The 144,179-nt window shown below is 40.9% G+C and overlaps 1 protein-coding gene and 1 long non-coding RNA gene across 4 annotated transcripts; both read right to left on the bottom strand.

The window, feature by feature from the left end:
- Positions 1–6,419: 6,419 nt before the first annotated feature.
- Positions 6,420–68,373, bottom strand: SLC6A1 (solute carrier family 6 member 1). Of its 3 annotated transcripts, none has more exons than XM_065845476.2 (15): positions 68,214–68,373; positions 25,290–25,724; positions 24,415–24,546; positions 23,200–23,300; positions 21,726–21,835; positions 21,474–21,606; positions 19,960–20,094; positions 19,739–19,842; positions 19,299–19,423; positions 16,962–17,074; positions 14,796–14,927; positions 14,133–14,235; positions 12,831–12,931; positions 10,580–10,747; positions 6,420–8,863 (listed from the first exon to the last, which is right to left on the bottom strand). In XM_065845476.2, exons 2-15 carry the CDS (start codon positions 25,522–25,524, stop codon positions 8,759–8,761), a joined length of 1,797 nt encoding a protein of 598 aa, XP_065701548.1. In that variant the 5' UTR covers positions 25,525–25,724; positions 68,214–68,373; the 3' UTR covers positions 6,420–8,758. The 3 variants fall into 3 exon arrangements, with proteins under 3 accessions (XP_065701548.1, XP_071669123.1, XP_065701549.1); XM_071813022.1 differs by lacking the exon at positions 68,214–68,373 and adding an exon at positions 67,956–67,975; XM_065845477.2 differs by lacking the exon at positions 68,214–68,373 and adding an exon at positions 43,559–43,636.
- A 20,376-nt stretch (positions 68,374–88,749) lies between these two features.
- Positions 88,750–106,218, bottom strand: LOC139828694 (uncharacterized). Its single transcript, XR_011740608.1, has 3 exons — positions 106,098–106,218; positions 104,311–104,441; positions 88,750–88,885 (listed from the first exon to the last, which is right to left on the bottom strand). It is a non-coding gene; the product is annotated as an uncharacterized lncRNA (long non-coding RNA).
- Positions 106,219–144,179: the final 37,961 nt, after the last annotated feature.

Raw genomic sequence — 144,179 nt, forward strand, 5'->3', positions numbered from 1 at the left:
GTTTAATCACTGGCCTACACTGACTGTTTTGAGTGAGGCTTTCATTTTTAAGATGAGTTTTCTTGGGCAAGACGTTGTGAAATTAAATGTCACCTTAACCTTTCCTCCCATGGCCTGGGATGTGCGGGGCCATGAGAATCCGCTGGGCACTGCTGCACCCTGGGCTTGCATTTGTTATTCATAGCAACAACAAATAGATAACTAGAGATTGGTGAATTAACCTTTTGCCCCGTCTTGAAAGGGAAGGTAATGCAAAAGGTATTCCGCTTGGCTTTGTGTTCCTGCAGTGTTCAAAATAATGAGATTTTGGCTGAACCGAGGCCCTTGGGGCTGCTCCAGTAATAATATTGAGCAGATAGAGACAGCTGCCTTAGTAACGAGAAACGATTGCAAAGTTAAAATATGTATGACTAATTGAGCTCTAATCCAACCGCACAAGTTGAAATTCGTGAGAATGTTGCCCGGGCCCGTGAGGGCAGCGTCTGCCACAAACACCAAACGAGGCTGGTGAACATTGTCCCATGGATCTGAGACGGTGAATCTCACCTCACAGGAGGGACAAGCCAGCCCTTAGATACAAGCTACAGGCTGTGGGTCAGAGAGCTTCCCAGCATATGTATTTATTAGTGATTTTAAGGAAAATGAGTTTTCCTCCTCTTTTGTCTCCCTTTACTTACATCAGTCCCTAAAAAAATGCACGTGGCTTGTTTGAAGACTTAGCCCGTTTTGGCATTTGTACTTACACTGACAAAATGCTGGTCCATGCAGAGCACTGGAGGAACATTTTTCTGACAGCCCAATGAGTTTTACATTTCCAAACTTTCCTGGTTAATGTACCGTGGGCTGCGGTTGCGCCCTCCTCCTCCTCCTCCTTCTCTTCCTTCTCCTCTCGCCTCCCTGTGCTGACCCCGGCAGACGAGCAGCGCGGGGAGCTCGGGTCAGTTCGCCAAGGGCATCTGCAGCTGGCAGCACACGGGCTTAGAAGAGAAAAGGTGGATTTTGCAGAAATGATGCTACTAAGCATGCTAAGAAAGAGGGAGGAAGAGGCTGGACAGGGCAGGCCACGTGCATGTGCGCTCTTGGGGCCAAAGGGGTCTTTGCAAAGAAATCGCATTTTGACACAGCGGGATGATAGTGCAATAGCGTTCTGTTGATTTATGTTAATGTACGCTGCCAATGAGGCTGTTCCTATAGCAATAATTTACCTCTAAGTTGAATGTTTCCTGAAAAGCCAGCAGTAAATGAAAATAACCCCCATCCACTAGCCCTGGTTTCATAATCTTGGAGGATTTAGTTTCATAATATAAAGCACAATGTCAAAATACAAAATAAGACAACAGAAACTCCTGGAGAAACCTGTGACTTAGGAAAAGGATGAACCAAAAGCATAGCATATAATAAAATATTGAATATTAAGTAATACATTGTATGTAGGACTAGGAAGAAAACCTTTTTGTGTATATTTGAAGAAGCTTTTTGTGAAAGTGAGAAACTCAAAAGCAACACACACTGTTTCATGCTGACAGTTGAATAACATTGAATGACAGAACTGAATACAGTTACAGGTCTCCAACAGCAAAACCCAGTAGAGTGGCACCTTAATGTTCTCTAGACTTGGGTTCTTTTACCGTCTGCTTATAAGCTTGCATTTTATCATTTAATTGCAGACATTCCCATCTATGCTTTTTGTTTTGTGGCCTTGGCTGATGGAGACACTGGAAGAAATAAAACCCGGTGCATGTTGTTGGCACGGCTTAAGTACTGGCAATCTAACTGTAGTGTGCCCACAGTGTAATGTAATATTTAATGTTAAAGCCACATTTGGATGGTTATTCTATAAATTAAAAATGGAAGTGAAACAATTCAACTTAGGCAATGGAGTAATTCCCTGATGGGTACCAATTCACCCATCTGTGTGTGGATGGATCTCAGTGACCTCCCTGCAGACCTTGCCCACAAATGCACTGTAACCGTGAGGAGTCACCTGTGCAAGAACAAATCTTTCCTCTCTGACTGGTTCCCAAGTTGGTCTTTCTTATTTCAGGTGGGACATTGGACCTGATCAGTCCTTGGGGTCAGTTGTTGGAAGGTCAGAGTCCTCAGTGGCAAGTGCCGTAGAAGGAGGGGTTCCCTTACCCTGAGTAGAATCATAGAATCATTTCAACTGGAAAAGACCCTTGGGATCATCAGGTCCAACCATAACAACAGTAGTGCGGGACGATTGAGGTAGAGTGTTTTTTAACCAAAATCCGAGTCTAACTTTGCAATTTTGAAGCAGATCCTGACAGGCAAGTTCTGTCACGATGCAGCTTGCCAACAGCCAGAGCAAGCAGGCTGGGAAAGGTCAGCCTTATCCCCCCTAGACCAAGACTAACTCTAGGCAAGGATCAACAGGAAAGGTCGTGTGTTGCTGCTGTGCGACAGCGGGTAAAGAGCAGGTTAAAAACCGCTGAGCTCTGGCACTTTTAGGGCAAAGTTAGTTGCCTACAGTGCAAGTTGGTGTTTTGATTAATTATTTTGGTCATTCATTCGGTGAAACATTTGCAGTGCAGAGCAGTGAACTGAAATGACCTAGAAATAATTCCCTAACACAACCTGACACTCTGGCTTATATTCAGAGAGAGATTTATTGTTTTACTCATAGGAGATCTTCATCAAAACGCTCCTCAATCATTCCAGGGTAGCTGCTTCCATTCCTGCAATACCAAGTGGCTTTATGTATACCAGCAAATATTTAGTGGCTTCGTGCTTCAGGAACTGTGCTGGGACAGAAGTTTCGCCTGTGAAGCTCCAGGGCAGCCCCGTGGGACACTGTTGGAGCCGCAGCAGCAGGAATTGCAGCTGGTTCCCAGGAATCCGCCCTGGCGTCAGCAGAACCTGCGGCACAACCTGGCTCTGCCGCGGTGCCGGGCAGGGGTCACCATCCCGCCTGGGTCGGCCGCGGTTAATGTCGATTGATGGCGTGTGGGGACAGCTACTCACGGACAGGCAGGGCTGGGCTGTGACAGCAGCTGTGGGTTTGCATCAGGTGGTGGCAGGGATGTGCCAAACCTTTTTGCAGGCTAAAAGTAGCCGCTTGGGCGTTTCTATGTTGAACTTGTTTAGACGTTCCCAGGTTGCTTTAGAATAATGATAATGAACAGAAATTGCATTGATGTAATGTAATAAGGCAGTGATTTGTTCTATTCATGTTTATTCCTTTCCAGTGCTAAGTGGGTGTCCATTTTAATAATGTGTAGAGGAGACTCCAAACACAAATTTAATGTGTGCAATTTGGCTATTTTGTTCTCACTGTTACTTTAAAATGTTTATAAACACCTCTCAGCTACTTATCTCAAGTGACATGTAAGGCAGCTATTCCAATAGGACTGAAGCACCATTGCTGGCAAAACACATTAACTTTTGTCCGTGTGACAATGGTTGATCCATCCCATCCTTCTCTGAGGCACTGTTGGACACATTTAGCGCCATCATGTACTTATGACTCACAGCTCACCAGATTACTTCAGCCTGTTTGACATTCAAAAATAATAACTGAATATTTGCTGCTAATTTTAATGTGAGACCATTTGCAAACCCGGGGTAAAAATAATGTTAGGGTGCAAAATAGTGTGAGGACATTCTCCCCCACCAACTTGTAAATTTTAAAATAGAGGACAAGTCTTGAGTGAATGCACTTGTAAAGTGTGTGTGTGACCGTATCTATCCATGGGCATGGGGGTCAGCACCTAGGGGTTTCTGGTTCCCTCTGCTGTAACCTCCCGTTGTACAGCGAGCTCTGGAGCCGCGGGGCTCCTTCAGTTAGTGATTTACCTGTTCGGGCGGAAGAATAGAATGAGATGCAACAGTCCAGCTCTGTAGCCCTAAAAATCAACTGGATTGCTGTGAAAATAGAGGAAAATTGCTCTTTGTCCAGAAATTGTCGGCAGGAAAGAGTGGAAAAATAACTGACTGGCCTCAACGTGTAGAGGCAGGAATGAGAGGCAGCAATACTTACTTACATCAGCTGCATAAGAAGACCGAGCTTTGTGGAGGGACTGATACTATCTTTCAGTTTACCTTGTTTAATTCCCCTTAGTGCTCTAATATATATATGGGTTTTTTTAATGTCAGTAGGGCATAATTAGACTGGAAAAAAAACAAGCAAAGTAGCATGTGGGTAAACCCCTCCCTCCCACCTCATTCTTATCATCTGTTCTATTCTAAACATTTTTCTGTTCCGTCAGCGCCACTTGTCATGAAGAGCTTCACCGCTGTTCATCTTCCTCATCATCACTGTCTCTCTGTGCGGGTGCTGAGTGGCTGCCTTGCCTGGAGAAGATGCGAGTGACCCCTGCCACTGTCACAGCCGCTGCACAGACACCGTGGGGCCCGGAGAGGGGAGGAAGAAACGATGAGGACAAGGCTGATGATCGGAAGGTACAGCAGAAGTTGCCACTGTTCCTTCAGGGCCCTCTCTGGCCATGAGGAACAACTGGCCATATATATCTATCTGTAGCATGTAAGAGGTTTTTTTTTGGGGGGGGTTGGTGTCTTCAGTTTGTGGGGTGGTTTTTTTTTTTGGGGGGGGGGGGGTTGTGTTTGGTTTCGGTGGTGGTGTTTGGTGGTTTGGTTTGGTTTGGTTTTTAACCAGATGATGATTCTGAGCAGTGTGAGAAGCTGGGAAAGAAGTGGAAAGAAAAAAATAACCCACTACAAAACACACCAACCAACCAAACAACAACCCAAAAACCAAACTGTAAAATCCACCTTTAGAATAGAAATCCTTTCTTCTTGCAGTGAAACTGGTGAATTTGTGGTGGTTTGGTAGGCTCACAAACGCTGAGCTGAGAGTAGCAGCTACGGCTGTTTGGCAGCTGCTGCAGCTCCATCTCAGCTCCATCAGTTCAGTTCGTGGGACATGAGGCTCTGGTGGTGCTGCTCCCCTCACTCTGTCTGTCTGTCTGTCCGTGTCTGTAGGTGGTTGTACAATGGTCTTTAGTTTCCTCTTCCGTGGGAATCTTTCCTGAAGCGAAAGGGACCAAGACGTGAATGTCCGAGTGTTTCAGTGCCACCCACTTCTGCTGCTCCCAGGTGGGTCCGGTGGCAGCTGCCAGATGTGATGGTGAGTACGGAGGTGTTGGCAGCAGGAGCTGCTGCCTCTGCCTGTGTCCAGGCCAAGGTGGTTGCACTTGAGTGCACAGAACCCACCAACAGTGCGAGCTGGGTGATTTCGGTGGTTAATTGTAATGCTATTGTGGCCTGAGCATAACAAAACAGAAATAATCAGGCTTAAAACAACAATCAAAAAGAAAAAACAAAACAAAACCCCAAAGCAACATAGTGTTATTTTAGAATAAAAGCACATGTAGCTGAACTAATACTCCTGACGAACAAGGACATGGATTTCTCTCCAGGCATCCTGCAGTCCTGGAGGGAAGAAGTGACCTTATTTGCATTTTTCTTGTTGAATTGCTGTCGGGATTTCTGCAGCACAGCAAGAGAAAATTCCTCCAGGAGAACATGGAAATATCACAGCGCTAACGCAATATCCTTCAACTAGCTTCCTTTTCTTCTGCTATCCTTTGCCCCTCGCGCTGCCGCTCAGCACTCACCAGCACAGCCGCCCCCCTCCAGTGCAACACTCGCCCTTTCTCTTCCGATACATAGTGAAAGCAGCAGGCCATGGACACAGTCCGTAACACCCACCAACTAGCCAGTAAAAATGGTTTCATTTTTCCTCTGTATTTGAGAAGCATCAAAGTTTCTCCTGCACCCATTTCCAGAACAATCTGTGATCTTCCCTCCCTCCCCAGCCTGTTCAGAGCTGCAGTGGCAGCTCAGCTCTGCCCTCACCAGCTGCAGGTAGGTCTGAGTGCTCCTTTCTGAGGTCGGCATGAGGAATTTGAAGTCTATGATTTTAGATGCTTCTATCAGGAGTGTTTTCAATTCCAATCATGTTCTCTGACTTGCTTAGACTCTTTACCAGCATGATGTCCTGCTCCAGTTTTGTAGTTAGATAATTGAATTCAGAGCACAGGCAGCTCCTCAGCAGCGCAGACGCAGCTGTAACGCAGGTGGCGGCGCAACTTGCTCGACATCTCGCGTTTTAATGGCAGCTGATACAGAGAACCATGATTTTGTTTCGTAAAACGTATCATGTTTGTTCAGTACAGGCCCCTGTTTCAGCAGCCCATGGGCTTCAGCCTGGGGCCATCAGCTGTCACCTCTTCAGCTTCCTGAATAGCAGCTGCACATCACAACCGAACTATAGAAATAGTGGTATGGATTAATTCCAAAGTGTGATACAGCATTTAAATATTTAAAGGACATTTTACATATATACAGACATATACACATATATATGTAACATTTAGAACTTGTTTCACAAAGAACACCACACGTTGGTTTTGTCCAATAAAAGACTGCATAATTCTGAATTTAATGTATAATATAACCTTTATTCTTTTTCCTCTAAACTCTTGGAAACTTACATAACAATCGTGCTTTAATTATGACACCATTTATAGACATTTAAAATGCATCTTAATTTATAAATATTTTACATTTGGTCCATAGAACAGGTTGCAATTTACTAAATAATACTGTACTCTTTTAAACAGGCTCTGTATATATTTTTGAATATGTATATATTACATATATATTTTTTATATAGAGATAGATTTGCTTGGTGTTCAGATATTTCCTTATTGCAAAAAGCATATATGATCATACAATAATCTTTCTTTTCAGGGCAAGTACTACAAAAAAGATACAGCTATTCACAGTTTACACACAGTAATTCTACAACACTAGTTTGTGCTATGTGATACGTTTGTACAGCTTTTTGCTAAAGAGCAGGTCTGTCAAACATCTGTCATAAATTGTTTACAATCAAACATTAAATACTGCATTTTTCTTAGAACAACATGGGACTTGATTACATTAAACAATAAAGAGAAAGTTGGAATTGTTATTCTTAGTCTAATGAAATTCACAATTATAATGTGTATGTATCATGTATAATGTCTGCGTAGGATGTATGGTTCTCCTCTAAATCCCGAAGACTTACAGGACTTTTGCATTTCAGCTATAGCCGTGTAGGATGTAGCTTAGATCTCATAATATTTTACAATTGATCCATGTATGAAACAGTTTAGAATCTACCAAACATACTCTGAGATTTTTATGACGTAGTTTGAAATACATGTGTATTGTATATATATTATTTCTACAATAATGTGCTTGACATTCTGAGAATAATACCTTATTGCAAGAACATGTTTGTCACCTTCAGACGAAAACAACAAAAAACCCAACATTCACAGTTAACATGTTTTTCACGTAGTAGTTCTACATAAATTGTGCTATCTAACATTGTACGTTGCACAAAAAGTTGCTGAAAAGCATGTTTCATTGCACAGTTCTGTCACAGTCATTTACAATCAGACATCAACTAACTGCATTTTCCATCATCCTTTGTGTCTGTCAAATAGCTGCCAAACGAGAAATCCCATCCGGGGCCAACCGCTGCATTTTCCACACAGGAAGAACCTCCGTGAGCCGAAGGGGCTCTCGAGCTGGGTGGCAAATGCAGCCTCGGCCCAGGGCGGAGATTTGGATAGATTATGGAAATAGCTTTTCCTCATGCCTTCGTCACCACAAATAATACGTAAATAAGAATAAAACGGTTTCCAAAGTGCTAACGATCCGTATTTTTTACTTTGCTTATTAAAAATGGTTAAAGGTCCTTGAACAAATTAAAAAGAACAGTTGTGAATTAAACCCTAAATTAGAATTACAAGGAGAAGCGTCAATCTTTAAGCTATTGTTTTGGTTTCTATTTTGGTGGCAATGCAATAATAGTAGAATAGTAACAGCATAATAAAAGCTCAAGTATTCTGAGCTTGAATTGCAAATGCTTTGTATTTCTTTTACTCCTGGGAATCTTTAAGAGCTCTTGGATATTACCTCTCATTTTGCTAAAAACATTAGAAGTCATATTTTTGCCTCTAACATGTGTGAATCATGTAGTACTGACTCACAAAGATATGTTCTTTTGATAAGAAACAGTATATCTATTTTTTTAAAAGAAATTTACGGTCTTATTTGAAAATGATCCTGAAAGGCCAAGTCCAGATGGCGTTTACAGCCACAAGGAGCCATAAAACTGAATTTACACCAGGAATGTTTGTAAAGGCTGCTGTGACTGCTGGGAATTGCAGGAAGCCGCTTCCCCCTCACTGGCCTCGGCTGAAGCAAATTCTAAGGGCAGACTTTTTCACTGGAAATCACCTGTTTACAAAATGCTCCATTCTCTTGTACAAAACAATTCCTAACTTAATTTTACTCCTGCAAAGTCAGAAATAACAGTCTTGGGATTCAGCCGTAAGAAATATTGATAATCTACTAAAAATCAGCAGCACAAAACTTCAAATAGTCGTGCTAAAAGGTAGATTAAAAAGGTCTTGGCACATCAATTTACAAATTCAGAGATATGCGACTATTATTGTGAAAGGATAAAAACATTAACAGTCTGTGGATTGCCAGAGAACACAAAACACTGTCACCATCTGAGCTCGCGCAGTGGTTGGATCATACCCATGGCGATTCCATTAGAGTGGAGATGACCTCTTTTCTTTTTTTTTTCTTTTTTTTTTTTTCTTTTTTTTTGCCACTAGAGGTAGGTAATTATATTCTCAGACATAAATTTGTGGTCATATTCAACCATATTTTTTGTATTTCTGGAGTAGTATTGGTACTTTTACAATACAGACGTTTAGATGTAGGCTTCCTTGTTAGCAGAGTTGCTCTGTTGGGCCTGGTCCGGCCCGTTTTCGGGATGAGTGATGTCTTCGCTTGGCTGAATCATGACTTGGATGCGCTGTTTAAAGAACAACAGTTAACGTGAGGCAGTAAATCACATATACTACAACCAGTCTTAGCTGGGTTCTGCCCATGACATGGAGCTCAAAGACCACAAGCAAATGGTAGAAGCTGAGCATGGCTAGGGAATGGAGAGGAGAGGGGGGGGAGGGGGAGACAGAGGAGAGGGAGAGAAGGGAGGGGAGGGGAGAGGAGGGAAGAAAGAAGGGAAGGAAAGAGAGAGGAGGGAGGAGAGGAGAGTAGGAGGAAGAGGGAAGAGAAGAGGAAGAGGGAGGAGGGAGAGGAGCCCAGTTTTGATCACCCAAGCCTGTGAGCAGTGTGGGCTCCTCCTATTATGTAATGATCATGTGTCAATTCTTTCAAAAATTAGACCTTACTCATCTCAGCCTTGCTGTGGATTAACTTTTACTGTGGTCTTACACAACACTGCTCAAGCAGCAGCTACATTTTAGAGCAACAGTTCTGCATTTGCACACAAACATTTCCATAAGAAAGACCAAGCGAAATGTATTAAAAACGTAGGCGCTAAGAACAGAGGGGAAAAAATTTCTTTTGGTAGACTGCTCTGAAGCATCACTGAGTCTTTTGAAATCTGCTGAAGACAAATATTTGGATCAAAATCTGAACAATTCATGAGGCGTTGCTCGTCAATTCTGCTCAAGATCATCTGTCTCTTTGCAAAGATTGCTCTGTCAGCTGATTTGAGAACATTCCAGAAATTCTGACAAATTCATTTTGACACTCTTTCGCTCCCCCAGTCACAGAGGACAGAGACGCGTGTTTCTGTACTTGTGCTGAAGAAGTATCTGTTATGCACAGAATGAGATCATTGGCTGAAGAGGGAAAACTGAGGATGCACCCAGATTAAAAAAAAATTAAGTATGGCAATAATTAATAAACAGCGCGCTGGTCAATAACCTCATTAAACATTTCACACTCCTTTAGCAGCATTTCTCTTCGGACCTTAAAATGGATTTATTTAAGCCACAGAACGCCTCTCTCACGTGGGAAGCACCGTCTCCTTTGAACAGCTGGAATAAGGAATCGGGGAGAGGCTAAGAGCACAATGCTGTGAGAAAAAGGCCTCTCGTGTCCTTCACGACATAACTGAAATGCCTTAAATAAAGATTAAGGGAAGTGCAGCATAAGCATTACAAACACTCCCAAGATTTTACAAGAACTTTCTCCCAGTTGCAGCCGCTGGCACTTGGAACAGGTGTAACGCAGCAAATAAAATCTCAGACAGTATCGCAGGATGATGCTAAATAGGGTCACTGTGAGCAGACACGTGGAAACCAAGAGTGATGTGGGCTTAGTCCTAAGAGCTTGATTGCCATTCCTTAGAGCAGTACCTCACTTGATCCATGACAGTACATCTTGCATTAATAAGGAGAAATGTACATATTTTGTAAACCGCTACTTTGTTTTCTAGGTGTAAGGAGCTGGGATGCAAGCCTCTGGCACTGTCAAAGCCCAAAAGAAAGGACCACATTCAATGCAGTGAATTATGTTTAACAACAGATGGTACAGACGCTGTCTTGTCTTTTCTCTGGTACTTGTTTTTGTGGTTTTGAGCTCAATGAAAAATAACTGTTCTATGCAAGTAAGGCCACAGGAAAGATATAGTAGAAAATAACTGCCCGGTAATCTTTTATCAGTGTGCACAGGTCTCACAAGATGAAATCATGCACTCGGGGAAAAAAGGGACACTTACCTGTTTTAAGGAGCCTTTCAGGGTTAGAAACATGTAAGCCATATAGCCTGGTATCAGCACCATAGAAGACAAAGCCATGAACCAGCCAACTCCTTGGCCCCATTTTGGGAAAACATAAGTTCCCATCGTGAGGGGAGTCATTTGGACAGCACTGAAGATAAATACTCCCTGCAAAATACAGTGGAAAAGAAGATTTGAATGAGATTTCCCAAATCTTCCACGTTCTAGAGTTTTTCTGGACTGACTTGGAGCTCAAGCCGCCTTTACACCTAGGCAAGGAGAAAATGGTCCTTTGGTCCCTGGTGATGGCCACCGGGCACTGGCTTCTGGATGGAGCCGGCCGGTCTTCCAGGTGGAGGTGGCAGCGAACAGGCACATGTCAGCGCCTGTGCTGCCCGCAACCCCGCTGGCTTCACCTCCAGCCTGGGAATCTGCAAATCACTGTCATTCTGAAATTGGGAAGTTTGTTTGTTTCCACTAACTTTCCTATTGGAATAATAGTATTGGTCCAGCTCTACTGTACCAGTCAGCAAGAGGCTGCTGGAGGCTCACAGTAAGAAATGTTCTTTAGAGCCTGGCTCTGCACTGACCTCTCTATCGCCACCTAAGAGTGCTTGGCCCAGAGGCTTTGACGTTGTTCAGATCCTCTGACGAAATGTGTGATGGAAAACGAGGGCAGTCAGAATATAACCTGCAGTTCAGGAAGTGGCTACAGATTTCTCTGTATAACAGAACTTAGGAAACTCAAAAAACACTTTGAATTTTTCAATAACAAGAGATGAGGAGATAGATAGCTTCCCAAAGAAGCTTCTCAGCAAAATTAATGTTTCCAGTTAACACTGTATTTTCCCATACATAACCTGCATCTCAGATTATCCAGTGTGCTGGTACAGGGAATGCCCTGGTACTAGTAGAGTCCTCAGAGAACCTGCACAAAACCAGAGGGAAGGGGCTATTGGGGAAGCTGGGGGTCCTGGGGAATAATACCTGCGTACACGTGTACTGTACCACTGAGCAGCAGCACTTGTGGCCTGCTTTTTGGGTTGTTTTCAAACAGAGGACCTGCAAACACAGTATTTTTTCCTTTAAGTTCCCAAGCAAGACCTCCATCCCAGCCTGCTTCAAATGTCTAAACCAGGGAAAGCTGCTCAACTGAACCAGCAAAGGCAGCAGCTCGTTCTGATCCCAGGTTCAGGCCTCGCACAGAACATGTTCCCAGAGAGGAGAATGTGGTGCGGTGGATTTTACTGGCACATCATTGCCGCCTGTGAACTTGCACTGGACAACTAATTCTGTTGAAAACTTCTTTACAAGACAGGAGAAATCTGATAAGTTGTACAAACAACACTGGCCATCCTCTTACTGTACCACTGAAACAAACAAAATGCATTTTTATGCCTTCCTGAACATTCTTTTTCAAAAATGGAAGCCACTTTCCTCTGGGTAAAGAAGAATTAAGGAAACCTCAGTATAAACACATTTTTGTGCCTCTCTTTAGTACTTTTTGTTTGCTTTTCTATGGCCTTGGGCTGCCTATGTGAGAATATCAGAGACCTATCAGTGAGTGAGAAGTATTGTGTCATGTGTAGTAGTAGTGGAGTTTTTTATATTGCATCTGGGTTTTACTACACTATGTGTAGTAAATCTGCATTTCTTTGCATATTATTTCAAAAGGTACTCTATGGGCTTAACTGGATCAAAAGTTTAAAATCGGGAAAAGACTGCACTGTGTTTCCAGTGCACAAAATCCTTGCAAGGTTTGCCAGAAAAAAACAGTAGCAACACAGTACAAACTGGGTAATCTATTCCACAGAATCCCATGAGAGAAGAACATCAGTTCACAGTCAGTTGTTAATCCTAGTCTGTTACCAGAGTAGTGCCTGTGAAGGAATTCAGGTTACAAAGTGTGGCCATTTTTGTGTATATAGAAAATACGGACTTTAGAGATTGCTACATTTTATCTGAGAATACAACAGATGGTCAAAATTAGTTTCTTACAGTTTTCTATCTCTGCCTATCAAACTCTTGACACGTTACCATTTCCAGAGGACCAACACAAATCACAAAATTGCACAGGGCTTCTTTTCTTAGGGCACAGGCTCCCTCCAATGACACTGGGTTGTGCCTACTGCCTTCAGTGGCATTGCTCAAATCCTTAACTCTGACCTCATTCCTTTTTTAAGGTGAACCTGCAGGGGTGGAAATGACAATTTACATCCTTTGAATCATATAAGGAAAGTTTGTTCCTTACCGCCACAATGATAGGAGTGAAAAATGACCAGCAGAGTTTCCACCAGATGCAGGGTCTGTATCCCACCATCTCTTGGATGTTGTCATAAAATCTATTAACACCTAAATATAGAAATAAGAAACAATACAGAAACATATCAGATAATTGATTCAAGTGAAAGTCTCAGTTTGAGAGACCCCGTTATAAATGATGAGATGTATCTGGAAGTTCTGTACAGACACCGGGATAACTTTTCATCTCTTTGAATAGGAAAGAAATGTGCAAACTTAGAAACACCAAGATTTTCCACATTATAATTAATTAGCGACCAGCAAACTGATTCCCATGCAAAGGCTGAGGAAGTCTGTACATCTGAAGGTCAGATGCAATAAATTGCCCTTGTTTAATTTCAGTTCTGTTATTAGAATGAGAGATTTAGAATAATATTTCACAAATTAAATTAAATTAATAAATTCCTCCTAGCATTAACCAGCTTCACTCTGTGTGGATATATGCACACCACCATAGACATGCAGCACTGCATATGAAATCAAAGAGTAGCCCTTCTGCTGCTGCTGCTACCTACCAGTGCTCTATCAGCTAAAAGGTATGTCTATCATATTATTTATAAGCTTGTATTTTTCTTCATTTTTTAGCTGGTGTATTTTTCCATTTGCTGGATTCATGTGCAGCATCTGTCCCCTACAAAATGCTGTTCCATCTCTTAAGCCCGTCAAAAGACAGTAGAAAGACTTCTGTTATCTAGTGCTGAATCAGTTTTGTAATCATGGGAGTAGGTCCTTGGTCTTGCTAACACAGAACTAAGGTCAAATTCACACATATTCTGGGGCAAGCATACGATACATCTTCATTAATCTTTATATCCAGAGCTTGTCAGGCCAGACTTCTGGATATTTTAGGGAAGTTATGCAAGATACCACTGACCAAGGAGCCTGTAAGATCCTAGTGTGACAGAGTCATTTCTGGAAACATAACAAAGTCCAAAGACCCAAGTCATTGTGTTGGGAACAGCTGCATCTAACACCTCTGAAGATCTAGGCTTTCCAAGGAAGGGGGGAGGAACAGAAAGAGGGAGACGTCACCTATTTAGTGTTCCTGAAACGCGCTTACATCAGGTGTTTTAAAGAGGCAGAAATACCTTCCACAAGCCAAATCCGAGTATTCAGTGGAATTATGTGCACATAAAACAAGGCCAGTTTCAGTTCCACCCTCAGCATGGGCACAGACAAAAGAACAGATCAGTAGATTATGTATCCTTATGATGTGTAAAACTTATGGAAAAAATAAAAACATCTTGTTTACCGTAGCACCAGGATATCGAGATGCACTCAAAGAATACGAGGAACAAGAGACTCATTCCACTGGCAGAGTAGTAGTCAAAAAGCTTGAACACATAGATTCCACCCTAAAACATACAAGAAGGAAGTGTTAAAATAAATCGTAAGGACTCCCATTTCAAGACAGATTAAAATGCAAGCTACAAACTAACAGTGGCAAACAAGTTAGGGACACATTAATGTAAATTAATTAAAGTTAACAAGTTAAACTCTTATAACACTTGAGGTCAATACTGACAAAGATTAGATCACTGCTGGAGTTCAATTAATTGGTTTGACTTCACTCCTTTTTGTTCAAGAATTCAATCTTTTCCCTCAAACAATCAGCAACATAGTAGATCATGGGAAGCAATGGAGAACATCCCCAGCTACCGCTTCTGGGACTGTGAGACAGGCTGTAGAGATGTGTATTTTCTTGTCACCTGAACCATGAAGAAGGACAAACTGCATCTGTGGACTACAGGCATTTTATACTTAATGTCTGCTGCCTGAAGGCTTTAAATGGTGCTGATGATAGATCCCAGCCACTTGAGTGGTTTGCAATGGCTCCTGGTTGGATCGGGGACAGGGAGAAAGAAAACAGACATTGTATGCCAGACACAAGACCACGTTCTTCTGCAGCACATACCTGAGTAATATTGGACAGCCCTATCAGATAGGAGACGATGCACACAACAGCAATGAAGATTTCTCTGCGATTGCGCAGCAACTTCGGAAACTCGTCCACCAAAGCTGTTATGAATCCTTCCACAGTGCAGAACTGCAAGTAAGGTCAGAAGTAAACCATGATGCAATGCACTCCAACAGCACGGTTACGTTTAGGAGAGGACTTTTCAATAGTACTCATCACTGGCCTAAGGTTGCATGCATGAAACGATAAATGAAAATTCACTTGACTTGAGTGGAAGTAGTGCTGCTGAAGGTCCTTGTTTCTGTGCAAAGAGGTTTCCAGCTAGAAGAACACTCAACATCCCAAATTATGAACTACAGCAAGTGCTTTATGAACGTAAAGTGCTCGTTCTTGTGATAGAAGATGATCAACCTACAGTTGAAGGCTTTGACCCCCAGATCCTTCAAAAACTTACACTTCTTTCTGTGATTTACTCACATACAGGAAAGCCAATAGACACAAAAAGTCTAATTAGCTTAGTGCTTCAAGGTGAAGGTTAAAGACATGAGACTGAGTCTCATACATAATGTTAATAAATAAAATACTTTTTGTATCCCCAGAAAAGGCTTTAGCTGGGGATGTGGTCCTCCAAATGGAAAGCAAGGCCATACTTCAGAATTTTTCTGTATGAATATATTAAAACTACATGTTATCATTTTGATGGCTGAAATAGTGAAAACCAGAGTATATGTAAAATTTTATTAAATTCCAGCAGTGCAATCAGAATTTAACCAATAGTTACAGTTTCTATAAATTCTAGCATATGAAATGTTTCACTGATGGACAGAAAATGAAGCAAGCATGACAGCCTGTAGATATATATTCTTTTTAATAATATTAGACTACTTTCCTCAGCTATTAGTTGCCTAGAGACAAGTTCTTTCAAGAATATTTTTGACCCAATTAATTTCACAGTAGTCTCCCCCTAGACTAAGCAATAGGTTTTAATGTCAAGCCTGAAGCTTATTGAAAACAAAGATGCAGAAAATACAAATTTTCACCTTCCTTTCATGTTCCGGGATAAAATGCCCTCTTGGTCTCTTTGTATTTTGGTTCACAGGCTGAAGTCAGCTTGGATTTATAGAAAAAGATGGATTTAATCTACTGAAAGACTAGCACAGCACTAAGCGAGCAGTTCTGCTGTTCCTTGATGTGGTGAAGACTGTGCCAGTACCTGTCAGGTGTTGGTTTGACACATCTGCTGCTAATCGGCCTCTTGCAAATGAGCAAACATTTCAGCGGGGACATCCTGACAAAGGCCTCAGAGGATGCTTTGCAAAACAAGGCAGGCTGCTTTCCTTAGTGCTTACCACATATTTGCTACCTGCTGAAAAATTACTACCGATGAATGGACATAGCATGTGAAGTGCTTTTCTTGTTTTGTGAGCTTTTTTGTTCATTTTGCAATAAACTTTTTTTAAAGATTGCATGACTTAATTATTTAATCTAGGCAGTAACTCTGAAGAATATATGTTTTGGATTTGCAAAACCTCTAGGTTGCACCCTTCCATTAATTTCCACTTGTCAGATCCCATCTACAATGCTTAGCCAAGGCCTGAACCAAGCAAGTCTTGATCTTTAGCACTGGAAAGTGATTTCAGAACATGCTAAGATGCAGAACGTCATCAGTAACGAGCCTGTTCCCTCCTGAATTTGCTCCTGATATTCATATGCTTAAAATTAAATGTGTGCTGCATGTTTTTTGCTATATGGGGTAAATTCTGAAGTCACCTTTCAGGAATATTTGTGGCATCTACATCTTGTAAAGCATATCCCAGTGTCTTCCACATTGACAACCATTGCAAAGGTATTTTTAATATTGCGATTGAATGGTTAAGATTTCAAAGAAAGTTCCTTTTGCCTGCAGAATAAATTCTCTGCACATTTTGTATATGCTTCCAACAGTTCGTTAAAAAGACAAAGCATCTTAGTATCAGTTTTTTACTGTCCCAGGCTCCTTGAACCTCTTAGTCTTCCCTCTCCTCTTATTATATATCTGATTATTCCTGAAACCATTCTGCACCACTGCTTGCTGGCAGTGCAGAAGGCACAGAGAGGGGCCAACCTTGTACTGTACAGTTGCAGAAAATTAGTCTTCATTATGAATTTTTACAGCAGTTTTACCTGACTGTCGATTCCAAGCATAAGCAGCATGGAGAAGAACAGTATTGCCCACAAAGGAGAAATTGGTAACTGTGTCACTGCTTCTGGATACGCTAGAAATGCCAGTCCAGGGCCTGGGGGCAGAAACGGGAGAGAAAATGTCAGTGTGACTGATAGGGTGTTGTGATTATTTGCTCCTGTTGATGCACAGGGTTTAGGTTTATTTCAATGACTCGGCCAAGGATGCAGCATCTGAGCAGAGATCTCAGCTTCATCAGTGTTCACTGCCCAAGTCAGTGCATGGATCTTGCTTTAAAAATGAACCAAACCAAATAGTAGAAAAAAACGCCCCAAAACCAAAGAACCAAGCAAAATACTGGATGCAGTTCAGAAACTGCTCCTTAGAGATCCCTTCGTGTAGCAACAACAGGGACTGTTCTCCTGGGCTAAGGTTGCATTTCCAGGTCCCGACCAGCATCCTCTCCCTCTCCAGCCATTACCGATAGCTGTCATTGCTTTGCGCCAAGTCGAGAAACAAAGCTCAGAAACAGAACTTTTCCAGCATTAACAGTATTCCCATTTGTTATTCCATTCCATGACTTATCTCGTAATACACATTTTAATAAGCTACATAGCTGTAAACAGGCAAACCTTTTCATTTGTGCTCTTGCTAACTGCATAGTGTTGGAAGGAGGATATAAATTCCTATTAAAAAAGGAGTTCTTTTCATTGTCATGGCGTAGCTGGAAACCAGCTGATGTCAGGTTAAGAGTGAAACTTGTAGCAAACTAAATAATCAGAGAAATAAAATTAGTGTGCCTCACCTAAGGGGGTATCCGATTTTCCAGAGTTCATTAAAAGTAAGTCTGTCTGTGCTAACTGGCTGGACACATACCGCTTTCACACCACTGGAGCAAGGATTGGCATTAGACACCTGAATTGTCCAAGTAAATAAAATGCAGATCTTGAAACAATTATTTGCTGGCAATAGCAGATACGATTGGAATGCTTTCTAAATTGCAGTAGTAAAAGCAAAATAAAAAATATAACTGCATTCTTAATTTTACTCTGTTACCCGTTCCACCAAAATGCAGACAGCTTTTAATGACATTATTTGTTTTACAAAGCTGTATAAAAGGTCGCAAAACAACATGCCTCAGGGTGCTAAAAACAGCATCAGCTTCTGAGTTTGCTCAGAGAAATAGAAGCCTTAATTAAAAGGTTCAATTTCTTTTGCAATTAGTGGCCATAGGAGGTCATATGCATCTTTCAAAAGCCTATTATCCTAGGTATCTTAAAATGTATTTAGGAGTTTAATATGATATAAAAATATGAGTTTGTTTGCAGGTGTAGTCTTTATATAGTTACATCTGTATCAAATACATAAATCCAAGAAGCTTATTTCACACATCACTGACTTTCCAGAGCATTTTTTGAGAACAGTGTATGCCATTTAAATTTTTTTCCTAATTTATTTGTACGTGTAGTTTCTTGAAGATTACTTTTAGGGCTTAAATTATCTGCTTTTCTAACCAGGGGAATATTTCATCAATGGGATACGTTTGCTAGTACAGTAAGACATATTTTGTCCACCAGCGACTTCCAACCAAGCTTTCAGTTATCAGTTCCCTCCCTGTGGCCAGAACTGCTAAATGAGGATCTGGTGCACCAGCTGGGTCAGGGCAGCCATCTGCTCTGCTGTGGGAAGCGTTTTCAGCTGGAAGACAGACAAGGAACTGCACAGAACAGCAGAATCCTGCCATGGATGCCTCACTGCCCTGCCTAAAATGACTGTCATCACAGGTGTAGGTCTGAACAGGTGAGAAATGGATCTGCCTCGAAGGGCTTAACCTCAAGAAACAGTAAAAGGAATTTCAAACTCTCACTGAATTGGAGAATATGGGCTCCTAAAACGTAACGACCATCATTCCTCCTTTCGGTTTGCTTTTAAGAATTTCTGTAGCAAGGGACTCGTAATCTGATGTCCCAGCTAAGCACTGAAGCAGCTAACTGCGCTGCCACCTCTTGTAAACGCTGTCCCTGTAAGTGGCAGTGATTAGTACTAATTGCCTCAGCCCAAGATGAGTCTCTGCCTGTCCGCTCTCCACACCAAGGGCTTGCGAGCGCTGGGCAGGCAGACGGTCTGCTCCACATTACACGATTTTTGCTGGTGCTGCTTTGAGAGGTTTGAACCAACGCTCTCCTTTTTGCAATCAGTAAGGGCGACTAAAATGACAGGGAGCTGAGGAATGTTTGGAGGGAGGGATTCTGAACAATTACATGGAGCAGTTGGATACAAGGTACAAACAAAAAATAACTGATGCCACTGAACAACTTAGAGAAGAATAGACTGGATACCTGATGCTGCAACATCTGCAATAGGCCTCTTTGTGACATTAGCCATGAATCCAACAATGGAGAAGATGACAAAGCCAGCAAACATGCTTGTGCATGAGTTTATGCAGCACACTATGATGGAGTCCCTGAAATAAAGGTAAAATGCTTTAAGCAGTCCGTAAAGCAAGGTTACTGTTCATCAGTATATTACTCTTCTTTCCTGTGAAAAGCTTTCATGATTCAGGACTTCATAGTTCACGTTTCATTTCATGCCAGACAAGTCATAGTGTTTCTCCATTGGTGTAAATGCAGTTTTACAAGTCATTGCTAGTCAGACATAACATCTAATATTCAGATCCAAGATTACACTTTATTTCAAAGATTTATTACACAGAAAGACAGAATCCAGCTCCAGCTGAGACAGGGAAGTGCCACTGTAATCTGTGTGGTCATCTGCTTACCTGTAAACATTGTTGTGGAAAGGGTTGTAACTTCCAAGGGCAATCAGTGAACCAAGACCCAAACCATAGGAGAAGAAAATCTGTGTGGCAGCATCCAGCCAAACCTGATTGCAGGAAATAATTTTTTTAAAAATCTGTTTCTGCACTTGAGGAGCAGGTCATATGTCTGAAAGGTGAACAGTTAGTAGTGAAACTTTTGTTTACAAGGACTGAATATTTACCTCAGAGTCTGAAAGCTTACTGAAGTTGGGAGTTATATAGAACAAAATCCCTTCCTTTGCTCCAGGCAGTGTTACACCACGGAAGAACAAGATAAGCAGCATAACATAGGGATAAGTAGCAGAGAAATATACCACCTGATGTGAAGAAACAAGACATCGTAAGTGCCGAAGGAAGAATTATTTGTGCTTGTTAACACTTCAGAAAATATTTGCTCCCTAAAAGGACTGTGGCAGGCAACCGAGGCTGACTTTTAAAATTGACGCATTTATTGATGGACAAGCTCAGTGTGGAAAGGAATTCTGCCTGCTGCAGAATTCCCTCAAGGCCAGGGCTCCAAGGCAGGCGGCTGCTGCTGACTGTCCTGGAGATGGAATATAGTGGACTGGGATATTTTCACATGATGAGATCATACTTTTCTTTTTTGTATTTAAAAAGGGGAGCTCCCAAAAGCACAAGGTTCAAGTACTTCTACCCTGCTTGTAAAACAACATCTGTCAGGTTATTTCTCCTGCTCTCAGACAGCTGCTCTTGTGTTTTTAAAACACTCTCTCCTCATCTTATCTCATGACATAATTGCCCTGCAGGATCCTACTCTCTTGCTTTTTCAAAAGCCTTATAAAAAAAGATGCTATGAAGTCAGGTTCAAACCATCAGCCCCTTTTTTGCCACCTTTGCAGACAGGAGAAACGAAGTTGGGTCTGAGCTCAGCTAGGCCATGTTCAACGTGCACCTTGAGGTGGGTCACAGCTACAACTATCTTGTCAAAGGCTAACAAGTAATTCTTATAGTGCGAAAAAATCCTAGTCCTCTACCCGAGGCTGGAGGCCTTACAGCCCAAGCCTTCAGTTACCTCCAGGCCTCGTGGCTGTGGCTTTTCATTTCCCTCAGATTTCTTCCTGTCATTTTGGGGCAAGGGAGAGATATATAGCAATATCAGATGTTGTTTCTTCATCCTGAAGAAACATCTGTCAATAATACAATTTCCTTTATTTCATGGTAAATTCCATTTTGCACTCAAGCTAGGCGTAGCCCAAGGAGCAGAGCGTGGAAATGTGCCTGTGCACCAGGACAGGAGGAGCAGCTCTTATGTCGATGCAGCTTCTGCACTTACGTATCTGAGCGTGGCAAGAGCCGTGCAAATAAATGCACCCTTCTCACCGAAGCCCAAACACTGCATCCTCACTCTGCTGCTATCCAAACTAGCTAAGGATGTTCATCCCAGGAACAAGCAGACATATTTTTAGGCAATTTTATACCTGGCAAAGCCATGAAGTCTGTAAGTGAACATACCATCCCAGACTGTGGTCAGAGCCAGCTACAGAGGAGATACAGAGGAGCCAGCGCTTTCAAAAACATGGTGCTGGATCAATTGAAAACAGTTAGAAATGAAATACTTCACAGAGCTATGCCAGCAAAACTATCCCCAGTGCCTCTTACCTCACGGATTTTCAGAATATATGGGTAAAATGGGCATTTTTAATTGAAATTTATTTAGAGCACTTTTTAATCTTACCTTTCCGGTCCAGCCTACCCCCTTCCAGATACAAAAATACACGAGGATCCAGGCAATTGCAAGAGTAATTGCTAGCGGCCATCGGATTTGCCCTGGTTTTTCCAATCCATCAGTCATTTGGTGCATGTTACGTCTAGAATAAGCCAACAGAACGGTGTATTTAACAACTAATTCAGAAGATGGTATTTGAATTATAACAAGCAGACCCTTGCATATGCGCAGGAATGATACAGAGAAAAATTATCAGCTTACTCCCAGAATTCAACCACGGCACTTGTCATGTTGGTGGTGTTTGCTAAGGTGTAATTGGAGAAGCAGTGGTCAGTGTTCCATGGGTTCTCACAGTGTTTCCAAGGAAGAGTCTATTTAAGAAAGAAATAGAAAAAAACCCTAAACAGTCAAATGTTTTTTAAGCAAGCAACACTCTCTTTACTAGAAATGACAACTGAGTGGAGAACTAATAGATTTGGAGTTGTGCAGTGCACTGTGCTCCCTGGGGTGCATATCTGCCACTCAACTTATTTCACTTCTTATCAATTGTGTGCATCAGGTGCGAAAATATTTCCTCCTTTCTTTAATATATCAACCCAAATGCTTTGGAGTCTGATGCACATCTCAACATGTGAGAGTGTATTGGGGGCTACAAGAAACAAGGGCAGCAGGAAGGACCTCCTGGAGGTCCTGTTAGCTCATGTTGCACTAGAGGTAATAAAGCTGTGGTGGTTTTTGATCAGAGATTTCCATTTTCCCCTTGAGTCAGGTGGCAATTATAAAAACGAAAACTTTCTATTTTCTACATGTGCCGATGACATTCAGTTATCTTTCAGAACTTCTGAGAGGCAGAACCTGTTTCCACGTTATCCATTAGAATAAATCTCATTTAGATACAATTTAGATATTCTTCTGATGACCAGTCTTGGAAAAATCTTCTCACAGAAACTGTTGTATCAGGGTACTGCATGTGTCAAGTACAAGGACAAGATGCTTCAAGGGAATTAGAAGCCAACATTAATCTAATGTGGGCTAGTGCACCACTTCCCGCCTATGACTGACCTTTCACATCAATAACAAATCAGAGGGTAACAAAACAAGAAACAATCATGTCACCCCCAGACAGTAACTAATGCAAACTTGGTCAAGGGACAATTCTTTAAGGCTGAGAACAAGCAAGCATGAATAAAATTTGTAGAAGAGGCAACAGTTGAACAATGATGCATTAATTATTGAGACTTATGTCAGATGCTTCCTCAGATGGCCAAATCCCACAGATCAGACAAGACCTACTCAGCTGATGAATCGTTCTCAAGGGGAGAAAAGAAGACAGCTAAAGATAAATTTAAGAAGAAAGAAAACAAAAAGAAAATAACAACAATGAACGGAAGCTCAGAGCTAATCAAATCGCAGACCTTCCAGTCCATGAGGATTTTTTAATAAACCCCTCCACTATGAAAACACATACTGTTTCCCAAAGAACCAACATTTGTGTGGCTGCTATTCAAGAGGAAAAAAACAGTTATACACCAGAATTTTTCTCAGAGGAAGGACTGGCCTGTGGGCTCCAAGGCAGAGGATAGTTTTTCTTTAGTAAGAAATGGCTTATCCTACTGATTTCTATGCATTTTGTGTTAAACTCACACCTTTATAGTGCGGCAGATTAACCAGCTATTTATATATCAGTTTACATTCAACAAACAATTCCAACCCCCCGTCCCACACACGCACTTACAGTGGTAAAGGAATTATACAGGTAGTATAAGGCCCACGAAATAATCACAATGTAGTAAATATTTAGCCAAAAGGAAAGGACTGCAGCAGCTAGTCCCACACCTGTAAAGAAAACAAAAAGAAACAAAGGAAGGTCACTTTTAGTAATGTCTGTGCAAGTGCCACTTGAAGAGGTGCAGTTCAGAAGGACAAATACAACATATGGGGCTGATACCATCAGCCAAATTTTGTGGAAGCCAAGTTAATTTTTTTTTTTTTTAGAAGTACCATTATAAAAAGGTGCCTGATTTCAGTTGATAGTTCAGTCAGCCACAAGTTTAATCATAGTGTCCCATTCTCTCCATGTTGCAGTAAGCAGTCACTGCTGCTGCTGCTGAAATTTTACAGGCAATTTTTACTCCTAGGGAAAAGAGCAAAATCAGCTCATTCTCTGAAGCTGCAGTCCCACAGAAACCTCTGGATGCCTGCAAATTGGCAATGAGTTACCAGCCCAGGTAGCCACTTAATACTGATCAAAGTGCTTGACACTGAGTGTAACGCTATTATGTCATCTCAGACTAAAGAAATGTTGGGGTTCCACGATGAGGATGTCTTGTCCTCTACTCCACACATGGGCTTCAGGGGTATTTTAAATATCCAAGGCTGGTGACAGTTCTCACATGACACTAAACACGAGGAAAAGCTCAAAATCAGTATAATGCAAAGCAGGGCTCTGTGCTTTGCAGCATGCTCCCTTCCAACATGAGTAACTCCAGCAAAGTTAAACTAATTCGCTGTAAGAAACACTTTCATCTCTCTGGTTTTCCCATACAAGTTTTCCTAAAACAAAATCCACTCTAAATAAACTTTTATGTCACCATACCCTTCACTGTGTGAAGTAATTTATAACTCAGTGTAACTTGCTCCTCTGCTGGTCCAGAAGTCAGCTCAGGAGTTCTTGCGTGTCCAAGAATTTGGGATTAGAAGGCAAAAAGCACAGTTTGTGAGGTTTGTAGGTCTATGCAGAATCTAGATTAAAACCTTGAGGTTCTAGCAATGAGAAATCTCAAACTAACTAAAAATCTAAGTATGCAGTGAGTTTGTCTTCAGCAATTCAGCATGAAATTGCTACCTTTGAAGTGTCTGGCTTTTGAATTTCAATAAAGAACAACATCCTTGCCCTGTCACTTTGTGCAACTTGGAAACAAATGGAAAGTACTCCAAACGCACGCTGTACCTTTGAACATCGGAGCAAGCTTCCACACCCCTAGGCCTCCTATAGATGTATACTGCCCGAGGGAACACTCCAGAAGAAACAGTGGCACTCCAGCAAAAATTAGGGTAAGGAAATAGGGAATCAGGAATGCACCTAAAAAGAAACAAGGAAAAAGTCTCTTACAGTGGGGAAAACCACTACTGAGTTTACACTGTTTCCATCCCTGCTGTATATGAAAAGAAACCCTATTTTTTCCCTCTTAGGTGTAATTTTTAAAAAAATCTTGTGAAAAGCAGCTCTCAACCAGTATCTCAAGAGGTGAAAATGAGGGGGGAAAAATAAATAAATAAATAAATAAATGTATATATATCTCCTCATCATTCAAATATTTTCCATTTAAGTAAAAAGCTAAAATCCAGAAGACTCTGTATTTAGTTGCCTTCATCTATCACAGGAGCATGCAGATAGCATTAAGGCTTTAACCAGAACTGGCTGCTTTTCAGCTAAATTTGTCTTCTATGGCAAGCTGAGAGTCAGTATTACAAGTTGCAATCCTCTCTAAAACTCCGTCCAAAAGAGAGGCTTCTGAAGGATTGGAGGACAATGTGGTTTAGTTCTGCTCCAATGTCTTATGGTCTTTTAAGAGCACCTGCCAAGTAGAAGGCAGAATAAACTCCACAGCAGACTTCAAAGCAGAGCACCACACTCTAAAATGGTTCCAGCCCTCCTGGAAAAGTATAAGAAGAAAAAAAAGCACAAAACAAAACAAACCAGAAAGCACACCTAATACAAGTAAAAAAGCTGCTAAAATCAAGTTCTGTTTCACTGATAATTTTTGTGGTGAATTCTAATACAGAAATATATCCTGGGTTGTAAGAATGAAACGGCAAACATACCTCCACCATTCTTGCCACAAAGGTATGGAAATCGCCACACATTCCCTAAGCCAATAGCATAACCTACACAGGACATAAGAAAGTCAAATTTTCCCTTCCAAGTATCTCGGTCTGGAAGATCCGTCTTCTTCTTCTGCACTTTTACTACCAAGGTTTTCGGCTTGTCATTGGTAATTGAAGCATCAACCTCCGTGGAGATCTGTCCGTCTGCCACTTTTGTCCCGTTTGTTGCCATGTCTCTGGGTTTGGCTGGAGAGGCTCTGGCAGCAGCCGGACGAGAGATTTCCGCCCCGGTCCACGTGGACAGCAGCTTTGCGGCTGGCGGAACCCCCCCGGGCAGGCACGGCTTCAGTGGGACAGACACCTCCCCGGGCTCCCAGCTGCCGGGATGGGTTGTGAACTAATCCCCAGTCCTGTACCAGTGTCTGGATCGATCTGTAAAACACAAGGTCACACAAATCAGATTTGCTTCAACAGTACTTTAGGCAACTTAAAAACGTACTGCGACCAGAGAGCTCGCTGCCGAAAGTGCTTTGCAATGCAGGTGGCTCATGGAAGGGCTGGCTCTGCCCTTTTGGATTTCCCTTCGTGACTCGATAGGAAGCTGGGCAGAACTACTATGGTCCATCAAAACCATCTCCAAGCCATCAGTTGCTATTTTTTTCTGTATAGATCTCTTACAAATCTACAGAAACAAAATAATTCTAAAATGCAGCACTGGATTGCGCACAGTGTTCAGCCCAGATTTTATATATCTCTATTCAGAAGATGAATCAGTAATGAGATTTCTGTTTAACAGCCTAGTAAATAATATTTATAACAACGCAGAACTTGTACAATGATCAATTTCATTGTTATGCATTTAAAAAACTCATGGGGAATTTCCATGATTGTAAAGTTCCTTTATTTACAAGAATCACAGAATGGTTTGGGTTGGAAGGGACCTTCCCAGCTCCCCCAGTGCCACCCCTGCCATGAGCAGGGACATCTGCACCAGCTCAGGTTGCTCAGAGCCCCGTCCAGCCTGGCCTGGGATGTCTCCAGGGATGGTTCATCCACCACCTCTCTGGCCAACCTGGGCCAGGCTCTCACCACCCTCAGGGGCAACAATTCCTTCCTCACGTCCAGCCTGAATCTCTTCTCTTTTAGTTCAAAACCATCACCCCTTGTCCTATCACAACAGGCCCTGCTAAAAAGTCTGTGGCTATCAAGGAACAGCACTTGCCACCTTTAATAGGGAATTTAAAGTGTTATGAAGAATGTGCACTCATCTAAAGCACCTTTCTCTAAAACACTCCCAAAGGAATTAAACAACAAATGAGATCAAGCAACAGGACTTAACCCCGGGTAATGATGTTCAGTTTTACATGTGGTTATAATTAGTTGCTAATACAAGACAAATGTTTCACTAAACTTAAATTATAAGCACTGTGTGTAACAGTCTTTCAGTTTCTATTTCCTAACATGGGTTGCATTCTTGCCGCTTTTCAAAAACCATTACTGGTTCTACATATATTTCCAAAATCTAAAGAAAGAAAAAATCAAGCAATCAAATACACATTATGAAAGTGACCTGGGCTATTTCAGTCAACTCCAAAGCACATGTAACTCCTGCAAACTTCCCCAGCTCCACTTCAACTGGAAAAAACACAGTGAGCTAGTGCCTGTTGTATCTGTATGCCCATTTGTGATAGATTTATTGTCTAGTTCCTCTTATTAACTTATTTTACCATATGCCAGTTACTAGTCCTCAGAGACCACAGCAAATGAAACACTTGCCAGTGTGAAGATAGACCTCACGGCAACATTGACAACATTGGCCACGAGGTCATGCAAAGATCAACAATAATTTTCTTTACAGATTGTGTAAAGGAAGGTTGAAATTATTAGCCATTCACTCCTATTTGTAAATGATATTAAAAGAAAAAAAAAATAAGTCCATGTAAAGACTCCACTATAAACACTGCTCTTTAACTTCTCATTTATGCTCACTGCATGATTATAATGCTTATTATAAGGTCACATCCAATAATTAAAAAAAATATTTCAGTAGGAAGCTGAAGGAGAATCAGCTGTAGGTATGCTGGCATGAGGAGAAACAAGGATCACGCTTGTAACTGTCCTCTGTGTTCCACTTCAAGATGGGACTCAAAGAGGGAAGATCCATCTATGAACTTTCACGTCCTCACAAGTCCCTCTGCGTACGCATCTCCCCTTCATAAAACTGGACTTGTTTTTCCATATTTCAAAGCAAGTCTGTCCAACTTCGTGTTCCAATAAATATCATTTCTGGCTGTAGTCAGAAGTTCGAGCAGTTCCTTATGCTCAAGGACATACAGCAAAATGGGCAAAATGGGGCTCCTGTTCCGAGGCTGGACTGAGCTCACCTTGGGATCTGACCTCCCCAGGGACACATCCAAGAGCTGCTGGTGCAGAGCTCTAGGAGAGCACGAACCATGTACAGTTGGCCAGCACCACCTGCTGATGAGCACACAGAACTGACAGGGCTTCTGTGTCACCAACACAGGCTCCGCTAAGCAAAGGATCATCAGGGTCTTTTAGTACTTTTACAAATGGGTCCTGTACTAGATTAGATTTTGTTGTTGGGATTTACATTTGGCCTGTGCTTTATCATCAGTACGAGTTTCCAAGTACTCAAAGAGGCTGAGTGTTGACGATGAGTGAAAAAAGAAACCCAAAACAACATTATAAAAACCCCCAATCAACCAACACTACATACATATACATACATATATGTATATCTCTCGTTTGCCTCATGATGAGGAAGAAACTCATCCTCCCAGCTGGCACTCCAGCAAAGGATTTGTGCTGCATCTCCAAAGTGACCAAGCCCAGAGGAAGGTGGATTTGCCCCCTGACACCTCCAAACAGGTGAGTGCTGGGGCAGAGCCATCCCCAGCGCTTCCAGGCCCATCACACCCTGCAGACTTCTGGGTATGCATTAAAGCCTCTGCTGAATAATCTGAGTAATTTAGTCCAGTATAAGGGTCCATGAGAAAGATAAACCAGAGGGTTAGTTCAAAAATCTTCATGAATAAAGCAAAGAACCTGGGATTTTGCAAGTCCTCGTGGAGGAAGGTGCCCAGACCTGCTTGCTGAATGTCAGGCTGAAACTTCACAAGACAGCCCGGCAAGTGTGCACACACCTGTGTCGAGGGTGAGAGGGGCTGGCAGGCAGCCTGGGGCTTTTAATGTGAAAAGAGATTGAAAGCAGTAGTTCAGACAACCACACAGGGAGATGTGTTCCCCAGGGATCAGCCTTGGGGCCAGTTGTGTTTAATATCTTTATCAATGACCTGGATGAGGGCTGGAGGGTAGGAAGGCTCTACAGCCATATGTCCTGTCCTACCACTGCTGAAGCCATTATTCTGTTTGCAAATCCTGCTGGAGAAGTTACTGTCAGTGGTGCCAGTGCATGGACATTTGTGCATATATGGTGATAGAGCAAATCAGCATCACACAATGAAAAAATGCTTTCACTCCATAGGCTTGAAACTAAGGTTTTTTCCATGCTATGAAAAATTATTTTCTCCAAGTCTGAGAAATGATAATAAATTACAAGAATAGAGGTAACCCCTAACCTCCAACCCACATTCTTCATATACAGTAGGACTTCAAAATCCACAACTTACATACAACAATCTAGAAGAACTAATGATACAGCTGTAAAGATACTTGGTACGTGCCCTCTAATCTGATTAGGCAATATCCCACAGCACTGGGATTTAAATTTTAAATTGGTCTGACGTGGAATGGGACAAAAAGACACTTATGTAAGCTCTGGGGGTTGGCTTGGGCAAAACGAAATACAAACTGTAGTTGTCATCCAGCAGAGCAGGTACGACACTTGCTATGCACGTTATGCTTTGTGGGAAGAAGATGGAGAGATCTTTTAAATAAGTTGGTCTTTGCTTCTCCAGTTCCTTCATGCCAACATTGAGCGTGCTAGGAAGGGCACAGCAGCTTCTCACCACATTCCTCAGTGCACAATAGAGCTTCCTTGACTTCAGTTACTAGGGTTGCTGAGCCAAGAGGAGAAAGCCCTCTAAAACAGGGGGCTGGATACCATCTGGTTGTCCCACATCACCACCACACAAGAGAAGGATGCCTCGAGAGAGCCAAGCACACATAGCAGCCAAGGTAATAAGCACAACCAGGGTAACTGGAACAAAGAGAGTGCCACTTAATTAATAAAAGCATTTTTCTCTCCTGGTCTGCATAAAAGTGGATTTGAAGAGTTTAGAACTGGCTGCATAAAATGAAAGTGAACAGCAATATTACTATTATCTTTCACAAGTGATAGCAAAAGGAATATAGGACAGTTCAGAAGTACACATAGTCAGCAGGAAACCCCAACTCCTTCAAATGATGAACCTTGTTACATTCAAAGTTCATTACTCCCTCCCCTGCAATCCATTGTGTTCCTCCCTCTCTGGAGGGAGGCAGCTCTAAGGGCTCCACACAAGGCAATATTACAGCAGCTTCGTTCAAGAGATGCTGAAGAAATGCTGTTATAGATAATGCCACATTGGCTTCATAAAAATTTGAAGGTATGACTCCTCTGCCCCACTGCGGCCACAAGCTGTTTGTACTTTTGTTCTGTTTGTATTGGGCAATCAAGTCAGGAGACCGTGCATATGTAAATTTAATAGCAAAACATATATCCCATGTCAGCAGCATGCTGGAGTGTATTAAATGGGACTGAAATATAGAAAGTGTAAAAAGAGGACTTGAGTGCATTGGACTTCCATTCTGAGATGTCCACAAGGAGAGCTTTGTTTTATTATTCTTTTATAGGAGAGAGATATTGTTGGAAAGAAGGAAGGAAGCAAGCAAAGAAGGAAGGAAGCCCACAAAGAGAGAAGAGACAAAACAGATTATTTCCTTTTCTTCTTTTGGTTCACCTCTTCTGAACTTTCCTGTAGTCTCTGCTGTTCACAAAAAGCCATCACCATTTTCAGAAGTGTTTCAGGGTGCTTGTCCCCGTTTCATTTCTTAAGACGGATATGTGGAATCCAGCATCACTGTGACAAAATCTGTCCTTTGTTGCATCTGCACTGGCATCCAATTCCCCAGCTGAGCGTTCCACAGAGCTCTGGCAAACCACGCTGAGCAAATGGAGACTGAAGATGACTTGATCTTTTGCAAAATAACAAAATAATAGCAGTAGCAAGAATGATCAGAGGTAAGACAAATTTGGGCAGGAAAATCATTACTATTCCAGAAGACTAACTACAGGCAATTTTATTTTCACCACAAAAAGGCACAAAATCTAAATACCACTGTCCATATTTCCACTTTGATTTTACCTAAAGGAATTACAGAGGGTTTAGGTTTTGTGCAAATATCTACTTGTGGAAAAGCTTGCTAGCAACAGGGCCTTATCTGAAAAATACTGTTAGATTTTAGGTGAATGTAATGGCCTGAGTCTTTCTGTAATGGTTTTCTTGTGTTTAGCTTGCATAAACTAAATAGTAGCTCTTAATACTTTTACTGCCTAATAAAATGTCACATGATTTCACCCAATTCCCATGTATAGTTAGTGAAGTACATTAGGGTTCCAAAGATAATGGAGCAACAGATGAAGGACCTTAGCTGGCTGTTAGTACTTCTGAAGTAGGCCCAAAATAGAGTTGTATGTAGTATCGAAATTAGATTGGATACTTGTCCATAGCAGCTTGTTATTTTCAAGTTAAAAGCTATAAAAGTCTATACTTTGACTTTAGCATGATCTTCCCTCTGGTTAAAGAAAAAAAATAAATTAGACCTACAGGATTAATAGTGTCACAGATCAAGCATTTGTCTGATTAAATTTGTCCAGCCAGCTATATTTCTTTCACTATTAACAGCCACACTTGCAGAAAGAAATCTAAGTTACACATTCTCTGAACATCTGGTTTTATAAGCTGTATGTAGACATTCTGTGCATCTCTCTACTCCTCCTTCTCAACTATTTATACACCACATATGTACTTTGCTGAGATACTTTGGAAAGCTATGCATGCTTAAATATGAAATGGTAATCCACAAAAGCTGCCACGTCTGCAGGGGATGTAAACTGATGTATTGTTATCAGCTGGAAGAAGGTGAGCCGTGTGCTGGAAAATCTTCAGAAGGTATAGAAAAGCAAAAAACATTCATAAAAAACCTGCATGCTGCACCTCCAAGATATTTTTTTTTATGAACAGTACTCTGATTTGGGTGTGAAAAAAACATATGAACACTTGGTTGAATACAGAATTATGAAACAAGCTTCAGTAAGATGTACTTAGGGTGTATTTTAGAGGCATACAAACATGCCCTGTACACCCACACTCCTCTTCCATCCCCCGTCACCCCTGCTTCAAAAAAGTTGCCCAAAAGTGCTGCTTGAACTGGAGGTTTTTTAAATACAGTAACAAAACTAAAAATAAATATTGTAACATCTTATTTGATGCAACAAGTATAGTAACTCCAGTAAAAAGAGGCAGGGCTGGCCAAAAAATGTAGCTTCGACCAAATCGCTAAGAAGTTATCTACAATAATATATTTAAAGAGAGGAGTTTGAAATGCTTTTAAGCAGGTGGAGATTGATCAAGCCTGCATCTTGCAGCGGGATCCAACATGACCGATATATGCTGAATTTTTTCTCAGTGCCGGGAGATGCATGACATGCTCTTCTGTGACTTCTCTAATGTCTAATACAGGTTTGGAAGCTGCAACTTCTCAGGAAATGGATTAACTTTTGTCTCTTGCCTCTGATTTTCTGAAGCTTATCAAGCATTGAAGATTTTGGGTTCTTCTCTGTCAAATATGGCTGACCCCGATCACCAGGTTGAGAAGTTACAGGGAGCAACGCAGTGGGCAGCAGGCTGGCAAACGACTGCATGTGCCATGTCTCCTCCAAGAGGCCTGGTGACACAACAGATGCAAACTGCAGGTTGACAATATATTAAGTACCACTAAAATATCAACTTCTCACACCTCAGACTAGAACACCTACCTGAAAGGGGAAATGGGATGGAAGTGGTGGGAGTTTCATTCCCTTGCCTATTTGTAAACATTTGCAGAGAGATTTCACCCACACTGATCAAACACAGACACCTACTCCTGCAGGCTTCATGCCATCAACACTCATCTGCTTGCTACCAGTTCTAGCCACCCTTCATGGAACAAATTTCTAGCTACCCAGAAAAGCCTGCATGGGAGGGAAAGAAATAAAGTAGTTTCCTAAAAATATTCTGGTTTTCCTCTCCTTAAGGTGTGCCAGCATTTCTATAGCACTTATCTGTCTCCCAGGGGATGCACAAGTTGTCACCAGAATCTAAAGCAGTGGTAAGGATAGCATCTACAACCATGGCTGGAAGACAGTCACACCACCACCGAGAGGGAAAAAACAAGTTTTTAATTTTCTAGTCTTCACATGCAGCAATAATTCAGTACTTCAGAAACAAAGATGAAAAACAGAAGCCAAACAACACCACCAAATAGCTCACATTTCTGTGGCACACAGGTCCCTTTGGAGACACTTGCATAATTTTGAGCTCAAACCACAAGCATTTACTCCCTAATTCCATCTTCAGCTCAGTAATGAGACTTACATTCATCTTCTGTAGTGCACAGAGCCCTCCTGGTGTGAAATTCAGTCTTAGTGTAAAAGATATGAAGGTCTAACGTGCAGAAAGAGCTTATATCTTATAAAGTACTGTTGTCAGGGCATATTATGGTCAGATGCTTAAATAAATGTTTATTACTTTCCACAAAAATGTCTCATAGTTATTTTTTAAAGAACATACTAGCAAAGGTATGCCTTTGCAACTACAAAAAAAGAAACAAACAAGAAATGTGAGATCCAAAATAATGAAAAGTGCTGACCATATAGCTCGTGCTAAGGTTATTTTAAAAAGACAACAAATTTTGTTGTTCTTGTTGACATAAGACTAAATATAAAGCAAAAGACACTTGCACAAGTGCAAAATTATCCTGACAATCTTGGGAGTCTGCTTGAACCCTGTTTCAAAAATGGCAATATTTTCTTGTAAGCCTGTAATGATTTTCCTATCTGGGCCATGTATAACTTTTGTTTAAAATAGAAAATGGATCACAGTGGGAGATGTCAAGAGAGAGGAACTTTTTCCAGTCATTGTGGAATTATATGAAAACTGAGTAACTGATAATCAGCCTCTTACAAGGCTCTATACTAACATTACTTCCCAATCAATCCCAGTGATTTTACCAAGGCTGTGTGTAGTCATACATTATTTGAGTATATTATTGCTCAGCTCACGTTAGCACAATCTGCCCCTACTACTCTCTATTTACACATCAAAAAATTTTCTGGGCCAAACTTCAAATAGATTTCTAGCATTTTACAACAGAACCAAATTGCCCTTAAAATGTGATGTTTTTACTTGTTCAGACACTTTGGTGATTCTTGCCTTACTGAATATGGTATTTGTTGTTTCCATTGTTGTATTTGTTTGCAATAAAGTATTTGTGACAGTTTCTATTATTAGCTTCTAGGCTGACTACAGCAACAAAATATAATAATTACCACACACCCATTTCTGGCTTCACCACCATTTGACATTCAATAAAACTTACTCTAGAAAACCCATCTAGCCAAGGTCAATGTTCCTGATTTGGACTCTTGTCTACTGTTGAAGTTTTATAGACCAGGGTTACTGCTGTATAAAAATGGGTTTGCTCATTGTTCCTCACATTAGTTGGGTATCATTCTTTAGACCTAATTGGTATTAATAAGAACCTGTGTTGTGCAAACCCAAAGGCCTTCCCCAAGAGCCCACAGCTGGTTTTCAGTGTAGAAAATGCAACTGGTAGGGAGCACAAAGAGGTTCAAAAAAAGGTCACGACTGGCAAGAGTCAGCATCCTCTTGCTAACCCCCAGGAAATAACCCAACATAGCAGGTCCCTCTTGGCCACAGAAGCAGGGTCAGGAGAGCAGGAGATGAAACACCCTGCTCCAAGCTGCAGAAATCATAGTCCTGACTTAGAAGTACTACCGATAGCCTGATTTTGCTCCCATTACAGACACCCTCCTTCCATCCACTCCTCTCCCTGTCACCACCCTTAGCTCCCTCCAGCAAACAGCTTGCCCCTGTTTTGTATCTTCTTTGGTATTGGTGACACAGTTGCCCCAATTGTTTCTGCCTCAGCAGAGCGGTTCCCTGGGCAGTTCTGGCTTCCTGCGTCAGGGCAATGAACTTGTGCTGGCTCCGAGCTGCACAGAGACGAGACCTTGGAGACACACCAACGCAGGAAGCCAGGGCAGAAAAAGGGAGCAGCAAGTACAACAAAGGCAAAGTAATTCACCCAAGCAGTAGGCTTGGGCAGAATTTAGAGCAGAGTTTCTTTGAGTCCCGGTGTAATCCCCAAGCCTTCAATAATAATATTGCTGCACTTTTCTAATAGACTCTTTTTACAAATGTACAAATGATTAGGTATGAAAGACTGCTTGCCTCGTGAAAGCAAATAAAGGCACATAAAGGTTCCAAAAAAGATCACAGCCTCCCTCTACGCAAGAAAAAAATAAAAACAATTTCAGTGTAAGTAACAGGAGTTAGTGTTTGTTATTTAATTTTTATTAGTCTGGCAAGTCACATATTGTTTCTCTTCCAAAACCAGAATGCCCTGATATGATACAGCCACATTTACTGGTAGGTAACCATCTCTGGGTAGCCTAGAAATATAGGAGAGGGTCCTGCAGTGTTGCAGGAAGGGGGTCACTGTGTGAGCTGGGCTGCAGCATCCCTCTGAGACCAGAGCTGCTCCAACTGCTCTGTTACAGACAGCTGCAGGTCTGAGGTCTGCACAGGCTGGGGGACATAGGGGTGAAGAACTAAATATATGAAACTGGCCCACCAGCCCAGTGCCTCAGCTCAGCCAAATCTGCCACAGCCAGCCCCAGGGCAGCATCATGCTGGGGTCACTAGTGCTACTGGAAGCCTAGGAAATGCACTGCCTTATTCTTTGGGAGCTGCCATGTCCCTGAAGAACTACAGAGTTATTTTGTGAAAACATGACATAAAACATGACATAAAACACTCTGCCTTCCTTCCCTGTGCGCTGATTGAGTCTCCTGGGATTTTGGTCTGTTTGAGGTCTGTAAGAATCTCCCATCTATCAGTGTGCAGATTTTTTCCCTTTTTTTTTTTCCCCCAAGCATTATTGTTTTGGGCAAGAGTAGTTAGAAGCATGTTGCTCCACATGTCAGAACACATCAGAAAAAGCATCATTCCAGCCTAAAGTTTCCCATATTTAATACAGGCAGTGACTACTGATCAGCACCCTGTGAACACTCACAGCATTGCTACAAGAAGCCCAGAGGAAGGGGGAGCTGCAAAGGCAACACTCCCTATTGCAAGCTGTCTGCCCTGACCAAGCTTTCAAAGCCAAAATTCACAAAATCTGATCCAAACACCCAGAATTTCACTAAATGCATAGTGCTCCTCAACCTGTAATTTCTCATGTAATTCCCAGCACCCAAATCACGCCAAATTTAGACCAGATGCTGTCTTAAAATGGGTGTTGTTAACTGTTAACAGTTGAAAAGGCATATCCACACCAGTGGGGGGAGAGGAGAGAGAAATAAAACTTAAGTTTTTGCAATTATTTTTATTAGCCTTTAAAAAAATGAAGTTTCCATTTTGTGATTCACTATGAAGCCAAAGAGCTAGAAAAACAATTTCTGTAAAATGATGATGATGAAGAAAACTTTAAGTAAAAAGTTTTCAAAAGCTGTGGTTTAATAAAAATAGAGTTTGGGCAGCAAAAATACTGTATTTTTGTGCTGGATGTTTCCCTTGGTTTAATGTACTCCTTCCGCAACCTCCAGCTCCTAAAGCGGGGGATATTTAGTTTTGTCTGGAAACTGAAAACACTGCCTAGAAGTGTCACGGCCAACTTACTCTTCACAGGATGACATCTCAGCACACCCGAGATGAGATTTTTCTCTGTGTGACTGGGCAAGTCACTTTGGGTGACATCCAGAGGGGGACATTGTGTAAAGCTCAGAGACTCACCCCACAGACGGGATCCACAAAGCTCCACACATCAGACTCAGGGCTGGAGATCCATTTTGACAAACAGAGAGGTGATGGTCCATGTTTTTAGGGGCTGGGTATGCTCTCCTAATGCAAGTTAAGCTTCTTCCAATTCGTATCACTTCGCTGCAATTCATCCCCGTCCCCCTCCCCCGCCCCCCCCCCCCGCCCCAACTCCCACAAAAACCCTTACTCAATTTTAGCAGCCATACAAAACAAATTTCTGAATAAGAAAATACTTTACATTTGTGATTCTTGCATGCAGTTATCATATACTGCAAACCAAACAAAAAAAGACTGCAGGCACACATTATGCAGTTAAGGCTCTTTCAGCAGAAACTAGAAGAAACATCCCCTTTTGGAGGGGGGTGCAGAAGAGAAAGCAAGAAAAGCCCTGAATCTGGGGTTACTCTTTTCAGATACAGCTCCAAGCTAAAGCCACATTTTCTTTCTGTTCTGTTCTCTTTGATCCTCGAACTTCAATCCAAACATTTAAGTTTAAATGGGATTTCACTCTGAACTAAAAAGCAGTTTAAATGGGAGCAAGAAATTCTCCCCTCTCCCCTCCTGCCAAATGATGAATTTGAAGCTGCAATGTCGAGGTGCTTAGCAAATCTCTAAAACTTTCTGGCTTGAAGTGATAAGGACAAACAATCAGGAAGCTCACTCTGAAGGTGGGAGATAAATGGAACAATCTGCTTTCATTTCACTTAAAAAAAAGCTCAAGACAAACTTGGGAATTTTCCAAGTGGTTAATATTATACTTGAAAACCAGTCCTTGCTGGTTTTAACTGATGGGTCAATTGCCTTACAATACAACGGGGCAAGGTTTCACACCTGTCCCAAGAGATTTTAAGGCTACATTGAAAGTCTGTTTCAAGACAACCAGTGGGTCAGAGTCTGCTCTGAAAAGTTGGCAGCACTCTGAACAAAACACAAATGCACCCTGTGTATTTTGCAGCCCTAGTTCCCTTAACAACAATTCAGCAACATCTCAGACTCAACTTTCTGTAACTAAATATCCTTTAAGGGATGTGAATCTTCTTTTATATTCTCCATACGCTCATGGTAGCAAGTCTTCTACACGTGACAATGGGCCTCATATTTGGACTCCGCAAGGTACTAACCTTGAGGCTCTGTGTGCAGCCCCTACTCATACACGGCTCTCATGCATCTTGCTGGCACTTCAGCTGCAGGTTCTGGGCCGAGATAACTCAGGATCCCTTGGTCTAGGCCAGTCATACCTATGTGGGATGGCGTTTTGTTTATATGGCTAACAGTGCTCATTTTTACCTTCTTACTTCAGTGATGATTCTAAACAGCTTTTTGCATAGGATTATTTAGAACACATTAAAATGTAGTGCAAAGGTTTGCAGTATGGAGGGAACATGCATTGTAAACCCATCACTGTAATTTTGGTTTTACCTGTCTCTAGCATTCTAGCCACTAAATAGCTTCAAAGCTTTGCTCGAAGGAAACAGATTGAACAATCTCCTGTATACCCAATAATATTTGTTCTTGTTTGGAACCATTAAGAACGGCTAGCTCCAGCACAAAATAATTAATTTTAAATATAAGATAAACCATCCACTTTATTTACTATAAACACAGACTTTCTGCCTTATGAAGGCATTAATTTGCTAGTTGGGGTTTTTTTGCCTTTTCCTCCCCTCCCCTCCACATCTACTGACAGCAAACTTACCAGGAGACATCCATGTACCAACATTGACATTACTCATAACTGAAAGCCAACTGATAGGGTCACAAAGCCAGATAACAACAAATGTTGGTTTCTGTCATGAATCAAAGCCTGCTACTTTTATTAAAGAAAAGACACCATCTGGTAAACATCAACATATCAAGGAAAACACAAGACAGTTTGGAACCAAAGGCTAATGCTGCAATCTGAAAACCAAAGTTAATATTTGGGCAACTTTATTCTCAAAATCTATCCCTCAGAACTAGAGCTTGTCAGTTCTGGAAGATTTGTGTCAGTGATGCTGATGCCACACTAGTCTTGTAATTAATTGGGATAATTAAGCTTGTCAGGAACCCAGACCAACAAGCAGGAGAAGTAGAAAACCTGCAAGTCCCAGCTAAGCCATCTGGGTAAGTTAAGTCAGTTTTCTTGTTCACAAGGACCAGTCAGTTTTGAGACACAACAGAAGTGCTTGAGAAACCTTGTTAGTAACATCAAAAAGAAAATGTTAAATCTTCTGTTTGAACCCACTGACCATTTATGTTCTGAGAGGAGAGCTGTTCATTCAAAGGCAGAAGCTTCATTAGTTGGTATCATTTGCTGCAAGACACAATTCTCATTGATCTCAGAGGGCATTTTTTTTTCTGTATAAAGTCCAAGCCAGAGTCTTAGAAGGCAAACACCCTTCTTGAGGAGTTTGAATAGTAAGCTACCTGAGCAAAAATATTATACATGGGAGATATGATTTTGCTGATTTTTGCTTGCCTTTTTCTGAAGGTACACAGTTAAACAGCAAGAAGTTTAAAAAGGAAAAATGCGTTTTCAAACCAAGCAAGAGCGCATACGTGGCTTACCTTTTTCTCAAAATGGATGGACCTGTACCAATCTGCAAGATTGCCAGCTTGATTTCCATCTGCCTGACCTGAACAACAGCACATCAGAAAACATATTGGACAAAACCTTATTTGCTGCAGCAAATAATTTGGTACAGGGTGGGTTTTTTTCCCTGTTTTTGGAAACTGCTTTCTCTCGCCCTCAGGCTTTTACAGCCTTGCAATTGCAAAGTTTGTGGCACTTGCCAAGGGTGAAGGAATCTAATTTGCTAATTCAATCATCGTTTGCAAACTAATGACTGTAAGTATGTATAAAAATGACATTAAAATGTCTGGAACACAAGCCATGTTGATGAATACATTCTCAGAGTAAATAAAAGCACCTTTCAACTGAAGCACTTCAAGTCCGTTCATATTTCTGGTTGAAGAATTTAGTCTGTCCCTGGACAGCAGCTCTATTATTAATGAAATTAACAGCACTAAAAACACAGCTTACACCTCCTTCCCTAGCTGGACTGCTTCAAGAACTCCAGCTGGAGCCCAACTTTTGATTCAAGGCAGCAATCACTCAAGCTCCCCCTTGAAATAGGAGTAATAAGCCATCTACTTCTCAATTAGTGGAGTCTGCTTCAAATTTGCCCAAGAAACCATATTTTTTAGTGTCTCTCTTTAAAATTACTCAACCTCTTTGAATTCCACTACAGATAACAGCATTTATGTGGATGAAACCTGTTTGTAAGGTAAAAAAAAAAAAATAGAAAAAAACTCCATGTGACCCAACAGCAGCAGTTATATAGTATTCAATGCTCTGTTTTAACATTGCTTTCGGTGAGATCCATAATTGATATTTAAGTCCATAATCTTCAAAAATCTGCAAGAATTGCATTTCAGGTGTGATTCTTCAGCACATCTGGAAATACCACTCTTGGTCACCTGTAAAATACGCCTGTCACCAAGCCGTACTCTGAGCTGGTCAAGAGATCTCCACCAGAAACAGCCATGCACGCATATGCTACAGAGCACATTTCTGGCATTCAAATATTAACAAATGACCCCTATTTTCAGGGTGTCCAAATTGGATTATTGTGCCAGAACTTCTCAATTGGAGATCTGAGAAAAGTGTCCTCAGGCAGTCACAGATGCAATATTACTCTCTCTTAATTTGAGAAAAACAGCCTGAAAATTGGGACAGTCATATTTTCTCGCCAATCAAGAAAATCTGTATTCTCAGCTGCTTATGGATAATAGATGAGCAATGTTATTCATCAGCAGGCTTCAAGTCTCCCAGTGTTATTTAGGCTGGATTAATGCCTATTGCTCTGCTGCCATACCATAGTACATGTGCTACTCCACACTTTTCCTTTCGAAGATTTCACTTAATCCTCCCGCAGGGACTCCTTAGGATCGATGCATTCTACTTCAATTAGTATCTTAGCACTGCCCAGACAACCACTGAAAGCAGGAGAAGATTTCTAGGTAAACACATGGAATGGATCTTAGGAAAATACGTGTTTTCACACCTGAATGAGTTAGAGAAATATTGATCTTGCATGATGCTTATGAGTTCTCTCACCAATGGTAATTCCTTGCTGTTAGAACGTTAGACGTAACAGTTTTAAAACATTAAAAAAAATAAACAAATCAATACAGGATCATCTGTCTACTTTACAGCAATTATAAACTAAGACTCTGAAAGGTGGAATGGCCACAGCCATCTAACAGGAACTGATGGACCTGGAATTGGAACCTAGTGCTCTTCACAAAGACCTATTTTGCTCTATACCGTAAAGACTTCCACATCAGTCAAAACACATGTTCTCTGGAACTAGAGGATTGGATGGCTGAGTGGCTGCAAACATTTCAAAGTTCAACCTCTTCCCATACAGATATCAGTATGGCAGTCTATGATGGATAACACTGAAGTTTTCAAAGGTCACTGACTATGAAATTAAAAAGAACAGCTTAGATCACACCTGTCCTTTTCTTCTCTCCACAGAGTATAATTCACAGTATCCTAAAGATTTGTCTCACCAGTTTCCATGTATCTGAATGAGCACTTTAGCAGTAATTGGGTATGCAGATTCTTGGGTAGCTTTTAGTATCTGAAGTCTGACTGCCTCAGCCATGAACAACTCCCCTCTTACCTTGTGGAGTCTGATCACCAGAGGGGTAGGATTGCAGTACACCTAAACTCAAATCAGCAAGCAGTAAAAGCTTTGCATAGAATAAACCTGGAAGAATCCTGAAGGACAAGAGTCAGCTCATCTCAGCTCCAGAACGGGTTTCAAATACAAAGTAGAAAGAGACTCCATTTGTTAGTAAATGTTACAACCATCACTTCTGCTTTTCTAACACTTATTTAGTGCAGTTAATTGAAAGTAGTTCAGAGTAGACTGAAGTCAGGATAGTACCACTTCAGACTGCTCTGCTGGGGTTAAGCACAGACAAGGAAGATACTGAGCCAAAGGAAAAGTAACCTTCCCAACCTGTGTTCATGGAGTAGGTAAAAGACCAACTATCTGACCTTTGCTCAGTGTGATCTGGCATTGTTCCTTATGACATTATTGAGCCCATTCACAGATTTCCTGACTGTTTATTTTATCACTTTTGCATTTCCATTCCCACCAGCTCCTGCCCTGCTGAGAAGCAACTGCCACTTTAGTGAGGGGGAGCGGGGGAAGGAAAGAGTTGACTCTGCTGAAAACAAATTAAAAAACTCCTCTAGTCTTGCAGGTTATGATTTATACCATGTTTTTTACCTAAAAGCTCCTAAGTCCATCTGGTGCTCTCTTTCTCCTGCCTCAAATATCTGAAATTTCTCCGAATTACCTTTTTCTTAAGAGAAGTCTGCCCTTCCAAGCAGTATTCAGATAAAGAAATATGAAGAATATTTTTCTTCTCCCTTCTGTCCCTCATGCCTAGAAACAGCATATTATTTGATGCAAGGCTACGACATGATTCCTGAATCAAGTCCTAGAGGACCAAATATTACAGTGACCACCACAAAGTGTCACTGATGCCAACTACCAAGATATGTTTGGGGGACTAAAAAAAAAAAAAACCAACCCAAAACCTAAAAATCCCAGTCCATTTGTAATCACTAAGCAGACCTCATGCTGTTTGTTGCAGTATTTAGCTTCTGGTTTGGTTTTGTCTGTATTACATATGCCTGATAAGTATTCCACGCATTTTCTCCCCCTTCAGCTCATACATCTTACAGTTCTTTAGGCTGGTCATTGCAAAAATTCTCATTTAAGACCCTCCACTGTATTAAGTTTGATCCACTTGATTGAGAACTGTTGCCAAGACCTATAAGTAGGAACCCTTTGTTAGCATCTGAGTAAAATAGCAGACAGTCATGGCTAAGAACCTGTGTTTCTCAGTTGCATTATAAAACTAAACAAGCAATGCTGAAGAGCTGAGTAAGAATGGGTTTTATATTTAACCAACAATTAACTGTGTCATAAAAGTAGATGTACTACTGTAATTATACAGACAAAAAAGGCTACTTAAAATCTGAAATGAACGTATTTCTTCACTGACTCACTGCTTTAGATTATTTCCTTTCAAAAACAACAAATATTGTCAGACCAAGGAAAACGTTGAAGGTGGCAGGATCTCTTCAAGACCCAAATATCCCTCATAAAACTGCACTTTTGGGTCCTGCTGAGCCAAGAACAGCTTAATTGCCTGCAACTGCAATTCCAGCCACTGCAAATCATATACAACTCTCCCATGAAAGCATTAAAGAGCTAAGACTTAATTAGCATCCCTGATTAAATAGCAATTCATATAGCCATTATATCTTCCAGCTAGGGAACACAGTTCTCTGAAAAAGCATTGAAGGGAAAAAAAACCAAACACATACATACCTCCTCCCCCCAATCCAAAAACTCACCACCACCCATTTTCTTCAAACTTTATCATAGTAAATGCTCGTTATTTATGACTGAAAGGCTACTGCCAGACACACTTTGAACACTCTCGGGCAAAGTCTGCATTTCCAAGCTTGATCTGAGAGATTACAGACCCCAGAAGAAATCATGGTAATTATAACAAAATAAAGTAGTTCAGAGAGAGCAGCACCAATACTAAGCATGAAAAGACTCCTGCAGGCAGCCATGTTTGCAAAAAAAAAAAAAAAAAACAAACCAAACCAAACAAACCACCACAAGAGAAAAACCCTACATCACAGACAAAGGTCTAAAGAAGAAGCACTTCTGAAACTCAGCTCAGCTTCTATTCTTCCCTTCTTCCGCTTCATACTTCCGAAACACATCACAGCCGGAGAAGATTAACTCCTTGGGATTGCAATTCTTCACACCCCTTGCTCCTCAGGAATCCTGAACTGATGGAAGAAGGTGAACGAGAGCAATACCAAGAGGCAGAGTACATATCCATGTGGAATCCTCTCCATGTTTGCATAGGATAGCCATGGCAGCAGCCAGAGATGACCACACGCTGCAGTAAGTAAGAGCTGGTGGTTTGTGCTATAGGAAATCCCATAGTTCCCAAATTCCCAGCACCTGCATATACTTACCCACCTACTGGTTCTGTTCAAAAGGTGCCGGCTTGTCACAGTATCACAGTATGTGTGTGCACAAGCACAGGCACGTCGCGAGAAGAGCCAGAGGCCACCAATGTAATTGCAAAGAGCAAGTTTATTTTGGTTACCTCTCTACTGGGGGATCTCCGTAGCTACACCTGAGCTCCCAGGCAGAGGCGGCGTAAGCGGGGACGCAGGCGCTGGTAAGTTTAGCCCTGCTGGAAGATCGCTGGGCCTGCTGAGCTCACCTGTATTTCACGGCTTCAGGCAGGCGCAGCCTCCCGCTCTTTCTCACAACAAAGCAGGAATCTCAGACACAGTGATAAGGTGTCCAGAGTTTCTCCCAGGCCTGTGTTATCTAACACAGGGGTTCTACTTGTCAAGCACACAAGGTCAGTAAAACAATTAGTGTGATGTATGTGTTTTCTTTATACCCCAGCTACGGGTCACTTGAGCGTGTTTAGCTTTCTCCTCCTCGCCAATCTTCCGCAATTCCCATACAGTATGTTTGGGACTGGAAGGGACCTCGAAAGATCATCTAGTCCAATCCCCCTGCTGGAGCAGGAATGCCTAGGTGAGGTTGCACAAGAATGTGTCCAGGTGGGCTTTGAATGTCTCCAGGGAAGGAGACTCCACAACCTTCCTGGGCAGCCTGTTCCAGTGCTCTGTCACCCTCACCGAGAAGAAGTTTTTCCTCAAATTTAAGTGGAACCTCTTGTGTTCCAGCTTGATCCCATTACTCCTTGTCCTATCATTGTTTGCCACTGAGAACAGCCTGGATCCATTCTCATGGCACTCACCCTTTGTATATTTATAAACATTAATAAGGTCACCCCTCAGTCTCCTCTTCTCCAAACTAAAGAGCCCCAGCTCCCTCAGCCTTTCTTCATAAAGGAGGTGCTCCAATTCCTTAACCATCTTTGTTGCCCTACGCTGGACCCTCTCCAGCAGTTCCCTGTCCTTCTTGAACGGAGGGGCCCAGAACTGGACACAATATTCCTGATGGGGTCTCACCAGGGCGGAGTAGAGGGGAAGGAGGACCTCTCTCGATCTACTGACCACCCCCCTTGTAATACACCCCAGGATGCCATTGGCCTTCCTGGCCACAAGGGCCCAGTGCTGGCTCATGGTCATCCTGTTGTCCACCAGGACCCCCAGGTCCCTTTCCCCTACACTGCTCTCTAATAAGTAATTTCCCAACCTGTACTGGAACCTGGGGTTGTTCCTGCCCAGATGCAGGACTCTACACTTTCCCTTGTTAAATTTTGTCAGGTTATTCCCGGCCCAACTCTCCAGCCTGTCCAGGTCCCGCTGGATGGCAGCACAGCTTTCTGGCGTGTCAGCCACTCCTCCCAGCTTGGTGTCATCAGCAAACTTGCTGATAGTACACTCAATTCCCTCGTCCAAATTGTTAATGAATATATTGAATAATATTGGCCCCAGTACTGACCCCTGAGGCACTCCACTAGATACTGGTCTCCAACTGGACTCCGCACCATTGACCACCACTCTCTGGCTTCTCTCCTTAAGCCAGTTTGCAACCCACCTCACTACTCTATTGTCTAGATCACACCTCCTCAACTTAGCTGTGAGGATGCTGTGAGAGACTGTGTCAAAGGCTTTACTGAAGTCAAGGTAGACCACATCCACTGCTCCGCCATCATTCATTCACCTTGTTACATTCTCATAAAAGGCTATGAGGTTGGTCAAGCATGACTTACCCTTGGTAAAGCCATGCTGACTGCCCCTAAAGACCCTCTTATCTCTGATATGCCTTGAGATGACACCAAGGATAAGCTGTTCCATTACTTTCCCAGGGACAGAGGTGAGGCTGACCAGTCTATAATTACCCGGGTCCTCCTTCTTTCCCTTTTTGAAGACTGGAGTGACATTTGCTTTCCTCCAATCCTCGGGCACCTCTCCTGTTTCCCAAGACTTGGCAAAAATGATGGAGAGCGGTCCAGCAATGACTTCAGCCAGCTCCCTCAGCACCCGCAGATGCATCCCATCTGGACCCATGGATTTATGGATGTCCAGACTATTTAATTGCTCCCTAACCCAGTCCTCATCGACTAAAGCAAACTCCTCCATTGTCCTCATTTTCTTGGTGGATTTGGGAAGATCTCCAGACAAAAAGGTGCAGCATCTTAGTGTGTGTAGTAGATAATACAACAGGAACAACTACACACACTTATCTCCAGACAGCTCAAACACTGGCCATGGTCTCCCCAGGCTGGAAGGATCATGTCAGCCCCTTGTGAAGCCTGAGAACACACTCATTTTATGATGCCATGCCAAGTGGAAAAACTTACCAGCAGCAGTAATGAGACAACAACAACAAAAGAAATAGGCAAAGGAAACAAAAGTAATTTAGGAGTCCATGTGCAACGACCATCAAAGAAGGAGACTTTAACAGGATCAGAGGTGTACAGGTACTAGAATTAGTAAGATGGATCCTCTGCCATAGCACATACTATCGGTTTTCAAATTCTGAAGACAAATGATTTTTGGCTTTCGATGATAAGGCACAGGGTCAAGAACTGACTTATAGATGAAGTCCTGGGTCCTACCCTAACTGCTCTAGTGGGGCACACTGAGATTCTGAAAGCTTAGCTCAGGCAGCAGAGAATTCCACTGCGGTTATATTCCTTCACTCATCCAAACTGGAAATCTTGGATAAGTCAGTCTGTGATGAGGATAAACACACTGCCATATGACAAGACTCCAGGAAATCAGCTAGACAGACAGAAGAACGACAGATGGGATATAAGAGAAGAGGTATTGTACTTAGTGTTTGAAATGTCATTTGGATAGTGTTCACTGCTAATGTGCCTTCTGGGGTTTGCCAAGTCCTGCTCTGTTGGCCTTCAGAAAGCCAGAGGTCAAATTTACATATAAAATTCTGAATATTTGAGTGTTCCCTACCTACTGGTAAAAAGCACTTTATTCTTGATGAGACTTTTTGGAAAAGATCTGTTCTTTGCTGTATAGCTTCAAAATCCACCCCTTACACACTACACACACCCCTGGTTCTTCTAGCTTTCCCCATCTCTGCATCTTACCCAATTTCACCCTCTTTTCTTTACAGAGATCTTGGAGTAGCATACATTCCTGTAGAACCAAAGGAAACCTCTCTTCCCATCACAATTATATCTCACAGATAACACCTACTAAATATTAGATAGGCATCCGATATCAACATTCAGAATATTGCTTGTTTCATGGTACAGAACAGCCTCAGAAGTGGGGTTTATTTTGTCTGTCATCTTGCTAGTTTAGGTATATACCACCAGTTTTATCTGAGAAAGTAAATAACCAAGAGCTTTGGAGAAAGACCTTCACAGTCCCAAAGAACTTAAGGCTATCATTTGGCATGCAAAATAACTTCCAGTTATTTGCACTGTAATACATGACTGCTCGGTTGAAGAAAGAAGCTCGCAACAACATATGGTACTAATTACCTATATCCTTCTGTAACCAATAGTTTTTTTTCTTTTCAGATACAATTTATCTGTACTGCTTGGCAGCTCAACTGCTTCTCTCTCTTCTCTTGAGGAATACTACCACATGCAGACACTATTTATATGCTAGGCAAATTATTTCTGCAACCATATTCTTCACAACAAGCCTATCCTTGTGTACCATCCAAAAGGTAAGTGTCACATTTTGTGACCGTGAAAGATGCCTTGGCACTTTTCAACAAGTAAATCCGGAGTCTTGGCAAAATTTCAGCTTTGGTAATTGCATTCTATCTGTAGTTCTCCTTTTCTAACAAATAGCTGATGAATTCTACCCCAGATGTGACCGGTAGCGTATCCCAGGTTCCAGGAAGCTGTTAAATCAAAGAACAAACTTAATAATGAGCAACGTAATGATAAGCCTTATTTCTCACATATCTGCTCTGCAGGTATTTTTCTGCTCTTTTTCAGCTCCCAGAATCCCACCACAACAACAGCAGGACTCAATAGCAATCACAGGAGTAAATCCTTGAGGACACTTCCTCTGGGTCAGAAACTGAGAGAGAACAGCAAGGGCACAACAAAGTTCATTCCCCTCCGCCCACAGCAGCAACTTGGTAGAGTTTAGCTACCTCCCATCTAAAAGTTTCCAACCCTTAGCTGAACAGAAAATGCCACAGCCACACAGGTAACAGTGCCAAATACTAGTTTCTGGAAAAAAAAAAAAAAAAAAAAAAGAAATCAAAGGGAAGCAGAAGTTCTATGTGTTTTGGAATAATGAATTTGGCATAATTGACGCACATCAAAACTGCTACAAAAAGCCCCCTAAATGACATAAACATCCTTCTACCCTTGGGTTATGTCTCAGGGTCCATTAACTTCAAACAATTTGGAAATGTGTACAACATGCTACAAAAAGCACCTCTTTAAAAACAGAAAAACAAACCCATCAGTATTATGAGGTACCATGTGTATTGCATGCCAGCCGTACATCCTTGATCAGTTTATCTATTTCTAAAAAGCCCCAAACATGAATTTTGTAGTGGCAGCTCTGCAAGCTCCCCTGTGATCTGCAAGGGAAGGTGTTTGGAACAGCTCATCACTTGTCAGCACCCCCAGGCTGAACACTCCTTGCAGTGTCATGTCCTGCCAGGTATTTGGCAATTTGTTGCGAAGGAGGGTGCTGGGTGCTCAATAGCCTTCCTGAACTAATTTTTCTTTTTAAAAACCATTTTCTAGGCCATCTAGCTGGGAATGTCACCTTCCAAATGTGAAGCAGACAACTGTTGCCTTCTCAAGCTCTAAGAGAACACAGCTTTCTGTAGCAGAGCATTATTTTTTATTAAATATATACAGCAGTGATGGCACAGGCAATATACGGTAGATTTCATAACTTAAATCTATATTTGACCAGAATTACATATTTTCCCCTCTTTAAATCTAGTTGCGCACTTTTTTTTTTTTCTAAAATAGGTAAGGTTTGCTTTAAACTAGTGAGATTTAAGCACATGCTTGAAAACAAGGTAACACCTAAGCAGTTTAACACAGCTGAATCAGGGTCTGGCCAGTAAAACTGAGTGTCAGGAGCTGTGGGCTGGCTGATCACCTCTGCTGTGTGTCTCCTAAGACAGGTCAGACATATCATGATGTCCCTCAATCTTATTTCCTTTTTGTTAGCTGTCTGACCACAGCAATAAAAAAGTTGCATACTTCAGCAAGACTGCATTGAAAAAAGGCAAGTACGGTCCTTCACCGTCCCCCCCACCCCAGTTTTTCTCTTCACAGCTATATTAGTTATGTGGTATGGCTGAAAATAATACCAGCTAGGGGCTGTTCTGCATTGCTTGTTTTACTTGGGTCTGCATGCAAATTGCTTAACCATTCTGTTGTTCATGAGCAAGTCAAAAATAGCTCCGCTTCTTCTCCAATTTCTATCTATGCTGTGGCGACACCAGAAAGAAAGCGCTCGTGAAAGCAAAAGGTTCCAAAAGAGACCTGCAAGGGAGGTCTACTCTGCCCCAGTGAGGCCACATCTGCAGTACTGGGTCCAGTTATGAGCTCCTCAGTTTAAGAAGGACAAGGAATTACTGCAGAGAGCCCAGCAGAGGCCTACAAAGCTAGTGAGAGGTCTTGAGCATCTTATGAGGAGAGACTGTTCAGCATGGAGAAGCTGAGAGGGGATCTTATCAATGCTGATAAATACCTCCAGGGTGGGTGTCAAGAGGATGGACCAGACTCTGTTCAGTGGTGTCCAACAGCAGGATGAGGGGCAACAGGCACAGAATGAAGCACAGGAGGTTCCATCTAAACATGAGGAGAAACTTCTTTCTTTGTGGGTGCCAGAGCCTGGACCAGGCTGCCCAGAGAGGTTGTGGAGTCTCCTTCTCTGGAGACATTCAAACCCGCCTGGACACAACTCTGTGATCTGCTCTGGTGACCCTGCTTTAGCAGGTGGGTTGGACTGGATGATCTCAACCCCAGCCACTCTGGGATTCTGTGAAATCATTCTAATTACTGAGGACAGCTAAATATCCCCTTATTTTGCCTCACTACAAATGCTTCAATTTAAAAAGAAAAAAAAAAAAAAGGTGATTTTAACAACTAGTTCATGGCATCATGGCAATTAAGTGACAGAACCCTAGAATGCAATTAACTTTTCCATTTTTTTCAACATTTCTGAAAAAAGTGCTGAGCCTCATGCAAGACTACTGGCCAGCAGCATACCCCTCATTGCAGAGATCCTAGATCATGGCTGCAGTCATAGGGAAATACAGCAGAAAAATCCCCTCCACTCCCTCTCCTGTCCCTGGATGGCAAGAGAAGAGCAGAACAGGACAGCAGGTAGAGTATGTTCTTACCTGCCACCAAGAATCTCAAGGCAGCTCTTCATTCACAAGAGGCTGTTAGAACTTTGTGACCAACCCACTGCACTACCCCATGAACAGTGAGTTTTGAAAACTCTGTATTGTAAATTTTTAAAAAAATTATTTTTCTATTTACCAACTAAATGAGACTATGTGGACAATTCTCTGGTGACTCTCATTCACCTACTGAAAGAGAAGCAAAGCTGTCTGCATTTCACCATAGTAGCATTTGGCTTTAGGAATGCTCCCTAAACAACTTTGTTTCCAGGTTTCAAGCTGGGAACACTGTGTTCCTACAGAGTCACAGTATCTCTAGATGAAGTAAAAACTCCCTCAGACTTCACTCCTGCATCCATCCATACATCTTGTGAGCTCTTCCCTTCATACCAAGAGCTTGACTGAAACTCTGAAATTTTGGAACTAAAATGCTTTTGCCATTATACAGGCCTTAAAAGTCTCAAATGAAGTAAGACAATGTTGGTCCCACAATTCTTCCAGCCTCAGAAACAGGAGGATAAAGAAATACAAGCTCTCTTTGGGAATACAGCGTTAGCCTTGGAAGGGAAAGCATTCAAAAGACTGAGAACTGTCCCAAAACAAATACTGACCTATATAATATAATAGGTTTTGTTTACTGAGGCATGAGCAGATACTACTTCACTGATTTAAGTGAATAGGCTCAGCGCCAAAGCTATCAACGGAATTATATCTGCTTATGCTGCTGGGAAGTTCTGCTCTTTGCACAGCATTCAGTGAGGTGTAAAATAAGGACTTGATGTTACTTGCTTGGACTCATTTCAAATGCAATTGCTGCACCTGTTTGTACCAACACACACACACCATAAGTTCTCTCATTTTTCCCCAGAATCCAACACCATAAAACCTGGATTGAAATATTAAAGCAATTATTTCTATTCCTACACAGTTATTCTTTACTAACCACTTCTTTTCTAAAAGGCATGCATTTTCCTAATTAAAAAAAAAAAAAATCTGTTTCTGCCTATTAGACAATAACCGATTCCTCACATCTCCTCTCCACAAGAAAAGAAATCTTTCTGTATTGCACCATACTGAATACAAGCAACACATCCTGGCTCCTCTAAAGCCATATCTTCCAGTTAGCAACGAAGAAATGGGGACTCCTAAAGAATAATGCACACAAGTTAATTGTATACCCCTTTGAGTATCATAAACTGGCAAAGCAAGTCAGATTTCCTCACAGACAAATATTAGTTCTCATCTGCATAGCACAGATAGAGTGAAGCATTCTCTGCTTTAGCTCTAAGCCAACCTAAAGGAGTCAGGCTGGACTTACTCCAAACACACTGCCAGGCTGCAGGGATCGTGCAAACAGAGGCCTTGGTTCTGCCGAGCCACGAATGTCCTCGGTTTCCACTGGGAGCTCATCCTACTTTGAAGGAAAAGGACATTGGGCTAAAAGGAGCAAATTTTAACAAGCCTAAACAAACAAACAGGACACCATGCTATCAATTATTATTGCAGTAAGTAGAGAAATGTTCATTGCCCTATAGCTATAAAAATATGTGGGCAACTTGAGCGACATGAATATAGTTTCTTGATTTGTTAAAATTTTTCTATAAGCCATTCAAATGTAGACAAAATCAGCTGACACAGTGCACATGCATGGATGTGATGACCTCCATAGGTTCTTCCCAGCCTAAATTTTCTCTGATTGTGCACCATGAGATTTCATGATGCTCACCACAGGTCTAAAGGAGGCCCACTGCTTGGAGATCCCAGGCAAAGAAGGAAGAAGTGTCAGGCCCATGGAATGCAGCTTCTCTTGCTTAATTGTTTATACTAAGAAGCTGCTGTGGATAAAGGTTCCATCAAGGAAGGCAGAACAAATCCTCCTGCCTTTTTCTTTGGTAAATGTTCACTGAAGTGCCTCCAACCAATAGAGGAAAGGCTACACTAAGACATCACCAGTTTCAGGCTTCCATCATTCCTGTCTTCAAACCATCTGACCTTTTCCATGGCCACCTGTTCAAAGGGATGCACCAGCATGGGCATCAGATAACCTTATGGGATAACTATGTTCAGGACAAGGCTAGTACATTGTTTATTAGAAGGCCAAATTTTTACTTGCTTGCCACGCTTCAGAAGGTCCAACACTACTTTGTACATTTTTATAGTCTGGTCTGTACTTTTAGGTTTGTTCAGAAAAAAGAAGCTTGTGCAACGCCTGTTAGGAAGTCATCACTCAGCTCAATGAAAGATAAGGGGAAACTGAGGAAAGCTGTTTTGTCTTATGCTACAAAAGCATTTGTGGGTATCAAGTGGTACAATTAAAAAAAAAAGAGTAAAACATCTATTTCTTACAACTTATACATGAAAAAAAACCAACTATGGTAGCATTTTTTTAAAACAATGTATGATGTTTCCAGTTCATTCACAATATTTGCAAAGGGAAGGTCAAAGATTTACATATCATTAAGAGTGTTGACAAAAGATCACCACTGGATTATATTAAATAATGTGTTCAAATTTTTCAAAGGAGCCAAAAATACATATATGTGCATTTCAGTGGGATTAAGGTGTCTATCTTTCTTAGACTTGTAAGAAAAAGAAAAAAGTACTCCGAATGATTAATGTCTCCTTTGGTTCTGAAAGACTAGATGTAATTATGTTTTGGTCTAATGGTTGGCACAGACTAGGAAAGGAAAGATGTAGATGAGCACAGGAAAGGGATTACATCTGCCAATCATATCCACAAATAGCACTACCATTTTTAAGATCCATTGGACCAAATCTTGAAGCCTTTTATTAGCAAAGAAATTCCCATTAACTGAGAATGTTCCACACAAGACAGCACTCCATACCTTGCATAATTCAGCTACTGAATACAAACTACCGTTTCTATCTCTTCCAGTATTCAATTTTTATTATGCATAACATACTCCAATGCATACAACAGCTCTTTTTAGGGCTTATCACTGCAAGATGACAAAGTGTCAGCTTCAAGCTACCCTTGAAGATTTCCCCTCCCTGTAAAGATGCCAATCTGAGATTCCACAAGCAAAGGCATGTTGTGTTCTATCACATGTCAGCAGCTATAAACAACAGCCTGAAGGGTGCTCCCCCCTCTCCTGTAAACAAAGGAAATCTTTATTCCTGTAGTAGTAGATCTTTCATGAAAACTGTGAATCTTGACTGCTCCATGGCAGAAACAACTCACACTCCTGCTAAATAAAGTTCCCTAGAAATAAACCATGATGTTGGAGACATTTATAGTTTAGACATACTCAAACACAACTCATTCAATGGTATATTATGCATTTCAGGTTCCCCTGTGCATCCAATCAGTGACAGAATTTCACCTCTGATTTTAAGGAAGCTGTCATAATTATTCAAACAAAACACAGAGCCTTGTTCTAAATTGAATACAGATTATTTTAGTTGGCTGTTCTAGAAGTAGAAATATTTTGTGGCAGCAACAGTGACATCAGGTAGCTGAGACTCAATTGATCCTATAATAAAATAAGTGGAAGCAGCATTGTTTTGTGATGCCTATCCTCCACAGGGAACAATCACCAAGTAAGTTTTCCTGTTGAGAATAAGGACCCTTCCCCAGAAAATGTCATGGTGGCCCAGCTGCCATCCAGTCAACATTTTACACTTCTCATAACAGTGTCTAAATGTACAGCACTGCATCATCTACTCCTGTAAATGAACAACGGTGCAGCCATTAATTTTTGCAAAGATGCCCTGGTTTTCTCATTGACACCTCCAGCCTCCCCTCCAGCTCCCCGATTCCCACAAGAGCTTCCTGCTGGAAAAGCCACACTCAACTCCTGGCAGCTGTGTGTAAATCCTCCATCTCGAAGGCAGGAATATCACAGAGAAAAACTGCTGTACCACTGACATTTATAGCTAGGACTACAGAATAAATCTCGATACAAACATTTACAGAAGATAACTACACAATTACTTCACATAAACATAGCAAATGCCCTTAAAAAAACCACAAATAAGTAAACAAAGCAGTGTGATCTTGACTAGCCCAGCCCATAAGTAAAGACAACTGGATGTAGTGAATCTGCAGATAGACTCACAATGTGTTTCTCATGGAAACCCACTCAACATAATAATCGATAATATATCAGAATGTATGGCACCCATGTAAGTCTTCCTACACAAGCCATTTTCTCTTGAAGTGCATGAATACAGCGTTGATTAATAAAACTCTCTGGAGACAGCCATACATTTTGCTTTCAGACAGGAGACAGGCTGACACACATGTCAGATGCCAAGTGTAATAATCACCTGTGTTCCTCATTCTGACCCAACGTTAGTTCTTAAGCAACAATTCTTTAAGGGTTTGTTGTTCGCTTTTGTTTGGTTTTAAATGGCTACAGCATTGCTCAACTCCCAATCTTTTGCTTGCTTACACTCCTAATCCAGAAGGAAGCAGGAAATGGTGGCAAGTCTGAGGTACTGCAATTTGAGGTTGTCACCTGCTGCTATTCCACGCTCTTCCCTCAGATCCAGCTTCTTCAACGGGCCCTGGGCCAAATCCCATACCTTCTGGGTAAAGCCAGATTACTTAGAGCAGACCCGCTTGTTGCCATCCAGCCAAAAAGCAGCAGACCAAGTGGAATAAAATGGTGCATGAAGGACAAAAAATGCCCATGGTCATGTTCCTTGGCCATTCTTTAATTCCAAAGGGTCCAAGCAGGAGCAATGACTCTTGCAGCACCAAGCAGCAATCATTTCAGCACATTTCTTCCACTGATGCCAAAAGTCTCCTACGTGCAGCCAGCCAGGAACTTGGGCCTTGAGAGTTTGCATCTGCTTTCCAACGAGGACACCAGAGGATAATGCCAGATTTTTTCATTGTGGCCATTCCTTTGCAGTGTTCATTATTTACACACCTTTCTGTCCACAAGGGTACAAATGATATATCTTTGCACAAGTACAGCTATTTTTCACCATTCTGCGCTTCAACAATAGGAGTGCATTTGCAAACATCTTAGCTGGCCTCAATCTGTGCACCTTTGTCACCCCCAAGGAAGAAAACTGCCCATAAATCTGCGCACTTTTTCTGTTTTACTATAAGTTTATCAGTGTTACCCATCAATGTGATTTTTTTTACTGTCTTCATGGAGCAAGGAAGTAGCTAATCTTGATGGTAAATATATGAATCTGATTAATCCCCACAAGCTGCAATAGCTTTTGAGGGTGTCTGAATACAATGCTTTTCAAGACAACATCTATGTAACCTCTATAGAAGAAAGTTTATTTCCCTGTCCCTCCATCTCACCTGTAACATCAGCACATCTACGAAGGAAAAGAATTCATTTATAGCCACAGAACACATGGTTTTTAACTACCATGTACATGGACATTCACATATGTAGCTGTCATATTTAAGCACCTCTCAGCAATTCTTTAACCACTTGAAGCAAATCACCAAGTTCACAGTTCTGCCCTTCAATGCAATTCTGTTGTGATTTTGTACAACTTCAAAAATAGTGGCAAAAGGAAAATATAGTAGTCTCATGAAAGAAAACCAGTATCTCACAGGATTCACTTAGAAAGCGTTTGTTCCTCAGAAATAAAATAGCTTTTGTGTTACTCAGAAGAAAAGGCAGCAAGTTCTTATATAAAGAACAAAAGAACAAACTAAATAGGGTTGCCTGTCTAATACTGTCAGTGCTGGCACAGATGTGATCTGCAAATAATAGTGTGGGGTTTTTAAATAGACTTCAAAAAATTATCTAGGAAATTTGTGGAGTTTTTCAAGGGTTTTCAAGTTTTTCATCTGAGCATCCCTCAAGCCCATATTTGTCCATTACTAAATTGCTTTGGCCAAGATATACATATTCTTTTCAAATAAAAAATTCTTTGATAATTCTCATTTAAACCTTCCCCACCTCCAAGAGTTTGCCTTCTTAATTAATCATTTACTTTTATGTAATCTGCATAAAGACGGACAGAAGTGGAATATAATGCTGAAGCTCAATTTTCAATATTAAAAAATATAAATCTATAATAAATACATTCTACCTGGCACAGTTCAGTTCCCTTTTATGGGAGGAATTACACTGAGACAAATCAAAGTGTTCCATGGCATCTCTAAATTGCTTTTGAACATTGTCCTTGGGCACCTCCAATTCTTTGTTATTTATATCAAATGCAACTTCCATTGAGACTACACTAGTGGTATGTCATCAGTCTGTAAATCCATCAAGTCCCTTGGAGAGCCCTGGCAACAGCTTTTGTAAATCTAGTGCTTCCTTGGAAACTCTCGTTGTGTAAAATCAAAATCATTTTTATGCTCAGTGGAAATTGATATACTCAGAGTAGCTGAATGCAAATGTGAGAAAACAATCTTCCTCACAGTCCTCCGAGTGTCGCTATGAAGTAGAACCATCAATCTCTTTTTTCAGCCAGCCATGAAGATGAAATTCTATCACATGCATCTATGTATTGTCAAGTATTACTGCTTCTTATTGAAGGCTTAAAGGCTGCTATGAGCATTTGAAGAGGGAGTTCTGAAAGATAAACAACAGACAGACTCCATTTGCTTGTATTCGAAAAACCAGCAAAGCCCTTCCTCTGTTCCTCAGAGGACCCGAGTGCCAGGGCCAGATTCTCAACTAGTAAAAAAATACTGTTGATCCACTCGAGTCACTGACCTTTCCAAGAGAAGCATTTGGCTTGCTTTCCTGCTGCTTTCTTCAGAAATAGTCATTCATATTCCCTCCCAACTATACCTGCTGATTGCTGGAACACTATAATATTCAATTCAGCAACCATCTTACATGCCAGAGTTTTCGTGGGTTTGGGTGATTTTGGCAGGATAGGGGAGAGGATGGCAGCTGCATTTCTTATCACACCTGCACGCCCAAAATCTATTCAGCTACAGGGTGTTAATCGTTACTTTATAATCACTTAGTTCCCACAGCTTTAGCCCAGTAAAAAAAAAAAAAAAAAAAAAGGTAGATTTATAGAATGTTGTACACTAGATGTTACACAAGACCTTAACAATCACCAGCAGTTTTCAGTTCGGTGGAGTTCTACCAAGAAAAATCACCTAAGGGATAACAAGAAAGTTGATACATTTGGTAACCTATATGGTTTTCCACAGAATGACAGCAGCAGATTCCCCATCACATGTTTGTTATTCAGTCCCTCAAACTCTTCAACTTACATATTTTCTGAGCAAGTAAAGATACCATTATATAAACACAGTCCCTGCCTTTGTCAAATACAGCACCATTTGGACACTGAATATTCCTGAGGGTAATGCAATAGACTTAGAGACATGAACACTGTAAAACACCACAAAGAATGAGCCTATTCACAGGTGTTTTTCATGGGCACTTTGAGCTATGCTGCTGTATGTATTTACAGACATTCATACATATGCCCGTACTTAAAAGCTGAGTATTTCTTGAAAAGCATTACAGTACCACGACAGTCCAAGGACAAACAAGTGACAGTCAGTAACTGTGCCACAGCTCCATGTTCATTCAGAGCCATATTATCACCTTGTTAGGGTAACAAGCCATTTCCAGCTGGGTGCACAGTGTGGGCCAAAACAAGTCACAGCTGACATCCAGTTTCAGTCTGTTCACTTTTATCCTTACTGAAGCACTTTCTAATCCAAGTAATCGTCTCAAACATCATCAAGTGACAGCGGGAGCAAAACTGACAGTAGAAAAATATAAGAACTGTAGAGTATATGCACAGATACACATATATACACACACACAAACAGAGAAGGGGGGTGTGTGCATTTATATGGATGGCTGACACGAGAGTCAGGCAGTCCTACTACTAGCTAAGGTAATGTCTAATGTCCAAATTCACTATTTAGTTGGTTTACTAAATTGAACATACATTTTGTTTCAGAAAAAGACTAAGGATTTCACCCAGGATTATTACATGTTCCCAGAAAATCTCAAAGGGTTACAAAAGAAATTACAAACTAATGGCTTTAATTAAACATACCAGAGTGCAGTGCCATTAGCACCCTTCTATGTTGAAGTGGTCTAAAATGTAACTCTCTATAGATTACAAAGTAGGTGTCTTGGTTATAAACAGGCATCTAAGATGCCATCTCAGTTTATCTTGGCTGCACAAAACAAACCAACCCAGAACTCCAGAGAAGCTGATCCTGTACAATCAATATTTTGAATTGGCAATAAAACTAGGTACTCTGCTGGGATTTAAAGCAGGAACTGTAGTCAAGAAAAAACAGAAATAGTAGTAAAGAATAACCTCAATGGATATCTGAGCACCACATTTGAGATTACCCACACTGATGAACAAAGCCATACAACCCAGCAAATAATGTCCAAAGGGCACAACAGTCTAGCATTTCTAAATGTGTCCTCTCAGACATGTTTCTGACAAATAATATCCCACATATATTTTAAGTTGCCCATCTCTCCCTCTTACTAGAGCAGACCCAGAAAACATCACTAACTCCCAGTTCCTACAGTTCTGATGGTTTTAAAGTAGATTCAAACAACACCCAGAGATTGAAACAGCATGAGGCAGGTAGGAAACAATATAAACCATCTCCAAAAACCTTGTAAAATCTATAATTACACAGTATCTTCTCTATCAGGTTTGCCAGGAATTACAAATAAATAAATAAATAAAAGCAGAGACCTTCCAGTAAGTCTCACGTGTCAACGGCATGTTTTTGTTTTAACTTTTTTTATTGTTATTTTCAATAGCTGCCAGAAATTTGTGTTCTGACACAGACTCCTCATAATGAAAACATTTGGGAAAACAGATCTAAAAAAAAAATGTAAAGACTATGTATCCCCACACACAACTTGGGAAAAGGAGAGTGGCGGTTTGATTCAGTAACATTAGGAACTAAGGAAACCATGACTTTGACCATTAGAGGGAGGACAAGCAGCCAAGTGCCACTAGTCCTGCTGAAGGCAAGCAAGAGTTCCCGGCATCGCCCTTCCCAGGCAGAGGAGGGGGTAGCACTAGAACAGTTTTAATTTGCATTATCTCATCTGCACAACCATCCAGAGCAATAGCAGACACAACTGCTTTTCACTGAGGAATGAACATGGCCTAGAGATCTCTGAGTCAAAGAAGCAGGATCCTGAAGCAGAACATGAGATTCTGCTGAGATCACATCCCAGGGCTGCCTTGCAGGGAAGCAGTACTTCACTCAGTAAATCACCGACAGACCTTTGCCGCTCTGTGCTGGTGACAATTCAGGCTATGGGGACAATTACTAGAGTTTCTCTGTTGTTACTTCAGGACCCTGAAATCTTGGTTTGCAGAATTATAGCCAAACCAGTCCTGCTTCATTAATTTTTTTTAAGGAAGATTGCAGATTATTTTATCAGCCCACTAGTACTACACTAACCTGGTAGACACTGCCACTCTGAAAGGTCTAATTTTCATAAATTGAAAGAAAAAAGAAGCTCCAACCTCATTCACACAGAATTCCTCCAAATTAAAACCAGCATACTTTACCTTCCCACAGCTTGGTGAAATGACCATTACTGCACCCGTCATCTTGGCTGTTAGTGAGACTGATATTTCTTAATCACAACATTTTCAACAGCTACACCACTAACTAGATTAGCTCTTGACAAGCTGGAACAAAAATGAACTTTTCAGCAGCATACCAACAGGAGCAATGAAGTACGCTGGGGAACTGTGATACTTTGTAGGTGCCAGGTGACAAGCAACCATACAAAATCTTATATAGGTGAAAGTTAAGTTTCCTAAGGCCTTCTATTGTCCTTTTAGCTCAGGGCACTCACCCATAGTGTCTCAGTTCCATTACTTCATTAACTCAGATTTAATACAAAAGTTAGGACACTGTCAACTCGACAAGCAAAGGCTGTGAACCTAGCAATCCTCTCAAGTGGTTCTGACCCTTTCTTCTCCTCTCACACACACCAAAAAAAATCAACTTTTTTTTTCAAATTAGCAAAGTCTCTCTGGATTTAGTCCAGCTGATAAGCTTCTCTCATTTGCTAGGTAGAACACACAGCACAAAATTTCTAAAGAATTCAAGCAAACTTGCAATCAATATGCAGCGCAGATCTCTGCACTACAGCAGTTACATTATCTTGTGTGGCACATGCACTGTTCCCATGGCAACCAGCATCCTTCATCCAACTCCATTATTACAGCTATTTGAGGCTTTCAGAATCTCTGGTGTCCAAGCCCTGGCTCAGTGCTACTTTGTGCTAATAAGCCTCAAGAACAGATAGAAGAAGAAGAAAATACAGCAAACTCTGTTTTGCTAATCTATAAGCAACACTGAAAGCAAAAAGTGGCAAGGGAAATACAATTCAATCAGCTAAGAGGAAGCAACTCTTATGTAACTGTCTTCATTAAGCGAGACAAACACAGAGCAAACTCACTACAACCTTTTAATTCCAGAAAAATTAACAGTCAGCTCAGTAAGCTTGTTGACGCAGAATGGCTTTGTAATAGGTATGAGGTACAGTAAGATTTTTTTGTCTCATCTATTACAATATTAATCACTGATATCAAATATATCTTTTTTAAAAAAAGGACAGTTCATAACTCTGTGTAGAACAGTTCAGGAAATAATTTGATTTTGACCTTTTTGTGATGTCCAATATTAAAGTTTTAAAGGGCTATTATCAAAATCTATAATCTTTATAGTATAATCTATATTTGGTTTATATAAGTTGTCCCTAGACACTTTAAGTAAGCTTTCTCTATCAATAATACCACTTTTTCTGGCATTTAAGCATTTTCACATCAAAGCATTACAGCAACCTCATTATGCTTTGCACAGCTTAATACAAAGTTTCTCTTAGTCACCAACCAGGGAATTTCAGGCAGAAAATAAATAACCTAATTTATTAAAGCGACCCTTGACAAATCATCCCTAAGTTTTTATCCCTGTGAAATACACATGGGTCAGTAGGAACAGAAATGCTTTGAAGTTGGAGGGTTTGAAGGCTTCTAAAAAAAAGGCGGCACTATACTCAAAAACGCCCTTACGATGCACTGCTGAATCCCTCTGATCTTGAACTACACTTCAGTTTAATTGCGGTCAGCACCTGTTAAAAAATAACAGTATTTCTGTAAGGGTCTTCAACACCATCTATCCTCAGCTACATTGGCCACATACAGCGTCAGATCAGGTGCATCCACTGCTGTTGAAGGAAACAAGGTGAAAGCAAGGTCAGTGTCTGGAACAGACCTATCAGGGAGATGAATTAAGGCAGCTGGTGCCACTCTCACAACACCCCTTACATCCACAGAGCATCCCAGCACTGAGATCAACAAAGCCCAGTTTTCCATGGGCTCTACAAGCAGCTGGAACAGCAGCTCTCCTGAAGCTCACTGGAATCCTCCTCCCTTCCACTCCTGCCAAAACAAACATCCTGTCCCAAACCAGAGCCCCAGAGTATCCCTGGCAGGTTCTGTTCTTTCCAGCTGAAGAGCAGTTCAGGGACAGTGACTGACGTTACACTTGAAGAATGATTGTCAAGCATTAGTGTTTAACATTTCAATATCAGATTCTACAGAAAATAAGATCTAGACTTTCACTACTTGTAAATGAACATGCTAAGCATTAAGTAAATTTAAATACAACATGACTTGTTCACAGCTTCTGTTATTATTGTGTGTGCAGGGTGCTGTTTGCAACGAGAAAGCCGCCTGACCTGCCGCTGCCGTCACCTCGTTGTTGTGCAGCGAGCAGGTGTAACCCAATGTCTTCTTAGCTCTATGCCTGGTATCAGTCTCCAGGCTGATGCTGCTTGGCCAAAGAGCTGAATTCATTTCAGGAAAGTGAAGAAAGCACAATTGCTATCTGAGAATTTAACTTCCATAAGGTTTAAGGGTCTTTACATTTGAGGCTGAAGCCATGTTGCTTTTCAGCTCTGGGACAGATTCTGAATTCTGCTCATGTTTGACAGCTAGAGAAATCAATGGAATTAAATTAATTTGTGTCATTTAAGCCCACAAAGAAGCTTAACATATTTAATCATATAGCTTTCTCCCATTACACAGTTTGCAAGAGGAAAAGATATGGAATTTTCCATCCACACCTTCCCTTTGGAACCTGCATAACAAGTTTGCACAACTCTCATTTTCTTGCTCATGAGATCAAAAAACTGTTTTCAGAGAAGATATGTGAGAGATGGTCCGGAAATGCCTAAACTACTCCTCCTTTTTTGTGCTTCACCTCAGCAATGGCCACTTACTTTCAGCTCAAATGCAGATTCTGCATCAGCCTCCTGTACGTGACCAGCAAGGGATCCTAAGATGGGACTGGCAGGTGAAGCAAAGCAGCAGACACAGCTGAGGGACGTGACATTGTGTTACCTTGAAACCCATCTGCTAAACTAGACAGGATCTGTCACACAAGAGCAGCAAGATCCTTGAGGAACGGTATTTTTTCAGAAATGCTAAAATCCTGTTCAAATAATCCCAGCTAATTTTAATTTCGGAAGGTTAGATAGTACTCAGAAATTTCTCTAATTGCATATTCCTCAGAATAGACTCCTCTGGTTGCTCTGTAATCAAATCATCATTAAAGCATCTGTGTCATTTTATCTGTCCCTTCCTGCTATTTGTAGCATCTACAGAAGGCAACAAAGATGCAGCATGCAAAATTTCCAGCATCAAGGCTCATCATCAGAGCAATAATAGGGATTTGTGCTAGTGTGACTGTCTGAGTGTCTCCTTAGGCTTTCATTAGCCTTTAAAAACAATTGAGGAAGAGCAGAATACTAAACAGTGCCCCCCTTGTTGTATCCACAACTGGAGGCCATGTTTTATTCCTGTGATACTTGTTTTTAAACAGCTGCCTCATAACATCTCAGTTTCACTGAGAAAACAGACATCTTAGCCTGAAATTAAGATATGTTACATAGCAATATCACCTCGATAGAGAAAAACATTTTCTCTTTCAGCACTGTATCAGTTCTCAGAATGAATCTCCACTACATTTCAGCCAGAGGAGGGAAAAAAAAGGCAACAAGCAAACCAATTCCCCTGAGCTGCATCACACAAGCCCCAAATTAGCTAATTTTAGGGTTCAGACTAGCTAAGAGTTGGTGGTACGTGCCCTTTACCTTCAAGTACATATAAGTCACAGTTCAGAAGCAAGGCAATTTTGCATGAACTGTGCAAATTCTCCCCCTCCCCTCCAACTCAGAAGTGATGAAAAAGCCAAACAAACTTCTCTGGGTAAACACTTTGCATCTTGAGCTTAGTTTTATCCATTTTTCTTCAAAAGGGGGATGGGGGGAAATCAGAATTTCTTGCACAAGCAGAATTCAAGATCAGACTGGGAATACTTACGTATGAATCTTTAGTTTGTATTGAATGCAATACACTGAAAACTGAAAGCATATATTTTTCAGAAATGAAATTGTGATTTATTTATTCACCACTGACATGACTTCTTCTGCCCTAGATTTTAATCTTGTTACACGATTTTGTAAAGTTAACCTCAACTGATTGATGAGCATATAAATACAACTGGTATCAAAACTACTGACTTTATGCTGTATGCCTTCCATTGTAACTTCATTCTAATTAAACAGTAGAAGTTATTTTATACTAAAAAGAGTCAATTTACACAAAGATTATTCTAAGACAGTGCCTCAGACTAAAATCAGCATTAAGTTTGCTAACAACATATCACATATTTTAAAATATGAAGATCAAAACTAGAACAAAATGAAAACTTTCCAGCTTCACAAACCACTCTATTAATAGCTTCTATTTTTGGATGACGAATTATTTCAGAAATTATTTTGAATGGAAAAGTGATTTGGGAATAATTGATACCTAAATATGCTTAATTTGAGTCTTAAAGAGATGATTTTTTCATATTTAGTAGATAAGCACCATGTAAGGCCTGCATCTGGATTTGATTTCTTTTAGGGTTTTTTGGTTGTTGGTGGTTTTATTGTTGTTTTGGTTTTTACACAGACAAGAGTAGCACATTAGAATTCCTACAGAGTAAGACAAACACAAGACTCCTGAGAGCCCAGAGCAATGACTCAAAGCATCAATTACAGCTGAAGTCAAAAGACTCCTTACGCCCTGTGGGTTCCCACAGGGTTCGTTATCAGCAGGGCTGTCATTAACCCAATACAAAGCAGAACTACGTTAAGAGAGTGCCATTTTCTGCCCATTTCAGTCTGATCGGAGTAGCAGCATGGAAACCTCAGAATGCTGATGGAAATGGTTTGGGTCTGTTTCCTTGGAGAAAAGCCAAAGCATGACCTCTCATGCTGATTTTGTTCCAGTACAGCTGCCAGCAGCATCTAGTCCTTGGTTTGCAGATGACATCAGCTCTGTTGGGGACATGGTCAGTGTATTGCGTGCTCACAAGCTTGCATGTTGGCCAGATCTCAAACAATTAAAATTATTGCAAAATACATTTGTGCTTTTTTTTTTTTTTAAAGGGGATTCTTGGAGAGTAAAAATTTCATGTTACATTGTGTGGCTTCCCTTCTTCAAATTCCTTCGCAACAAAAAGGAGGGTAGAACATCTACAAAAATACCTTTTTAAATTATATTACTTTCTGGTATATAAGGGACCAAATCCTCCCTGCATTCTGTAAATAGTGCTCTTTATGCAGCTGGCAGATTTTTTTCATCAGTAAAGGAGATCCAGGTGTAGATAATTTGCTTATAAGGTTACCTTCCAATCTGACTAAAAAAAAAAAAAACACATTTCAAATATCCAATTGCTAGTGTTGCCCTTACAAAATGCTCACACAGGAGGTGTGAGAAAGTCTCAGGCTTTATACATGCTATTTTCCCCTTAAAAATCTAAATTAAAAAAGGTAAATCAAATAATCCACTTGGTATCTGCATCCTACTCTGACACAGAGTTTATGACAAAAGCCAAAGTTGGGACTGAAGCACTGGCTGTCCTCACCCTCACAGCCCAAGGACGTGTTGCCGGAACTGCACAACAAAAGGTCTCAGTCGCTACAAGTTCTGAAGAGTATCAATTGTGGGGTTTTTTTTTAAGCCAGATATCAGATAATTCACCTGTGACCTGAACATAGCTTAGTCTTGCAGTAGATATAAGAAATGCAATATTTAGGTTTTTGTTATTGCTGTTCATACAACAGAAGACTTTGTTGCCTGGTGCGTTGTTTTACTGAGCCACTGCAACAAGTGATCTTCTCTTTTAAGTGAGACCTGTCAGGACTGTCAAGTGTTCACGGTCTTTGTCTATCTGGCCACATCTGCACTGCCTTTGCCTGTTCAACGAGATCAGGACTGCAGCACCAACCTCCCGTTCCAAGCACTCGGAATGCCTTGGAGGTGCACTGCTTTCTGCGGTTTACGTAACCAAGTGTGTCACCATATTAAAAGCACAACCATGCAAATGTCACAGATGACCGTCTAAGATGCAGTTGAAAGGCACAGATATATCCCCAAGTCCAAATTCATTTTTCGTTTCCAACATTCAAGGCAAGCATGAGTTAGAAGAAATCATGGTAAGAAGAAAATTCTAAGATAACTTGAAAAGAAATTGTCAGCAAGGATTCTCTTCAGAGATGATTTTTTTTTTCTTTCCAAATCACTTGTTCGTAGTTGAGTCATCCCAAAAAGCATCTTAAGCTTGTGGAAATTTGTCACTGCATATAGGGTGATGAATGTAGAATTCTTACAGATTATTTAGAAATTTCCTTTTTGCACCCATGGCTTGGATTGCACTTACATGGTGAATAGATTCAAATGTACAATCAAAAACCTCTTCCCCCACCACCTTCCTACTTTGCTTGTTCCCAGTCCTCAGGTTCAGTTACAACTCTGTTATACTTAATAGTGCCATCAATACTGCAGTAGTTTAGCAATAATAGAAGCGTCACATCAGCAGTCAGTATCTTCCGTAAATACTCCTCCACGCTAACAAATAATTGTTCACTTTTGAAACGCCTGTTAGCAGCCCACAATATTAATGGATCAGGTGAGACTGGTGCACACAGCCTCTAAATGTTGTAATAGACAGACTCGGCTTTTAACTTTACCAAATGAAACTACATGTTCAATAAGGCAGACATGGAAATCGCTTCTTTTCTCCCTTTCCACACGCATAAGAAATAGCAAGACTCACACACATAAAATACACGCAGCCCTGTCTAGAGTATTTCAAACTCACTGGCTATAAAGAAATTCAGGACCAAAGAAATCCAGGGTCAAAAAAATAACTATTTATCATGAAAATAACTGTGTAAAAATTATGCAGACCCATGCTCATATAAACACACACATGGTAAAAATAAACTGTAAAAACAAGCAGTCCATGCTGATCATCACTTCTACCTTGAACCTCAGAAGAAATTTTTAAAAACTGGCAATTTCTTGCACATTCTATAAAATCTAAAGACTTGGAACTCTCTTACAAGGAGTTCCCTATGATGCCAGTGTTGATATTAAAATGTTTCAAACTCATCAACGGCTAAATTATGCTACCTAGATAGGAATAAAATAAATAAATAAATAAATAAATAGAGCTGTCAATTCTTAACACAGTAATTTCTGACAGATTTCATCCATTTACCATTAGGACTGAAAGTTATTTTGGCAACTGAAGGAAGATACCAGCTTGTGTTTTCTCTGTTCTCCTTGCTTCACCTAAAGTAAGCAGATTCCCACACATTAAGTGACTTAATCCTCCACAATGCTGAAGCTCCACACACCCAATTAAAGTCAATTTGAATAGCTCAAGCTGAGTGTCTTTGAAATTCAAGTCACTTTCCCACCTGCACACGAATTTAATAACTCCAAGTTTTAAGTCACTCCCCTTCACGTCTAGATCTCCACATTTAAAACATAAGCTGCCAAATTCGTCAGATTTTGAAGAGATCAGGATCAGCCACTGTCCCTTTAATGTTCCACTTCGTCTCCAAAAGAAAGGACTTTTTACTAGAGCTCAGTGTGATTCACTGGAATTTGCCAGGCAGGTCAGGAAATCCCCTGAAGCAGAGGAAGAATATTAAAGAGATGGGACATGTATATCAAATCTCATTACTCTTCTCTTATGAGAATCAATCAAGTGAAAGGACGTGATGATGTCATTATGACATCATTTACTTTGGGATTAGAAATTCATAGCTACTTAGCAACCAAAGCTGTCCAATACAGAAGAGACCCAGTGGGAGATGTTATCATCTGACCCATTTACTATAGGAGAAATATTTGTCAATTCTTCTTTCGACACTTCATGAATCATCCAATAACTTAAGAACCCTGTTGTTTCAAGTACAGAATATTATAAATAAAACATTTTCTCTGAACATTTTTTGTTAGTATCCACATACATTCTTTTTACCACATAGCGTCTAATACCCATATTGCCTCACAGTCATCTTCCTTTTCACCTTCTCATAAATCGGAACCTTAAACACACACACACAAAAAATAAAACTCGTGCTAAACGTACTCTATTATTTTAAGAACTATAATCTCCATCAGAAACTCAAACCCTCTATAGTCAAGGAAGTCTAATATAATTGAATAAGAATGCAAGCTTTGAAAGCATGTTTATTTCGATAAACTAAACTGAAAACATGTAGCATCTGTCAGAAATTTCAACGAAAATAAAAAGTAGAAAGCTTTGTGCATGAAAAAAGAATTGGTCACGCTACTTCTGTGGCTATTTCTGGGACCTGAAAATGGTTTGATGCCCGGAATCTATGCCTGACCTGATTTTCTTCAAAGTTCACTCATCTCTGTTGAAAATATAGTTTAAACGAGTTCTAAAGCAACTGAGCAAAGATAATACGTGAACTGAAATCACAACTGAATCTTCAAATCCATTATCAACAAGCTAGAAACAGAGCACTGGATTGACACTTGACGTTTTCAAATCCAAGCTCTGCTACAGACCAGCACAGCATCGGAACGCATTTAATATTAAACGAAATAAAATAAAACACTGCACCTCCTGGAAGTAACTTTTATTAGGGTAGGGCTGTTCGGGATTTCCATGTCAAGGACAGCCGAGGGGCGCCGGGCAGGACCCGCAGACCCCGCACTCCGTTCACAGATCCCCGTGTCCCGCTGAACACACACACGGACGGCCGAGGGCTGAACGGGTCTCGGCACCGCCTGCCCGAGCGCTTAAAGAAACGACGCGGAGCCCGCCAACCCCCGGCACGCGGAGCCGCCGACAGCGCGGCGGCAACAGGCGCGCGCCCGCGGCCGCTTCCCGAGCGATTCACCTCAGCGCCTCGGCGGCCGCCCCAGCTCCTCCGCGAGGCCGCCGCTCCCCTCCTCTCAGACGCCGGCAGCACCGCCTCAGCCTCCTTCTCCGGAGAGCGGCCGCGACGCCGGCAGCAACTCGGGGAAGGGCGCGAAGCACCGCGGTGTCCCCCCGCGGGGCGGCAGAGCGCCGCCCGCTTTGCCCCAGGGCGCTGCGGGGCCGCGGAGCGGGCACGGGGAAGGACTGAAGTTTGCATTCGGACGCGCGCACACCCTACCTGCCGCCGTGGCGGAGGAGAAGACAGAAGAAGAGCCGCCGCTGTTGCTGCTCCCGCTGCTGCTCGGCCCGAGCCACCGGCGCTACCCTCCGCCAGCGATAGTAATGTTCATTTAAAGCTCGGCGCCCGCCGCTCCGCCGCGCCCGCCCCTCACAGCAGCGCCCGCGCAGCAGCGGGGCCGGCCACGCGCCGCCCCGCCCCGCCCCCGGACCCGGCACGCGCCGCCCCTCACGAGACCAACCGCTGCGGGGGCGCGAGGGCCGTGAGTTCCCGCTCAGGGCCGGTCCGAACGCCCCCAGACCCGAACCCCTCAGACCCGGCCCCGTCGGTCCCATCGCTCGGTGTGAAGGCGACACCAACTCGCCTTTTCCCCCTCGTTCGTCTCCGGGGAGGCTCCAGCACCTGCTCGGGCAGACATCGGTTCCCTGGAGCCGTTCGGCCAGTTTCCCCTTGGCCTGAATTAACAAAAGCTGGACAGAAAAGAACGGCAAGTCTGGGGAGGTGCTTAAAAAAAAACCCTAAGTTTTCTGCCGGAGTTTGAGTGGTGTTTCTGACTGGAAAGTTATTTCAAACAGAAAAGCTTAGAACTGTTTTTTTGCAAGTGCTGAAATGTAGATGCATTTCCTCAAAAATGTCTAAGTGTAGGAAAATACGTGGTTGGAATCTCCCCTTCCTTGGGATCCTTTTCAAATTGGTGTGAGTTTTGCAGTCAGGAGTCCCCAGCCGTTCCTGTCAGGAGGGCAGGTTCCCCAGCAGAGGCCAGGGCGGGTGAGCCCAGCACAGCGGGCACAGGCTGGAGCAGCCCCGTCCCAGGTACTCCCAGTCTCACACCGTGTTCCACCAGGGACAGACACATCCCAGATGTCCAGCGAACATTCACAGCTAGAAGAAAAAATGTTGGCACCTTTGACTTCCCAAGTGACTCTGAAATGAGTGAACGACAGTGGCAACTGGCCAGAAGATCCAACCAAAAGATCACCTGCTGAAGAGTTTTTCACGGTAAGCCGTCAGTGTAGTAGAAGAGTCAAACCCATGTTTTTTCCTCTGTGTTTCACTGTATTAAAGCACAGCGTCTGTTGTTTAGAAAGTGAAGTAACATTCATGATCTCTGCTAACATCTGTTGTCTTGCAATGCACAAAATTGGTAACAAAACCAGCAATGTTCATTGCACTGTCATAGACTTGTCAAGTCAGGAAGACCTGGCCTCCTCCTCTTCCTCTCAGCAGGTCTGGAGGAGATTTTTGGTTATTGTTTACCCCATTGGTAGGTTATGAACCCACCTCAAATTTTGTCTGCCTTCTTAATGCCTACCTTGCTCTGTGGATGTAAGTATGTTGTGTGAACTAGTATTTAACATGATAATAATACAGCAATAGAAATAAAACCACTGATCTCTATTACTAGGATGTGCAGATAGAGAGGATACATCTCATAAAATTGGCTAATTACCATTTTGAAACCCAGCTAATTGTGCAGGGGTTGCCAGATTGCTCAAAATCTTCAATGACTTTCTTATGAGTTTTAATGTGGAGAATATGTTCGCAGTGTTTAACACTGTTGCCCATTAATTACAAGGAATATTTATGGTGAATCTAATAACTGGGTTGTCCTGTAATCCACCATAATAATCAGAAATTTTCTTTCCCCATGTGGCTTAAAAAGGTAATAGCTAATGATATTCTAGCTGTCTGATTTATACAGCGTCAACGAATAACTACTGCTCTGGGATCTCGACTATTACTCCAGGGCTATAGATTTTGCTACTGACTAGCACTTGATTAGGCCTCATCTTCCTCATAATGCCATTGTCCTTGGGTTTAAGCTAAGTACTGCTTTCTGATTGACTTGGCTTTTTCAAAATATAGGATATATTCTGTTACTGAGACCTGTGCCCAGAGTGGTACTGAGTATTCAGATCACTTGAGGCTGGTTCTTAAACAGGAGAGCTACCTTTCTCTGGGCATGGATGAACCACAAGTACAGAAGAGGCTGCAGCCCTCACCACTCAGTTGGCATTGTCGGGCAAGACATCTGGGGGTTACCTGCCGTGTTGCGACTGTGTGACTGCCTGGGTTTCCTCTGCACTAGTTACGACACAGTGGAGTTGGCTGTCCTTTGCCTCCATGACAATTTGCATTGGTAAAGTCAAACTACCATTTGAAAATTAGCTACATAAACTAGGCATCTGCAGCTACGGGTAGAAGATTTTGTACTATTTCTCACGTTTTGGAATGAGGTGCTTTAGTTTAGATGTGTTTCCTTTTACTTGAAAGCTCCAATTTTGCAGAATAACTTGAGATTAAGAGAATAACTTCTGTGTCAAACTCCATTAATAGCCAACACTGTGCAAAGCAAACCTAGTGCTGTGGTTCCCAAGTTGTTCCTCATCATCTGGTCACTGCATGTAACCTACATTTCAGCAGAACACCTGTATTAATACAATAAATTTTAAGATCACCTCAATTCAGTTTGATCTGACTATGGTCCATGAGAGATTTGGGAACTTAGAATTATCCTACTGATCTAATACACTTGAAAATAGGTGCTGTAGTATCACAGAACCAAAATGCTAAGCCGTATTGCCTGCCTTCCTACCTACAGCTTTTTCCTGAGGGCAGCCCTTGAAAGGAAGAAGTCTGTGATTTGTTTTGGAGGTTGTGTCATAATCTCAAACTATATAAGCTTTAGCTGCTATGAGAGCTGTGACAGGGTCCAGTGGAAAGTTCTACTTAAAATTGGATGCCATGCTACAGTTAATTGACTTTAAAAAGATCTGCTACTGTTCCATCGTAATTCAGAGATTTGGGGGACTGCAGTTGTACTGATTTACAAGGCATGCAGACATTTCCAAGCTCACTTTAAACTAAAAGCCATGAGAATATGACATGGATTTCGGCGCAAGCTGCACAAGCTTGTGGTGCTTTTGACACTTGTGCTGCTCTTGGTACCTACATGTAAAGATCACTGTCCATTTAACTTACTAAGCATTTAATTTTTAATGCTGTTTGCTGCAGAATTCCTTGCAAACATCTAAGAAAAGGGAGATCCTATTTAAACAAGCTCCTGTGAGGGAGGAAAACTACGGTTTCCCCTGAGTTTCCCAGAGATTATTTATAAATGTGCTAGGCTTCGCCTGCTGTCTTGGCAAGCTGATGACTCTGAAGCGCGTATGTGGGGGAATCTGTTGAACGAATGGTTCCTGGATGCACACGCCTGTCTCCCTAGGGGTGTGACTGTGCTGGCTCCCCTGAAGGACAGGTTGGCTGGGTGTGGGCTTGACCACATGTGCCAATGCAGGCATCTCTGGGAGAGAGACAGGTGCGAGTCTGGAGCATCCTACTGTCTAGTCAGTTCTGAGAGACTTAAGATTCACGTGTGGTACAAACTTGCCAATGGGACTCTACTGCCACTTCCAGGAATTTGGTGTAACCTGGCTAATCTGCAGAGTCAAACAGTGTGCGTTTGACAAATGTTACTGAGGCACTGTCTTAGCGATCTAAGAAAGGTGATAGTTGAGGAAACTGAAAATGAGTGTAAATCGAAAGGTGTTATCTGCAGGCCTGAAGAAAGAAGACAGTTGCATTGATAGGTACAAGGCAACTCAGTACTTCTTTTGGCAGTTTTAAGAACTATTGCTGTCACTGTGTTTGCACCAGTTTAGATACTGCTAAATCTTACAAGCTACAGTGCTGTGTTTTTAATGCTATTCTAGATGACATGATAAATAGACTGTTCTGATCATTCTATTTGTCAGCTGGTTAAACAATTCCAGAGTGTAATTATTCCAAAAAGGTAACTGTTTATTTGCCAAAAGGAAAACACATCCCTGTGATGTAGTTTTGTGGTGGTTTTTTTTGTGGTTTTCTTTGTTTGGTTGTTTGTTTTGTTTTGTTTGTTTTCCTTTTTGTTCTTTTGATATTGCAGCTTTTGATGGTTAGATATCAGATAGGAACTAACAGCAGATACAGATCGTGCACTGAGTAATTTGCCATATTCAAGCACCATATCCTGCAGGAGCCATTAACCTTTGTTGGAAATAATATGCTGAATGGTCAAGGCTTGTGGTCATTACTCTTTTGGGTATAAGTCATCAGATCTCAAAAGCTCAGCAAGGTTATGGCTGGTCAGGACTTGGATAAGAAATGTGATCACACAGGTGCTGCATAATGTGGTATTATAATACTTACTGAGCAGAAAGGTGCTCATATGGAGTGTTGGAACTGAATCACCTCAGTCCTAAGCTTCTGGCTAGCATTTTTCATGCAAGATCCCATAGCATTCTGCCTGTACTAGGTAACGTAAGACTAATACACATTTCCCTCACCCAGTTCTTATCTGAGAAATAATAGCTGAGTTTACACCAGTGTTTCAGCTGGCTTTTTCAGAGACTCTTTCCTTCTTGCCCTTTCTCATTACACGGAGCCCTGTGTTGTGATGAGCAGGTGCTGTATTCCTTCTTGGAAGTGGTTGCACTGCAGAGATTAAAGAACATCCACCCTCATTTGATCTCCATTGCATGAATATAATTAAGCACAGCATTTGGCCAACTTTTTATCAAGAGCTCTTGAGCCTTTGGGATGAAATATGCTATTATAATTATAATTTGCTATTAATTATGTGTTGATTAAAACCAGCAGGAATGTGTGTCACTACGAAAGCTACCCATATCTCCTTTTTCACAGGGTCAAACAGCAATGAAAACTTTATATTGCTTTGGCAAACTTGGTTTGGATTTGTAAGTATTTAGCCAGTATCTAGTGGAGTGCCTCAGGGGTCAGTACTGGGGCCAATATTATTCAATATATTCATTAATGATTTGGAAAAGGGAATTGAGTGTACTATCAGCAAGTTTGCTGATGACACCAAGCTGGGAGGAGTGGCTGACACGCCAGAAAGCTGTGCTGCCATCCAGCGGGACCTGGACAGGCTGGAGAGTTGGGCCGGGAATAACCTGATGAAATTTAACAAGGGAAAGTGTAGAGTCCTGCATCTGGGCAGGAACAACCCCAGGTTCCAGTACAGGTTGGGAAATTACATATTAGAGAGCAGTGTAGGGGAAAGGGACCTGAGGGTCCTGGTGGACAACAGGATGACCATGAGCCAGCACTGGGCCCTTGTGGCCAGGAAGGCCAATGGTACCTGGGGTGTATTACAAGGGGGGTGGTCAGTAGATCGAGAGAGGTCCTCCTTCCCCTCTACTCCGCCCTGGTGAGACCCCATCAGGAATATTGTGTCCAGTTCTGGGCCCCTCAGTTCAAGAAGGACAGGGAACTGCTGGAGAGGGTCCAGCGTAGGGCAACAAAGATGATTAAGGGATTGGAGCACCTCCCTTATGAAGAAAGGCTGAGGGAGCTGGGTCTCTTTAGTTTGGAGAAGAGGAGACTGAGGGGTGACCTTATTAATGTTTATAAATATACAAAGGGTGAGTGCCACGAGGATGGAGCCAGGCTCTTCTTGGTGGCAAAAAATAATAGGACAAGGGGTAATGGGATCAAGCTGGAACACAAGAGGTTCCACTTAAATTTGAGAAAAAACTTCTTCTCAGTGAGGGTGACAGAGCACTGGAACAGGCTGCCCAGGGAGGTTGTGGAGTCTCCTTCCCTGGAGACATTCAAAACCCACCTGGACATCTTCCTGTGCGACCTCACCTAGGCGTTCCTGCTCCAGCAGGGGGTTGGACTAGATGATCTTTTGAGGTCCCTTACAATCCCAAACATACTGTGATACTGTGATTACAATTTAACTTGTGCTCCATATACCTTATCTTATTCAACATGAAGTGGAGAAGCAGGGAAACTAAGAGGTCTTGCTGCCATTTTTCACTCACTTGCTTTCCAGGCTTCAGTGCCATTTCTGACCCACAAGTAAACATAGGGTAGTTAATAGTCTGTCTGTTTGAAGGACTCTCAGGTGCAAATGAAAATACTGAGACTTATCAGCATCACCTCAACTGTTAAAGTGCAGTAAGAAATACAGCAACCAGATGTAACTAAGGGAAGGACTTCACGACTTCTTAAAGGTGTCTGGCCAGGCTTCCACAGGCAGTGCTGTCGAGATTGCTGTTGTGAAGCATCTCCACTAACAGAAACCTCTGTGTTTTGAGTCTTGGCTTTGGGAGGACCAAAGGCAACTTCTGCAAGCTTGGACAGTTTGGAGCCTGATGCAAAGTACCCTGAATGGAGTGGGAAAAAGTTTCTCATTGACTTTGATGATGATGTTTGGAGTAGGTCCCTAATAATAATTGCATTGGAGCGTAGCAATAGCGATTGCTATTAGAGCTAGGATTTGGCCTTCACAGATGATGATAAATAATCTAATGATTATTATTGCACTTATTTTTGCATTTCTATAGTATTAAGAGGCATTCATAATGTTTTGTTATATTTTTACATCTCAAAGAAAGTTGGCTTGAATTGTGTTTTAAAAAATAGCTTACATCTGTTTTGGCTTTCAAGAGCAGTTATTGGGCTGATAACATCTGGAAGGGAAAGAAAACTATTGCATACAAGGGCAGATACTAAGTATAGCAGGGACAAAAGATCTGAGCTCCTCATCAAAGCATTCAAATAGAGGAGAAGAGAGATTATAGAGGGCCTCATATGGCCAAGGAAGTAGCAAAAGCCAGTTTCGTCAGGGACAATAGCTGTGAAGATGGTAGCAGTGCCAACGTTTCCTGCCATCCAAAAAAGTTTTCAAAATGTCCTTCTTCGACACACTGTGCTTCAAACCATCCTAGCATTAAGGTTGATCCTTACAGTTTTTGGTATTAGCTAAAGATAGATTATTTTTAAAATGAAATTAAAATTATTTTCATACCGCAAACCATGTCAAATTAATATGGGACTAGCCATGATTTTTTCCCTCCTACCAGAAAAATGTGTGGGGTGCTTTTCTGGAAAGAACAGCACCTTGCTGTCTAGGAAGATATCTTGCAGAGAAACACATTATCTCGTGTAGCTTTGCTGCACGGTGACATTTCATGTGTCCCCCAGCAGCACAAACCCTAGGGAGAGCAGCTAGTTCATAGAGCGCATGGAGGAAGCACAAGGTGAACTCACTCCTCTATGTCATGGGAAGAAGAGAGCAGTTCCTCAGAGGGTTTTTTCCACCTTGAAACTTCTTAGTTTATCAGTGAGCAGCACAAAGGAATTAGTGAGACCTTATACCTTTCTTGTCTGTAGAGGCACACAAATTGCTTCAATTATATAGTTTTCTGATTGCAGGGCACTTGTACCAGGAATTAGGTTTGTGCATACTATTGGAGTCTATAGCAAATATTTTTTTTTCCTCTTTTTCAAAAAGTCTTCCAGAATTGATTGTTTCAGATTTTGAGAACCTGAGAAATCCAAATGACATTGTACTCAATTGATCAATGTACTCTTGGGGGTTACTGGATCATGTCTGTGGGAAATGTGCTTAGAAATGCACTAAATCGAGTTCTTTTACACCACTTAACTGAATCTCATCAGCATGTGTCTCCTGTTTGGGCAACTGATACCTTGCAGAGTTGAGGCCATGTGACTTGCTGAGCAGAATCTTAAACTTTATATATCCATATTGCTGGTGTGAATGAGGTTTAGATTCTTGCTCATACAGAGGTGAGTTAAACCACAGAAGGGTGGCTGTATAAGCACAAGATCAAGCCTTCACACACTCTTGAACAGGTTTAAAGGGTACGAGCAGCAATATTATACTTTCCTCTGTCACTAAGTATGTTCTTCCCTATGAAAGGAAAGTTAATCTCTTCTCATTCTTGTAACAATTGTATATATATCCAAGCCCTGAGTTTACAGTGTATCTTGAACACAAAGACAGTATTTGTCCAGTGCATGATAAATCTGCATCCAGATTTCACACCTCAAGAAGTTAGACATCACCACCAAAAAGAAATCAAGAAATCAAGTTTTTCTCTCAGTTCATATATATACATACTTACATGTATATATACATACACACACACACACACATATATATATATATACACAGTAAGGCAGGTCGTACAAAAGCTTATAATCCTGGAGGCTAAATATAAGAGTTTCTGTTTCAAACTAGTTTGCTGAAAGAAGGGAAGCATCACCAAGTATATGCCTATGCATAGGACCTGATTTTCTGAGCCAAGATGATTTTCTAGGGACTAAATTCCCAGGACTGTGGCACTGTATTGTGGAGCTGTGTGAATAAGAGAAGTGAGAAGGAGTGTTTCTGTTACCAACTCAGAGAGAACATTCTAGAAAGTGCAAGATAGCTGAAAGCAAAACAAGAAATTGAGTCTGTTGAGTTCTGTATTGTTCAGCAAAACAAAACTCAAAACTTGGATCTTTCTCTACAAAGAAAGACTGCTTCAAGGTAATGTCATCCCCTATTTGTCTCCTAACAAGCTACCAGCTTAACATAATCACTCATATCAGAAAGTTTTAAAAGGAGCTTTGAAAAGGGAGTCCTCAAACCTGTGAAAGGGCGATCTTTTTTTCACCAAAGAACACATATATTGTGCTATGTGAACTTGTGGGGTGAAGAACTGGGTAACATTCAAAACAATACTAGACATTCTTATGAATGATGAAAATATTCACAGTTATAAACCAAACATACAAATATATCTGTTTTGAAACATGTTAAAAACTGTCAGTTATTTAATTCAGGCTTAAATTTGAATTATCAGGACAAAATGTTCCATAGTGGAAGTTCTGCTATCTTAACCTCTTCTGGTAATTTGGTATACCATTTCTGGAGTTGGGATACCCTCATCCATGTGTCAGGTATTAACATCAGTTCAAAAAATACAAATATTAAAATCTTAACTGTGATTTTAATATGCAGAAAATTTAATGGACTTACTGCCATTTTAGGAGCCTACCAGCATTTTGCATTTTCTCCTGGCACTGTGACTGTATTCAATGGTGTGTTTGTAATGCCTGTTCAAGATAGTTAGGCACATTAATTAGTTCTAGCTCAATAGTGCAATATTTTCAGTATTTTGATTGTTCTTTTTTTTTTTTTCTTCACTCTTTCTCTAGTGTGCTTTCTCCTCCAGTAGGATATTCAAGTAACTTTTAAAGTGACCTGAAGAATCTGGATTCCCAGCAGCCACCTGTTTCAATGATGCTGTGCTTTGCAGTTTGACAGCACATCCATTTAAATTACCTAGATGGTTTTGGTTTTGTCTCTGAATTGATCTGGCTATTTCTTCAATCTTCGTACTTAAGTCAATACACATCAAAAGGCAATGGGCACCAGAAGCAATACCAGCCTGTGGCCACTCTTATGCTGGGAACTGTGCGGTGGGAGGTGCTGTGGTTCAGATAAAGCAAAACCAGAGAGCCTGGCTGCTGTGACGCAAGTATTTTCTGTTGTTCCTTTCACAGGAGTAAGAGCATTAAGCCCCGGTGTTCTGGCCATATTCCACTTTCCGCTGAACTGGTTTTGGCTAAGATAGAGTTAATTTTTTCATAGTACCTGGTATGGTGCTGGTTTTTTTGATTTGTGACAAAACCAGTTTTGATAATGTAGGGATGTTTTAGTTATTGCTGAACAGCACTTACACAGCATCAAGGCCTTTTCTGTTTCCCACATTTCTCTGTTTTCTTTGCCAGCAAGTAGGCTGGGGGTGCAGAAGAAGTTGGGAGGGGACACAGCTGGGACAGCTGATCCCAGCTGACCAAAGGGATGTTCCGCAGCATATGACATCATGTTCAGCAATAAAAGCTAGGGGAAAGAAGACAGAGGGATGGAAGACATTCAGTGTTACGGGTATTTGTCTTCCCAAGTAACTATTATGCATAATGAAGCCCTGCTTTCCTGGAAATGACTAAACATCTGCTTACCAATGGGAAATAGTGAATTAATTCCTCATTTTGCTTTGCTTGTGCACACAGTTGTTGCTTTACCTGTTGAACTGTCTTTATGTCAACCCATGAATTTTCTCAGTTTAGATTGGCAAGCTCCCTTGATACCAGTTTGCAGAGTGGGGATACCGCAGCAAAAGTCCATAAGAAGTGAGGACTGCATATATTCCACTGTCACTTATGAAGTTTCTGCTTGATTTGTAGTAAATAATAGTTACAGGGGGTTTGTGTTAGTTTGTGTTTTTTTTTTCTCTCCCCTATTGTGTAATCTCTTTATGAGGCAGTTCCATCAGAGATACAGAAAGAACAATAGAGACAAGAGCAGGTACTGCCAGTTGATGCAGCTTATGAGGACAGCTGTCCAGTTAACATGACTTTGAATTTGGGGTTTGATTTATGTGAGAAAAATCTACAAGGGAGGAAGTGAACTTCAGCAGCTGGAAATACATTTTGATTACACTCTGATTAATTTCCTGGGGAGAGGGTGAGACACTATCATTTTGCTAAAATGTGCTAAAGCATTTTTTGTCCTCTTCTGAAGTTTTCAAAGCTGTATCTTTGCAAAGACATTGAAGTCCTCCATAACGAATTTTCACTCTCTGTTTATTTGGAGACCTAACTCTAACCCCAAATGTGATATTTGTAGCCCACCAACAAAACTTTTTATGAAAAGCCTGACTGTTCTACTGATGTTCTTTTCAGTTGACTTGGGTGCCTGATAAATAGGAGACCGCTTGCAAAAGCAGTTCTAGAATGAAATTTTTGTGGCAGAACAGGAAGGAAAGAAGAAAAACAGTTAAGCAGCTACCAGACAATTGATTTTCACTGGGAGAATAAGCAGGTATTACGTATTCCAGTCTTACTTAGGTTCTACTGATGATGTTGATTGTATGCTCCTATTAGTACGGTGTCTCACATTTTGCTATTTATTAATGTCTATATTGAGTTATTAAAAAGATATTTTGTATGCTGAAAACCCAAAACCTAGACCAAAACAAACACCATATGTGCACACACTCAGACACATACACATCCCAGTAAAAGTTAATGTTAGAAGTACATTGAAAGCCAGCACTGTTTTTCTATGTGTGCTAGGAAAAGAAATTTTTAAATATCTCTTCAGTCCTCACCCTGTAATTTCCTGGTTGCCACACACTCTAGTCCTGTAGCAGTGGCTGGGAAAGCAGCAGCAGCAATTCAGAAATCTCTTTTCCCCCTGCCACTTTGCTACCCTAACTCAAGAACAAGCAAGTGGTATGAAAAGAGCAAGCAGGTGCCCAATACATGTGTGTGAGAAATTCTTCTGAAGTTGCCCCAGCATCTTATTCTAGGGCCTATTCTAGTACTTTTGAATGAAACTTGCAGACAGAAATATGTTGGTTTGTGCCTGTGCAGACTTTGTGGACCATGGACTGTCTGACAGCTATGCAGCTGTAATTCTGTCCAATGCTTCTGGAAAGCACCAGTCGTTTTGCGTGCAGTGCAGTTCTGGCACAGACAGCTAGTGCTGGGGAGCTGACCATATCACCCTGGACCACTGCAGATGCTCCAGATGTGTGAGGAGCTCAGAGTGAAGGGAACTCTCAACTTTCTCCAAAAACTCAGAAGTCTCATTCAAAAAGGGAGAGTTCTCAAATCCCAGCCAAAGCAGCTTGTTTGAGCAGAACCGACAATCATTCCCAAGACACTCCAGTATTTGTCAGCGTGTTTTGGTACAGCGCTTGTTGCTGAACTTGGTTCTTTTGCAGGTCTATGAGGAAAATGATGCAGTAGAGTTTAACGTGTTTCATCTTGCCCTCCCTTCAGTGAGTGAAAGTATCTTTTTAGCACTCTCCGGTTGTCGTGTTTCTTTTTCAGACTGCCTAGGGTAGAGGTGTAGTCTCATGATCTGGACAAGGGTCTCTAGCCTGCTTCCTCATGACCAAACAGTGGATTCTCTTAATTCCTCCTTCATGGAGGCAAGTGCACCAAGTCTTTATTTTCTTGCCCTTGCCAGGGCAGCCAGTGCCACTCAGCAGCCACAAGAAGCCTCATTCCTTTGAGCCAGTAGGCTTCCAGAAAGGAACAACAGTCTGAACCCCACCTTGTTTAAGCAGTCTTAAAATGGTTCCAAACTCATCCATAAGCACTCTGAGTATGTCCTCTGACCTGCACTGTGTGCCTGTGGTGCAACTACATTAACCTCACCCACAACAGCCAAGCCATGTGTGTTGGAGAGATCAAACACTATGATATTGATACTGCGGATTTCATGCAGGTATTAACATCATAGCAGTTAAATATGTGGGGTAACCAATTGTCTTAAGGGATAAACAAGCCTAGAAAATAGCTAGGGCAGGTTAAAACATTGAAAGCAGCCTGTCACCATAAGCAATGTAAGACAAGCCAGCTCTTCCTAGACCCGTTTCATCTCTCTCTTCACACAGACATCAGCTAGTACTAGCCATTGTGGTGTGTTTCTTTTACTGAGGCAGTGCTGGTTGACATTCTCCTCTGCTATTATTAAAATGTTACATTAATTTGACACTCTCCAGACTACACTCCTACAATACCAAGGACAATGCCTGAATATTTATTAATTACCACACTGCAGGTTGATCAGCTTTCCCACTCCTGGGAGCTACCCAGCGCAGTTTACAGGGCCAGCAGCCACAGATTCCATACCAGATACCCTAAAAGCCATGAGGAAGGAGTCTCCAGGTGACTGTCACAGGGGAGGGGTGACATTGCTTTCCAGCAGTCTCAACTATCCATTGCCACATGAGTCTGTCTGGGTCTCAGGCAGTCCTGTTAATACCTTGTTAGCTGACTTCTCCAACAGCCAGATCAGCTAACAGCCCTGTGGCGTGGGACATGCTGGGACCGCTCAGTCTTGCTTGGCAGCTTGGCCACTTGGTTGCATTGCACTTACTGTAATTTCACCGTAAAACTCTGTACTTACTCCTCGTTATAAACCATTAACCAATTTCAAACAGTAATGGGTATTTATTCTAATTCTTGCCAGAGAGGCATCAGTGGGACACTAGTTGTAATGCAAATTGGGTTTATTAGTGACATATAAAACAAGCCAAGATTGTTAAAAGTGATTTGTGATTTGAAGCGTCTATCCTCAGCAAATCAGAAAAGGATTGCTTTCTAGGAAATGCTGAGCAACAGTGCTCTGAAAATGTATTTAGTCTCTCAAGTTGAGCACATAAAATTACCATGGTCTTTTGAAAAGGTTTCCCATGTTGTTTTAGAAAGAGTAAAACCAGTTTGCAGTGTGCGTGACATGCCTTTAGAGTATCCATTTGTATCTTCTTGGAGAAAGACATTTGTTTGATGACTTTCAAAAGTTCAAATTCAATGGATTTGTTAGGAATTATTTGAGGAAATCAGAGCACTTCCTACTAAAAGTTATTTATAGTAGGAAAACAGAAGTGTTTTCACCATACTAAAGAGAGTGCCAATATAAAGATAATTTCTGGTTTGCTCTGATAAGAACATTTAAAATAAATGTCCTGTAGGTAAGAGATAAGTTGAAACTTAAGCTGATAACGTTAATTAGTTATTCATGTAAAGAAAAAGAACACGTAACTTGAACATAAAAATATGCTTGAGATTCCAAACTGCGTTAAAGCTTTGATGGGATGACATTAAATTCTCATGAGACCAGTTTGTCTGAAGAATGGTAACTAAGATAAGAACAGACAATGTGGTTCTGGTTTTGAAAGGCAAATATTTTGGGATTGATGCTATCATTCAGATATATAAACATGGTATATGATCTATAGTAGTTGTTTGTACCCTTACCAGTGGGCAGGAATATACAGAAGTATTGTAAACCCAAACTTCTAACTCCAGAAGACCCTGTATCTTCCCTGGAAGGCTGTGTGAAGGAAATGAAGGCAGCAGAGCTGTTTGTGCTAATCCCTTCTTGCTTCATGTGGCAGCATAGAATAGATTCAAAGTGAACATTAATTATATTACATGTAATGTGTCTGAGAGTTCAGAATAATTTTGGCTCTTTTTAAATCTTCTTGCGTTTGCGTTATCTTAATTTTCTAGTGATTTTCCTCCATTTTCCTGTTTGTTTCTGGCTTCATCAATCCTAAGAGTAAGACTTAGCAAATACATATGCTCTCTGACGAGATTAAATAGTGTTAAGCACCCGCTCCCCTTGGTTATTGTCTGCAGGAGTTTATTAGCACTTTCTAAAAAGACTGTTCAGTATGTTTCTGATGGATGGTATCTAATGCCAGCTGTCAAGAAGTCTAGTCCCATAATATAATAATGGCAAATAATATTCACCCTCGTCTAAAATCAAATTCATGAACCAGCCCCCCTTCTTCTGAGGCTGACCTGGGAAACCTAGCTTTACTTTTAGTAGCAGGTAGGATCAGAAGGAAACTAGAGAAGTACTGTTCTTCTTTATGCTTTGAACAAGGATTTTTCACAGAGCACAAGTGCTAACTAAATTTCCAGTCATAAGAGTTTTGGCATTGAATTTCAGAGGTGGCAGCATTAGACAAAGAAAACCAGAGTGCATTAGTGGCTGTAGTGTTGCTGCCCTGGAGCACTGTTGGGACTGCAGGTTCTGCAGAGACATGGTTCTCAGTCCCGGGTGGGTTTGCTGCTCTTACGAACTGTAGCTAGCAGCTCTCTTAATTTTGCTGCTGGGCTTAGACTTACTAAGTCATCAGTTAAGATAACACAGCAGATTTTGCATGGAAGGGCACACTTTCCTATCTGCTAGTATTATCATGTGGAGAATGTCTGTCAAGACACTGGTGATAGTTTCTTAAGCAAATGTAGCAAGATTCGTCACCTCATTTGTGAGAGGTGTTAGTGAAGGAGCTCTTAAATTCTTAACGTTTTTTATATTACTAACTCTGAGCTCTGGACCTGAAGATGAGGAGGGTGAGATACATAGGTGCCCTGGAAATCTTTGCAAGTATCAGCAGTCAGTGCTAGGCAGTCAATATTCTTGCTTACAGTTTAGACTTGTGTACTAGACTATTTCAAGCATCAAATGGGATTCATGATAGGAAAATCGAAGTACTATCTTGATCTATTTTCACATATGATTTTTTTGGTAGAAAATATCCAGCGTTCACCCCAGATTTAGGAATTATTTTGGGTGACTGAAACCCTAAATTGCATTAAAGAAACTATTTAATGAAAGAAATCACCTGCTTTTAGATATGGCTGCTGAATGTCCCCCCCATGGAAAACTGTCCTGAGGCTGAGTCCATCCAAGACCTCCATCTGTGATAAGGAATAGCAGTTCCCACTAAGCCAGTTCGTGAGTTCACATTGTCCTGTTGCTTCCATTACCACTAAGCAGCACAGCTGCAGTTTTGATACTCTGCTTTATCTTCCTTTATTTTTTAATTGTATAGCTTGGCTGTCTTTAGTTAAGGAATTTGGGACTAGAGGTACTTAGTTGTTAAAAAAAATTTCTGTTTCCTGTTCTCTGACCTCAGCAGCTGCACACAAATGCACTCATACATGTACATGTGATGCAAAAAGAAATGTGAGAAGGTGATAGTTTAGAAAAAAAACAACAACATTATCAAGGTTGATAATGTTTTTACTGGATGTCAAAAGTTTGTGAATTCCTCTCCAGGTGTATGGCACTTGGAGGCATGATAGAAATAAGATGGCAGGTAAGAAATGTTTTAAAAGAAGTAAATGGCTGAAACAGCAGAGTGGAAGAACAAGACTAGTAAAAACCAATAAATGCTTATCTGAGGGCTGTAAGCAAAAGTGCAGGAACATTAAAATACTTCACATTACTGTAGTAAGAAAATATCATCTGGAGGAGGAAAGGCAAAATCACAAGACATAATAAAAAAGAGCAATTATACAGTCTTGACAGGCACTGTCGTTTGAGACAATAGCAATTGTAAGCTTTACAACTGAAGCTGTTTTAATAACATAAAGTTCATGTTGATATGGGTACTGCTTTGTGTATCGCATATGTAAAGATGCCTCAGAAGCTGTCCTGCCCCTGGCACTCTGACAGGATTCCTGGAGCAAAGAATTGCCCAAGAGTACGCAAGCACTTGCCTGTTCAGCAGGATGGTATCCTGCTGATTGCACTAAGCAATAGAAATGGTGGCTTCACTGCAGAGAGCAGTCCCTACGTAACGTCTCCTGGGAAAACGTAAAGCAATGCAATTAGGTAACACAAGCAGGCTAGAGAAATAGAATTTCTAAGGGTGGCGTCTTGCAGAACTGGTGAAGACATTCCGATTTTGGTTTGGCAAGATACATCAAGTAATTTTTCACTAAAATAAATTCTAAATGCTGAAATCAAAATTGGAATTTTTCAAAGCTGTTCTAGAAGGCCAGATAGCCATCTAGTATGCAAATTAATGAAATTATTTCTAGCAATTTGTGTAGCTTTCTCTCTTGGAATTTTTCCCTGGAGTAGATCACACAGATAAGAAAGTTCACAGTGCTTCACCCATTCTTTTGAATGTACAATCAAGTGTCTAATTGTCAGTCTGTTATTTCAGATCCTTTACAAAATGCCATTTTAAATCTAAATAATAAGCTACTGCTCAGTAATGTGGGCTGAATCCCTTTGAAAAAGGAGAATATCTGTGCTTTGTTTCAAGCAAGGCAAGTTTGGAAATATTTTGCTTTCAAAGGGACTCATTCCCTAAGCACACTGGTTTTCAGCTGACAGTCTAAATGACTTGTTTTCTCTCCAGTCTCAAAAGATCCATGCGAGCAGAATGTGGATTTTGTACACAACAGCAAGGTGTCAAGACTTACAATGGGCGTTGAGGATACTGAGTGTTAATGTGTACGGGGCTTAGGCCAAGCTGTAAAATACAGGATGAGTGGTATAATACAGAACTAGGCAAAATCCCACCTGCTCCAATTGGATGTTCATTGCCATATTTTTTAATATTTAAAAGAAAGAAAGGTTTAGGGAATAATTTCTCTCAAGGTTGTTACTGAGAAAAGTGTAGCTTTCACTCTAGGTACTGCCTTGAGCCCTTTAATATAAGACTTACAATAAGGGGACTGGTTGTCTATACATTACCAGGAGTAGAAATGCAGTTCTAGGGAATGAGATATATTGGAAATCCTATGGTTAAACATTAAACAGAAATCCCATGGTACCATTAAACAGACAACTGATACAAAATCACAAAGAAATGTTCACTGGTAAATCTGTCTCCATGCTCATTGGCAACTGAAACAAGCAGGAGCTAATTTGAGAGCTAAAACAAGTTAAGCTCTTCACTCTGAAAGGAAAAGAAGGTGCAGTTCCTCGCATGGAAGTTTGCTAGAGAGAGAGAACAAAAAAGCTACTTTAATGTTATTCTTGAGAATCGCTTCATATGATTGGCAGCAGCCTGCAAAAGGAGAACCAAGGTGGAAACGGATGTTAAAATTTGATAAAATTTGGCTTAGAGGCAGAACTAGGTTTCCCACAGAAAGGTTGGTTCTGAATCAGTGTCCTTCTAACATAAATAACAGGATTTTCTTTAATCAGACAGACAAGATTCTCCCTGACCTCCCTCGATTTTCCAACATTAAAACAGTCAAGCACACTCATAGAAGATAGAGTTTTACTATGAAATGTTTTGGAACATAAACATGGTTTTAATATTTACTATCAAGGGACAGATATATGGTCTTAATTTTCTGCTGGCCTTTATATGAGAGAAAAGTATGTTAGTAGTTGTAGATTGGTAATGCTTTTTCAATAGAACCTTTTCAGAGCTTGTTTTCTTTTCCAAACCTAGCCTCTTGTTGTCAGTATTGTCCTGTGGTTCTTCACGAAAATGTACACCTATATTTTTAAATGCAAAAACCTGATTATCTTGCAAATTCCTTACACTGTCAGCATTCACATATAATAAATTGCTGCCTGCATAAGTTTAATATTAGAATTATTTGATGCTGTATGGAATGAATAGGAGGAGGTGATTGAACTAGAGTTATTGACCTGTTGATTTTGCCTCTGATGACTTCTCTGGAATGTCTATGACACCATAACTGAGGGTCCAGAGGGGGAAGAACAAACATCTCAACAGAGATCCCCTGCTGTATCTGTGTAGAAGCCCAGGAAAAATGGATGTAGACCTTTTAAAGTATAGAGGGCCCCATTAGACACTGGGAAGTGTCATATATCTTTTTTTAAAAGGTTTAGTCACAAAATCTTACCTACTAGAAGAACTGCCTCAGAAGGATGCCTTTAGGAGAAGGCAGATGAAGAAAACTGATGTCTATTTGCAATTAGTAGAGCGCAACATAACCCAGTAAAATAGCCTTGTGCTAGAAGTGCCCAGGCAGTCGTGCAGGACACTTCTGAGGAAAACCGAGAAGCTTTCCCTGTGATATACTGCAGCACAACCATTCTCTGATTGCAGCTGGTGACTTGATTGTGCTCAGAGATCTGTGGCTCTTTAATTCAGCTGTAGATGGTTCCATTGTTGACAAATTAACAATTGCCAGTTGACTCTTACAATCCCATTTGTCTCAGCCATGTCCTGTGGCTGTGAGTGCCATAGAATCTTAGGCTCTATGCAATGCCTCAGCTGTATCTGGTTTTATTCTTGTTTCTGATGCATTTCCAGCCTGCTTAAGCTTTTCCCAAATGAAAGCTACCATCACATTTTACCAATGTTTATGTTTTATTTTGGAACACTGATAATTTTTGCTTAATTGAATTGTTATACAGAATATGAAAGTCTGTACCTGCTGGAAAAGATAGTTTAACAAATCCAGCCCACTTTTCTTGAATGATGTTTTGATGGAAGAAGTACTAACACTGTTGAAATGTCATTTTCTTACAGAAATATCCTATTATTACTATTTATTATAGCAAAAGAGGCCTAAACATATTAATAAGGCAAGGCATGCTGGGAGACTTAATATCTTTTATTAGAGCAGATGATGGATCTGGAAAGGAGTCAAAGACTGTTTCTGTTTCAGACCTGAAGCAGGAGCTGCATGCCCCAAAACCTGACTTGTTTACCAATAATAGCAGCTGGTATAATAAAATTTATTGCCATTTCCTCCACAGCTTGCCTAGATTTTTATTTCACAATTTGCAGTGACTTCCTGCTTTGAATTTTTCTTATTTTTTTTGCTGGATTAGAAGAGAACAGGCATTTTCAAAAAGCCAAATTCAGAACATTATTTTCAACTTCTGAGGATTTTTTTCTGTTTAGAAATATAGCTGAAGTTTTAAAATCTCATTATCCTTCAGATCAGAGAATCTAAGTCCTGTCCTTTCACCCACTTCCCATTTCTTAGTGAGAGAATCTCTATGACTGCCTTTGAGGTATATTTGCCAGAAACTAGGTACACACCGAGGGTCCAGGCTGTAGAAACCAGTATTAACTCTGTTGATAGAGCTGAGTCCAACAGCATGGAGATGGGATGACTCTCGTCCTGCTGGAAGGGATTTTCTTACTCAGGGTGATCTCAGTGGCCCAAGATGAGCACTAGGAAAGGTGAAGCGGACAGTTTGGCCACACGGTCTGTCTTCTCCCAAGCCACCAGGAAGACCTTTGAACACAGTGGCCCAAGGTCATCCCTAAGTTTGTTCTCATATTAGTGGTGTTACACAAAGTCAGCCTGACCTTTTGATGGAGAGTATGAAGGTGGAAGAAAGTTGGAGAAGCTTAAAAAAAAGAGCACCTAGCGGGCCTGTTTGTTTAGTTCAGTCATGCTTTCTTAAACTTGCCGCTTAATGAGGGAGTTTGCTGACATGTCGTTGTGTAATGGAGCCGTAATGCAGTTGTGGGATGCTGTGTTTGAAACAGCGAGATGCTGCACAGTAATGAAAGGATGCTTTGGCTGGTAGGGGACTGCTTATGTAGTGGTGGGATGAGAGAGACCCTATTTGCTTAATGGTAGGGTGCTGCTTGTGTAGTGATACAACTGCTTTGCCAATGGAGGAGATCGCAAAGCACCAGCAAGATTTGAGAAGTGTCGGCAAGGTTTGAGAAACCCCAGCTGCCAAGTGACTTTGTTTTTCTTCTCATTCTTTTTATTGAGGCATGGAGAGAGACAGCCTAACCTTTTGTTCCAGCTGCATTTTTTACATTTCATGTTGTTTTGTATTATGTTTAACAAACTACTGACATCTGGAGTCACAGCAGTGCTTGGCCCTGAAGTACTGTTTCCATTACAACTTAGACCCCCCTCTCTGCCTTTTTATTTGCACAATAATACAACACCCTAATTCTGCATCCCTCTGTGCAATAGCTTATTCTCATGAAACCACAATCACTTTATGTTCTACCCAGTCCTCCAGTCCTTTAATTTATTTTGCCATTTGCGTAATGGATTGACAAAGCCTTACTGTTATCAACTAATTTCTGTCTTTTCAATGACTTGGTTAAGAAATGACTGCAATGTATATGACTGGATAGATGAAAACCCTAAGAAAGAGATTTCTATTTTGTCTGTTTTTCACATCGCATCCCATTCCTTAGGCCTGATCCAGCTAAATTTTGTAACTGTGTGTTGTGGGAAACTGATGCACTGAGGAATTAAAAAGGCATGGCAAAGTCTACAGCAGAATCCCTGTGTCTTAGTTCTTGTTCAGATTCTTATCCTTATGGCTATTTCTCCTTTCCCAGGGACATCAGGACACAATTGAGTTCTGCTTTGATAGGAATGGCAGAATCAGCATATCCTTACATGAGTTCTCCAGCAAATTTAATATCAACCCTTTCTTGTTACATTTTTTAGTAATTTTAAATAATACAAAATATAAAGACTTTTAAATTACCATTTCAAAATAACCCCTTCATTTTAGACCTGTCTTAGGATTTTTTCTGATTCTTCAGATCATGTTCTCCTCGTCCCTGAAATGACATGACAGAGAAGGATTTGGCCATTAGTATGAAGGGACTAAATTAGTCCTATCCATTAATTCCTCTGGAAGCAATAAGTCTCTGTACCCTTGACATTGGCCTAAACTGATGCATGACATTTTCATCCATTGCAGATTGCATCAGAGTCAGATTTTAATAATAAATACAGCATTTTTACTTCCTTCAGTTTTAACATCGGGAGCTTTGTGGGATGGGTGAATACACACAGGCTTTACAACACAGGGTAAATTACATCTATTCTAAATACAGGTCAGAAATGCAGAGGTTAGACAAAATAATTATCCCAGATTGGAACTGGAGATAGAGTGAGCCAGAGTAAGTTAGGGCAGACGAGAGCAAAGATCAAATATACCTCAAAGTAATCCACTCAGCATGTAGCTCTTGTATCCAGGTAGTAGCACTGAGGATACAGATCTCTTCAAAGGAAAAACCGCTACATACATTCCCCACAAATACGACTAATGAAATCTCACTGTTTCTTTCTTTTCTGCTTCTTTTTTTCCCTGCAGCTGCATTTTGTGAATAGTTCAGAATTAATTTTTGCCACTTGCAATATATTCTCCCAATTAGAATCACAGAATCATTTGTTGGAAAAGACCCTTAAAATCATCAAGTCCAATTGTGAGCCTGGCACTGCCAAATCTACCCCTAACCTGTGTCCCTAAGCACCACATATACACATCTTTTGAACTCCTCCAGGGATGGTGACTGCACCGCTGCCCCCCCTGGGCAGCCTGTTCCAATGCCTGACAGCCCTTACTGGGAAGAAATTTTTCCTAATATCCGATTTAAACCTCTTTGGCCACCTGGGCACAAACTGGCTCACGTTCAGCCGGCTGCCGACCAGTGCTTTTCCAGCTGCTCTTCCCTGAGCCCGTAGCCCTGCCTGGGGTTGTTGTGACCCAAGTGCAGGACTCAGCACTTGGCCTTGTTAAACCGCAAACAATTGGCCTCAGCCTATCGATCCAGCCAGTCCAAATCCCTCTGTATGGCCTTCCCACCCTCCAGCAGATCAACACTCCCACCCAGCTTGGTGTAATCTGCAAACTTACTGAGGGTGCACTTGATCCCCTCGTCCAGACCATTGATAAAGAGATTAAACAGAACTGGCCCCAATACTAAGCCCTGGGGAGCAGCACTTTTAATTTTAACTCCATTTACCACAACTCTTTGGGTCTGGCTGTCCAGCCAGTTTTGTACCCAGCAAAGGATGCGCCTGTCCAAGCCATGAGCAGCCAGTTTCTCCAGGAGAATGCTATGTGAAAGAGCATCAAAGGCTTTACTGCAGCACATGTACTTTCAAAATCTTTCGCAGCTTTCTGGAGGCAGCTTTATTTTATAGTAAATTCATCCTCTTCCCCACTGCTATCAAATATTACTCCTGGTGGTTTTGGTATTTACTCACTGAGAACAGGCACAAGTGACTGAAAAAAAGAATTATACCAAAGCATTTTCCTGTGTTGTGTCAGGAAGCACAGGTGTTACCAAGCGACTACAACAGTGCTGCTGGCATTTTGACCATGGCCTATTTGAGAACTTTTTCTTTTTAATCTAGCAGACTGGGAAATAATAAGAAACAACTCATGAAATCTAAAATTGCATGTAAGATTATCACAATAGTCCCTCTGGTCCTACAAATTTAATAGATTTTTCTGACCAATGACAAGAACATTACAGGATTCTCACATTGGATTGGTGGAATGAAAGATGTAAAAAGACATACTGACCTGAATGTCTAAGAAATTATGCTCTTCCATGCATGTTCCATAGGAAAACAGAGAGCATAAAAGAATGCTTATTTTATGTAAGTAAATTTTCAAAGTACATAACAACTTTTGAGACTGACCATATTTCATTTTTGTTAGTAGAGGAATACCTGTGAATAAAAACAATATGATGTTTCACTGCATTTCTTTTATATTGGTATTTGAGCTTTTGCCATTCTTTTTCTGTTTGGAAAAGTCACTGTGTTTTCCCTCCCTAATGAAATTCAGGTGAGCAAAGAGCAGTTCATTATTCTTTGGCAGACAAATAGCTGCCCTCTTTTCAAATATGCTAAGGGTTTATGTACAGAATTTCACTCCCAAATTGGTAATGACATAAATTAAACCATAAATGCAGTTGAAAACACTCTTTGCCAACAGAGTGATGGATTATAGTCTTGGTCCATTTTTGTGCCTATTGGTTATGATCTGTTAATAACACAGATTTGCCAGACAGATGTACCCACTTTCATATCTAATCAATTGCACGTGCAGAAACAAACACAAATCCCTAACAAAACAGAAGAAATCAAGGCTGGAGCAGTGGTTCTGACTTTACTGACTAAAACAACAACTGCAAAGCAAAATTTTCCCTGATTGTGTCATCGTAGTTTATAATTATTCTGAAATTGCATCTTACAGCGATTGTCTTTGGTCTGAGGTAGCAATCTTTCCTGGTTTTGTAGGCTGATGAGTTACAACCATTTTCTCTGAAATACTGACAGATGGCAAACAAATGAGGGATAAACTAACCTGCTAAATAATATGACATGAAATCTAGCATTTAAATTTCCATCTGGAATGCCTTTACACTCAAATAGTCTTCTGGGGTTTGGGTGTGGGTTTACTCAAAGTGCCGCACTGAGGCTGTAATGTAATTTTGAGTCCCTGGTAATAGGCTGAGGCGCACACATGGCTGCTCAACTGACATAAAAACCTCGAAGACCACAGAAGGCAGCAATTACACACCCTCCCAGGGTGCTCATTGCTCGGAGGTTTTCAACACGATTGCAAAAAGCTGCACAGCACACTGCTCAACAGCCACTTCCTGAAAACCATCAACCCTGGGATTGTGATCATAGTCTGATTTCAGCGTTCCCCGAGACTTCCCAACTTAATATTCCCTTTTCCTTTACTGTAAGTGATTTAGATACACTTTAAAAATAACACAAATCCTGGTTACTTTGCTCATAACTCCATTATCCTCTATGCTAATCCAATCAACCTATGTATTGACATATGCACTTTGCTCCAAATGACTTCATGGAAATCATCAATTAATAGTCAACACATCAGTTGCTGAGTGATTCTGGAATATATCAGTGGTAACATGCAAAAAAAAAACCCAACAACCCCACTAATTTTAGAAGGAAATGCAAAGTATTTATAAATACAGTGACTCAAAGTATTTTCATCTGACAGCCTCTCATTATCACTACTAAGGTCCAAGACTTCATGTCTGTAGATTTCAAACTTTTAAATCCTGGTTTGTATATCAAAATTATATTTCTTAGTGTATTTCTTTTCTTTTGGTAATGCAGTATGTTCAGGCTTCTTCCTCCTGTGTTTTTCGTAATACCACTAGCAATTTCTGAGCTATATGCTGGCACCAGGAGCCACTATTTTAAAAGAAAAATCCCAGTACATTGCATTTAACATGGACACATGCAGTAGGGACACTCATAAACAAAGCACATCTCAGTAATGCCTGACTTAGCCAGATGTTTCTATATCGAAATAAAGAACAGTAAGCGTAGTGGACCAAAATCCTTTTAGCATTATCCACTAGCAAAACTACAAAATCCACTAGCACTTATCTTAAAATAAGTGTTTTAATACCTGATTTGCTTTAATGAGGTTGGACTTGGTATTATGTTTACATTTTGGATTTACCCTCGGAGATGTTTGCGCAGTGTCCAAGGGGTTGCTTTATATATTATCATATTTTGTACAGAAAAGTAAAAATTCTTAAATATCAGCTCGAACATGTCTGTTAGGAACATTGTGTGTACATTAAATTATAAACACACAAAGTTCATTGGGGTCAATTCTTTTAGATTTTGAAATGTTATTTAGTAATTGGCTTTATATTTTAGATTTTACCATTAGTATCACATGATTAGTCAACATATAGGTAGGTATAAAAATGATACTCTTAGTGACGTGTTTGTGGCATGGCTGCACCTTCATTCAGCTATTTTACATACACATTTTCATCATACATGGAAATTTTTGAAAGTGTATGTGACTGCTAGGCTCTCCTTAGTGTTCCTACAATAGTTACTGATGAATTTTTGCTGGAGTCAGTGATTTGCCACAGAAAGGCAAGAGCACACATCTGAGAGCCTGAGACCAGACCTCCTGTCTCATACATGGTTGTCCCTAAAAAGAGACAACAGTTTACATGCATCCCTTGCTCAGTTCCAGGACTAGTGAAGGGTATCAGACTTCCAGCTCCCAATTCTGATGTCTATTTTTCACTAGTTTAAAGCTGTCTCAAATTATTCTGTTTATATTTTTTTCTTATTTTACCTTTTTTTCCCTCTGATGCTGTTCCCACACAACAGCTGGTGAAGAACACAGCTGTATTGTCTTTATGAGGACAGACAATTCCCTAGGGCCAAGTCTTTCCCACATTGACTATTAAGGCAAAATCTTATCTTTAGGCTTCCTATAATATGTCTAATTTGTAGATAAATAAATGAACAGAATATATTATTTCAGTCCACAATATAAAGTCTTAATAAAATAAAATTGGGATGATAGGGACGGTATGCTTGGGTGCTAACGGAAGACTCATTCCCATTACAGGACCCAAACAAGTGAGGAATACAGTTTGTACAGCAAGACGAACACAGTTCGTACAGTGTGAGAAACCATGGCCACGTGGTGGATGTGCAGCCAGTGGTCAGCAGCTGCTCTCAGTTCTGCAGAGGTTCTGCCTTTAGTCACCTGAGAGGCCTCGGCAAACAGGTCAGTATGGTTGTGACCCAATTTTCAGAGTTGCAAAATGGAGATTAAATACTCAATCACCTGCCTCACAGGGAAGTTAGAGAAGTTCTTTAAGATGTAAGGCACGCTACAAAGTATTCATTATTGTAAATGTGAGTTAATACAATGATCACTTTCTAGAATCAGCTCCACTAACACTATGAGGTTACTACGCAGGTGAAAAGCAGCCCGCTAAGCAGCCTGCCCCAATTACCTCTGAGACAAACCCGTGCTGTGTTTCTTTTCTAGAGCTCCCATAAAGAATGACTGTGACTCAGTTGATAGGTAGGTTCAATAGTGTGCTTGAAACCACTCTAACACACTGCATAATGCCTGCTGAGGTTTGAGAGCCCTTGTTTGTTCTTGTGAGTGGTAACTGATTTTTATAGCCATTTCAAGAGCATAATTTGTGACTATCAAAGCACTGCTAACTACTGTAATTTAGATTCTCCCCTTTAAATCCAGTGACTTGAAGGAAACTGCGTCAAGTTACAGCAGATGAGCTCTCTGCTCTGTTTAATCAGAAACTGTATTTCAAGTTGTTACTTAAAGGTGAACATCTCTGTCTGCAAAGAGACAGTAAAAGGCCTATCCACAACTTTACTCGTTTACCATGTCTGGACACTGCATGTCCAGGCATTGACTTCTTTTGTGCCCAGGATCTGAACTACTTCTCCAGCTCCCTCTCTATGTTCAAAGGGAAAGACTTTTAAAAACGAACCAACTGCTGCAAGCATGGCACTGACATGGACTGTCACTGGGGTATTCAACAAGTTCCTTTGTTTCCTTCCCGTCATTGTAACAGGAGATTATGTGAAACTCTGTTAGTTTTTCCACAGAGACTGTCTAGAGTTTTGGAAGATATTGTAGGAAGAGAGGAATAATGTTGCAAACAACTACTTAAAACACATTCTATGCCTATATCCAAATAATTTTGGTTAACTGTTGCTGTACTGTGAAGAGTAGGTGTAATGCTAGCTGTTAATGTAATGCTATGTTCAGCTCTTTCAGTGGGTTTCAGAAAGACCTAGAAGTTAAATAAGACACATTTTAATTTAAATCACAAATTTATCCAAGTCCACCATAGGAATGAAGCTTATATGAATTTAAAATCAAAGACTTGATGGTTAGTTTCTTTATATATGCAACTGAAGCTTCATTTGCTGTGTAAGTGGCGAGACTGCAAGCCAGTATGACCTCCAAAATATGTAAATGAAAATGAAAAGCTAACACTTTCACAGAATAGTAACACTTCCATCCCTCAGTTCTCAAAAGAGTACCGTTCTTTTTCTACCCCTAAAGAGCATTGCCTGCAATAGGGTGGAGGACAAAAGGAACAGGAGAGGTTTGGCAGTTGGCTTAATAGGACCAAGATGCTACATCCTGGCTGAGAGGCAAGAGTTGCCCAGCCAGCCAAGGGAGGTGGTGCTTCCTGGAGGACACTGTCACCTCAGGCCTTGTGGTCCTACCCAGCTGTAAGCACCCTCTAGGAACAGAGAAGAAAGTAGGTGTGCTCCTGTTTTCAAAGCTATCTATATTTTTTTATTTGTAGCTTCCACTAGCAAGCATTTCAAAGTCTAATTATTTACTATAACCAAAACGTATTCTCTTTGGTAGCTTTTAAATCTGCTTTCTGCTCTTTTCCTTGTTTCCTTCTTGCTTACATTTGGGAATGATTATTTGTTGTCTCAGTTGATCACACCATCTTCGATTTTATTGCTGTATCGTACTTCTTTTCATCTTTTTTTCGAACATTTTACAAGTCCTAGACTATGACTTGTTCTTGCTTGGAAGTCAGGCCATATTTTTCACTATCATTTTCACCCTTCTTGTTAGTTGTTGGCCACTTTAATAGCATAAGTTTCGTTATGATTTCCGTGGTCAAACTAGCTTCATTTTTAACTCACTTCTTAGCTCAAGCTAGAGATAGCGTATGGTAAGAATCAGATTAAGCTGCAAAACTTAAGTAGACATGAAACAGTGAGGGCAAGACTGTAAGAACTTGAAGAGCTTCTTGCTAATAGTGTCCCTCACGTTTTCATTAGGTGCCAACCAAGATTAATCTAGCTTGAGTTGGAGTGAGCCAAAATATTGCATGAGGAAGGAGTCTCATATGATGCATCATTCATGCATTTGTGCTGCTACTAGCAGAGAGCTCAGGACAATCCCAATAAGCCTCTCCCTGCCTTTTCTGTCTTCCCTAAAGCTGACCTGACTGCGAGATGGTTTTGATCCTGTTGCAGCATCATTTAATACATTAAAAGAATAATGTGGCTATTTCTTTAAGAGAGCAATGGTGATTGAGGCATGTACAAAATATAAGACATTGAAGAGTAAATGATCATAATTAAAGTATTATTTTAGAAGTTGTTTACAGATTTATAGCATAACTACAGTTATTCAGGTTAATGAAACTCAGGTTGCTTTGTATCAGTGACTGCATATGTTATCTGAAGTCATATGGTATCCAGAGGAGATCATACAGTACAAAATACTTTTTCTGTCCCTCGATAAGTTTGTTAGTGAAGGCTTGTGACCACAAGGTCCATTTTCCTTTGTTTCACTCTCCTCACACACACCACTAAGACCTGCAGCAGCACACTTTTGAAAAAGCGTGTGCAGTGAAGATTTTAGAAACCACTGAAGTATGTAACAATCTACAAGGGGCTAACTTCCAATGGCATCATAACTGGAGAATGGAAAAGCTGTTAAAGCAGCTGAATCCATGCTCCTAAAGCATTTGTGACTACCTGTCTCCTAGAGCACCACAAAAGCCACATAAATTCTCACATCAGCATAGGGGAAAGTGGGCCACTTGCTGCCTGGCATGAACTGGAAAAAGAGCCAAGATACAGGTGAAAAAGGAAGAGAAGTCTTCTGTGAACAAGAGAGCACAACAAAGCTGTCCCAGGGCTGCACCGCTGCAGCACCAGCTCAGCCCTGCTTGGAGGAGCTGTGCAGCGCCGGGTTCTGGCACACTCTGAAGAGATACGTTCCCCCTCGGCCCCTGCGATTTTATTCAAGCATCTTCAGTCCCTTTTTGTGCAACATCATTCCCCCTGCCTAGCTCAGCTGGGGGGCATAATTAACAAAACACCTTACAAACTGAACCAGACTGCAGGGAAATAAGCCAAGCTAGCCATGCTTTGCAATAAGTCTCTTGTAGCTGGGATCTGGGTTAAAGACTTCAGGAAGAAAGACTTCTGTAATTTTTTTTTTTTTTTCCCCAAGGAAAATGCATTCTTCATCAGGGTTAAATATTTTTCTCTTTTTTTATTCCCTGCCCCCAAATTGGCTCATCCATCACTAGAATCAATATGAATGCAAAGATTTTGGTGGATTTGTTGTCATGGAAACCACTTCTCCTCTCTGATATCCCTTACAGGCTTTCCAGACCTTTTCTTGCCTTTAAATTACCATTCTATGCTACATTCCAAACACGCTGTATTTTAATTCCATGTTGTGAACTTAATTTGAAAACAAACTGTGCACAATCACGGCAAAACCAGCAGCCAAAAGATAAGCCAGTCCCTGCTGGCAGACTGAAGCAGCTGTCTGAGCAAATAAGCACTGATGGTCCCAAAATGGCTGCTGAGGAAAGTCAGGCTGAGAGCCCTCTCCCTCCGAGGGCTGTCACTCTGCAAGTTATGACTTCTGTGAGATCGGTTTTATGCTTCTCTTTTCTCTCTGGAGCTGCTTTGTTGCCCAGAGAAAGGCTCATTTTGTGATTAAGGCAGTAAGGCATGAAATTAGGATCCAGACCAGTTACAGTTACTCACATAAATAAAGTTTGCAGGATTTAATCTTTTGAGACCTTCTTTTTTCCCCAGTTGTCACAAGCTGCTAGGCAAGCCACTTAGCTTTTTGCTAGTTTGTCTGTATGGAACATAAAGGTAATCCATACAGCTACCTACCAAATATGCTGAGCTGAAGATACTGCAGCAGACACCAAGATCATATAGAAAGCTTTATATGAATATAAACCTGGTGTTACTTGTGATGCATTTATAACCAGCTGTCATGTTCAAGTTTCAAGCTAACTACGTATTTCTTTAAGAGGTAATACAAAAGTTACATATTTGTTCCAATTTAGAAGTTATATTGTAGAAGTTTTCCTAGAAAGCCCAAGAAGTTTGGGCACACACAGTTCCTATTTAAAGCAAATGCAATCTGTGCTCTTAACATCATAGATCCTTACAAAAACATCTACTCAATAAGGAACTACCCTCTAAAGCAATGTAATGCAAGACAGGAGGAAGAAATAGAATAAAAAATTACAGTTTATGGTAGTATGGAGAGTTAAGGAGCTGGCAGGGAGACACAGTGTGACAGGAGCTGGAGAGGGAGTTGGATTTTCAGTTTCTCTTTGCTTCTTTGTTCCCCCTATCCCCCCACTAGGCAGTTGCTTTCATTTAGCATAATTTACTATTGGTTGCTATCATTTACATTACCAATGCTATTAGCAAAAATGATTTAGTGTATTTTAAAATGGTGCTGTGCAAAGGTACTGTATAAAGCAGGTGCTATGTAAAGCATTATAAATGTGAAGAGGTGTTATCTCCTTACAGAGTCTGCAAGTCATTTCTGAGCCACATATCTGCACTACTCAGCAAAGGGAGTCTGATTTGGGTCAAACTTTTTACTTTGTTTGTTTGTTTTAATCTGGGCAGGTAATTTTGTTAACTTTTTAAGCACCCTTTACAAATCTAGTGAAAGCTTCTAACTGAAACTTTATGAAAAGAGAAGGTCAAAAATCAAACATTATGGCTTTTCCAGAATTCAGTTCATCTAACTTTACAAGTATCTTTAGAATGAGCAAAACACTAACAAGTAGATAATCTATTTACAATGTCTTGCCTCAATAGTTCTTGTGCTCTGCTGATGTGGTAAGGTCACAGCCAGAGCAGAACTGCTCCTGGGGCTGATGAGGAGCTCAAACAGAGGCAAGTCCATCTATTCCAGACAGCAGCATCTGCCTGAAAGCCAGAACCATAACAGCTACAGCAGCTCAGTTCCCTCCCCGTTCTGCTGGGAGCCATCTCGAGCGCTGGCCTGAACTTGGCCCCTTTCTCAACTGCCACATGACACCATCCCAGACTTACTTTTGTACTTCAGCCTGTAAAGAAAGTTCCTTCTCTAGGACAGTCATGATTACAAATTAAATTATGTTGCTTAACACAGGCAGTAGCTAAGACCTGACATGTTCTGCCAAGGGTTGTGGCTGAAAGACCCTGTTTGCCTTCATGTTTATAGAGTCCTTATTTAGTTGCCGTTTCCCTGCAAATAAACTGCAACCAGAGTCCTGTAGAAGGTTTACTGACAGTGTGAATTTGGAAGTTGCTTTAGCACTAGATCATTCTCTTTTAAATAGTGGAAATTGGAAATCTAACTAGCCTGTTAATCCTCTGAATTAATACTTTGGGGGAAAGAACCAAGCTGCAATTAGCAAGTCAGCAAGCTGCAGACATTTCTGTGTCTGAAAACATGAGTTTAAAACAGCTAAAGTCAATTGTTTTTGATTTTATTTTAAATTAAAGTACCGAGATATTAGCTTCAGATTCTGCCTTTTCCGTAGGAAGCATTATACTTTTTATGCCCTCTGTTTAGTATTTCATAGAATCATAGAATAGTTTGGGTTGAAGGGACCTTCCGAGCTCCCCCAGTGCCACCCCTGCCATGAGCAGGGACATCTTCACCAGCTCAGGTTGCTCAGAGCCCTGTCCAGCCTGGCCTGGGATGTCTCCAGGGATGGTTCATCCACCACCTCTCTGGCCAACCTGGGCCAGGCTCTCACCACCTTAATTTCAAAAATTTCTTCCTCACGTCTGGCCTGAATCTCCCTTCTTTAGTTTAAAACCATCACCCCTTGTCCTGTCGCAACACGCCCTGCCGAAGTCTGTCCCTATCTTTCTTGTAAGCCACTTTTAAGCACTGAAAGGCCACAAGATCTCCCTGGAGCCTTCTTTGCTCCAGGCTGAACACCCCAACTCTCTCAGCCTGTCCTCATAGCAAAGCTGTTCCAGCCTTTTTACTGACTCTTGTTCAGTGATTCTAAACTTATTTATTAGGTCAGTGGTATTTGGTGCTGAAAGAAAGTGGGTTTGTTTCTATCATTCTATAGTGAAAATAAAAAATGAAAAAAACAAACTTACCCTGCTTGCGCTTCTCCTCAGAAGTTAAGAAAGGATTTTTGCCTACATTTGCCTATTGATTGTCTTGTGAAAGCATGGATTGTCCTGAAGTACTGATAAGAAAATAATTTTTAAAAAAATGCTAGGAAGGAGGGGGAAAAAAAAGATAGCAGCAAATGCAAAAGAATAATTCTCCAAATAGAAGACCAAGTCTGTTCCAGTTATTTTTGTAAAGGGTTGATTGCAATTTGCATCCTGCTCAACCAGCATCTGCCATCAGCAGTGCTCAGTAGTCCTTTCTTTTTTTTTACTTTGTATTTTGCCTGTGAATGTTGCTTGATGACATTTCCTTCCCAAATCATTGCAAAGTGATCATCTACCCTTCTCCTTAAACCTGAACATACCTTGCTACAAGGTACAGGCAATTTGCAGTTTATATTCCAACCACCACACAGTTATGGCCCCAGGTTGCTTTACGTGGGTGTCATGTTGACCTCTTAGAGTGTGCTTACATAGAATATTATTGGTAAATTGTATTCCCCAGGGAATACATTTGAAATGTGGGAATTCTACGATGCAGAATAGCATCTTGTATTATCCTTTGTACTGAAAGACAGCAGATGGGGAGTAAGAAGGAAAAATAAATCTCTCCAAATCATACACTTTCCTTCTCCACATTGCACACCAAGTTCACAGAGACACATCTGGAGTTAGCAGAGAACAAAGCACTCTTGTAGGACAACCTGCCAAAAATACCCCAGAATCCTTCATGAAGAGGACGTCGTTACATGGGAACTGCAGCAAGTCACCCATACAACCAAATAAAAACACTGTTTGACTGAAAGTGAGGTTTGCATTTTCCATTCGATGTTGGTGAGCAGAATCAACCCCACAGTGACTTAAATTGCCAGGAAACTTGTCTCTTTGCAGGGCAGACAGGGACAGAAAATAGATCTGTTGTTCCTGTGCAGTTTTGTTTTTGTATTTTTTTGAGTCTTCTTGATTTCATAATCAGATACAGATGTTGTTTGTTTACCCATTTGCCTCTTAGTCTTGCTCAATGTATTTTGATGACTGATAAAAGGAAGTTCATATTTTATCAGTTGTTAACCAAAGTGAACCTGTAATTTCTTTCCCTACAACCCCCAGCATGAGGTGTCGTGTCCAGAAAGCTCCTTTGTCCACTGCCACTTACTCAAAGACTAAAGAATTCTAGTAAGAAAACAACAGTGAGAACCTCCACAGATTCCTCTTGAGAATATTACTGGAAATTGATACTGCCTTGAAATTGCTGGCAAGAAAAGAAAACCACCCATCAGCAGGTGCTAGATCAGTGCCTAATCTGTAAAACAGAAGGCTACCTTCCAGCCATTTCCAACACTGGCTGCTAAATTAGAGAAATTGAGTTGGATTTAGGCAAATACTGCTCACAAGTGGTTATCCAAAGAGCCTAGTTGTGGAAAGACTGCTGCACTTGATCAAAAGGCAGTGAGCAAAAGTTCTGATAACCAGAACACAGTGCAGAACTAATTGCGATCATTTCCAGTCAGGTAATAACTTAACTGTTTGTATTTATTTTAAATGGTAGCTGAAAATGTGAACAAACCTGATATCCCACCCTTTTAAATGAAGTCTGCTGGTGGGCAAACATTGCTTTATTCAGAAGAAAGAGCAGGAGATAAAAAAAGGCAATAAGCAGTATTAGAAGGAATGACTGGTGGTATGACAGCAGGGATTTTGCTAATGTAAGCAGCATATTATGTCAACAAAAGATAGCAGAATTCTGTGTGCTAGCCTGCAGTTCAGCTAACTACAAGCATTTGTAGTTGCAAAGTCAATTTTACTATGGCGAGTAAGCTACTAAGCTTCAGGGAGCTGGGTTTTAGAATGCTAAGTAGTAAAGCAAAGAGTTTATGGACAGGAAGACTCAAAAGGACAGAACAAATGGCAGGTTGATTGGAAGGGAAACTAAGGTGTAAATTTTCCATTAGCATTAATGGGACACTCATGTCTAATTCTGCACACACTGAACTGGTACAGTTGAAGAAAGAAATAGTATTTGTAATTAGGTTTTTCCAGTGGGAAATAAAAAAACATACTGAAGTAAAACAAAAGCAAAAAAAGGCAAAGAGGATGTTTTTAAAGTGCCCTCATGGCACAGAAGCAGTGTTGATCCAAAGGGACAGAAGACAAAGGTACAGGGTTCTTGGTTTAAATACAGAAGATTTGTTGTCCCGAAGAGTCAGGTCTATGGGAAGTCCTGGTACACAAAACAAGTGTAGAAGCTGTTCCAAGAGGTGTTCTAGAAGATTTTATTTTAAAATGCATTTCCGTTCAATTATGCACCAAAAGTATATACCACTTGTCAAATCTTGTATCAACTCAGCTGCAAAAAGGAGTGGTAAAGAAATAATTGCAGAAGAACTGGCATTCTGCCTTGAGCAATGGCTTATATCTGCTAGGGCAGAGACATGGATAGCAACTGGAGTAATCACTATTTAACACAGTTAACCTGCTCTTCCTTGCTCTTCTGGCCACAGCTCAGGGAAGCACAGGAACGCCGTAAGTCTTGCAGGTTTCCAATTCAAGCCCTAATTCAGACACAGTTGTGTATCGGGGGTAGAGACATGCTTGACTGGCAAGTGAGGATTTTTGATCTCCTAGGAATCATATGTGCATCTGATGCCACTATTCACAGCATGTCTGATCTTGCTCCATTTTGCAGAGATGAAAGCCTGAGCTTCAGTTTCCACACACTCCTGAGGGGCCTCTCCAAGCCAGCCCACGTACCCTCCATGCTTCGTAAGAGCGCTCAGGCACAAGTAGTTAGGAGTGAACAAGGAGCGAATGTGCTAGTTGGTGTTCCCTTTAGTGTCAGTCACTATTATATGTGACTTTAACTAGTGTTAGCAGCTTAATATGGTTGAGGTTAATGAGCCATTCAGTGAGATCCAGCTTTCCAGTCTGTTGGGTTGATGAATTAATCAACACTACTTAAAACTCCTTGTTTGCGTTGGAATGCTGCTGGCTCCCGGTACAGAATGGAGAGAGCTGTCTGCACCGTGTGCTGTGGCCTTTCATTGTATCGCACAAATAGGTAGATACATGGGAATTACTGATATACACTGGCTGATATCTATCAAACACAACAAAATAATCCTTGCTCATCAAACTAGCTTTCTTTGTAGAAAACTACTGAAATTGCTCCATAAGTTTCAAATTCAGTATAGTACTCTTTCAGGGGGCTCTTTTATTTTCCCTGGCTACTCTCTCCCTTTATTAACTCCATCCCTTTCTCCTGTTTAATTTCTTGTCCAGTGGAAACAAACAAACCCCCACCTTAAAATACTTCAAGTAGATCTGGTTTTGCTTTTTTTTTTTTTTTTACATGTGCTGAGAAATCAAATACTGGAAAACTGTTAGGTACAGCACAGTACAGATATCCCACAGAGGTGAATACATCAACCACACTCTTTCTCATCACTGAGAGAAACCTTTTCTTTCTGTAAGCCCATGTTTATATGTAATTAAACACTGAGATTCCCTGTTTATACCTGGCCTACAGCAAAGGCACACAGAGCATGGTCACCAGAGGCTCTTTCTCCGTGGTCTTGCACTGGCCTGGATACACCACAGGTATCTGCAATGGCAACTGTATTGAGGATAGTTGCTGGAGATTCTAGCTTACCCCATTACAAAACACACCAATATGTCTAAAAGACGGAACTGAAAAATGACAGTTTATACATGTTGCTTCTGATCACACATGCATTAAGCTGGAACTACCTGGTCTTCACATAGAGGTTTTTTGTTTGTCTTAGTAGAGCTTCTATTAGAAAGTTTTTTGTATCGTTCTTATCCATTGCTTTCTGTTGTTATAGAGTGACAGCACTCAACATTTGGAGCATCGGTGGTCTGGCTGCTCCCTGGGAGCCCACAGGGATAATGCAACCCCGCAGTACCCAAGTAGGACAGACCCAGGGATAATGGCAGCCCCTCCACCAACAGACTAGATAATCAGGGAAGTTTGTGGCCATGAGACAGGTCTCCCATAAACTAGAAAGTGAGTTTAACAAGTGAAGATCAACAGGTCCATTGCCTCACATAGGTATGGCTGTGACTGAGCTGGGAATTCATAATCCCACATGCTAGAGCTCCTGTGCCTAAACTGAGTTTAAATAGAATCATAGAATCACTTGGGTTGGAAAAGGCCCTTAAGACCATCAAGTCCTACCGTTAGCTCGGCACTGCCTAGTCCACCACTAACCAATGTCCCTCAGCACCATGCCATGAGGCTCCTGAGCCCATGGGCGGAGGATGTGGGAGGAGCCTCCAGGTGGAGCTGGGCAGGGTCGTTAAGGCCTAAAGTGTCTCAGCACAGGGAATAATGTCTCTCTTCTTTCTCTGCATGGCTTAGGAGAAAAGTACAGTAAATATATTACTTAATTCAGATGAAAATTTAAATGCTACTTTACATTAATGTACAATAAAATTCTAAAAAAACACCCACCTTTTTAATTTGGGAGTATTGTATTTGATGGTTTGATGGTTATTCAGGGGTAGCCAGTGAAAAGTGGTATTTTCTGTGGGAGATGGAGGATACAGGAAACAGTTCAAGTGAAAGTTCCATCAGAGAATCAGCTAAAGGAAAAAGGATATTTTAAAAACTAGTGTCTGGAACTGGTGTTTAAATTATAATGTCCCTTAAGGACTGTAAACTGTGGAGGGATGGGAGCTATTTTTTTATTTTATAGTACATTGTTCAAGTTGCCACAAGATGAACTTTAATTGAACTGCTAGTGTGTCTGGAGTATTTTAAGTTTTAGAGATATTGCAATATATACTGAACTTTGTATGGGGTCAGAGATAATAGAATGGATGCTGCCTGAGGCAAGGCTGTTTCTCATGGCATGAAACAATCATTCTTATGGTTCCTATTTTTTAGTACTATTTTCTCCTCTTCCATAAAAGGTTCTTATGAACAAATTCAGACTATGAACAAATTCAGACTCTGAACACACTGATGAAATACAGAGTTACAGAGGGCAGGATTTGGATGAAGTGTCCTGTGTTCTGTGAGAGCAGGGTGGATGTACATTAACTGGCAGCAGCCATGGCAATGGCATAGGCAGGTGTCATCAGTAAAAATACTAAAAGTGTGAGGTTATTATTCCTATGCCTCTGTGACCCAATGGTGCTTTAGTGTTTTTGTGGGATTTTTGTTTGTTTATCAGTTTCATATTATCTGGGGATCATAAGATACATGTATGAAACAACCAGCCCTAGGAGAAAAAATGTAACTATCGTGTAAGAACAGTTTTTACTTCATCCAGACCAAAGGCATTTCTTATTCATATAAGCAGCAAAGAGAAAGCAAGATGCTGCTTCTGAAACAAAAGAGGACATTGATCTGACTAAATGTAGGAATCTCCATGGAAAGAATCACCCAGGATCCCTTTATAGTCAGTGGAACCCTAGTCTAAGTAGTCTAATAGAGTCTAGGAGCAAATTCTTGTCATCCTGATTTGTATCTACAATAGCTCTAATGACAGCCTGCCTTGAAAAAGACCATTTGTTCCTTGCAAAGAAAGCTTCCTTGACTAGCTCGTATAGAAACATTTATATTGTAAAATTAAGTGAGACAAATCTTAGTCTGGCTGAGAGAACCTCTTAATGAATTTCTTTCAGTAAATGAAAGAGGTCAATTGTGACTTGACCTAATGGCACAACTGGTGGCAAGTAAAGCTGTGCTCATGGTAGATAACAGTATGGGCTGCTGAAGCAATAGTTAGATCAGTACTAAAAAAGATAAATCTTTTGCTGCTAAAAAGGGAAGTTGCATCAATCGCATGGGAAGAATTTTCAGGTGGGAGGAAAAAAAAAAAAGGGAGCATTTGTCTTACAGCAGTTCTTTCCTGAGATGTTAAAAGCCATGGCTGTGTTAGTCATAAGCAACTGCAGGACATGCCGCACCTGAACTCTGAAGATATTTCTGTGGTGCTAAGATATAAGAAATTTTAATTTTCTTAAATATTCTATAGAACAAAAGCTCCTGGTCTACTAGATGATTTACAAATCTATTCAATAAATATTATAAAATATTTACACTGCGTTCTCAACTGCAATGTTAAATGTTATTGTTATTTATCAAAGATTTTATTGTCAAATATTTACCTCTTCAGATCATTTGTATAAGAGTTCTGTAAGCAGAGTAATTGTAACTAAAAGTGATGATTATGAGATAACATTCACTGCAGTGAATATATTTGATTCTAGAAAAAACCTGTTGCTACTCACCTTAACTGGGAAAGGACAGTTTGCTGTGCTCCACTATCCAAAGAGATGCTTGAAATGAATGTAGAGCATCAAGATATCATTAGAGGGATCATGTTCATACAGCAGTAGCAATGTAAGGCCCAACCCCCTGTGGCATTAATTATAAACAGAATACACGAAGACAGTTACATGCAGAACTGAAGAAGGGGACATGATGTCAAGGGAAATATATTTTGTTGAACAAACCTTCCTTACACTTGGTAATATTTTTCCTTTGGCATTGCTAAGCGTCAGCACACTGAGAAGTCAATAAACAAAAATGATCCTCCCCACAGACTCTCCAGCTGCCCACAGAAATCCTCACTCATTTTCAAAAGAAGACTCTGCATACCACTCCAAGGATGCTGTTGCATGTCAAAATGATGAATCTAGAACAAATGTATGGGAAAGTATCCTAACTTGGGTGAGCGCTGTCAAACAGTAGGACACAGATAAATCAGCTGCCAAATCCAGCAACATTTCTTGCTGGAGGGCAATTACACACACTTTCCAGCAATGAGAGATACTTGTATTGGTCTTTTTACACCGTATCAGCAAATACTTCTGCCTCCTCTGTTCCCCCTATCTGCGAGACTCATAAAATGTAGAATTTTTAAAACTATATATGCATTTATGTGCATATGCATAATCCATGTTTTACACACATGCCCAGGCGCTGTTTCATATCTCCACACGTGGGTCTAGCCAGGAGCTGTTCTTTCTGCCACTACTGCTGTAGCTGGAAGCTCTAAATTAGCGTTGAGCCGGAATGGGCTATTACTGCTTCTGGCAGCCAGAATGAGACAGATCTTGAGAGCTCAAGGCACAACCACCATTCTTGTTAGATACACGGTGAGTAGGTTAGTGCAAAAATCACTGCAAATTATGGGAGAAAAAGAAAGATTCCTCTTGCCTCTTATTTTCTCAGTATGTCTTCTGTTTGACACAGCAGTTCACACCATGTAATGATGGGAAGATATGGTCCTTGCTTGTTTTCTGTCTTTTTTATTTACTCAGCCAAAAGCTCAGGACATCATCCTAAGGGCACTTTCTCTATAGATGCTATTCTCTTGGAATGCCCTGCTGAAACACATGTCCAGGTGGGGCTTGCAGTGGTACCCCAAGTTGCTGCCTGTCTCTGGACTCCTTTGGATTATATTTACCTTATTGGTTCCTTGCAGAACCACTGTGATATATGACGCTCTGCAATAATATGACCTATACATTCTGATGGGAGAATGTACAAATTCAAACAGAGGAAAAAAACTTGTGTTTTCCTTTAGTTCAAATATTTGAGTAAGTCACCATAGTTTTGAAGTGGACATAAAACCCAAATTCTTACTCTATCTTGGACCCACTTCTGTAAAGGATCCTATGTGAATAAATCCCTGTATCTACATGGAGGGGTGGATGCAGCCCCACTCTAACTGTAAGGGTGTAGCGTCTTGGGCTATTTATCTCAGTCCTAGAAGGGATATTAGCATATTTCTGCCCTTTAGCCTCTGTCTTCTACTTCCCCTCACAGTGTTAAAACCACCTAAAATCCTACAGCTTCTCTCACTTATCAAAAGGAAGCCACAGCAACACTGGTTGCCCTAGAGAAGGGAAGGGACTTCAGCAGGAGGTGACCCCTCAGCGTCCCTTGTCTCAGGCACAGCTTACCTGAGCAAACTGCAATACAGGGCCTCTCAGCTACTCACACTAGGAATGGTGTAGACATTAGTTATTCTATTCACATCACTATTTAATTCAGAGGTTATTTTAGTTATTTAGAAAATAAACTGTCAGAATATTATTAGAATGCAGTTTTGTTTAAAGGACTGAAAGCTTTTAATATTTTTCCCATGGCTGAGAGACAAACTTATTTATAAAGCAAAATTTTCCAGTCAGAAAACATGTGCGTATATACATGCAGATGCACACACGCCTGCACACATTCATATGTATTTATACATACATATGCGTACAAATTCAGGGAAACATTTGCTAGAAGCATCAAAAATGGATTTGATTATGCAAAATTCTGAACATCCGCTAAAATTATTGAGTGTCTGTAACTTCCGTTGCCTTCAAGAGGGGAATAAAGATACTCAGCAGCTGCATGTGGGATGCAGCCCACTGCCACTACTGCAGAAAGCTCTAAGAAATGCGCCAATATACAGATCTCTCAGTTTCTGCTTAAAGTGGTGAGAAAATCAATTGTAGACCAAAAGGGCTAGAGGCAAAAGGATAAGATGAAATGTGACTGACAGAGAGATGGCATCCAGTAATGCTCGGTCAAGTGAAAAGGCAAAAGAACACAGGAATAATAACCTATCCATTTTTGTTTTAATTGGGAGGGGACTTAACAGGCAGTTTCAGTGCTCCAGGCAGCCCCTGCTAGGCAAAGCCTATAAATGTTAACTCTGTTCTATTCTGAAGCAAAACATGCAAAACATATATAGGGCTCTTTATATCTAACACTATGCCATAGAAGAATTGAACTGTGATTTCCTGTGACGTTAGGATGAAATGAGGTTGTCAAATCAAGTTACAATGAAACAGCAGGGAAATATTTTTCTGGGTTTAGTTTTTTAAGTCCATGTCCTGTGTCTTTGCTGCTCGCTGCACTTTGCCCTGCATTGCCGTGCTGTTTGCCATCTTTAGTATTACAAACTACCTCTAAGAGTGTGAAAGGCAAGGCTTTTTCCCCCTCAATCTACTTCATGCTCTGAAAAGGAATTAAAAGTCCCAGAAAGGAGCAGGAACTGAAGATACTGGCATTATAATCTCAACTGTACAGCTTGCCTTCCTTCTCCACAGATTCAGTTTATCCATCCATGAAGCACATTGTTTGCGGCATTCCCTAAGGGCCTGTAAGAGATTGGAGGATTTAATGCACACTAATGTATTTGGCTGAAATAACTCCATAATTATAAACTATTGTTACTGCAAAGTTGAAGTATTTGAAAATCCTCGTTTTTGTAGCTTTTTCCTTCTTTAGTACTTTGAGCAGTCAGAAGTGACTGAGGAAAAGGAGCAAGTGATAAGACCTAAACAGTATTAGATGATGTTAAGCTGAAGAAGAAAACAAATATTGACACCCCCCACCATGGTAAGAAATCTTGTCTTCTGAAGGCACTGTAATCCCACCTACTCTGAGCACTGACAGTTGTAGTAAAAATATTTGGGTGCTTCTTTTTATTTCCTGTTCTTTTGGCCTTTTGATCCCATTTGTTTGTGGTGATCTCAGAGGTAACACCTGGGGAAGACAACCTCTCATTCCTGTTGGAAAGCAGCGAAATTGGGTCCTTAGTAAAGTATGTTCTTTTAAGGGATTGCCTGCTTTTTATGATTCCTGAGGCTTTGAGGCAGCTTCACTCCCATGCAGATGAGACTGCTGCTGGGAAGGCCAGAAAAACGGAGAAAAGAATTAGAAAAGCTTAAGCATTACAAATGCAAGATGGAAAGAGCTGGAAGCAAAGCCAGAACAGCTCAGAATGCCAGCAGCAGAAGTGAAAGCTTTGAATGTAAATCCTGTTAACTTTTACAGCAGAAGCAGTGACCCTTTACATAGGAGTTAGCAAAGGAAATGCTTCCTAGGGGCTGATTTCTACAGAAATCTTCCTGTGTGTAGATTAATTTAATATTGTGAGGAACACCTGATGAGGTGTCACAGAAAGAGTGGAGTACACCTCGCTCAAAAGAGGAAAGCGGCAGTATGTTTCATTGAGGTAACAGTGGTTTCACCAGGTTCAACAAGTTTTAGGGCAAGGTTCACCTACGTAATTACTACGTGGAGGAAATTTAGAGGAAAATTGGGTTAGCATTGAGTTAGGATGTTTCGCACAGAGAACAGAGACTCGAAGAGTAAGGAAAACCCCCGCATTGAGTCATGAGGTTCAGAATGGACCCATTTGCTTTCTCAACTCCTTCTGGAGCTAGGTCTGGCTAGGTCCAATCTTAATCCTAGACTTGGTCAACATTTCGTGTCTAAGGGTAAAGAAGAAATACACAGAGTAAGGAAAACCCTCCTGCTGAGTCATGAGATTTAGAACAGACCCCCTTGCTTCCTAAACTCCTCAGAGAGGAGTCTAGGTACAGCTGGATCCAGACTTAGTCCCAGACTGGGTTAACCATTTATGTCTAAGGGCAGAGATGTGGGTAATAAGGGTTAGGAATACAGAGGTTGTAATAATTAATAGTGGGTAGCCACATGGAGGGCTAATGTTTCATTACCAGTCACTTCAGCATGCAATCAAAGTTACCAAGGCAAAATGGGAGTTACCAGTGGTGCTCACTGTGCTGCTCTGTGAGTAAACTGGAGTTCATGGCAAAGGCGTTTGCCTGCTCCAGAGCCTGTAGAAAACCTCCACCAGTCTGGTCAAGGGCGTAGAGTCCCCAGTAACCAGTTTTTAGATCAATAAGTAAGGATAATTGAAGTTGAAATGTGGAAGGAAAGGAGTTAATAGAGGTGTAGCAAGATGCCCTTAGAAACTTTATAGTGGCATTTTTTTCCAGTAAAGTAATTACCAGCATCAGGCTCCAAGTCAGACTCTGGCCAGCCCTTGGATTGTGCCCACCTAATTTTCTCCTGCCACCTTAGCTGGATTGGGTAGATGTTACTGCTTGTTCTGAACAGTTCTTATCCAAGATGTCTGTATGAATGGAGTTATGCAAATATAAGTTATTATTCTCCAAGCGTTTGTCCTTAGAGCAGTAAGGAGAAAGCCACAGTTGGGGTGCAGTCTAATGAGATGTTAATAGAGCAGTGGGTAGAATGCAAGTATAAGTGCAGTGGGGGTTGTGCTGAGTTCAGTTGACAAAAGAACAGTAAAAATGTGGAGCTCTCTGAACGGAACCAAAAGTTGAAATAAAAATTTTTGTTTGGTGATGAAGGTGTCTTTAAATAGCCATGTTTTGAAATAGATGCTTGCTGTGGAGGACAGGCTCCTGCTCTCTGTTCTGCAGTGGTGGGATTTCATAATCACACAGAAAAGGGATGGGGTGAACAAAGTCATGGTGTGGCTATGAAAGACAGACTGGGGTAGGACAATAAATTAGAATATTACACCACTTTTTAAAGGACGAGCCTGTCACTTCATTTAATGCAGAATGAACTGAAAAGCGGAGCAGTTTGAAAGAGTCCAAGAGTTACCCTAGTAAAAAATACAGGTCTTGATTGCCAAGCTTGCTTCTATACAACTGCGGTTCTGTTTGGACCTCAAGCTTTGTGACCTTCATCAATCCATGAGCAAACTGGGGAACTGTGCACAGACACAATCATTTTGATACAGTTCACCTACCACTTCCAGAGCCCTGCCCACTCATAGTGGAAGTTGCAGTGGGGAACTCTGACTGGATACAAAAAGCAGGACATAGTTTTATCTTTGAGAGCTGTTAGGCATGTACGGGGGACTTTGGTGATGCTAGCACTGCTGTCCTGTCTGGGACCAGTGCTGCTTTATCTGCTGCAGTCTGACAGCATAGCACCAGTATTCTCATAGCTTCCAAAGGGCTCAGAGCACCCTGGGCAAGGATCTGTGTTTGGTTTGCTTGCCAGAGGTAGAAAACTTTTAATGAGTTGAGTGCTCCTCCCAGCCAAGAACCCAGTCTAAGTCTGTAGGTGCCCAGTTCCATATAGACTTCTATATATGGAGCTCTTTTAAGTTGGGTTTGTTTTTTTTTTTAGGGAGATTATGACTGCAATCATGAAGCATCATAATTTTGAAAGAACTATAGAAAAGGATATTGACCCGAAGAAAGGAATGGATATGGGGTAACAAACTCAGGCTAGACAATGAGCCAATACTTATAATAAAAAGGGAACTGTTCTAACCTCTTCTTCTTTTGTTATGCGGTATAACTAGCTAGGATGCAGCTTGGGGTCTGGTCCAAATGACACCGGTACCCCTGAATCCTTTGCCTGCAGCGAGGTCACAAATGCCACAGCGCTCCTGCCCCAAGAGACGCAGTGCTTGCCTTGCCATCTGTTTCCATGGCCCACCAAATACATTGCCAGAGAGGTCTCACCTGAAGAGAGTGGTATGGAGATGCCAGCGTTTAATTGTGCTTTCTGCAGAGCAAAGCTCAGTGAGCTCATGGTGGAGAAGGTGACAGACACCATGAGGTTACCCATCCTGGCTGGCTGACTTGTTCACCTCCAGGAGAAATATCTGTAGTGGTGGGTCCACATGCAGCACACACATCTGTAGCCTCAGCAAGGACAAATAGCTGAAAGAGAAAACAAACACAAAATAAAGCTGGATAAAATTGCAACTGACACCACATGAAGCTAATCACCCTCTGCAGCTGTTATGGCTTGGAAGGCAACCAAATAAAAGGCTTTTGAGAGGTTTTACTTTTGGCATTTTCCTCCTCTAACACTAACTGGCTTTTGAAAGGAGGCCTCCACTTTCTGTCACTCAAAAGGAAAAAAAAATAGGTCTGTGAGTGTATGTGCAAAGCAGGTATCTAGTTTACGTGCAAAATCAATCTAATTGCAAATGGAAATTGAATCATTACTGCTGAAATTAGCTGAATTTAGTCATACATATACATACATAAATATGTGTGATTTAGGCAAAAATCTATACAGTGCCTAGTCTGATCTTTTGAATACATCACGAGACTAAGCCTTCGCTCTATGAACAGTAACCCATGGCAGACCTATATGCATATACACACTCTAAATATCCATATGTGCTTTACTACCCAGAGTCAGACCAGTGGATATTTAAGGCAGATACCTGAAATCAGTTTGGTGTATCTTGAACTAAGGGTTGTATGAATGCAGTTTGTTCAATGATCAGCAACTTTTCTCTGTGAATTTGGCCGGTCCATTTGGATCCATAAGGAGTCCTGGCCAAGTTGCTCAGCCTCCTGCAGCAGCAGGTGCCAGGGCAGTCAGGTGTTATAGGAAATGGTTCTTTGGGTTCTCTGAGCACAGCACCTGCTTTTTTGTCCCATTTGCCTCTTCTCAGTCTTCTGACAGTTACTCAGCAACATCATGCAATCTGTAAAGCCATCCTACCTATTCCAGCTGGATGGATTTTACTAATGACTGTTCTATGAACACTCCAGTGTGAGATAATTCCTTAAACAAGGAATTTCCCTACAAGCCTTGTAGAGAAATGCATGAGACTGATAACCTCAGAAAGTGCCTCTGTATTGAACAACAATGAACAGTGTGTTTTCTGTAATGACTACTTTCACACTTAATCATTAGCCATAGCAGGAGTTAGTCACTAGCCACAACCAAGTGAACAAGACCCATGGTCCATCAAACAGAAAAGACAGCTCTCCTGCTCTCCCGCAGTCAGTGGAATCAGTTTGGGAATAAGCTGTGTTCTCCCAAGGATCCACACAGACCTCTTTCTCAACTTTGTTACTAGGAAGTGTTTATTCTCTTTCTAAAATGACTCTTCAAACACGTTGTGCAGAGGTACAGTCAACCAGAAAGCTTCACAGCGACTCCGATTCCATGTGATAGATCTCCTGAGAGAGTAGAGTTCTTGTCAAAAGATCCAACCATAAAACAGAGTAGTGCATAGTGGGGATGCCTTTTGATAGGGTCATGTAAAAGTTTAATGTATATGTTTTAAACTACTGTAGTTTTCTTGGTTTTTCTTGAAAATGGATTGTGCTCAGAAAATTTCTTAGGATGCAAGCAACAGCCCAAGGTTTTTCCTCTACTGCATCACATTGTCTTCACAGTCAAGATGCTTTGCAGCGCTACAAATCTTGCCCTCATTTCCCTAAGACTTCTTGATGTCCTAGCTCAAAGTCAGAAACACCCATCATGATAAAGTGACGCCTGCTGCCTGGCTGTCCCAGGCAACACCCACGTGCCTGCAGATGCTGCCCCACACCTTGTCCAGCTGGCATTGCTCCACCCAGAGAACCTTCTAGAATCATAGAATGTCCTGAGTTGGAAGGGACCCACAAGTATCATTGAGTCCAGCTCCTGTCCCTGCATATGACAACCCCAAAATTCACACCATGTGTCTGAGGCCATTGTCCGATCGCTTCTTGAAACCGAGAGAACATCCTTCACAAAGCACAGATTCCTCATGGGATCATTATCATATTACTCCCGCATGATATGTGCAGTTTAGCATGGATGTGCCCACATTACTGCAGTCAAAAACCTTGGAAAGTCCAATCTAAAAACTTTCTTCTACTGCTCATGGACCTATTGCTGTGCAACAGCATGGCTTATCAGAGTAAGGCTGGGTGGACTACACATATGGATGAACTATTTTGTTTTGAGGGTTGAGGCTGTGGGTTTGACTGAGGCACAGCTGCAGCCCAGGAGATGAGCAGGTGGAGGAGGACAGGCCCTGCCGTCAGCTCTGGCACCATTCCCGCAGTCCCGTGCCCAGCAAATCCACTGGCACTCCGCAAGGTACAGACACCAGGCTGCACTGAACCGTTCCCAGGAAAAAACCTGGTAGAATCCATCAGTTCTTTAAAATTCCCACAGCTTCCTTGAAGCTCTCGCATTACCAGTTGAGCACTCCACTCATTTAACATGCAAAAATGAGAGAGAGTCTATTTGCTACCAAGAAATATGGAGAGTCTATTTGCTGCCGTACGTATTTATTGATTGACAAATATATAAATTGAAAATCAAAATTTAATCTATCTAGAGGAGCACAAACACACATTTTCAATGCATGAGAAATGCTAGTGTAAATCAAACTTAAACCTGAACCCTGCTATTACTTGAAAATAACTGTCCAATATCTATTTGATCTACAGTCAAGAAGCAGAAGGAAAATAAATATGCCTCTGAGAAATAAGGACATTCCTAATTATTTTCTTGTAAGAAGTGTATTTTGTTGTTGTGCAAGTAACTTGTTCGATAAAATAAAGAAATGCAAGAATTCAGAGCTCATTTATTTCTTTATTTTGGACTTACAAGTAGTATTTTGCAAAAATTATGGTAGGCTTTCATTTTTCATTTTTACCTGCATAGTCTCTTGAGCTAAATACTTATTAGTATGAAAAACTGTCCAGAAAACATTAAACAATGCTTCTGAATACAAATCGTTTCATGAATATGTAAATCATGCCTCAATGTGACACTTGGCTTGTCTGAGAAACACTGATAGACTGAAAAAAACCTAAACTCCATCAAGGATGAGGACAATTTAATTTAATACTTTCCTAGTATCGAAGACAAAACTCTGAATTTTAATGGCTGTATAATAGATTTCATTTCATAGTTAAACCAAAATATCCATAATTTGCCATAAACATGGTCAAGGGTGAATAGTTGGAAAAAAATATCAAAATCAAGGCGAGGAGCAGATCTAAATGAAGTTGGCACATTGATTTCCAACAGTAACAAATAAACCAACTTTGCCTTTATTGTCCCACCATGGTCTCTGATGCTGAATCACACCCAGTGGTTGCCGAGGCCTCCAGAACACGCAGTGGTTCTGTGTGAGACTGCCCACATCAGAGCTCTGCTCTCCCAAACCGCTTCCCCTGAGCCCATCCAAAACTCCAGGGCACCTCCACTGCCCTTGTGAAGAGAGAATCCACCAAACCAGTCCTGCACACGGGGCCACAAGATGCGAGAAGCAGCTTCAGTTTAAAAGTTGTGCAATTGCATTCACACAGCACAGGGCTGGAGCTAATAAGCCCAATGCTTGGCAAGTGTAATGAGCTTGGATCCACGCCATGCTAACAGCAGTGACTCCGGTCCCAATTATATCAGAGAACGTTTGCATCTGCCTCAAAGGCCATTTAAATGTGTCTGTGTTGTCAAGCTCTGCCTTAGGTAGTTCAGGGAAGACCTGTTCTTGTAACTGCTTTGTCTTCTGAAGTTTATTCAATGCCAGAGCTTGTACAAGTTTGTAATGAGCACTCAGCCCACTCCCCCCGCTTTTCTGACCTACCTACTTCTGCTAATTATATTAAAGCAATTACAAAGTGTAGGGTAGCAGTAAGGTTGTCATCACACATACAAAATAATGAAATGCCACAGTGTGAGGAAGAAGGAAACTATCACACCGGGTAAGGCTACAACCAGACATCTAGATTAGGAGTATCAGTTTGGTCTGTTAGTTTGGAAGCGATGTGGAGAACAGATTTGTTTTCCTGAAGCTGGACATGGGCACTGCTTCAGACAGAATGAGCATATTCTCCCAGGACAAACTACTAGCAACACAGATGTAGTCAGTAGTTAGCCCAGTGGATCATAGCCTGTGAGGCAAACTGACTTCAGGAAAAAGAAACAAATTGAACTACACTTTTAATTATTTTTCAGAAATTAGAAATTAATGGACCAGAGCCAAGTGTAGTGTCCAGATCTCCCCCCAGCTCAGCTTCTTCTCTCACTTATATATGCTTTATTTCCCAATATGCTCCCACTGGAAGTGATTTTCAGGGCTTTCACATCCATGGAATCACTTTGAAAGTATCGAAAAATGACATTTTCCTTGTCAAGTCTGGTTGAACTCTGAGCCAAATTCGTAATTTGGTCTTGGTGGATTATTTCTGTGCTCCAAAGCATTTGTATCTTTCTCAGTTTGCCACTAGCTATGTAATTCTCTCATTCTTTTCATTTCATCTTGGGAGCCACTACAGAGACACAGTAAGATACAGATATATTTTTAAGAATTGTCAGGAAAAAGGAGCAGTTAAGCAATAAAATGTCCTTCCTAGTTCCGAAAGACAGCTGAAAGCTACTCTGCATAGAAGAATGTTCACACAGAAGATATATATTTAAACCAGATCATACTCATACCTAACATAAGTTACAGCAAATTCAGACTACTTTTACCCCCAGCTGAGTGTACTGACAGTGTCCACAGATTCCCTAGGGTTGGGTAATTGCTATGGAGCTCAAACACACTGAGCAGCATTAAGCAACCAAGTTGATTTTCCTCATCTGTGGCTACCATGAAATAAAACCCACCACAACCACCCTCCCCAAACAGTTTCATGTTCTCTCACTGAGCTTTTCTATAGCTGCATCTACAAGCTCTGCATGGCTGTGACAGTTGGGGACTAAATGACTTGATTTTCTCTTTCTTGGCATTTTCTGTAGCTGTTTGTCTCTGAATGCTGGAATTGTGTTATAATCTTGATCTGGACCTGTCTCAGTGCCAGTAAAAGGCAGAACACAACAAAGAATTAGGCCCAATGAGGTAGAGACAGCTGGGGTTGGGATGTTACACCAGGCTGCTATACAAGTTGCAAACAGTCTCTCCAAACACATCCAAAAACATGACAGTGGCTACTAAAGGGAAAGTGTGACAGGCATTTTTCCTCATCATCCATTTTCCATGTTGGTTTTGGCAAGTAAGAAGTAGAAATTCAGTATACCAATCTAATCTTTGTGTTGAACATGTCAATTCAAGCTACAGTAACACTTTATGTGAATGAAATCAGAGTCAAATGCCTTTTTGCACTCAATATTTTGAGCTTGATTTTCTGACCAAGTCAATGGTCTTTTCCCTGGTACTGTGTGAAGGTGTTTTGGTGCTATACTGAACACACACAGATATTTGTGTTTCTCTATCACCCCTTTGGTTTTTTGATGTTAGTACAAATGCTTTTTTGGTGTCAGTTACGTTGAGTTAACGTGTACAAATGACGGTCTTAAGATGCTCTAAGCAAAAGATACAAACAGTAAAAATGCTGATTCCCTTCTGTAAAGTGCAAGGGCCCTTACACTGATATTTCAGAGAGAAATTCAGCAGCAAACAGCTGGAACTTGGAACTGAGGTTGTAATCCTCACCAAAGGATTCTTATTCAAACACAATCCAACAGCTCCGTGCAATCAGAACATATAAACTGCACACCTTGTTTGTTCAGTTGAGAGTGAATCCGAATGTTTAGGTGGTGAAATAAAGTCAATGTGATATTTGGATCAGAGGATTGCTAAATAGAGTTGTGCACGGGCTGTCACCTCCTGCACCAGCACCTCAGGGAACCCGAGAGAGAATCGATCCCACCGCAGCCAGGTCATTCCTGGCCATAGGCCGCCCTGGAATGTCTCACAGCCAGGACCATGTATGTTATACAGCAACATGTCTGCGATGAAATATGTGTATACATGATGTGAGAAAATGGAAATATATTTCCTCTTTGACCTCAGTATACCTGAATGCTTTCCTCACAGAACACAGTGTCACATCCCATCATGTATCTTGTTCATTCTGTGAGATGTCCAGTGGCATTTCTTTTCTTTTTTGTCAAATTTAAAATCACAGCACAAACAGGACATTGAAAATTAATACAAAAGCAAACATTCTTATTCTCAGCAGGTCTCAGTCGTGCGGTAATTGTACTTTTCAGTTGATAAGCTAGAGTTTTTCTTTTGCGTGCATTTAAATACAAGTAGAAAAAGACTTCGTGTACATTGTTCTCAATCTAGGGGACCAGAAATCTTACACAGATAAAAGTTTATTGCTTTAAAATTACATTGCAGGTATATCTGATATTAGTATTTTTCTTCAATACACTTAATGTTGATTTAGTCAAGTCATTCTGTATCCTGCTTTGGACCCTGTAAACGTCTTGAAAAGACATGCATTTGCTTTCTAAATTATACAAGAGTGAGGGGTTTGGGGTTTTTTTTGTTTGTTTGGGCTGGGTTTTTTTGTTTCTTTTTTTGTCAAGGACTATATATCAGCCTATACAAATGTTGTCAGGCCATGTATTACCCATATACCATGGAATTTTTTACTAATAATATGAATAGGATTGTGTGAATATGAAATAAGTCTCTTCCATTCTATATAGAGACAAAGCCATCCTTATTTGTGGAAGTTCCTGCTGAAGCAGCTAAGAAGGCAATTTTCATAGCCTGTGGCAGCATATAAATAATTAGTGCAGCAAAAACTTTATCTGAAGCTGTGAGCCAAAAGAACATGAGTTGTGGGGGTGTTTGTTTTGTTTATTATGGTGAGAGCCACAAAATAAAGACACAGTGCAGAATAGCTGAAGCTATTATTAGAATGAAAACCACACTGATTAGAGTTGTGAGCAAACCTTTCCCTCAAAGCACCAATGCACACAGCAGGGCAGGTAGATGAACCAAAGGCAGGAAAAAAAATACTAACATCCTGGAAGGATAATTTCTGAAGCATAGTGATAGCCAAAAGAAAGCTCCCTCTTTGTGCTGAACCTCATGTACTTCAGAACTATCTGGCCGAAGAAAACTGACCTTACCCTTAGAAAAGACAGAGACCAAGCTTAGAAGAGCTCTTAAGTGTTTGCATTAGCCAAGATACTCGTGCACTAATACAAACTTCTTTGACCTAGCATCAAAGACGAAACACATTTCAGGACCAAACTCCAGCGAAGAGGCTTCACCTGTCACCAGGTCACATACAGGCAGAACTACAGAAAATTGATTGTCAAAGGATTCAAGGATGAGGGGAGTGTGGGCAAGAAAAAGGTTCTGCTGGAATGCACAAGGGAGCATTTCGGTGCTCATCAAATGCATGCCAGACTAGACTGACGGACTTTGCTCTGTATAGGCCACACTTCCAAGTTTTGTCTAGCTTTTCCATTATAAAATCCTCTCTTTAAAAAGGTTTGACTGGACAAGGCTCTGATCTCATGATGGCAGTATAAGTCTAACACTTTTTCCATTCACTTTGGAAGAATACCTTGGATTTACACCAGCACAGCATCAAAGCAACTGTATTCAGATGGTATCGAACGCGGTAGTATTCTACAATAAAGCAAGCACTACAGATATTTGTATAATCCAAAACCTATTTGGTATTGAATTTCACAGTAAAGTGGTAGGTAATTTAAAGAATGAAGACTGGCAACTCAAATCATATACCATGACTAAAGAATACCTCCTCAGAAAGCACAGAATTTAATCAAATATTAGACAAGAAGTTTTTCTGAAATGAGGTACATCTTTCTCATCTGTCCACGCCTAAGAGAGTGCACTAAGATAGAAAAGCGCATTACTTACAAAGCTTCTACCTGCATCTTTATATAAATGTCTTCATTTTACTGCTCCAGCCATTTGTTTTTCACATAGAGTTCCTGTATAACTGTAACTATATAAGGATTATTGAAACATTGATGGGAGAGTGAGAGCTCTGAGGTTTCGGGTTCATTTTCTTTTTAATCATATTGCTGTTTGTTGAAGAAGAATGAATTCTGGTTCAGATAAATCTAGGTGATGAAGAAAAAAAAAGGCATCACCTGAGCAAACAGTCCAAAACCTCTGAGACCGGATTTTTATTCCCTTGGAGTATTGCCATTATAGTGGAAAGTGTCCGTTCTGAGGATGGATGTATACCCAAGGGAGAGCAGAGGAAGGACAAGATCCACACACTTTTTTCTTTAAAACTCTGAAAAACTCTGAACGGGTTGTCTGCACCAGCTGGATAATGCTTAGAAAAATCTTTCTCAAATCCAAAGCTTTAAAGAAATAGCCCATAAAGGTGGCCGAAGATGATAGCTTAGTAATTTCCTAGGGTTATTTTTAGGATGTAAGATTGAGACATTTTACAGCAAAACTCCAAGAGACAGTTTCATTTCATTTGTAGTCCTGCTGGGTTGTTATCTAGGGAGAAACAATACCTCATATGTGTAGCTTAGCTCTTCTCCTAGTAACACTGAAAAGCAGAGACCTGAAGGCCACCACAGCAGAAAGGTTTTAATTTCATTATTAGATACAAATCCAAGTGCATTAGTAATTTCTTTTGATATGGTTGTTTCAGAATTAAGCAAGTATCAAAAGAGAATGGCCTTGTAAAAGGTTTTAATTAAGAAGGCAAAGCATGAAGGAGAAGAATGGAAAGCAAATTTTGCTGAGTTCTCTGAAAAGAAGGGGTAGCATGAACATACCCTCAACAAAGTGATCAAAGCAAAAAGGAGCCACTTTTGCTGCAGTCTAAGCTAAAGTTACAAAGTGTAAAGCCCTGAAAAAGTGCAGGTTACAGGACAAACGGGATACGATGTTTAAAGTAACTACCCTAGAGAGCTGCTGAACTACAACTCTTTGTCTTAAGAGTAAACCACTCACTGTCTTGATAATAAGCAACAAAATGCTAAATTATCTTCAAAAGATAATATATCAAAAGCAACAAAGGAATGTAAAATAGGTAATGCTGGATCTGAGTATGATACTGCAAAGCCTAACATCCACACGCATTCTAACTATTTAACAGAAAACTTGCCTCCAAAATGCCTCTGGCTCCAGAAAAGTTGCCCTAATTTCTCCTTCAAGAACATAGGCTCAGTTTCTACATATATGTATTTATGTATGAACTTATATTAACGTTTCAGAAAAGTATAGTATTGTAAAAATAAACAAAACCATTTTAAGAGGTACTCAGTGATTGCACTTCTGCTCCTTCTCCTGGATTCAGGGAAACAAATCAAGAACTACTTTTCTTTCAGTTACTAACTCTTGGCTCCATACTGCTTTGTACAGCTCCTCCACTGCAAAATACTGAAATCTATTCCCTTTCTAACAAGCCTGAGTGTACCCAAAGCTCCTTGCAAATCCATTAATGTCAGCTTCAGATGTTAGAGTTGCCAGTGGTACTGTATCTCCTCTTACTAACATCATGTAGATAATTAACCTCCAGGCTAGGAAAGGACCTACATTTTTCCCCCCACATACACAGAGGCTGTTTTGAGCATAATTTAACAGAACGTATATTTAAACCTGCTCTATGTTAACTCCTAAACACCCTGCAATCAATTTTGTGAATTCTGCCCATCTTCTGAGTAGGATGTATTCCATTTAGAATACAAAGTGATGTCCTTCATTTGCCATGGTTAAAAAGCCTTTGAAGTGATGATTAATTAGCACATTGAACATATATCTGGGGATGATCAAGTGAGCTACAAAAATTGCGTAAAGAATTTTCTCTGTGCCGGTCTCTGAGCTTTTTAAAAAACCTCACACTAGTAAATTCAATGAGACTTTAAGCAGGGCCTTCAACTCTAATGATCAATAATTCATTCTAGTAGGAAGTCCCTTTTTACATTTTTGATCTAAACAGACAAAGGGAACTGACCTCATTTGGTACCTACTGGCATTTGTCCTCTCAAAGAAGAATCTCTTATGATGATAACTAGAATGGAACAATTCAGACTCTAAGAATTGGTCAACTTCTGCTGAAAGCTCAATGTAAAAATGATAAAAGCAATTGTATTTGTTTACTCACATCTAGTAACCGGTCACAAGTTCAGAGAACTCTTTAGACACAAAGTCTTGTCAGGACTGAAAAAACTCATGACACAATCCTCCATCCCTGAGACAGACTGGAGTCAGAGACAACCTGGGCTCCAGGTTGTTGATAGAAGTTAATTGCATCAGTTAGCAGCCCTCTTATTGTGGGGGTAGGTCTTTTCATCTTACTTCAGAGTAGTCTCTCATCTGTGTATGGAATATAAAGACATTTTTTGCATATTTGGATTCCAACTCTCCCCCCCCCCCCTTAATAATTCTTACTTTCTAGTAAGCTTGCTGAAAATGATACAAAAAAGACACCTCTATGAGTCAGATTTTTGGTTTGGAGAAAGTACTTTTTACTTTTGATCTCTGATCTTTCCCATAATTTCCATCCTAAAAAACTAGTCTTGTGTCTGTGGAATTAGAGCAGACTCGTGTAGCTTGAAATAAGGATAAACCTGGACTCAGGAAACCTTTGCTCTCTTCCCTGCATTTAATATTTTAGCCAGCTTATAGACTGTCTGTACAATGAAGGGAGAAAGGACATAGTGGTGCTTTATGCACTATAGGTTGATTTTTTTGTTTGTTTGTTATTGGTTTTGGGGTTTTTTGTTTGGCTTTTTGTTTGTTTGGTTTTAATTTGCAAATTATATTGCATGATATTTTTAGCTGTAACTGTAGTCAAAGCAAGAAATACTCCCACTTTTGGAGTTTGATTTCCCTCCTATGCTGATATGTGGAGGAATTACAAGTTTGCCATGTGACTGAGAGTGGATTGATTCAGTATATCCAGAGGTGACACAGATGATGACAAGGTGACGCTGCTGAGGACACGAGCAAGGTGCAGACTCATCCACTTCTGTCTCTCTGCTTCACTGCATGAACTATTTTATAAAGTAAAACAACTTTTCAACAACTGAAGCAACCTTAAGTAATAGAGTTCATGTGCTTGGTTCCCTCTGTGAAGGTCTTTACAAACTATTACCTTCTCAAAATGTGCATTGCAGATATTGATGTTTACTATTTATGTGGCATGTGCAGTGTGTTCATTTCACTAGTCTGGAAAACTTAGACTGTGATTCTGAGTTAGAAGACATTCAAATAAGCACTATAAGCAGCTGAGAAGTCAAACCAGAGGAATCCACACATCACATGCTTTAAAAGCCCTTTGAAATCACTAACATAGTGCTTATTTATTCCAGAAATTATTCCAATTTCATCGCTGTGTAGGAATAACAACAAAGAAGAGACTTCATTGCAGCTGAAAATATGGGCACGTAAAATTATTATGTTACTAGAGGATGGTATGTTAAGACATAAAGCACTTTGAGATTGTTTATGTGGTGAAATGAACATAAGGTCCATTGTCCTTTCTCTCTGACTTTAGCTCATACATTTGAATTATTTCTCTGATATTTTGCTGCACTCTTCAGAATCCTTTGAAAGGAAGAACATTGTTGGAATATGCCAGATAATAATAGAATCACAAGCAACAGTCAGGGAAGGGGGTGCGGGTGGGCACGAATAGAAAAATCCCATTGTCTAATTATTAAATCTATTCACCAGACTTGGGAAGATGTCAGAATACTTAAAAAAACCTTCATGCTAACAGCAGTGCTGTAATTAGCGAGCTGCTATAAGAATTAGAGAGAGAAGACAACAAAATGAGAACCACAGATGTTGGTGACAAAAAGGTCCATGGACACGATCAAATCCTTTTCACCCTGTTTCCCACAGGGCTTCACGACTGCCCAGGTGGGAGCAGCTGCAGAATGGACAGAAAGAATTAGGAGAGAGACCTCAGGAAATATTCCAGGGAACTTAGATAGAGCTCATAGAGAAAGTGAGTAGGAGGCAGAACATTGCGTTAGCTCTCATGTAAGCAGAAAGAGTTCCTCAGATAACAGTGGAATTTCTTCTGCCCTCCCAGGTGGGTGAGCTTTTCCCAGCAAAGAGATGAACAATGATAAGATTCAGCAATAGCAATCAGTTTATCAGTGATCTCACTGATTAATTCCCAAGCATTACCACTTTCATGGGATACCATGAGTTTTGCATTTACGGCATAATTCTTAAAGCCCATCTACTGGAGCAAAGTGATTACATGGGAATCTCAGCTTTCATTAAAGACTTCAATTTCTAACCGTGATAATTCCAAAGTTTGAAAGCATGATCTTTAAAAGTTGCACCCCCAACAATTCAAATAGTATTTTAAAAATTATTAGAATCTCATTTCTGAGACATGCATGTTGGGCAGTAGCTAGTTCAGGATTTTGAAATTCAAATACTGATGCTTTTTGGCTTGATCAGCCCATCCTGAGATGATCTATTTTTTCCTATGTCTAAATTTAATTTAAATTATAGAACAGTAGTTATTGAACTTATTCTAATTTGAAGAAGATTTTCATGCTATTCATGATGCTTAAAGCTAAATATAAATCCAAGAGCCTTTTTATAAGCATATAGATTATTGTGATCTCTTAATATGCTACAGAGTGGCTGAATAGAATGCATTAGATTTTTTTTCACTTACACAATATGCCTGCTGCAGAAAGGGGTGTCCTAACACAGACACATATGACCAATGGAGCACTTAACTGCAGACTGAATTCTGCCTCACGAGTCTGCCAGGTTACTGGTGTAACCGTGCGCAAGCTACTTGTCATTCTGCAGTTTGAAAATGGACACCGCTGTGTCTCCTGATTACTGTTTAATCATTATATTACCTTTAATTATCATATTGTGCTTTCTTCTGCTCGTGTATGACAGCTAAGAGAGCATTTAGTCCTTAGATACAGTTGCCAAAAAAATAGTAAAGATGTGCTTCTGTGGGCATTTGTGCACCTGTTATATTTTTTGATGAAGAAGCTGAATTCAGGTCCACACATAATTTTGCCAGAAATTAAAGGAGAAGCCTGGGGGAGAGCAGATAGTGACTCAAGAGGACATTCCTTGAATATTAACTGTGATTCTGAATAATGCTTTTAAAGTCTTCCAAAAATCTTGTTTGCTATTCCTTAGAGCAAATATTTACAGAAATAATAGTAAGATCTGCTGGGAACAGCACAAAATATTCTCAGCATGATTTTGCAAGAGCAGTAGGAACTTCCTCAAAGCATTTTTCTGTGTACCTCCAGCTAAAGACAGATTGTTTACACTGAAAACAGCCTCATTTAGGATTTCAAAGAAAATTCGTCATCACAAGGCAATGCAGGAGAAATACTCAATTAAGCCTCCACTAAGCAGCCAAATGTCTCTACCTGAGTGTGTTTAGAAGAGCATCCCATGCTGCATCATTCAGAGGGCAGTGCCCAATGCAGAACTTGGGAATGGAGCATTTGCTGTGGCAATCTGAGCTGTAAGTTAGACATCTTGCAAGACACACAAATAGAAAATACAGAATTTCCATCTTCCTAGCACCCATAGAAACAGGCACCATCCTACTAGGGCTTTCAGGGATGAAAGCAAAGAGGAGAAAATGAAAGACTGAGAGAAGAATCAAATGCCACCCACAAGAGCAGTTCTGCTGATCATGGGAAAACTTACAGTGCAGTTTTGCCAGTGAACTGTAGCATTTTGGGACTGCAGTGCTTGAGATTCTTGCTGTGGTCTCTTAGCCTGTTCCAGAGTTTGGGAGAAGTCACCCTTCACATTTCTGAACTGCAAGTAGGTCACATTTTAAATGCCCTGTGTGCTTTTCATGATGTACAGGAAAGCTGGTCGGTAACACATGGGGACAGCTCTTAAAGTATAACCAAGTTAACACAAGGTCCAGGATCTAAGCTCAGAATAAGACTCCTAACAAGTTTGAGGACACTCCTCATTGGTGATGATACCAACATCTTTTGCCTTTTAAAGGCAGAATGTGAAGACATGACAAATTGGGTACTTTTTTTTCTGTCTGCCTGTTTCCATTCCTACCTTACCTACCAGTTATTCCAGTTAAGAAATTGATCCTTTGTCAGCTTTTCATGTGTGCCCTAAATGAGCTTGGTTGTCATGGTGTTTGAAGTAATTAGGCTGAAACTATTGCATCCTTCTCAGTGAGCCTCTGAGGGTGAGAGCTGCTCTAACTATCTAGCACAGTACATTGGGCAGGACCCATGGTCCACTGCTTTAAAGATGGTATTTCAGTGCAAAGGCTTCAGACAGCGGGCACAATTCTGCAATTAATTATAAGCCCTTATTGATATGACAACTAGCAAACGATCTTATGCATCTCCCTCAAAGTGGCAAAGAATGTAGGGCCCACTGTGCACTGATTATGATAATTTATTGGACTGAAATTTTTTCTTTAAGACAATTATTACCGCGAGGTTGACAGTTTCTAACTTCATTAGAAGTTGCAGCTGCCACTGTCATTATTCTGATTAGTTACCTTGAATTGCTTTGCAAAAAACAATTATCATTACAGCTTCTCTGTCGCAAGGAGGAAGTGGCTCCTCATGGCAGAACTGAATTAGAAAACAAACTAGAGCATGAAATAAGAGGAAGAGAGCGAGTGCATCAGATACTAGAGAGAAGCTGATCACACCTTCCTGGACTCAAGTAAGTTAAATAGAGGCTATCACACTGAAAGGCAGGAAATGGTAGAACAAATGATGCAGGTAACCACTGTGCTAATGCTCATCAAGTGCAATGATTCTGTAGCTGGTGAGAAGGATTTATTTCTGATAAATTACCCTGGTTTTGAACCCCCCACCAAAAAAAAGCAACCTGTCAAGTGCCTGTGGAGCTGCAGCGCCACAGGCCGGTGATGTATCCCTGCGTATTCCGCCCAGCTAGGAGTTTGGGTATTGTCCATGTTGACTAACTGATGCCTTTTCACTTAGGTCTTCATGAAGGAAACAGCAGGTACCTGGCAGGAAGGGATGCACAGTCTTGGGGCACAAGACCGTGTGTGTCAGTACTTCATCCATTACCGTGTAGCATTTTTTTTCCTCCTTGCCTTGTCTTTCTTGTGCCACATACTCTCCATCAAATCTGCATGCCTGAACCCACTTTCCTCCTTTCTTCCCACTCCCAGTATCTTACTTGGAGTCAAAGAGGAAAGGAGAAGATGCCTGGTTTGGTGAGATCGACACTGACCTCACAGACACCAGCACAGGCATTTGCGCTGGACTAGGGAGAATAATGAGTTACATCAGTGGGAAGTGAGACACAGTGGGAAGCTGAGCCACCCAGAGTATCAAGACTCTTGATTCTTGGTGGCAAAGGCATGTTTTCTACTGGTCACATGAAAAAGTCAGCAATGGACATCTGGCCTTTGGCCAGAAACCTTCCCTGGACTGTAATTTTCCATAGGCAGAGACAAAACAGTATATACAATTCTGTGCCTCTGGTCTTTCAGCTGCACTCTTCCTTGCTCGGAATAGGACCAGGGTTTTCCTATAATTTTGCAGTTCTTGGCCACCACAGTGGCTGGTGACAGCTGTGGTTGTCACAATCTGAACGACAGCGTGTCTCTTCCCAGCCACAAGCTATGCAAGACCACAAGCAGCCATGAAGCAGCAGGGCAGAAGTGACACAAAGCCATTTATTTTATCACTTCTTTTCCATTTTGATGGGAAAGAGATCTAGACCTGGATGGACGTTTTGACAGAGTCTGAAGAGAGCATGGGGACAGAGGTTCTGTGGGTGAGCATAGGAAAAGATGGTATTGTGGTTTGGGTGGTCATTGTGGATTGTAATTTTACTGGACACACTTTTAAAACTCTCCTGTCTTCTTTTCCAAACACTGGCAGAGGTTTATTAAGGAAGTAGGAGGAGATTATAGCAATCAGGGAGACTCAAGTATCTCTCAGGCCAGAATTAACAACAAATGATATGCATCCAAAAGTCAAGTCCCTTCTACAATTTATCTTTTCTTCTATAATTTCTGTAATAATTTCTACAACTTCAAATTTCTTTTTGAAATGGCCCAGTTCCAGCACAATTATCCTCCTTCATCTACAATTCTGATCATTTATATTGAGCAAATGCTTCCTTAAAGTGCCTCTTTGGTCTGCCTGCAGCCTCTCCAACCCCATGTTGACCAAGTCAGTTTTTGACATAGACATCATCTTTTCTTTGATTAATATTGATCTTGCCTTCCGCATTGCTTATGATTTGTCCAGCTACATCCTTTCACTCCAGTCATTTAGTTTCATCTTAGATGAGTCAATTTAATTTCTATCCAACAATTTAATTCCTGTCTTAGCATCTAATTACTACCAAGGTGATGAAATTCTACAATTTGAAGCTAGCCTGCAGCTTTCTCATATCACAAAAAAACCCTGATCTCAAAACTTAGCATGTTGTGCCTCTGACTGTATTATTTGGGAATAGAGCCACTTCATTACTTCCAGCACATTCCACAGCTCGGTCAAACTTGCATTTCTTTTTCTGCCTTGCACATACCATGTTGCTGCATCTCAGTTTAAGAGATGTGGTTTTGTATTTGGGCTCCAAGGTACCAAACACATGGCACAAAACAGTCCTTGTCCTCAGTGGCTCACAGTTAAAATCAGATGAAGAACAAGCATGGAAGGCAACACAGCAGAGCAATAGCAGAGCTCGAAGCAGAATATGACTAGCTTATGTAACTTTTTAGGAGGGGGCTGACCTCCCTGATCTTCTCTTTCCCTTTACCTGTCTCTCTGTCCAGACTTATGCTTCCTCGGTTCCCACTTTGCTCTAACCCTAGACTCTTCAAGCCTCCTGGTGATACCTCCTCCTCTCCCTCTGGCCCCGATGTTGCCTCCTCACATTTCTATCCTGTCATAGAGTTCATGCTGAGAAAACTCAGTAGCTTCTTCTTCCCCTCCCTTACTCCACTTTTAGTAGTTGTGTGCCTTATTAATGAACAATACCTCACCAACTGGGAACTGTGACCCCAGACAATCCTGTGTGTCAGCTTTGTGTGGATATTATGAAAAAAATGACATTACAAATTGCTTTCAGGTTGCAAAGTCAAGCACTAAACAAAGAGGAAGTGCTGGAATTAAACTTGCCTGCAAAACCTTAATTTGGCCCTTTTGTGCATGAGTATTATGATATAGACTTTAATTACATGAACACAGACTATTTTTTCCACATCTAAGTGCATAGAAGTGCAAATTCTCAAGCAGTTGACTTGATTACAAGTACGCATAATATAAAAGTTCAATAGTCTATTGATATTTAGTCAGATTGCAGAAATTCCACATATTCATTGCAGCAGCTGACTATATTAGGATACTATGCCAAGAGCTGAACAAATGAAATCAGATTACTGCAAATGACAAGGAACAAATATCCAAAAAAATATAGTAGGGCCACAGGAAAAACCAGCATGGTGAATAGTAGAGAACTGCATTAGGTTCAGCTGAAACAAAGCAAGAATTCTAAAGCAGCCCACAAATAATACAAAATCTTTCCTCTAGTCCCAGTAAAATAGACTAATGAGCACAAGAGCCACTTTATATTGGATAACTCCAAAGACTAAACCATAAAAATAGGGTCAAAGTATATGTTTGAAATACAGACAAAAAATTAGAGGTGACATCTTGGCCTGTAGGTCTTCTTCTGGCTGAAGAAAAAAATAGAAGAAGGTTAATTTCAAGGTTAGAACTAACCTTGTTCTATTTTTTTCCTCAGAGCCCAAAGCAGAGCTCATGGCCAACATGCCACCTCTAATATTCTTTGCTATCTCAACTGTGAGGGTTTTTTTAACCTTTTCTCTTACATTTTGCAGTCAGAATGCTGCTGTGGATTTTATTGCTGTGTGAAAAAGCTTAGCTTGATCTTCTTTTAATCACTGGTCACCTAAGCATAGAGGCTGGCAAATGGTGATTGCAACGTTGCCGCTCTCTTGCACTTCACAGAGAATAAACCAGGGCAGAGCTGAATTGCTATAAGCTGCCTCTAGACAGTAACAGAAGCAAAGCAGGGAAGGCTTTATCATTCATTGATTTATTTTTGTTTTTAATAGCTGAGGGAAATACTTGGAGATACAGGAACATTTTCAGTTACTGCCTGATAAGCGGATAGAGTACTCTTTTTGCTAGGTGCTGCATATATTACACTCAGTAATTAATGCAGAAGTCTGCCCCTCTCTTGGTTTGCTGAAGAAAAGTTAGAGACCAGACCTCAAGATCCGGGCTGGCAAATTCCATACATTGCATAGATAATAGAATAAGATTAATTGAATCTCCAATCCAAATTTAAACAAATCAGCTTTTCCTTTAACATATTCCTTTCCTCCTCTTTTGTGACTCTCCTTCCTCTAGTTTATTCTCTCCAGCTTGGCCTGTTCGCCTACTTCCAGAAGCAAGCCCATTGCTAGAGGAGTCTTTTGGAAAAGTGCTCTGTGTGCCTGGCAGATCATAGCAGACCAATTTTCCATGCATCTGCCTGCCAGCTTTGTATTTAACCTGAAGTAGTTCTGTGGGGGAAACTCTGAAGCAATAAGGCGCAGTGGTGTGTAGTTTCTTTTAAGGGCGGGGGTACTGGCTCAGCTGCTTATAAAGGGGAGAAAGGGGTTCTACTCTGTAGTTCTGTACTCAAAATGAAAGTGTACAGTAGCATCTGTCTGCACGTTAGCGTAGGACATGGGTGAAGGTGCAGAATAAAGAGATTTCACAATTTGGTAGGAACAAATTAGAAATACTATGTAGGAGTGAGAAAATTGTCCATGTGGTGTATGAAGGTAGCTTAAAAATAAACTCTATCCCATTAAACTCATCTGCCCCTAGTTATACACTGAGACAAATTCTACTTACTCGATTTTCACTCTGTTCATATCATGATAAAACCTTGACTGAAGTCTGTCAGTGAGAGGCAATATCAGTTATCCTGCTGCTGCCCCAGAGTAGTTTCAAGCACCAGGAAAAAGTGAAATTCTGTGCTGTAGCTGCACAGTCCATATGAGTTCAGTACCTGGCTATGTGATCTCCACATCAAAATCTTTTCAAACCAGTCTTCATAAAGCCTGGAGAGGAGCACACATCTCTGGATGTCCCATTCTGCTGTGCCTAGCTATGGCGAAGGAATGGGAGAAGGTGTCTGGGCAGCCCAGCAGTGCTGATTGCAGCAGCTCCAGCTGTCTCATGTTGTCTTAATGCTGACAATACCTAAGTGCACACTCATTCCCCATCACATCCTTTGCAATCAGCAGGGATGCTCCAAGAGCTGCTTCCAACTTAAAAGCTACAAGTTACTCTGACTAACAGGTTTACTCATATGAAAAATCTAGTAAGGGTTTTAGAATAGGTCTGCTGTGTTTTACTTAAGGTTTCTTCTATACCGATATCTTCAGATATGTGAGACATGTGGGAGTCTTAGTTTTCATTTCACACACGAAACTCCCCATATCTCACCTCATTCAAGATCTGATATTCAGAGAAGGGCATCCGATTTGAAAAACATACTGCACTAGCATTTGCCATGGCATTTTACAGTACATCACACTGGCCTGCAGGATGGCTTAAGCCAACACCACTCGTCTCTCATGACAATATGTTGTGCTGTGTATAAAAATACAAAATACAATGCAGCACGTCTGCCTGAGTCAGACAAACAATTTCTTGAGTCCCTGCCTACCTGACTCCTTTTAAAGCTTGGTGTGGGATCCTTGGTCTTTATTTCAAGTTACTGAACTGAGAGTTTTGCTAGTTTTTCTGTTACATGAGAAAGTCAAGGAGAATTTCATGTTACAAATACTTCTTACAGCTTACAGACTAGAGTGTACAAATATAGTCCACAGAAAAAATTCCTCCAGGGCAAAGCTGTCAAAAGCAGTGTCAGTGCCCTGTTAGTAGCAGAGCCGTGAACAGGGAATGCCAAGGGCATAGCTGGGCCTCCATGTGCTACTAGGGGATTTTATGTAGTGCAATTAAAGCCAGGAAGAAAAGTGATGAAGGTCAGGAAATGAACATTAAATCCTGGTACCTGACAATGTTCCTGCCTTGTACAGAAATATTTCATGGCTGTCCTTATGAAGCCTTACAGCTGTGCTCTATTTTGAAATGTAGTATGTTGGGAAGAGCAGCATAAATCAGCTAACAGTAATCCACTAGCAAATGGATTCTTCCTTTATAGGTGCCAAACCAAGAGCAGAAATCACAGCAATTTAGCTGTGTAAGGGAAGAGCCAGATTCATGACATTGACCCAGAGCTAGATCTGCTCCATTAGCAATCTGACACTCATGGGTTTCTATAGTTTGAACCACAATTTCGTGGTCCTTAGAAGGATTCTCATTTTTTCTAAAGGCAATGCAAGGAAGACTTTGTTAGGGTTACAGACGGTGGGATGACTGGTGGCTTTTCTAACAAACTTAGAGCTTTGATTCTAACGTATGTTTCTGGTAGCTGAAAGTTCACTACAACAAAAGATCGCCAGCATTCAATGGAGAGATCTGCCTCAGCTCAGAGTCATCCTCTGTGCGTGTGTAGAGATCCTGGCAGCAAATGGCACGGGGACAGTCTCATTAAAGACCCCTAGGAGCAAGCTGGCTATGGACCCATGTCACAGCCCCTTGGCAAAGCAATTCCAAAGACTCACCAGCCCTAACTCTAAAGCACTATCCGTAATGCAAAAAGAAATACAGTTGCTCCTTTGATCGTGCTTTCCTTAAAAAGTAAAAAACATAAGTCAGAAATAGCTTCCAATCTGTTTCTTAGGTTGATGACCTGTATTGTCCTGTTTCACTTGAGAGGGAACATATGATATTAAACCTGCCTCCTGTGATCATTTTTGATTCATGAATCACCAGGTAGGGAACAAAATGTCCACTGTTGCAGCAACAGAAGAAGCCAATGTGGAAGGTACTGTCTCTGCAGAGGAAGAGAGTGGACAAGTTGCTTGGTTCTATTCACTAAATTTAATTTGCAAAATCCTTCACATTTTCCAATTAAAGAATGTAGCAAACAGTGTTGAATGTAAAGACTTGGGGTTAAAAGAATGAAGAAGAGACTATCTTAAGCATTCCCTTATGCTGTTACTTGTCACATATGACTTGAATCTTCTGACTTGTCCATGAATCCAAGATTTCATCATATGTACCCAAAGGCTGACATACAATCTTTTCTATACATTGCAGCAGGTAACCTATTTTGTTACTGTTCCAGGCCAACAGTTCAGAGAGCTTTTCTAACTACCTGAGGATAACGTTTTTACAGGAGTAACAGTTGCAATAAAATACACCCAGTTAAGAGTGCACCATCAGTGAGATGTGACCAAAGAAAATATGAAATATTAAAAAGATGAAGGAAATGGGCTGTTAACTTACCTTCAACTTCACCTTTCCATAGTTCCATGAAATGCTGAGAGCAGTGTGTTACTCTAGTGTGAGGGGAAGGCAGGCTGCAGTCAGTACATTGCCCACACTACACACCTGATGAGACTAGTACCACTTCCCACATCCAGAACTAAATCACAGTTTCACTGTCACCTAGCAATGGCTGCTTGGAATAATCTCCTCCATGAAGAATGCACCTGTGTACAAGTATACAGCATTTATAGTTTCTGTTGGTACAAAGAGCGTAGTGACTAATAATTTTCCTCCATGGACATAACTTCTAGAACATTTACTTTTGAAAGTGACAAATGCTCTTGTTTTCCATACTATTCAGATGAGGATAAGTCAAGGGCTACACACCAACTCTAGAAAAAGATACTATCTCTACACAGAAATAGTTCTGTTTCTTTTCAAGCCTTGTGTTTAGCTGCAGTCCATATTAGATCAGTCTCCTTACCCCACTCCCACAAAATGCCAACAAACATGTTCATTATTATTTTTCTAAAGAAAGCAGCAACTCTGAGTACCATCCCAATCATATCCAATACAAGTCTCTTAAAGCTAGTGTGCAGGGTTGCCTAGCAACAGCACTAAGCCTGCTGGGATCATCCTGCTACTGATTTTTGGATTGATATTTTGGTTCCCAAGGATGCTTTGTAATAATGAAAGGGACTGTTAACCCTGTTTTTTTTTACTTCAGAATTTAATTAATACTTTTACTGGTGTGAAAGTGACTGCTTTCCAAAATGTCTAACTATTTTGTCAGCTCCCTTAGGGCATTTGGGAGCAACATATAGCAATGGGTCCATCAAAAGAACCACAGGCTTCAAACAAACAGCACCTGGAGATCTTATTGATTCTCTTAAAACTACACAAAAGTCACTATTTGCAATGGAACTATTGCTGGGTGTGACTTCTGAGTTCACAAAACAGGAACAGTTAAATGCAGTCTCTGCAGGTGGCTTTTGGAAAGTCTGTGTCAATGACCACTACATGTAATACTTGGGTTCTACATTTACAGGTTAAACAGAAAACTGTTAAAGAAAGAATTACAGTAACTCACAGTGCCCAAAAACAGACAAAGAAGTTGAACTAACTGGACAGCAAACAACACACTTACTTGGAGGAGGAAGTACTACACATTAGTGAGCATTTCAGGTTAAGGGGATTGCTCCAAGGACACCTAATCTCAGCGATAATGGTGTTTTATCAGTGCTGCTACACAGTAACAACCACCTTACAATGAGCGTAGGGCCCAGCAACTGCACGAACATACAAATGGATTTACCTTAAATCTAGACTGAAGACAAGGACAGAAATAATTTGCGTTATTCTTGGGCTAAAAGTGGTAAATTGCTGTTCCATCCTGCCCCAGCCCTAATGTAGAGCCATCTCAAAGATACTAGTACCCTATTGAAAAGCCATCACTGAACTGAGGAGGGGACTTTATTCCTCTTTGTGTCTGCTGGGCTGAATAGAAAAGTCATAGTTGTTGGGACAATAAATATTTTTCTGCTAGTAATATTAAAATGCAAAAGATGGACAAAAATCCTGGCTCTCACAGCTCCTATGGTCAACACAGCAAGGATCAATGGCACTCAGACAAAGGTAAGTTGTAGATCTGCAGATAGCTGGTGAGATATGAAGTAGGTGCTAGCATTGTGTCTCAATTTGTGCTTAAGCAATGTTTTAGGATACCCATACTTCTGCATCTTCTAGTGACTGTGCACGTAAGAGACAGTCTAATTTCACAAGTCAGGAGGCTGCTTTTTTTCAGAAGGTTAGAATCTGCTGATGTGCATCTCGCATCAACCAGGATTTTTAAGCCCCTTTAACTGCCAGCACGTACTCGAACACATGCACGGACAAGGCCTGAGAGCTGGACAGATTATCTCAGAAGAGACACGATGATGACTCTTGCTAGAGCTTCCGCACAATGGGCCCAAGAGAGAAGTTCAGTTCACATTACTTTGTGCTACCTTGTCAAATGCAGGTCCTGGGTGGATGCCATGCTCCTTACTCAGGACTAAGGCTAAGGCTAAAAAAACCTGCCAAAATGACTCTTTACAAGCTGATGTGAGGTGGTGTAATTTAAGGAGTATTCCAAATGAAGAAGCCCCAAAGATCCAGCCCAGATCGGCTTTGCCGTAGCAGTGATGTAAGTAGTGTGTGATGGGAAGCAGAATGAGGCCATCCAATAATTCCACATGGGATTTGAGTAGTTCCCATGGAAAAGGACTGGCCATCCATGACCTTAAACCTGAATCACAGATCCTGAAGCCGTGATCTCCACAGCTCTCCACGCACAGATTTCAATCTCCCTCTCCTCAAATTCTGAAAATCATGGCAGGTTTTCCGCTCTGTCTTTGCATGGGGCTGGTGGCCATGCTGTTATGGAACCTCACACCAGCTTTAGGGAAGGCAGGCGATCTCCCAGGTTGCAACCTGCAGCCCAAGGAAATCAACTGGCACTGTTCCCTCTGTTTTTGTAACAGAAGCAGCTCTCTCTAACACATCAGTTCCAAACAGAACAAGCTGTTTGACAATTACCATTTTGAACAAATATTTCCAGCCACATGCAAAACACCGTGGTAAAAAAAAAAGCAAACTTTCAATAAACAGAAAATAGATGATTGTTCTAAAATGACAGCTTTCATGCTGTTTATCCCAAAGGATCCTCAGAGCTTATGTAGTACGAAATAAATTTGCCACTGGTTAAAAATGTAAATTCTTTAAATACATAAAACCCTAATGAAAAGGCTTGTAACATTCCCCTTTTCCCAATTCCCACTTTTCTCTTTTTATCTTCCTAGAAGAAGACGTTGATTATAATTACAGTGGAGACTAAAATGTGTGCTTGATTTTGTCTTAAAAAAATTGTTTGGAAAGTAAAATGGGCTCTTAGTGTATGCGTGTGTGATTGAGCATGTGTATGTGCTTCTACACATGCCTGTTTCACGGCTTTTAAAGAGTTTTCTTTTAATGCACTGAGTACATTTCATATTTAAATGCACATAATTTGTAGAGCACCCAAAAGAGAGAGTCTGCCTATGGAGATGAGGGAGAAAAGCTGCTTTGAGATTCCATCACCTCTTTAATGCTTTCAAGATGCATAGTAATGCAAAACACAGGGACCAACTCTGCCTTCCTCGGGGAGCTGTGAGGACTGCAGGATCAGCGCCACAGCCCGTCATGTTCTGCCCCTGGCTGGCAGGAGCTTGTGATTGGCACTGTCAGGTCAGCTGCTATCAGGTCAGAGGATGCGACAGCTGATGCTCGGGCTCCGCTGTCCCTGAGGCACAGAACGCAGCTCAGGGCTGCAGGAACACGCTGTAGCACAGAACTTGGACTCAATGGGACCAAGTGTTTGCCGGTTAAGTGGACAGGATTTCTAATTCAGCATACTGGTCACGGAAGTGAGGAACTAGAAGTGAAACTAGTAGTTTGCCCAAGTGGGAGCTGGGTGAATAAAGGCAGTTTGGACCCCTCACATGTCAGTCCTCTGCATCCAAACACAAACAAGACCAGCTCCCTGCTTTAGTTCACAAAATATCTGCTGCACAAAGTGAACAAACAGGTGTGGATTTGTTGGGTACTGGATTAGATTTAAAAACACTTGGTGAGCTCTCCCTAACAATTATTCTTTTCTTTCCTAAGAAATGCAATCAGCACAGATCCTGAGAGCAGGCTGCCCGAGTCCTTTAACAGTGGCTGCATACCAGCAAATCAAGTGTGCAGCACACAAGCAGTGAGCCCAACAAGACTCTCACAGGTGGAGTAGCAGGTACAATGTGCTGGACTTAGGACATGCACACCACCAAGCTGTACACACACAAGTCCAGTGCAGGCATCTGCACCACAGTTGGGCAGAAGTTTGGCAGTCAGGACACATCAGACAACAAATATGAGATCCTGCCTGCTATGGTAATCCTAGTGTTATATGTTAGACTTTGCTAGGTATCCTAAGGTTATGCCTGCATCTACCCCAACATATTATGATGATCTTCAGCTGTGTGACCACTACAACTCCACTGCATAGTTCCTTGGATCAAAGAACAGATGATCTGGGCCCTAGTCCCATCGCTGCTGTTCACTTGCTGTACAGTTGCGTGAATGGTAGTTCACATCTCATTCTTTCTTGAGAAAACAAAAACATCCTTCTTGCATACCAGGCTTCCCTTCTCACGCTTACTCAGGTCACATTCTTCTGGAGTGAATCTCAGTAAAGTAACTAAAATTACTCTAAGTCTTTTCCTGATTGTCCTTTTCACTTCTCAGGACTGAAGTAATGGTGAGTGCTGTGCTGCTGCCAGGTGAAATGCTACTTGATAGGCCAGTGCCATGGACATGTTGTGTGATATGGGTGTCATGTGGTGGCCTAGAGACATTTGGGAGCTGGATTGTTTGAGATGGAGCACTCCAAGTAGGGTATGGGCTGTGTCTAGACTACTGGAGTAGTTTCTGGAAAGAACTATCCTGTGGTCTGGGCCTGGGTCTGCTTTTGAATGGCAGCACTTGGTTTGGAGCAGATAAAATCCCAGGAGGGAGCTAGCAAGTCATAATAGTTACAATCAGCTCTAGGAACCAGGGCTTGCCCTTTTTCTTTAAGCTCAGCTCAGACTGCTAATCTGGTCACAGGGAAGGGTGGAAGATCAGAAGGAAACATTTCCTTTGGGGTCCTTTGTGGTGATAAAGTTGTGGGTACAGGCAGTGACTAGTGAGCTCATTTATAGTGCAGAAGCTGTAGTCGCACTGAACTCTCAATGTCAATACATGGCTCATCTATGTTCTTGTTCCCACCCTTTTTTGTAATTATTCCCAATTCATACAAGCAGAGGCTAATGATGGGAGAAAATTACTCATTATCCTTTTCATTTAATAATTAATACTTTCTACTATCCTCAGCAGTAGGTGTCTATTGTGGGATTTCCTATACTTTGCTTTGTTCTGAGCAGGAGGATACTAAATTAGGTAAATTACTGTTCTGCTCCAGTATGGACAACCCTACAGTGATGCATATAGCTAGTGTGAATGTACAACCAGTAGCTGAATGCTCAATGCATTTTGGATGCACACCTGTGCAGAATGTAATATCCTAAATGGATCCTAACTCCTCTGAAGCCCGGCAGGGTCCAAAGATCCCTTTATTATGGAGGAGATCAGGTTTTGCTTTGAAGTTGGCAACCTAGATCCTGCCTCTATTTTTTTAGTGAAATCAGCTTAACAAGAATATTGGTTTTCACAGTGATATGTCTTGCAAGCTTTTTCTGGTTTTCCATCTTCTTCTAAAACATTGCAAGTTTTTGCAATCAAACGGATAAGCACCAGAATTACAAATAGTGGAAGAGAAGCATACCGTCACCTTTCTCTAGTTGTGACAGAGACAGAAGTATGAAAGGAACTCTGACATTCGAATAGATTTTAATTCAAATTTGAACTGTGCTTTATATTGACTTTAGACATTCTTCACCTTTTATAACTTCATGTGTGAACTTTGATTTACTTGGTTGGCTAAATGTGCTGTGAGAATGCAGCTCACAGTGACTCTGAGACTATAAAGCTAGCAAGCAACTAAAGCCTTGGTCAAATACTGCCCAAGAAGCCTGCTAGGGAGACAACAAAATGCAAAACCACAGTCACATTTCATTGCTAGATACAGCTGCATTAATGACAAAGGAATTTGAAAAAGTGTAAAAAAAAGTTGAACCAAACTAGAACATTTGTTGCTCAGTCCACATTTTTATGTATCTCTCATGTACTAGAACTGAACTAGAGATGTTGAAAAGCTTTTTTTTTTCCCTCCTTAGAAGTGATTTCTTTATGTACAGACTAAGAAGGAAAGGTTATTCATTGGAAGAGATATCCCCATTCTCCCACTAATACTATTGTAGGATTGAAACTGGTGGTAAATTAACATCAAAAGATCTATTACAAAGAAGATAGCGATTGTAGGGATGTGAGTTCCAAAGAGTTTGTTTTGGTGTTGGTTTCTTTGATACCACAAAAGGATAAAAGAGTTTCTCAGGACTGGAAGTTTTTAATATCTTTTCTCCACATCGTTTTTGTTGTGTCAAAACATGACAGTGCAGCTTTTTGCTCTGTGAGAAAATAGATTAAATTCTGTACATATGGCATATTTAATAGGTTGGCTCTTCTGTCCTTGGCTACTTATTCTCACGAACCTGAGAGGAGTTTGATGGCTTAAGTGTTTTGATGCTCTATCATATCTGCTTGAACTTTACCAGGTACAAAGCTTACCGAGGGCATGATGAGAAAATGAGTGTCAAACTCTCATAAGATGAATTTCATTAGGAATCAAAGATGAAAATAACTAAGTTTTCAAACATTTTGAGATAAACTGCTGGTTGGAGAACTTGGGAGGATACAACTTTGCATGCTTGTCTCTAGGCTCAGCTGGGAGCAATTGATGCAGAGTTTCTCAGGCTCTTTCTCCTCTTCCCACATCTCATTGTTTCTGTGCCAGAATAAAAGAACTAGAAATTATTTTTATAGTATGTTGTTCTAGCTGAATGCATCCGTCATCTTCTGAAGATATTATATGTGGGTGAACCTTCTCTTTTCATCCCAAATCAGGCTATATTTGCAAATACAGTTTGCAATTCAGGCAGAGACCAACAAACCTGACTGTTCATTGGTATACGCCTGTCAGCTGCACGCAAGATACTTAGAGGTTTTAAGTTGCCTGACTTGCCCTTCTGGTTTCTAGTGTGAATTCACAGAAAAGACAGAGGGAACTTTGCACCCTGCTGCTACTGCTTGGAAGTCTCTGCATGATAGATTTGTCCAAGTTATTTCTGTTGAAAGCATCTATAAATAGCTTGCATAATGCCTTGAGTGTGTTATGGAATTATTGAGAGTTTTGCCTGATTAGAAGAAATAAGAAGTAAAAGCTCTGAGAAAGGAGCTCAGGATTTTACGTAGTAGTAAAGAACAGTAACTGAAGCGCTATGGATCTATTCATGTGCGTAAAATTAAGAACATACTCAAGTGTTTTGCTCAGTTGGAGGTACTTCACCTGTGAAATAATGTTGGTCCTTAGTTTCCCAATACAAAAATGGCCACAAAATGTTTCAGCTCACATGACGTGTGTGTTAGATCACTCATATACCACAAACCTAAGAAATCTTCTCAGTTGAAAAGTTTTCTGCTAAAATCTAGAGACCTTTTGTAAATGGGGACCCTCAGGAAGAGCTGACCCGATGGCTGTTGAAGTCACTGAATGATACTTGTGGCCTTCAATGGATATTTGATAAGACCAGCAATGGCAGAGCTGTCCCACAAAGATGGGGAGACACCAGCTCAATCATGCTGATGCAGGAGGATGCCATGCTGTCATGTGCTTTAGATGATGGTAGGAGAAATATGGTTGGTTTTTTGTTTGTTTGTTTTTGTTTGTGTTTTTTTGTTTTTTTTTTTTTCACATGGCCAAGGGTGTTCCAAGGGACAGGTGGGAGCAACAAGCATTAGTGACATGTGAAGAATGTGATTTCTAGATTTCCTCATCATGGTAGAGGTTTTCTGAAGAAATGACCATTGCTTAACTGTGGCCCAATACACATTTTTCTGAATAAATTTGAACAGCGCAACTATCCATCAACACAGCAAGTAGGAACTCTCGTACTTTGCATGACTCAAGGCCAGAGTTGAAGGGCTAAGGTGCTAGCAAGCAAAGCACTCACGTTCCCAGCCTTCAGAAATGTGGCTCTGCCTGATGTCTAAGATTTGCCTCCAGAGAACATAGTGCACAACCAGCAACCTCCCCTGCAGAAGAATTGCTTCCCTCCCATGCGAAGAAACACTGCATTTTCCTGGTGTGGTTGATTAGTTTCAACCTGAACAACATGTTCTATATGCTATCTTAAAGAACACACTCAAAACATGCTATATTGATGTATATATAACCCATTTTCATTTCAGAGCAGTAGGTTTTGGCTTCCCTCATGATGAAACCCTGCAGAAAGGCTGTCCAAGGACACCGTACAGGAGTCAGCAGTTTCCTTCCGCCAGACAATCAAGCTGCTTCCAGTCACTCAGAGCTGAACATCTGTTACTTAGCAACTGGGGAGGCAATTTGGGAGCACACACCACCCTCACCACTCTTCTCACAAACCTGTCACAGACCCAGCTCCTCTGTGCAAGTAATCCTTGCCACAAAGGCAGGAGGCTAATGTAAGAAGATTATACATTTCCAGAAATAAAACTTTACTTCAACACTTCTCTAAACTATAGCTAGGCAAAGTTTAGTATATAATTTTCTCAAACAACCACTGGATACTTAATGCAACAACTGATCAGTCAAAAGCAGTTTCTAGGTCAGAGACACAGCTTGGGTAAAACATTGAAGTACCAGTGAATTCATCTCTTGGTCAGCAACAGTCCTGCTGGCTTTTACAGTTCAAATAACCACATGTTTGCTGGAGGTTTTTGTTCCATTTGAGAAACTGCCAATAATCTCAAAAGCCTTAAGTTATTCACCTATACACATCCATGTTAGATACTGATAGATTTGATTGAAGGATTGGTTCACTCTGCATCATTCTTTCCAGCTACAACTGGTTGTGACGATCTTGTGTTAAGTTCTATATGTACTTTTGGTGCTGTGCGCTAAGTTTCTTCACCCCTGTTTTTTTGTATTTTGAATTGCATCTTTCTCAACTCATTATTTCTAACAATGATTTAGAGTTGCAGTTGAAGATCCTACCAACAAAATCGTGATTTGGACCAAGTGGTTTGTTTCTCTTACAAAAAGGACATGCCATATTTACGTTGCTTTGTGTACCTTTGTGTTGTCTTCATGGGAAGAGGCAAATCTTCCCATGGGTAGGTGACAAATCATTCAGGTGGACATTTTTGATCATATCAGATATAACTTTTTCTTTTATTCTAGTTTTCATGACAGATATTGCGCAAAAAGCAAAATATATTTAATTTGCTTAACAGTTTTAGATGGCATTTTTGAAGCATTCCTAGCATTCACATATGCAGAAGATTTACGCAGCCAGGAGAACCTGTTGAACATGTTACCAGATGAAGCTTTTTTAAATAATAACTGTTTTTAAACAGATTGCTTTGTCACCAATAAGCAACACGTTCTCTAGGAGTTCTATGATTCCTCATACTAACAGCTGCTTCCTATGAGACTGACAGCTGGGCACATTCAAGCATTTTATTGTTGACTTGATAGGTAGCACAATTCACAACTTTTCTAAGTAGGACAGCCAGGTTTAAATACTCAATCTCTTCTTCCCCCCTGTATCATCATCTACCTGGACAGAGAGATATTTATGTTCACTTTCTATGGAAGAAAATAGTATAATGAAATAAGCAGTGACAGTAAGGAGCCAAGCATCTGCTCAACTATGTAATTACTATTAACAATAGATTTATCAACACATCTTAATTCTATGGAAGAGAAATACAAGTAGACAAGTCTACTTTGAAAACATGTATATGTATCCTTGAGATATCAGCACATTGCAACAGTACATCAGGTCAGAAAACAGCTGCTTACACAGAAGAAACAGTTACTACATAGGTTGTTGACTTGTAAAGAACTGGAGAAACATGCAGCCAACTCCACTGACTTATATAGTTTTATTATTATTCTGATTTTATTGATATGAAGCTGTTCTGAATGAAACATGAGTTAGGCAGACTGGGTACTAAATCTAGTGCTTTTGGCTTGACATGAGTAAGAATGCAGAATTATTTCCTGTTTCAGTAATGTGTATAGGTGACCATATTTGCCACTGGCACCTGCAGACTGCTGCTACCCACCTCCCATCATTTTTCAGCATTCCTGGTGACTGTGTCTGTTATTTGCACCTGTCCCAGCTGCAGCTGACAAGTGTAGCCCTAGATTGTATTTCCTCCAAACAGGCTTTGGGCCCAGGTGCTTACAGTACTGCCGAGACTTCCTATCACAGACCAAACAGCACATTTGCAATCCTGCTTTCATGAGTGAATATAAAAATCGGTACTTTATGTGCTTAGTGTGAGGTGTCTGTGGTCTACACTATGTTTAGGTGTAGAAATTCATCTACCCCTTGCATGGGGTGCTTTTATGTTTTACTTTGGTAGTTTAGGCTCATATATCTAATTCTATATTCAGGATAATAATTCCAGCTCTCTCCAACAAAGGCTTGTGCAGTTAAGGGAGTTAAGGGTCTCCTAAAATAACTGTATTTTTAAAAACTCATAGAAGATCCAACACAAACTGTTAAATGCTTGTGTGATACAGATAGTTATTCCTACTGTGATAGTACAAGATTTAACCTATAGGTTTTAGTGGAGATCAGTAAAAGTATGTGCCATGCAGAAAAATGTGCAAATATTAATAAAGAAATGACAAATATTCTTTAGAGAAGGCTTGCTTTATTACTTCAGTCTTCAGAAATTAATCATTTTAATTTTCGAAAAGGAATGTTTCCAACTGAAAAGCCAGTGGTAACGATTATGGTAGAATAAAAGGAGATACAGGATTAGAAAATAATTTTCTCTTATTTTTCCCCACTGTCACCTTGAATCTTCTTGCATAAATCCTTACAGCTGGTCTAGCATGTAAATCAAGCGGGTGGATGATAGTTCACCATCAGTAATGCTTTGAGTCTTCTAAACACATTATTAAC

Source organism: Patagioenas fasciata, chromosome 10, assembly GCF_037038585.1.
Source record: "Patagioenas fasciata isolate bPatFas1 chromosome 10, bPatFas1.hap1, whole genome shotgun sequence".
Lineage (NCBI taxonomy): Eukaryota > Metazoa > Chordata > Aves > Columbiformes > Columbidae > Patagioenas > Patagioenas fasciata.

What these genes read in the sequence shown, in the direction of transcription:
- SLC6A1 (XM_065845476.2), bottom strand. Translation starts at nt 25,524, where the DNA reads ATGGCAACAAACGGGACAAAAGTGGCAGACGGACAGATCTCCACGGAG. An exon ending in TGCAGATGTTGCAGCATCAG is followed by an intron (nt 17,075 to 19,298) that starts GTATCCAGTCTA and finishes TTCTGCCCCCAG; the next exon opens with GCCCTGGACTGGCATTTCTA. An exon ending in TGCTTGGAATCGACAGTCAG is followed by an intron (nt 14,928 to 16,961) that starts GTAAAACTGCTG and finishes CCTTACTTGCAG; the next exon opens with TTCTGCACTGTGGAAGGATT.